This window comes from Perca fluviatilis, chromosome 9 (assembly GCF_010015445.1).
Source record: "Perca fluviatilis chromosome 9, GENO_Pfluv_1.0, whole genome shotgun sequence".
Lineage (NCBI taxonomy): Eukaryota > Metazoa > Chordata > Actinopteri > Perciformes > Percidae > Perca > Perca fluviatilis.
The window spans coordinates 37686020-37826592 of record NC_053120.1 but is presented as its reverse complement, the minus strand read 5'-3'; the positions used below and the strand labels follow the sequence as shown (position 1 = coordinate 37826592).

Genomic DNA, 140573 nt, shown 5'->3' with positions numbered 1-140573 from the left:
GTCCCTTCAGTAACAGTAGTTTTAAATATCTGGTCTCTCGCTCTTCCTTTTTACAGGTCGCCATCAAACAGATCAACCTACAAAAGCAGCCAAAGAAGGAGCTGATCATCAATGAGATTCTAGTGATGAAGGAGTTGAAGAACCCCAATATCGTCAACTTTTTAGACAGGTAACACCGGGAGCACGCCACAGGCGTAACGGTCGCGGATAGCAGCGTGGCGCAGCTATTTCTATTTCGCCGTCCATGTTATCCAATCTGTCCGGCCACACCGGGCACGTAGCGTCCACGTATCCCTGCGCGCTGCAGCGATAGTTTCGGCGTCTCCTCTAATTCTTGCGCGATACGCGAGCGTATGTGTCAAACCAGGCAGGTAACCGCATACAGGAAGACCACAGTACGGCCGGATTCTTTACAAAAATAAAGCACATTTCAAACTAAAACACCTAGGTTCACGGTGATTTCGGCTGTCTTGACTTCTAACAGCGAGACATGCGATCAGGCACACGGAGAGAGAGAGAGAGACTGATGGATGGACAGAGAAAGTGACACACACACACACACACACACACAGATGCACACACTCATCCTGTCTCTTTCTATCGGAGAGAGACAGACAGACAGAGAGAGCCGAGAGGAGAAGGATCGCTTTGTGACCGGCGCGTAGAAATATACGTCTGGTGTGAAAGGCCAGGCGCATTAGGCTCGTATCTAAGCTATGCGACACTTAGGCCTGCGTAATTTTAACAAATCCAAAAAGTTGTCACAATAGCGCGGTTGGACATCAGTGTGTGACGTCCGTGTGTGTTTGTGTGTGCATGTCAGTTTCCTGATGGCCGAGGAGCTGTATGTGGTGATGGAGTACCTGGCTGGCGGCTCACTGACAGATGTGGTAACAGAGACCTGTATGGATGAGGCCCAGATAGCCGCTGTCTGCCGAGAGGTACGCTGCACTCCTTATAACCAGGGCTATATAAAAGAGATCAAATCCAAGTCCCTCTTCATGTAAAAGTTATCGGCCAAACAAAAAACTCAGTTTTCAACAACTTTTCCCTTTCTTCCATACCTGCAGTGTTTACAAGCATTGGAGTTCCTGCATGCGAACCAGGTCATTCACAGAGACATCAAAAGTGACAATGTGTTACTCGGGATGGATGGCTCTGTCAAGCTGAGTAAGTCCTTGTACTGATGTCATCCAGAGCCGCCCGTTAAACTTGGATTTGTATGTTCTTTCACTGTAACTATGCATTTACTCTTCTCCATCTCTTCAACAGCCGATTTTGGCTTCTGTGCTCAGATCACTCCAGAGCAGAGCAAACGCAGCACCATGGTAGGCACGCCTTACTGGATGGCTCCCGAGGTGGTGACCAGAAAGGCCTATGGGCCTAAAGTAGACATTTGGTCACTGGGTATTATGGCCATTGAGATGGTTGAAGGAGAGCCTCCCTACCTGAACGAGAACCCACTACGAGTGAGTGAGAACATTTTGAATCAACTGTCCCTTTTTTGTGTTCATTTCCAACACTTTGATATGAAAGTATCCCAATCGAATCATCTGTACAGTAAGCAACTCTGTTAAAAGATTTAGGTTCTCTTCAAAGGCACAGTGTAATGTACATAATAAGCAATCTTAATTTATATCAAAAACTAGGGTTGCACGATATTGACAAAATGTGATATTGTGTTATCGATTAGGAATATTACGTTATCGATATTCATTTCAATATTTTTAAACATATGTAAAATTACCAAAGTTAACAAATAACAATATAGTGCACAGTGAGACTAATATATGGCTCCGTAGTGCGGCTGGACCACAGGTCGGTCATGAATGAAAAATATCAATCTGTCCGACTTCAAACTGCCTGTACCGCCTTTTATGAAGTTGCGGGATAGCTACCTGTGAGAAATGTATGCGGGATGGGATTTGGTACCGTTGGTCTAGTTCATTCAGAAGCTCCTTGAAGCCTTTTTTTATTCACTGTGTGGATGGGCATCATATCTTTGGCCAAATAATACGTTATAGCGTTGGTGATTTCGGTATTTCTCGTCGAGTTCTTGCCGTACTTTGTGCCACTAGCAAAAACACTCGCTAGCTAGGCTTGTTTGGCTAGCTGGGCTTGTTTGGCTAGCTGGCGTATTAACTGCAACAGGTCTTTTTTTGGGATAGTATCATGCACTCATGATTCATTCCGTTTTGTTGTCTCTATCCATTTCTTCATTTACACTGTCACTCTGTCAAAATATGCACACACGTCACGTGGTACACTCCATAGGGTGACCATATTTTGATTTCCAAAAAAGAGGACACTCGGGCAGGCCTTGAGACAAATCCAGACAGGCTTCTCAGAGGTTAATGAACATGCTTTATTATGCCTCAATGGTGCAAAAATAACTTCTGTAATAAAATAAAATCAGTAACAAAATAATATCTCTCTTTTAAAATAAATAATATGAAATACTGTTCTAAATATGACCTCTTCTGTGTTAGAAAATCCAGCTTCAACAAAATATCTCTTAATAGCTTTTCAATGTAATAAGATAAATAATAAAGACACTGAAACATATGTGCCAGCTTTGCACACGGTGCACTCCGCCTCCCACTTGTCCGGTCCTGACCGGGACGGTACGTGGGACATTTCTTTTGCTGTTCAACTGTGAAGCTCCACTAGCTGCACTAGTCTTGTTTTATGGTTGTGCACAGGCTCCACACAGAGCTTTCGCCGTAGCCTACGTAAGTGGCCTGATGTTTATATTTGTGCGCTGGTGTGTGCGTCAAGCCGGCGTGTGTGTGTGTGTGTGTGTGTGTGGAGTGGGTGATAGAGTGAGGGAGAAGTGAGTAGTGACGGCTAGCGAGTACGACTCTAGAGTCATAGTGAGAGAAACAAAGTGTCTCCCCTGTGTTTTGTGACCACGGTGGGACATCTTTAGCAGGACACGCTTTGGCATTCTGTGTGCAATGCTGCTCCACTGTCTGCTCTGGGCCCTGTGTATGTGAGCCTCGCAGAGCCGCCCACAAGGCAGCCTCTCGGGAATTGCATCACACAACAAAGTACTGTAGTATTGTGTGCAAAGCGCCAGTCAATGTAAGTACACGCGTACTGGTCCCATGAAAAACAGTGAAAACCGGACATTTTCATGAATTTATAAAACCCCCTGCCGGACGCCCCGGACAGTAGGTAAAAAGTGGACATGTCCGGGCAAAAGAGGACGTTTGGTCACCCTACCATAGGGTTTGTCACGTAGTGGACCCGTGCGCTGACGTGCACTAACATGTGCAAGTGGCACGGTAACTGGCCAATGTAACATGGTCATTATAGCGTTTCAAGCGGGCTCTAAATCAAACCCAACTAAGCCACACAGCCAACGGACGGGACGCAGCGCTCCACAAAATATTGCATACTTATAGTGACACTTTCGATATAATATTGCGCAACATAATATCAAGATCAGGATATTAAGTCGATATATCAAAAACTAGGGATGCACCGAAATGAAAATCCTTGGCCAAAACCGAAAAAGAGGAAACCAAGACCGAAAACCGAAACACCGAAAGAAATTATGCCAATTATTAGTATCATTGCATTTATGGCTATGACTGTGTACTAACTTTACTAAAATCAAGGCATTGCAATTGTATTAATTAATATTAAAGTTTAATTAAAAAAATATCTAGCAGAAATATGGCTACAATCTGATAGTCACATACAGTATATAGTAGCCTAAGAACAGAATAGCTTACCTATTATTATTATTATTATTATTATTATTATTATTATTATTATTATTATTATTTGAGGCACTTTCTTGCAGGATTTCACTGAACATATCAGACAACGAGGGTGCATGCCCCTCATCTGGTGCAGAGAGACGAGTCTTTGTTTCTGCGCTCTGATCTCCTGCGCTGGGCGCTGCTCCGTCTCCGTCTCCACGCAGGTTCTCCGCATCCATGGCGGCCTGGATCATTTCTCGTGCGCCCTGCTTTATTTCCGCATCCAAGTAATGGTCTTTATAACGCGGATCAAGTACAGTCGCGATGAAGTGCAGAGGATCCGAATAGATCTCAGTGAAACGTGTGCTGACAGACTCTAAGAGCACTTCTCATTGTTTTCACTCCGTGGTCCGTCTCAACCTCTTTGCTTAGGAGACGCTTTTCAGGTGGAACGGATCGGGTACTGACACACGTGCAGGTCGCGGTTTCTGTTTGTGTCATCGCAACATTTCGGCCGTATTGTTTCGGTGATAAAAAAAAAAATTTCGGTGGCCAAATATTCGGTGCATCCCTATCAAAAACCGTTTAATAATTAGTTACTAAAGGTATAAATGAATTGTTTTTGTCAGACTTTGGCATAGTTGCTGAACAGCTGCAGTCCTTAATCTCTCATGAGTCAACACAAAAGCAGGACAAATGCTCACAAGTGTCATGAGTTTGTCCTGCTCTACACATGCACTAACGGCAGCATTCAAGGAATAAGCCAGGCGTTCAAAGGTTGACTTGTTAGTTGTTAGCAGAAGTTGTCAAGATGCAAACATATCTGTCCAGTTTGTCTGCTACCCCTGTTGAATAGTGTTTTGTATTCTAGTTGTGTACAACAACTATTGAATCAGCTTTATTGGCCAAGTATGCGTACGCATATAAGCAATATAAGTAATATACATTGTTAATCTACAGATCAAATTGACTCTAACTTTAAACAGGGGTACAGCTAGTGCAAGGGTGTGTGGGAGAGCAGAGAGTGTAAATATTTTAATGATATACAGTACATACCAGAAGTGATTTATGTACAGTATATGCATCCACCAAAGCGTTTTTTTCCAAGAGTGCTGTGTATTTACACTGCTACAAATACCAGCAGCGTGACGTGGCGCTGGGCATCTCTTCTGCACTGAGAGCTGAAGGGTTTTTTTTCCGGTCACAGAGAGTTGAAAAAATTTCAACTTTGGGTTAAACGTTGCGCTCGTCACGATCCCTTTTTACTGAGCCATTCAATCCCAGTGGAGGAGGGGGGGACAAATACCTCAAAGACCAACCATCACATCCTACACAAGTGCTGAACAACAACAACAACAACAACAACAACAACAGAGAAATGAATACTGCTAGCCATATAGACCGGCAGGTCCGTCCTCTCATGCTTCAGCGTGCTCTTCATCTAGAGCAAGGGCCAGAGCAAGTACTCTACCTTGTGCTGACATTTTGACTTCTGCAGATCAGCAGAGACTCCTAGCTGTGTGTTTTCAGCTGGGTAAAAAAACCGCTTTGGTGGACACACACCATGTGTTGCACATGATTTATTTCTTGAAACTAGATTTCACAGTTGTTCCTTTTTTCTTTCGTCTCTTACCCTTTTTGCAGGCATTATACTTGATTGCCACAAACGGCACACCCGAGCTTCAGAACCCAGAGAAGCTGTCTCCGGTCTTCAGAGACTTCCTCAACCGTTGCTTGGAAATGGACGTAGAGAAAAGAGGCGGAGGCAAAGAGCTGCTGCAGGTTAAAAACTCTTACTGTTGTGAGATTATGTTCATTGAACTTATCTTGTGTTTTGATTAAACGTGCACTTGATTCAATGGTTGTTCCCTTTTCCCCCTTCCTTCTCTTTTATGATCTTTGCCGTGGCGCGCAGCATCCGTTCCTGAAACTGGCGAAGCCCCTCTCCAGTCTCACACCTCTCATCCTGGCAGCCAAGGAAGCCATGAAGGGCAACCGTTAGCTGATGAAACAAGCTACCCTGCCTTCCCATGCTGTGCACAGATATGTGCCAACCATTTAGATTTCGTGCCAGACAATAGGCTGAGAGTGACTTTCCACTCCTGATGCACCAGCCTTATAAGCCCTGACAAACCTCACTGTGAAGAAGACCAAAAATACAGAGCACAACTCCACCGCTGTCCATATGAACTCTATTCTCATGTCAGAAGACAAGTCATACTAAAGTGCTTAGCTTCAGAGTCGGGTCGTAGTTCTTTTGTACAACAAATCTCCTGGTAATAAGTTAGGGCTAGGCTTGTATTTAACTTGGAATGAAAAAGATGCCTAGTTCTATTTAGTTTTTTTTAATCAACTGCCTTAAAGAAATGCAGATTGTTGCCTAATGTATTGTTGATTGTGTCAATGTTTCTCTTCCCATGATTTTACTACCTTTGTAATTGACCTTTTCAGCATGTCAGTGTCTTAGTGATTTTGATACTTGAATTTCATATGTGTCCCCCTTCTTGTTATGTAGTTGGTCTCATTCAATGAACACTCTTGCTATTTCCACATTGACTCGTGTTTTATGGACATTTTCTCTTACCGGTTTTATAGGAAACATTTCAGTACATTGTTCATTGTGAACACGTGCTGTGATTGTGTCGTTCTACGATCGCCACACCTGACAGACCTACTGTACCAGTCTTCCCCTGTATCACTAGTCTCCTGATACCAGAGGTGCACCTTACAGGCAAATTAAAATGTTAGATTGACAGGGTTTATACTTTCTTCCTTATTGTTATTAAAAAAAAAAATGAGTATTGTATGTTGAACTCTGTCCTTTGTGTTCTTCTGGACTAAACAAATGCGCTTTTTCCATGTGTATATTGTGTAGTTAATGTTTAGTTTGACCATATCCTAGTGGTTAGCTGTCGGAGCCTTGTAAAGACAATTTGTTCTGTTTATTTTTCTTCTTCTGGGCGACTAACAGCCTTGTCTGCGCACTCAAATAAATGCAACTGTTTGTGCTTTTGTGATTTGAGAGTGAAAGTGATTGTTGTGCAGTAATATTATTATTTTTTTATTATTAAACCAGAAGGAAACAAATGAGACTAGACTAATATGTAGTGCAATATAGCATAACAATTCCTATCTATCCTAAATGTTTGAGGTGGAACCAATGTTGGCTTTATGGCTTTAAAACTGCTTAATGGCTTTATGGCTTTAAAACTGAATTATCTACAGGCAGTGCAGATACAAAATGAGGATGTAGGTGGCAGAGCTCGAGGTGTGAAGTAGTATGCCACCAATCGGTGAGTTAATTGTGCGCTTAAAAGGGTTACTTCACTGAGTTTATACAGACGGGAAGAAGTGGTCTATACCAGACTTAGATTAGGTCACACAGGATTGAATGCTACCTTACAAATAATAGGTTCTAGCAATGGCTTATGCATAGAATGTCAAGATAAAGAAGTTGGTAGTAGCGTACGTTTGTGTGTAGATGTATATGATGATAGTAGAATACACTGGCAGGAAATGGAAGGAGAGAATGCAATACGTGATATTCTTAAAGAACAGGGTATGGCAAGGGAAAGACTTGAAGCTTTATTTATTTTTCTTCATAATACTTGTTTAGTAAAAAGAATATAGTTTATTTATTTATTTATTTTATTTATTTTATTTTATTTTATTTTTTTTATTTTGAATTAATTCAAGCCTAGACTCTATGACGTTTCTATGAAGTTCATGGTATACACTCCTGTACAGTTGGTGGCGGTATAATACAAAAGTAGTAATCTGCCAAAAAACTAAAAGAAGAAGAAGAAGAAGTAATTGTGCGCTTTAATTCTGAAGTTTTTGCCCGGAAGTGTAACCGTTTTAGATGCCCGCTGAGGTCAGGCGGCTGTAGCTGTAGCTCAAAAGCCGCTGTAACTAAACTGCTACTGTATTTTTTTTTGTTACCTTTGTGTGTAATGGCACTCCAACTGAAAGACAAAGACGCTTATCAAAGACTGAACTATCTTTACCAGGTAGGAAATAAATAAGGTAAAAGCTATTCGCTGTCATGGTAGCATTCCTTGGCGGTACTGACGTGGCTAACATGCTAGCTACTTTTTGCTAAGCAAAAACATGTAATGATTTCACTCCACCGGTTTTATCTCTTTACAGGCAGCGCATTGTGTTTTATCCCAAAACCCGGAGAATGTGGAGCTGGCTCGTTTCTACTGCTTCACACAGAGGACCATTGCAAGGCGTTTAGTTCTCAGACAGTAAGTTCATTTTCTTTCAATATGGTCTAGCTAGTTGTTTCTTTCGTCTGTTATTGATTTTATTTTGAAGGCCGAATTACAGCAATGCGCTGTCACTTCCGAGTTAACTTTATTTCCGTCCCTTTTGTTTCCCTGTCACACAGACAATTATTTATTTTGTGTCAATCCCACAAACACCGTCCTACTAACTGTTATAACTCACCACTAGAGCAACAAATGTATATTAATCTTAGAAGTATTAGGGGACCACTAAGGTCTATATAAAAGAGACTTCAGATACAGTATTAGGGGACCACTAAGGCCTATATAAAAGAGACTTCAGATACAGTATTAGGGGACCACTAAGGCCTATATAAAAGAGACTTCAGATACAGTATTAGGGGACCACTAAGGTCTATATAAAAGAGACTTCAGATACAGTATTAGGGGACCACTAAGGTCTATATAAAAGAGACTTCAGATACAGTATTAGGGGGACCACTAAGGTCTATATAAAAGAGACTTCAGATACAGTATTAGGGGACCACTAAGGCCTATATAAAAGAGACTTCAGATACAGTATTAGGGGACCACTAAGGTCTATATAAAAGAGACTTCAGATACAGTATTAGGGGACCACTAAGGTCTATATAAAAGCATCCAAGGAGCACCATGTCACGGGACCTTTATAATAAAAATGTACTGAGCCATTTTAAATACGTTTTTGTGACCCATTTTAAAAGATATACATCTTCAGTTGGAACCAATGGGCTTAGGAATGAGCAGCAACAAAAAAAGTATACAATAACACCAGCCTGATACTTTTAGTCTAACCTGTTCATAAATAGGTTTTCAACATCTGTTAATTGTGGATTTTATTGCAGAGACCCATCCGTGAAGAGAACACTATGTAAGAAGTGCTGCTCATTGCTCATCCCTGGTGTAACCGCTTCGACAAGACAACGGAGTAAGTCGCTTCATCATTTACAGCGACAGTCCAGTTCCTGCTGCTACCTGGCATTGCATACTGAATGCATTTAGATTGGTGATGTCCTAAACGGCTCATTTATGCGTTTTTAAATCTCAATTTGTTTGACAAATTTAAAGAAAAATGACACTAACCTATTTGTTAACTTGTGTCATCAGGAAAAAACAGCAGGACCCGCTTCACTGTTGTGCGGTGCCTCAGCTGTGGGCAGTGCAAAACATTTCTGAACGATCCCGATCATTGTTTATGGGTAGACCAGCCCGAGGCTCAGCTGGAGCAACAGAAGCAGCCAGGTGACAGAGCTCAACTCGACGCTGTACGCCAGCCTCGCAGAGGCTGGTTTCCATACGCATACTGTCCTTATCTAAACTATAGTCTGCACTGAAGCATCAAGATTCATACTGCCTGTTTTATTTTTCTAAGATGTTTCCAACTCCCATTGGGCCAATAATGACTTGAAAATGGCAACTGACCATTATTTAATCTTTCTCACCCACAGATCCAGGCCCTTCTATTCAAAAACAGCCAAAGGACACAAAGCCTGACGTGTCTTCTAAACCCAGCGCTGCCCAGAGCACTGCCAGCACGTAGCAGTTCTTTTTCTGACTGTGATATATGAAGGACCGATATAAATTTTTTTTTAATATAGGTGTAACTATGATGTTACATAGATCTCCAATGTTTTAGTATTTTTATTGATTTAGTAACTTTTTGGCCTCTGTGATATAATTTTTAGTATCTTTCTGCAGTGTACACAGTGTGAAAATATTATTTTGTTTTTTAAATGCCACCAACAGATGGCCACCGTGTGGCGTGCTACACATGTAGGATTTAAAGGAACACTGTGGTGAGACTGTTTTTTTTTTTACTTTATTGATGATAATGCTTGTATTAAAAAGACACTGACAAGAATGGAAGAATGAATTGAATAAATGAATTCAACATTATCTTGTATCCTTAATATTTAACATTTTCTGTACAGTAAAAATCTCTTCACTATTAACAATTTGTTGTCCGTTACTTTACTTAACCCTCGTATTGTCCTCCCGCCCACTATGCAAAGTTTTGTTTTCCTCGGTCCAAAATAAAAAACGTTTTCTGCCGCTTTTCCCGACATTTTTGTCACTTTTTTCCATGTTTTTCTTTCTCTTTTTGCCGATGTTTTTGTCACTTCTGCGCTTTTTTTACTTTTTTGTTTTTTTCTGCCCTTTTATGGCGTTTTAGTTTTTTTTCCCCTAAGTTTTTTAAGCTTTTTCCGTCATTTCAATCCATTTGTTTTTCTTCAAATGCTATAAAATTGAATAAAACACCCAAATTCAATGAAAGTAGTGAACTGATCATTTATTTTACTTGTGAGGAGCATCGTATGGAACCATCTAAGTTCTTTCTTTGGACAATTTGGTTGATGGAAACCCAAATTTCTGATATAGAAACTTTTAGAAAATGGGTCAAATTCGACCCGAGGACAACAGGAGGGTTAAAAAAAATAAAGTGTAGTTTCATATTTTCTTTTCTCCTTTGTCCCCCTTTGGCAGTCGAGAACGTGTCTTCTGAGAATAGATTAGGTTCTTGGCAAAGATCCTTGGAATATGGCCCATGTACAAGACAAGGGCCAGAGCCATGCCTAGAAAACAAGACGTTAACTGTAAACAGTGTGTTCACTTTAAAAGAATGAACACATACAGTACATTTCATTGTGATGCAATATACCTGTGAGAGAGCCCAGCCAGTAGACCACTGCGTACTCTGTGATGGTAAATCCAGGACAGTGGAAGGTGAGGCCATATGACAAGGAGGGATTCATGTAGGCTGAGGTGTATCCTCTGGCTGCACAAAAAGAACGGACAAATAAAGTGTATGTTAGTCGATCTGTATTGTGCTGATGCTGTTAAACAGTTGAGCAGGTTTTTTTTTAAAGATTACTTTTGACAGGACAGCTAGGGAAGAGAGAGAGAGGGGAAGATGTGCAGGAAATCATCACAGGTAGGATTCGAACCCTGGACCGCTGCGTCGAGGTATAAACCTCCAACTATATGTGCGCCTGCTCTACCCACTGATCCAACCCAGCCACCTGGTGAGCAGGTATATGGGGGAGGCAGATGCATGACTAATACCAACGTGGAGTCCAAGGAACTCATCATTTAGTGTTGTAGATTACTTCTGGTAGCTTTATCAGGCAATAAAGGTTGCAGGTGATTTAGGCTTCCGTTTAAAGTAACAGGCAAGACATTATGTAGAAGCACAGAAAATGTGATCTCAGATAATAGTTTGTTGCCCTGATTTCCCAGTGGGTTCCCATATTTTTATAATATTTTGTTTTATTAGCAAAAGTTTGATGATAGTGATGATAAAGGAGGGGTTCCCCTTAAACTTACCTGTATAGGACAGGAAAGTGAGGAGGACAGCGATTAGGGGCACTCGGATCAGAGCAGGTCTGCGTCGCAGGTTTAGAAGGACTAGATGAAAGAAGAACGCGCATATGCACTCGGTGAAGAACCCGTGAAGCACAGAGACCAGCAGAGATGTGCTGCACTCTGTAGACATCAGATTTTTGATCATGTGCATGTCTGTCAGCTCCAGACTCCAGTAGTATAAAGCTACAAGAATGGCCAGATGGGCCCCAAGAAACTGGGCTGCGACAGCAAGGAGAGTGGGCAGGGTGGTGGCCTCCAGCTGCAGGAACTTCAGCACAACCAGGGTGGGATTCCCTGACGCATCACCACAGATCACACCGTGGGTCAGCAGCACCACAAACAGTATGGTAAAAGTCACATCAGGACCTAAGCCCCCGGCCCACTCGCCCACATCCATAACGGTCTGCACCTCCAGCCGACATGCCACCAGTGTGAAAGAGGAAGCAAACTCCAAAATGAAGCTAAACCGTGGCCATTTTTTAAGGAGTGTTCGGACCAAGGCTGCAAAAATGACAGCAGCCATGAAGTATCCGAGAGATGCGTTCAGTCCAGACATGGCTCAGATCTGCTGTTTCTTTTCCAAAAGAAATGAATGAGGGTTTGACTCGACCACTCTGCTGTCTGTTTGGCAACGTGGCACATGGCAGAGACACATTTCTTATCAGAGACACGTCATGTTTTTATCCCACAACCACCTGCCAAAATACACATGGGCCTTGACACAAGGTCAGGTCAAGAAGCTGGCCTTCATTCGGTGGTCATGTATAATTAGATCAAAGCTTCGGTTAAATGCTTCCTTCCCCTGTCTACAGGATATAGTGTAAATGTTCTTTTTCTGACGACTAAATGGCGGAAGAGTAATTAATATACAAATGAAAACATGCCCGCACTGGATTCAAAAATGCGCGGGATGTTAGGCTATCTTGTAGGACATCAACTTTTTTACTTAGCCTAGTTGTCCAGTGCACACAAATACAATTAAGCAAGCATGTTTCATCAAAAACAGTGAAAAATTGGTCTAAAGACTGAGGTATTTACAGTAACCATCATATTTTTCATTGTTAGTTTTACTTTAAATCTATCGAGAATAAAATTGAGATACAAATTCTCACCTATAGGCCCATATGCAGCTGGTGGTATGAAAATAGAAAATGAAAAGTCTGACATGATAAATTAAGTTTTTTTTTCTTTCAGAAGAAAAAGGGGTGTAGCTTGGAGGATGAGCAGGGGTTGGGTGGGTAAAAAACAAGGGGGTAAGCGAGCATCCGGAAGGCGTAGCTCCTATGGGGAGATTCATAGGCTAACAAGCCATCAGCTTCCGCTAGCATCCCATTGACTCCCATTCATTTTGGCGTCACTTTGACAGCGAATAACTTTACATCTGAAGCGTTTAAAGACTCTATTTGTCCGTTGTTTATTTCTGAAGAAACGCGACAACGTATAAAAGGCTCCATTACCTTGTACCTCACGTTATGGCTCCGTAGCAGCCGTTTTTGTAAAAATAGGCTAACGATTGTGTCATGACCACGCGATTTTCTGTCGCACAGTAGAGAAATTACTGTATAGTCAGGAGAAGCTGGCAGGCAATCAGGGGGGGGGGGGGACGTGGAGGCATACAGTCAAGGGAGAAGCCCATAGAGAGTCCATGAAAGCATTGGAACAAAATATTTCTTTTAGTTTTGATGGATTGGAAATACTTCGGTATGTGGCAAGTAAATTCATATGAAGTAACATTTATCCACGAACAGATTTCTCTCGGCACAGCTACCAGAAGACTTACAGATTTCAGACAGGTTGCTCACGTCACATCTATGTGATCAAGCTCAGTTTGAGGCTGCGCAGTAACGCTCAGCCATCACCGGGAAAGTGCTTCTAATTGACTTCACTGGTCTCCGTCGAAGTCTATGGCGTCGCTGTGTCCATTTATTCTACTGTCTATGGTATAACAAAAAAAGAGCAGTGGCGTTGAGGTCCTTCTACTTCTTTCAAATAGCTGGAAGAATCTTCTCCAGAGTGATATCGGTTTTGTTTGGCACTCAAGAGCCATACATTTCTCCATCAAGCCATCCCTGTTTTTTTACCGACTCCTCCTGCTTCTCCTTGAGCATCGTCTGTTTGTTGTTTATAGACTCCAGCAGACAGGATTTGTCCTTTCTCAGTTTCAAGGCCCTTGTTAGCCTGAGACAGAGCAGAGACAGTGTCGGTGAAACAGATAGGATGAAGGATAAGAAACAAATAGTTGATCTCGTATACTGGGTTATGTGCCTTTTCATTTGTTTTGGGCCCTTACTTGTAAATCCATGCAGCACAAGGACACAAAATAACACACGTTTCCCATATCGTCACCTTCCTAAAATATGGTAATGTTTTGACAACAATGATTTTTTTTTGCCTAAATCATCTCCTCATGGTGCTGGACGCCTTTGGTAAAATTGCCTACATCCTCAGTTGATCAGGTCATGTGATTCTACACCTTTAGTATAATGGCCTATGTCAAGCGTGTGACTTAGGCCATTCAGTTTTTTGTGTTTTCTGAAAAATCAGAAAAAATTACATAGGCCATTATTTTAGGAAGGTGACGATATTCAAAATGAACTTTCTCAAAAAAAAAGTACTTTCCGGATATGTTATAATATGTTTGCACACAATGTGTTGTAGGTTGAAAGAGCCACATTCAGGGATATGACTTGAAAGGATTATGCATAAGATTGCTCACGTGATCAGATGTTCCCTGAGTCCACAGCGTTGGGTCTATATTCCTGCAGCTCCATCTTATTTTTATATGTATGCAATGTTTTTCTCCTAAAATAAATAGAAAATATATTACAGTATGTATGCTTTCTTTTCAATGTCTAATAGCTTGTTTTTTCTTGACTTTTCATGGAATATTTGTTTCGGTGATAGAACACAACTTCTCGTGGAATCTCCTAATGTGTGTGTCCTGCTGGAACGTTCTTGTACAGCACTGTGGATGCAGAGAGGTGAGCAGCCCCAAAACCTCATCCCAAACCCCAGTCACTCATTGTGAATGTTACTACATAACAGGGGCGATTCTAGGATCAGACCTTTAGGGGGGCTCAGCCCCTAATGAGAATGTGACACGGATACAGTGCCATGCAAAACCACCTCCGATTGGCCAAAACTAAGTTTCTGTTGACCCTAACCTTGACGGGGTTACAGGTGCATAGCATCGGTGACAGCAACACAGGATATTAAACCTGTTTCAAGCCCTTTGAACCTGTAATTGTTTTTCCTCTGTTACTAACAGACAAGTTCACTTGTCCTAACTTGAAGCACTAAGATTGATTTTTTTTTAATTAATTTTTTTTTTTATTTAAATTTTTTTATTATTATGATTTTTAGGGTTGGCTGAGCTCCCCTAAAAAGGGTCCCCCTCACTCTCAGTGCAACACTCACCCCCACCATCAAAGGCTGATGCACCCCTTCCCCACAAGGTGACCACAGACAGTGTGGCTACACTGATTTTAGTCACCAGCCACCAGACACCCCCCACAGATGCACCCCTCCCCTCCTCCCTCCCATCATCACGTCAGACTGTGTCCAAGACTGCTCAGATTCTGTGCTGCTGAACTGGGGGAGCCACTGAAGCACATCTTCAAGCTGAGTCACCGTCTCGGAAGAGTCCCAACACTGTGGAAGGCATCATGTCTCGTCACGTCCCAAAGAAGCCACACCCAAGTGAGCTTAATGACTACAGGCTGGTCGCTCTAACATCACACATGATGAAGACCATAGAGCAACTAGTTCTGTGGATACTCACACCCCAGGTACGTCATGCACTAGACCCGCTACAGTTTGCATACCAGGAGAAGGTGGGCGTGGACGATGCCATCACATCACTACACAGGACGCGTTCTCACCTGGACAAGAGGAAAAGTGCTGTGAGAACCATGTTCTTTGACTTCTCCAGTTCTTTTAACACCATCCAACCCCTCCCTCAGACTAGGAGACAAGCTTTTGCAGATGGGTGTGGACGCTCACCTGGTATCTTGGATTACAGACTACCTGACAGAGCGGCCACAGTTCGTCAGACTGAAGAACTGCCTCTCTGACACTGTGATCAGTAGCACTGGAGCTCCACAGGGAACTGTGCTCTCACCAGTCCTGTTTACCCTGTACACATCTGACACATGACACGTCACAGAGTCATGCCACATGCAGAAGTTTTGGGACGATACTGCAATTGTGGGGTGTATTAGGGATGGGCAGGAGGAGGAGTACAGGGGCCTGGTGGAGGACTTTGTGCTATGGTGCAAACTCAACCACCTACAACTCAACACTTCTAAGACCAAGGAGATGGTGGTGGATTTGCGTAGGTCTAAGCCCGCTCTGCTGCCAGTCTCCATTGAGGGGGTCATGTGGAGATGGTAAACACATACAAGTATCTGGGGATACACCTGGACAATAAACTGGACTGGTCAGCCAACACTGACACACTCTACAAGAAAGGGCAGAGCCGGCTGTACTTCCCGAGGAGGCTGCGGTCCTTTAATGTCTGCAGCAAGCTCCTCTGGATGTGTTACCAGTCTGTTGTTGCCAGCGTCCTCTTCTATGCTGTGGTATGCTGGGGAGGAAGCACTAAGAAGAGGGATGCTGGGCGACTGGACAGGCTGGTAAGGAAAGCTGTCGTAGGCGCTGAACTGGAGTGCATCACTTCAATATCAGATAAAAGGACCGTGAACAAACTGCTCAACATTTTGGACAATGACTGTCGTCCACTCCACAGCACTATAACAATGCCATGCACAACTGACAGACTGAGAAAGTCAGTTGTCCACAGGGCCATACAACTCTACAATGCTTCACTAAAAGGAAGAGGAGAAATAGACTTTTCTGCATAGTCTGTCTGCCTCTCCTCCCTCTCCACCACTTCCACTACCTCCTATAACAACAGTTATGTACACTGGCCCACTGGTTACTGCTTACACTGTTTACTGGCTATATTAGCCCATGTGCACATCCCCTCCCTCCCTCCTTCCCCCAGCCTAGACTGAGGTCTGACTTAATACTTGGAACAGTGGCTGTAACCCTATTACTTCAAACCTCTAATATTGACTGTTGATTTGTGTCTATCCTTTATTCCCATATAGTACCATATTTAGTGCTGTCTTTTAAAAAAAAAAAAACTTTATCCTTGCACTGCTATATAGTTTTTATATTACTATGTCTATATTCCTTGCACTATTGGACTTATTTGCACTACCACCATGACACCCCCTCTCATAGAGCACCTTACCATGCAGACTGAATCACAGGGTCAGTCCCTGCCCTGTCACTTCAAGCCTCTCATGCTTATACATCCCTTATAGCACATTCATGTGGATTTAGTATTTTTTCTTTTATTGTCCATATTATATGTTTTTTGTTATTTGTTATTTTTATCATCCTGCTATGATGTATGTTGTGTGTGATTACTCTATTCTTCTCTGGCTTCTGGTAATATAATGTTCTAGGACATGTTTACTGCGGGATGTCAGTAAATGTAATTAATGTACGTCTAAAGTCTATATATTGTAAAGCTAACTAGCAACCTAAAATATAGCACTAACAGTCTAAAACAGTCCTAACAACTAGCTGTAACTCTTTCTCATTGTAACATGAAGGAATTGTAGCCTACCTCCTAACTTGTGATTGAATTATAAAGATCACCTGTAAGATTAAAATCCAGGAAATGCATTTTGTTGTCAATGCAGTACATAAGGGTAAAAGTAATGGATAAAAGCAGAAAAGATAACTATCGCCATCCAGCTTTACGTTTACAAACCTCCATGTAACAAATAAAGCAATCCGCCGTTGGCATTTTCAGTTCCGTATGAGTGTGCTTTCTCTCTTATAGGCAGACTTTAGCTACCGATAAACCGCACTTTGCCGTTCATTTCAGATTTCAGTGACAGTAAATAACCGAAATAACCCACGCTTTAAATTTCTTTAACGCACGTTCAGATTTGAGGCGGAAGTTGGGAAACGTCGACATCCTCGTGTTTTGTGTGTGTGTGTGCGTGTGTAGCGGTGGGCGAGGGAGCGAGCCAGTGAAGTGATGGCAGGGGAAGAGCAGACTCTCAAAGAGGAATGAGAACTTGTCGGGGATGGCGGACAGACCTCTGACACTGTTTGTGAAGCTGTTTGCCGCTGGATTTTACGGCGTGAGCTCGTTTCTCATCGTCGTGGTGAACAAAAGTGTCCTCACCAACTACAGGTAACGGGTTTGCTAACGCTTATGGCGGCTATAGAGTTAGTTGAGAAGCTACCTTGGTAGCTAACGGTTAACCTAGCAACTGGAAGTTGTGTCGGCTAGATAGCGGTTGAGCCTTTCAGCTAACGGCAACTTTTGGCTAGCGAGGTCGTGTACAGACTGAAATAGGAGAGCTTAATTTACAGTAGCATTTTAGGAAGCTGTATTTTAACCTGACGTTACCACTGGAAACAAAGTAACGTGTTAGGTTAGCTACGACGTACTCAGTTCACTGGTTGTAACGGGGACTCAACTCTGCTGTTTCAGGTTCCCTTCTTCAATATGTGTCGGAATTGGACAAGTAAGTTGAATGCTCCCCCCCCCCCTCTTTGTACAACGCATTTCCAAACCCACATCAGTCCCTGAAAGCAGGCAGAGATAAAGTAATGTTCTATTGAATGTGTGTGTGCAGATGTTGGCCACAGTGGTTGTTCTGTGGGTGGGCAAGGCTGCGAGGGTGATCAGCTTCCCAGACTGTGATGAGAGCATACCTCGCAAGGTGAGACCACCTATCCATCAATACAATCATTATTTAAAGTTTCCACCATGATCGGTACAGGTTTTTTAATTTTTATATTGCCTGGTTTTACAGACGTTTCCTCTACCTCTCCTTTATGTGGGAAATCAAATCACTGGTCTGTTCGGAACCAAAAGGCTAAAGTAAGTCCTCATCTCTAAACTATTTAGGCTGAATGATGGTGAAAGGGAAGTTGATTCAGTGCCATCGTGAGCTCATTGGGCATGGCTGTTGATGTTTGGCCAAGTTAAAGCAATTTCTGTCCTTTTCCGCCAGTCTGCCGATGTTTACTGTCCTCAGGAGGTTCTCCATCTTATTCACAATGCTGGCTGAGGTACTTCTTCTCAAGTAAGATTGCACGTGAAAGATAACCCATTTTTCTCAGTCATTTACGGTTTCCTTTACTCACTGGGACACCAAGCCTTCCTCTTTGTACTGTATCTGAGGCTTTTCTTTTACAGCTCAAAGCAGCCAGATAGAATTTCATTGCTCTACTGTGTTTGACCTTTTGGCAGGAAGAAATTCTCCAGGCCAGTCCAGCTGACAGTATTTACAATGATCCTCGGGGCGTTTATAGCCGCAAGGTAAGTCCTACTACATCCAGGTGTCTCGGCTGTTAACCAAACCAGAATAACCTTCACTACAAAGGGTTGTCCTCTCCTGATATATGTCCTCGCTTTAGTGATATTGACTTCAGGGTCATTAGACATAGTTGTAGAACTGTAGTTAAAGGAGCTCCTCTGAAACAGCATGCCCAAAGCTAAATCATTAGTCACAGAACAGTTATTTACAGCCCGGACACTTTCTTTCGCTTTCTCTCATCTCTGTTGGTAGTTCTGACCTGTCCTTTGACCTGCAAGGCTACGTGTTCATTCTCCTGAACGACGTGCTGACTGCAGCCAACGGAGCCTATGTGAAGCAAAAATTAGATGCAAAGGTATGTGGCAGCGCCATCCGATGAATAGTAACCATTGTTGGGTCGGAGCTGTTTTTGGCATTGAGATGATGTTTGTGAATATAGAGAACCCAAACGGTCCTTCAGCGTCTGGTTTAAAGGTACTCGGTGTACACAAACACCATGGGTTGGGTATTTTCATTCCCCACTAAGTTGATTTGATTATCACTGTTTGTATCTCTATTTGCAAAGAAAGAATCATTTATTACTCCAGTGTATTATACAAGTTGTGCTTTACTATTTATTTTACATGATTTTATTTTGTTTTTTTTGGGAGGGGGGTGGTTTGCATTATTTTTAACAGTCAGAATTACAGTTTAACTTTTGAGTCAAATAAAAAGTATTGTAGCTTGTTTCAGTCGTCTCTAAGGCCTCCTGCACACTGGCTGCGTGGCGTGAGCGTGTCCGCTGCGTGGTGTGTCCGTTTTTATTTCGGCTCCCATGTTAACAGGTTAGAGCGTGCACACTGCCTATGTGACACGCACGTCTCAGGTGCATCTCGAGCCGCGCCGAAAACACGTGCCTGCTAGAAATAGAACCGACACCTATTTTTCACGCGACACGCAAGCATGTTTGAAGCGTTTTCAGGCAAAATAGAATAGGAAAAGATGTTTATAAGTCATTTTGACACAAATACATATTAATCAATGACATTTTGATGTTTGCAAAGATATAGAAAACACCAAGCAACAGAAACGCCACGCTCACGCCACGGAGGCAGTGTGCAGGGGGCCTTATGTCACATGAGCAGACTACTCAGCTCTCGTGTTACAGCAGACTGGGTACAGATTTAGTCTGTGATGTCTGTCTCACCATCTGCTAATATGGCACAAGACAAAGAGTTGTGTGTGTGTGTGTGAGCGATGTTGTGAGGGATTGACGGATGGAGCCACGTGAAGCGGCATCAAACAAGAGGTTCTAGGTAGTGCAGTGGGCTGGCCATGCATGACATGTGTATGCTAGTTAGTGAGGAATGCACTCAAAAGACTTGTGAATAACCCTCTCTGTTCTGGCTCTGCTTATTTTTTCATATTCCTGTTGCTCCCTGCCCATCTGTTTTCTATGCTCTTTCTCACAGGAGCTGGGGAAATATGGATTGTTGTATTATAATGCGTTATTTATGATAATTCCCACACTACTGTTGGCTCATGTGACTGGAGATATGCAGAAGGTAAGTAGTTTGACTCTTTCTTCTCTATAAGCTCTATTTCGAATTATCTTCATTTAAACCCTACAAATATATTCAAGCTTGGCAGATGTCAGTGTTTGATTAGTAGTTAAACCATCAAGTCTTAGAAGTTAGTTTAGTTGGATTTGGCACTGATCAGTTATTGCAAGGTTTAATCCTAAATTGAAGTGAGTGCACATATGTCTAAGCATGGGTGTGTGCCGTAAGTACGGGCTGTCTGTGAGTTGGTCAGTGTTGGCAGAGACCTTCTGGTTTGCCCAGCTGGGGCCCAGCAGCCATGAAGGCACAAAGCTGCTATTATGCACCTAGTAGAGTTATTACAGCAGCGCCTACAGCCTCCTTTGACTGAAAAACCCCCCTAATGACACAGACTACTACCTCTTTTTTTTTTTTTTTAAAGCTATTGGAAACTCTGTGTTGAATATTTAAGTATGTAAGGGTTAGTTGTATGCACTCTCTAAATTGTGATCAACAACTCTGCAGTGCTCCATTAATCAATTAATATTTAAACTCAAGTGATTTGTAATACACAATAGCCTACATATTTAAATGTACTTCTGTTTTTTTTTTTAAAAAGCTGTTATGTACATGTGTAAGTACGTCGTTTCTCATGCTGTGCTTCTCTTGTCAGGCGGTGGAATATGACGGTTGGTCAGACATGTTTTTCCTCGCCCAGTTCATCCTCTCTTGCATCATGGGGTAAGAATACAGGCCAAGGCTTATGTGTGACGTGCATGCGTGCGCAAGGATAGTGTTTTGTGCCAGAATTGAACATCTGGATTATACCAAATATTTGTGGTGTCACCATATTATCAGTGGCTGAAATCTAGATTCTAGGCCATTGCTGAGTGTGTGAAGCTCACAATGGCCCATTTGTCTACCATGTTGCATCAACATTGTGAAACTCTGACTTTGTGCCTGCAAAGTGTTGAGTCATTTGTAATATGATAACGTGGTTCTCTTGCAGGTTTGTTCTGATGTATTCCACTGTGCTTTGTACACAATACAACTCTGCATTAACAACTACGATCGTGGGCTGCATCAAGGTAAACTGCAGATTAGTGGGAAGTAATGGTTAAATGCGCTTAAAAAAAAACTTCATTAATATTTCCTTCATTTTGCAGAATGTCCTGGTGACATACATTGGGATGGTGTTCAGTGGAGACTACATTTTCTCTTGGACTAACTTCATAGGTTTGAATATCAGGTATACATGGTCTGTTTTCTAATTTATGCTGAAATGTCTAGTTGTCTTCATAGATGGATAGATTTTTTTCACCCAGGTTGGCCGGGCAATATGGACAAAAAAAATAATATCTAATAGGTGACCTATGTGAATCGTGTAGATTCGATGAGAAAATGTTGAGGGGGGGGGGTTTAAGTACTCGGGGCTGGTGCCCGATTTCTGCCGTATGACTATTTTAGAAAAATAAATAAATTAAAAAGTCCACATGGGATTTGTTTTGATGCGGTGGATTTAACCAATCATCGAACTTCTACCTTCCTATGAAACAAGTTCTAGCCAATCAGTTGCAAAGTAGGGCGGGTCTTAGCCGAAATGTGAGAGTGCAGTGCCGGTGTGGTCTCCGTGGTAACACGGCTAAAAAGATGGAGGCAAAGTTTATCAAACTTGGAGCATGTAGATACAGGCAGCTTTAGTTGAGAAAGGAGTTTAAATAAAATAAATGGCGCTGGGCATGAATAGAGGACAAGAGCAAAAGGGGGGAGACGGGAAGCTGTTTAGCACTTGGTGCCTCAAACTGAGGGAGCCGGGTGCTTCTGCAGCTCATGTTCAAGGAAGATACTGTACGGCAGCAGCGGTAAGACGGGGCTTGTTAGTCATTAGATGCTAGTCACAAAGCTTTGGGCTGTGCACTCTGTCATACAAGTACGTTACCTTCAACGACGGCTACCGCTACCGTTGCAACTGCGACTGTTCCTTTACTGACCGACCGTGAATACGTGTGTGCACGTTAATAGTGGAACATGATTTGTCATAACGATATCCTTCTCACCTTTTTCACCCCTGACCCATTTTCATGCCTTAGATAGATAGATAGATAGATAGATAGATAGATAGATAGATAGATAGATAGATAGATAGATAGATGTATAACTACACTGCAGACTGGATTCTGTACTCACAGAGTGACAGGTGTGAACGGGTGCAGCGTGGGTTCCATGCACATCTGGTTATCACTGTTACAAACATGCATAAAATGTCTGTCACACTATATCGATAGAAACCGTATTGTCTTATCCTATATCTTAAATATATCAATATACCGCCCAGCCCTACACCCGGGGACATCCAAAGTTGTTTCGGGACCCTAAGTAGAATTTTCCTCCAACACAAACCCTCACCTATCGGGCATTCCAGGACATACATTTTGAATTGTATGGACACAGCAGATTGACTCAGTTACATATAAACATGAGCAAGAACTATAAATACCATTAACTATCAAATTGTGTTGTTTTTAGCCACACTTTCCGTCCATAGAGCCATGCTATATGGATGGAAAGCTTGCTCGGTTCACCACTTTGGTACAGACTCAAATATCTCAACAGCTATTGGATTGATTCCATGAAAAACTGGTTCATTATGCATGTAGCGTGTTCTCATTTCTGGTTTTAAACAACTGAGGAAGGAAGGAAGGGTCCACTAATATTGTGTCAGACTGGTCCTCCCTAAAAGGTGAACTCCTAAATAATTTGTCTCTGTTGAGCAAAGACAAAGGTCAATGCTGACACAGATGTTATTGATACTAATGTGCCAGTTGGCTGCAGGAATTTATATGTGCATGCTAATTCTCGTTTGGAAATCTGATGAACTTTATGACTAATGACGTGCTGCAACATGTTAGATACAAATGACAAGTTTATTTTCCAGTCTCATTTTGCCTGCAGCTGTCGGTGAAAAGTTTTTTGTAGCCTCTCTAACATTAATGCTAAAACCTGATGCTGAAAAGATGTAGGAGTTCTTGTACGGCTGTGAACTGTTTGTATTCTCACACACGGCCACTGTCTGTGTTGTTGCAGTATTGCCGGCAGCCTGGTGTACTCTTACATCACTCTGACAGAGGAGCAGTCCAATAAAGCAAGTGAAAATGCCAAGCTGGACATCAAGGGCAAGGTGGTTGTATAACGGACACACTGGATTATTATATTTTTTATGCTGACGAACTAGAAAACTATTTTTAGTACGACTTTTATTTATGGCGTATTTCAGCAGCAAAGGCGTGGCATGATGGGAATAATGTTGGGGGAAACCTCTTTCTGTGTTTGTGTGGAAATGGAGCCACACCATCACCACGCCTCTCTTGCCGCTGCCATGGTGATGAACACTCCAGAGGGATTATGGGTTGGTTTTTAGATGTTTTCTTTTTAAATATTTGTATTTTGATACTGTACATGTGAGCATTGAGAACAAGGGAACATGGAACCAATATTATTTATATTACAACATTTCCTGACACTTGGACAAACTGAAAGTTAAAAGTTGGGATGACAGTGTTTCCTGAATACAGGAGTGAACTGCTGGAATTATCAGTTACTTAAGCATGGGTGTGTACTGATGAATCTTGGGACTATTAAATATTATATAATTACAATAATTATTTTGAAGGCACAATCCTTACTTAATGGCATTTTCTGTTTTGCTGTTAACGAGGAATGTAACTTTAGATGCCTTCTAAGCACGGTGAGATGCACTGACACTGTCATTATCTGTTGTCTCAGTCTTATTTCTGCGCATACACTTATAAGCTTGTTACAGACGAGCGGCGATGCCAGTCTAGCCTGGGAAAACCCTGACGAACTTCCGGCAAATTTAAGATTTGCTCTGCAAGTCAGTCTGGCCAAAAGCCCATTCAAGCCCATTTCCAATTTTTCACTCACCAATTTCAGGCACCAATCACAACCGTTGAGGCGGGCTTTACACGATGACGATAGCGCAGTGACGGCGAGCAGCTTTTTGTTTACGTTCACCATGACGGCCACCCGTTGATGCCGCTGTCGCTGCTACGTGACCCAGATCGTTGATCTGACTATCCAATTGCGCCCAGAGGCATTTGAGCGGCGTCCGTTGGTGACGCCCCCTTTGGAAATGGGCTGTGAATGAACCTTGCCCAGACCCACTCTCAGTTACAACTGATAAGGGTTGGTGTCAGCCAGGCTAATGCCAGTCGTCTAACCTCATCCTTCAAACAACCCATGTGGATGGGCAGTAGGCTGTCAGTTCCCATCAAGGATTGTGGCTTTAAATAAATGTTGCTTCCTCCTTTTGGGAGATGATTTAAAGATTATGGTTTACATTTTTCTTCCCTCAGTATTTTTCCCTCAGTATTACTTTTGTTTTGTAGTTTGTTGTGGACTCACGAAGGCTGTAACTGTTTCTTGTTTTTTTTTCTTGACAGTGTTAACGCACTTTTAACTGAGGGAGCCCCTGCTAAAGAATTGCCTCACCTCCTGTTACATTATCGATTGAGATTATTCTTCTGAAATGTATGTTTCACTTTTTTTAAGTATTGCAAGTAAAACATGTTTTTCTAAACCTTGATAGTCAGGTACGAGCATTGACCTTTTTTTTTTTTTTACATTTTTATCTACATGATTTTATATTTATTACTTTTTTAGAATAATATTCATTTTGTAGGTGGAGTGGCTTGTGAATTGTTGATGCTGATCTCATCTCAAACACAGTAACCATGGATTTGTAGCTGAAACACAATGATGTATTTTTACATTAAAAAAAAACTGTTGACATGACGTATTCCTTTGGATTTGTTGTCAGGTTACTCTTTTTCTTTTTTTATATCCAACTTTAGTCTCTTATTTTTGTTGTTGTAATTGTTTATTTGTCGACGGTCTAACAGTTTTGTAACTGAGGCTCTGTTTGTATTTCATACCTGCAAACTTGTCGCTTTTCGGCGAAAATCGCCGTTTTGAATGGGAAAATGTCATCGGAGACCGGTGCTAATTAAGCCGGTGCCTTAACGACCGTTATCTACAGGACCGAACAGCAACTCCGATATCGGTGCCTTATTTAGGTGCCACTTAAATGCCTCCGCTTCTTTCTTACCCCTTTTCCACCAACAAGAACCAGGTGCTGGTTCAGAGTTAGAGCTAGTGCCGGTTCGGAGTTGGTTCGACTGACGAGCCTCCAAAGAACCGGTTTGCTTTTCCACAGGCTAAAGAGCTGGCACAGAGCCAGGTTTTACGTCACTGTATACGTCTCATCTTTCCCAGCACCGTTAGCGCGGCGGCGCCAAACACAAACACACCATCAACAATGGCGGACGTTGCTTTGCCATTGATGTTCATGGCTTTGCGGACCTACATCGGCATCCAAACATCCGTCTAACTTTGGAAACTGGCTTCTCGTAGTCGTTGCGTTGATCTCCAATCCATAGCAGACTATTATTACTTCATCAAAAGTAATAAAAAAAGTCATGTTCTTGCTGTCAATATTTAAATGTTCTCCTCTTCGTTGCTGTCAGCTCTCATTTCAGTATGAATGGTGGCTGCCCTCGTCCTCCCTGTTTTACCTCTGGTTCATAATTTCCAGTGCTAAGCTCTGAGCTCACCTGTACTCGCTCCTCTTCTCCTTCATCCTCATCTCAGCATCCTCTCATCCATCCCCATCAGTGTCTAAACTCCATCGGGAGTATCCTACAATACCCACAGCCTCATTTGGTGATACTTTTGAGATCGTCAGAATTCAAGGACATGCAAGAATAAACTACAGTAGAGCAATGGTTCCCCCTTCTGTCATAGGGTGGCACAACATCACATTAGACAGGATTTTATAGCTTTGTGAGTCACTCTGGCTTCCAAGTTGTACACCGGCTCCATTCAGTCTATAATAAAGGTTGTCCAAATGTCCCCCATACTGATCTTACAGATCTGTTTTAAACCCCCTGTGGTTGGGGGCTGTCTCTGTAAAAATGTGTACCTGGAGATTAGATTTTCGCCAACTGCGTTCAGCTTTTCGACACTCTCTTTTTTCTGTTCTCACAACTATAAAATTTCTCCATGGAGATCTTTTCTTACCAGAGACAGCTTTGACCTTAGTGGGAGCAATAACATCAATAACGTTCGTAATTTTACAGTTGAAATTATCTACAAGCTCAGTGACTGAGGCCCCAGTGAGGGTGGGTGTAGAGGAGAAAAGCTGAATGAATGATTCACTGGTGTTTTCAGTGATATACCGTTTTCTGATTAACTTTGTTTGAACACTTTTGGGCACAGAGATAGTGCCGTTAAAGAAAACACAGGAATGATCAGAGAGAGCAACATCAGTCACCACAACCTTGGAAATGTTCAGACCCTTGGAGCTAATCAAGTCCAGAGTGTGCCCCTTATTGTGCGTGGGCTGTGTCACATGCTGAGTCAGTCCATAGCTCTCAAAAACACAACACAGTTCTTTGGTCCCTCGGTCCTGGGGGTTGTCAACATGAATGTTAAAATCACCAGCAATAATTACACGGTCAAAGTTAATACAGATTATAGACAGCAGTTCAGTAAAGTCATCAAAGAAGGATGCACAGTATTTAGGTGGCCTGTAGATATTTAGAAGTAGAGCTTGAGGGGAGGATCTTAGCTGAAGAGCCACATATTCAAAAGAAGCAAAATTTCCGTAAGATAATTGCGTACATTGGAATGAGTCATTAAACAAAATGGCGACTCCACCTCCTTTCTTATTCACTCTATTCTCACTCATAAAACTAAAGTTTGGGGGGGCTGACTCAATGAGAACAGCAGCACTGTTATTATGGTCCAACCAGGTTTCAGTTAAAAACATAAAATCAAGATTGTGCTTGATAATAAAATCATTGATTAAAAATGACTTTCCCACCAATGACCTAACGTTTAGTAGGGCTAGTGTTAGTGCGTTTTAATTTTTTGGGACAGACTGTGGTTGACGAGGAAACAGACTGTGGCTGAACATACTATACTATGACTTTCTAATTACTTTTTTCAACATACTATACTATGATTTTTTTAACAAACTATACTATGACCTTTTTAACAAACTATACTATGACCTTTTTGACATACTACACTATGACTTTTTATGACTTCTTTTGACATACTAGACTGACTTTCTAATTACTTTTTTCAACATACTATACTATGACCTTTTTCAACATACTATACTATGACGTTTTTAACATACTATACTATGATGTTTTTAACATACTATACTGTGACTTTTTTTGACATACTATAATATGACCTTTTTTAACATATTATACTATGACTTTTTATTACTTTTTTCAACAAATTATACGATGACCTTTTTCGACATAATATACTATGACTTTAACATACTATAGTACATACTATAACATATAACAACATACTATAGTATGTTGAAAAAGGTCATAGTATAGTATGTTAAAAAAGTCATAAAAAATCATATAGTATGTCGAAAAAGGTCATAGTATAGTATGTTGAAAAAAGTAATTAGAAAGTCATAGTCTAGTATGTCGAAAGAAGTCATAAAAAGTCATAGTGTATATGTCAAAAAGGTCATAGTATAGTTTGTTGAAAAAAGTCATAAAAAGTCAGTATAGTATGTCGAAAAAGGTCATAGTATAGTATGTTAAAAAAAATCATAGTATAGTATGTTAAAAAAAGTCATAGTATATTATGTCAAAGAAGGTCATAGTATAGTTTGTTGAAAAAAGTAATAAAAAGTCATAGTATAGTCTGTTAAAAAAGGTCATATTATAGTATGTTGAAAAAGTCATAGTATATTTAGTACTCATAAACTCATAAACAGTAAAAGAATGGACACAGTTATGCCATATACAGTACTTCGACGGAGACCAGTGAAGTAATTTTTCCGGTGATGGCTGAGCGTGCTGCGCAGCTTCAAACTGAGCTAGAAGACGTAGATGTGACGTGTAAGTCTTCTAGTAGCTGTGCCAAGACAAATCTCAATCATTCCGAATCTTGCAGAGACGGAGAGCGTAGGTATATGTAAGGAGATAACATGGGCACAGGCTAATTATTGATCACTAAAATTCTAGCTAACATTAAACTTAAACAGCTCATGTAAGTCGAAGCTGCCTGCCAGCTTCTCCTGACTTTACGGTAATTTCTCTACTGTGCGACAGTGGTTATGACACAATCGTTATGACACAATCGTTACCCTATTTTTACAAACACGTCTTCTACGGAGCCATAACGTGAGATACAAGGTAATGGAGCCTTTTATACATTGTCGTGTTTCTTTAGAAATAAACAATGGACAAATAGAGTCTTTAAACTCTTCAGATGTAAAGTTATTCGCTGTCAAAGTGACGCCAAAATGAATGAGAGTCAATGGAATGCTAAGGGAAGGTGATGGCTTGTTAGCCTACAATCTCCCCATAGGAGGTACGCTTTCCGGATGCTCGCTTACCCCCTTGACTTTACTATGACTTTTTTTTAATTTTTTTTACCTTTTTTGGATATACTATACTATGACTTTTTTGGACATGCTATACTATGACTTTTTATTACTTTTTTCGACCTATTATACTATGACTTTTTTATTACTTTTTTGATATACTATACTATGCCTTTTTTGGACATACTATACTATGACCTTTTTCGACTTACTATACTATGACGTTTTTGGACCAATGTCCAAAAACGTCATAGTATAGTTGGTCGGAAAAAGTAATTGTTTAGTATGTCTAAACAAGTCCTAAAAAGCCATAGCATTTTTTTGACATGCTATACTATTTGACTATTTTTGACTTTGTATGTTGAAAATAAATAATAAAAAACTCTTAGTATAGTATGTTGAAAAAAAGTGATAGTATTGAATGTCAGAAAAAGTAATAAAAGAGTAATGGTATTGAAAAAAGTACAGTATGTCTAAAAAAAAATAAAAAGTAATAGTATAGTATGTCTACAAAATCATAGTATAGTATGTCGAAAAAAGTCATAAAAGTTCACCTTTTATGACTTTTTTGACTTTGTATGTCGAAAAAAGTAATATATGTCATAGTATAGTATGTCAAAAAAGTGATATTATAGTAAGTTGAAAAAAGTAATAAAAAGTCAGCGTAGTAAGTCAAAAAAGTCATAGTATAGTATGTCGAAAAAAAACAAAAGAGTCATGGTATTGAAAACAGTATAGTATGTTGAAAATAAGTATAAAAAAGTCATAGTATAGTATGTCAAAATATGTATATTTATAGACTACTCAATGTCATGCATCTAGAGGGTACAATCAGGAAATCAAAGAGTCCATCCTGTAGACAGATGACTGATTATACAGCGGATAAGCTCTCGTATTACTTTTTCCGACATACTATACTATGGCATTTTTCGACATACGACTTTTTTTCATCGGTCTTCAGGCAACTTACATTCAGTATAACAAAAGCCACATTAACAGTTTTTATTATAATTATAACACATTATCACAAACATTAACAAACAGAAACATCCACAAATAATGTAAAGTGGTCTTCTACAATTAAACTGTACAGCTTATTTGTTTATGAACAAAACATTTAAATTATTTGCATTGAAGTTTTTTGTTAATTTAAACTGCCCAAGCTAAAAAGCAACACAATAAAAAAAGAAAAGAAAATGCGTGCAATTTAAAACCAGGTAATAGTGCAATATATTTGCCAGTTATGGGCACACAAGAGTCACCTTTATCAGTTCGGTCTGGACAAAAATAAGAGTAGTTTCAGAATTAGTACTCGGCTGCCTTTGCCCTGATTACGTAACGGTAGTTGATGTTAATGGCATTTTTTACTTTGGTTTAATGGGCATGTATCACAGGCCAACATAAAATAAAGGAACAGGAGAAAGAAGAAACATATTGATAGAAGAGTTTCACCTAAGCAGCTACTTAGGTGAACTAGGACAAGTCAAAAAGGAGAGGTCATCATAGCATGGAGAGGTTTGTTCACCACACCACAGATCCTCTCTGCAGACAAAACAAATGCAAAGATATACATACTATGACTAAAAAAAGAATCAGACACCTGAGAAGAGTACTTCACAGAACACAACTCTAGTGAGAGTACAACTCAAAAATGATTTGGCTTCATTTCCAATCATGGCTGCATACATTTTCCCCACAGCAGTTTGAACACATAATGACTGACACGGAGGTGGTAGAGAACAGAGCAAAGCATGTGAGAAATTCAAATAGTAGATCTGATGTCATTTTCAGTTGAGGCACACTGTAAGGTTACAAAGATGGTCATACTGGTATGCTTAGTGAAAGCCTGACATCCTGCGTGCCAGGCATTCTCCTCCCCTTTAGCCCTATTTTCTATCTACAGTATTTCCATTTTGCAAAAGCACCGTGGCTGCATTTGGGTCTCAGCACCGCCCAACATGATTGTGATTGGTTTAAAGAAATACAAACAATCCAGAGCGTTTTTCCAGCTATACCAGAATGTTAACACGTGCAGCCAGACCATACTCGCGCTGTGGAGATAGGTCTGGCAATGCGTGACTACTTGTGAAGTAACGCAAAAGTTAATACACAGGAACACAAAATTAGTTTAGAAACGTTTTTCCCACTGTGATTTTCTGGGGACTCCGTACTATTGTCGTAATAGACCCACATCACCTCAGCAAGTCTAAACAATACTTTCTACCATACCATCCTTTCTCACAACTAGACCAACCTGCTGTGCAACCAATCTTATAGCATCTACATAATTACAGGGCAATACACTGGAACTGTTTACGAACATTAATTAATCCTAATTCCAATATACCAATAAACAAACCACTGGTGCAAGTGTGGTTTGAAAAGGCTAAAAGCAGAATTGATTCTAGACCATACAGGACAAAAACAGCCAGCAGAGCTAAAGATAGTACAACCTTTCAGTGTACTTAAGTTAACGTAAAGGTGAGCCAGACAAGCCTGTGAAACCACACTGTGAACAAAGTATTTAAACTACACCCAAACAGGAAGAGCAGGGCTGAGCAGCATGGGAGCACATCTTTATGTTTTTCTTTTGCTTACACATAAAAAAGACGCAAAAAATGTGGCTATTTTCTGTCAGAATTTCTCTGGTACTGCAATTATAAAACATCTCTAATGTTGTAATGCTTTTAGGTTCCTGAAAGGTACTAAATTGTAATAGTGAAGGGAAAGTATCAAGGCAGCCACCAAGCCTCAGCCACACTAGGTGAAAGGTGAGGCATTACTCATTGCAGAAATTGATTTGTCTCCCTACAACCTTAAGGAGAGAAATGCAGCTTTAGTGGCCCGGTTTGTTTCAAAAGCAACACAAATCGAGGGCCAAAATCTTAGCATGGCAGTTGTATCCTGTCATTAATCCCCAAAGCACGAGAACAACAAGGCTTACCTGACTTTGTGTCAAATACCTAACACCGCAGAGAGACAAAAAACTATGTATTAAATATAGGACGTACAGGTTTGGTACAAAAATATACATTTAGATTAGTCATTTGGACTGACAATTTTTCAAAGACTTAAGAGTACAGCTGCTATGCGTCAGTTCAAAGTGTGACGAGGTTCTCGGCGATGTAACAGAGGCTGTAGAAGTTGCAGCCTAAGCAGCAGAGGTTACAGAGGGAGGACAGCAGTCTGTACAGCCACAGGCGACCGCTGAGGTGTCTGTATTTGACGTCCGTCTCAGACAGCTTGGCGTAAGCTTCGCGGTTCGACGAAAGGCCGATGTCCTGACCCAATCCGCACGCCTGCTCAATAAGGTGCATGTCCGCCATGATCTCTGATGTCATTTGGCCAAACCACTGAGCGTTGACAGCCGCGACTGTCACCGACACAAAGAAGATGAAGATCTGGTGGGGAAAGCAGAGTCAGAGATTAAAGAAATGTTCTGAAAATTGGTTGTATGCAACGCGATGATGTTGAACACACAACACACCTGAAAGGATTCTCTGTCGTTCAGCTTGTCGCTGGGATGATACACAGCGTAGATAGTGAGGTTGAAGAAGGCACAAGCTGAACCCAAGTGGAGGTAGAATGGGACAAGGCGACTCTGGATAAAACCATAAGTGTGTCTGTTCAGGTGGCTGTCCATTACAAAGCCTGAGCAAAAAAACAGAACAACACATTAGCACCGTAAGGCACCTACTGGCTCTTAATTCATAAAAAATACTCATTCATCATGGGACAGGAGGCTACTTTTACATGGAACCGAAATATCCTGAAAATAACTATTTCTGATGACCTCTACCCTAATTAAGTCAAAGTTAATTCATTTGAATAATCATATTAAGATGTAAGGTATCCCAAATCTAGTATGACTTAATCACACTATGTTTATCAGAATTTCCCCAATAATTTCAGACACATACATCAATCCAAATGCTAGATACATGCTTACTCTGCTCTGTGGTTTTAAGAAGTTAAGACTGTTACAACATTGTGTTTGCCTGGCTATACCACAATAAAAATGTGACAAAAACATAAGGTGTGTGGTTAAATACTGGCAGGAAGCTCAGATGTTGCAATGTACTGGGGATCAAGGGGTCATTTTCCGTTAATAATACAACTATGCTGGATAGCATGTAGAGTAGACCTTGGATTATTGGTGACTGAGCTAAAGGAAAAACAAGTCAGGGTCTGAGAGTAGACATAAAGGCGACCAATAAAAAAACAGGGTTGCAATAATAATAATAATAATAATAAAAAAAAAAAGGTGGTTCACTGAGGTCCTGTTCACACTTGACTTAAGTGGACAGATCTAAATACAGGTGTAAACGCACATTGAAAAGAACACTTCAGTCATCATTGTGTTGTTAATACAGCATGACAACATCCCTCTCCTGTGTGTTTCTAACTTTATTGTGTACTTTTATAGTATGTGTCTGTGTGCATGGTACCAACTTGAAATAAAAGTGACCCAAATCTGCATTCCCCAGTAGGTGGAGAGCAGCAGCAGCTGCAGCAGCTTGACTGTGAACGTGGGCTCATTGTCAGTGGACATGCTTCCTGCTCAGCCTCTTTCTTCTCCAGTCTGGACCCCACTGTAGTCTCCAAAACAGCCCCGTCAGGCAAGACCAGTAATGCTTTCTATCGCTTGTGAGGAGGGTGGGGAGAACTTGATGCTCCACTCGAAAGCCTCTGCAAAACAATACATAATCATAAGCAGTATAATAAAGGATGTGTTAACATGCAACATATAGTAAGAAAACTGGGTAAAAGCTTCCATGGTTTAACCCCAGTCAATGCAGGACAAATTTTTTAGGATTACTGCTATGTAGAGCTGGGCAATATATCGATATTATATCGATATCGTGATATGAGTCTAGATATCGTCTTAGATTTTGGATATCGTAATATCGTGATATTTTCCTGGTTTTAAAGGCTGCATTACAGTAAAGTGATGTCATTTTCTGAACTTACCAGACTGCTGTAACTATTCTATTATTTGCCTTTACCCACGTAGTCATTGTATCCACATTACTGATGATTATTTATCAAAAATCTCATTGTGTAAATATTTTGTGAAAGCACCAATAGTCAACACTACAATATCGTTGCGGTATCGATATCGAGGTATTTGGTCAAACATATTATATCTGATTTTCTCCAGATCGCCCAGCCCTACTGCTATGACGACTGAAACTTAGCGTACTCATCCACACCTTTAGATAAGAACTACACACCTCTTGTTACTGGGACAGCGGCAGCTTATGCAGCTTCCCAAGTAGACAACGCAACCAACAGGGTAACGTTAGTGTTGTATTTCTGTCAATATTGGAAGGAGTCTAGGACAGTTTGTACCCATAGACAGTAAAATTAAGTGTGCACCCTACATTGACATCCTAACTTAAACTTCCGCATTGTTGTCAAGGAAACCAGGTTGCTGTCTTGACCTCAGTGTACCGCAGTGTACAGATATCAAACAGACCAATAGAAAAAATAATATTACTCACTAAACCGGCTAATTCTCAAAGTCTGCAGGCTAAAAACAAACAACAGTGCTGCATGATTTAAGTCCAAACAAGCCCGACAGCAGCTAGTTACATTTTGTGACTGACGAGGCAGCACCAAATCTTCAAAGTCACCTTTGCGAAAACAAACTATTTCGTAAGCTAACGCCAGCTATTAATGTCTGCTAACGTTATATATGTACAAAATACCACCGTGTAGCAGATGATAAAAATAGACTAAGAGCTAGCGTTAGCTTAAGTTAACTGTGGAAGTTAGCTTTACTTAGAAAACTATTGCTGCAGTTCACATTCACAGTCCTTAAAGTCAGCAACCGTCACCTTTCTAATCTTGTAAGTTTTATTGTAAAAACTCTTTTGAGTACAGCCTACCTGTGTTGAACAAGAACTCCAGACAGCTTGTTGCAGAGGTCTTCGGCTCTGGTAGTAAACTTACCTGCTGACAGTGGCTAATAGCTTCGCTGCTAACTCACTTTACAAGTCAGTGCAGAAGAAGGCGGAACTCTAAGAGTCACATCAGTATTTCTATGGTCACAATGTGCTCTGGAAAAATCCCGAACAGTTCTTAACAAACTCCCATTTAAAAGAAGTTGAAGGATACAGAAACAAAACTAATGAAAAGCTCAGCTTTGCACTGTGCTTTTATTCAAATAGTCAAACAAATCTGCTCAGACTGTTGACTACATTTGTGTGACAGCTGTGGATATTATCTGTGAATCCTTATTACTAGTGCAACATGTTATTGGTCCCCCATTAACTAGAATCTAACGTTATATTTAAAAAAGCACAAGAATGATATTTATTCCAGGAAAGACATTTTTATTAATTCATTCAAATCACACGGTCCTGGTGATAAGTGATTTTGATATCAAAATAGGTAGCTTACTTAATATAGTTTGTTTGATTTCTTCATATCACAAAAGTAGCCTATTTATTTTAAAATATGGATAGGACGCTAATCAGGAAGTCATGTTTTCAAAGTCTATGGCACTCGGTAAGGCTGACCTGTTATTAAAAGATGTACAGAGAAATGCAAAGGTTCTGTCATGATAAGGCCGAACATACACATTTAAAAAAAAGAAAAAGAAGGGAAAAATACTTGGTGCAATATGCTCCCAACAAGGACAAGTTACACATAGGGAGTTAAGCAGCATTGAATCAGAACATGCATGTTGAAACAAGCTGTAGGTGTACAGAAAAGGGCAAAATAAAATACATTCATCATACTCAAAAGTATAACAACACTGGTGCTCTTGCCTCACATTGATAGAAGGGCCTCTTAAGACAGTTTAGTTGCCACGAACAAACACCTTAGCCATCAGCTAGTAGTGTGAGCAAAGCTTATTTTCGAATTCTTTAAAGCATCTTTGAATAAAACAGTTTTTGTTTTTGTTGTTTTTGAAACATCCCCAAACCAGAAGCTGCCGGCAAACATGACTTGCAGTCAGAGCCTGAGTGTATCTGTGACTCGGGGCGGAGGTCAGGTACCAGTGATGGGGTTCAGTGTCGGGCAGATTTACAGATTTTGTCGTAAACCTCCGGGAAGGCCTCCTTACAGCCTAGTTTGTCTCTCAGTCTGTGATACAGCTGTCCGTCAAACATCTCCCAAAACTCCTCTCGGTTCATGTACACATCTGCATACAGCATCTGGAACCTGCAGGAGGCAGATGGCACATGTACATATAAATGCAAGACGCAGCGTGAATGTTAATGTCATATTTTCTATGTTCCAGTTATTAATCGTTTCAGCACTAGTCACGGGCGTGACATTATCAATATCATTACAAAGTTTCACCTTAGTTACCAATGCTACATTTCACGTATTATTTGAGACTTACCCATGCACATCTCTAACAAACTTCTCCAGCTGACGCGTTGATGCTTTAGCTTCAAAGTGTTTGACTTTGGGCTCTCCATAAGCCCCAATATCCACATACAACTCCTCCTCTTGACCTTTGGGGTGGACCATCCCTCTGCCTGGCGGCAACAGGAATGGACACAGCCACAGAGGGTAGACCTGGAATGACACAAGACGTGCAGGAGTTCAAACAGGAGTATGTGCTATAAAACAGCAGGCATTTAGAGGCTTCATTCACATCTGAGCCTTACGTCGATGTCCTGGTGGAAGCGCGTGATGGCATCCTGCAGATTCTTCATGGGTACCAGCATGTCCTGGACCACGTGGTGCTGTTCATAAAGCCGTCTGATGGTCTCTCCCTGGGTGAGCTTCAACAGTGAGATCTTCGGAGGAACCATCCATCCAAAAAGCCAACGAAATATTGGGTTGTTGCCGAAAGGAATAATATCCTATAGAAAGGACACAAATATACACAGAGGCGTACACAAACGGGTTAAACGACAATGGCAAAAAGGCTCTGAGATGCATTACGTTCTAACTAGTGCTGAAACAATGAATCACTTAGGGGAACAATTATAATAAGCCATCGTTTAAGTAATTTATTAAGCCAAACATTTGCTGATTTCAGTCTCTCAATGTGAGGATCTGCTGTCTTTTTCCGTTTCTTGGGAGACAGACAACAGAAGTACATACAAGATGTTATGTTGGAAACAACTTTCCATGAAAAAGGACAATAAACAATCCATCTATCTTGTGTTTTTTTTTTTTAAATCATATAATGTTGAATTTCTACATGAGTATATCATTTGCCATAATATCTGTTCCAGCTTAATTAAGATGACACACAGATGTGGCTGGGTTGGATCAGTGGGTAGAGCACGCGCACATATACTGAGAGGTTTATGCCTCGACGCAGACCTGTGATAATTTCTCACCTAAATCTCCTATCAAATAAAGGCGGAAAAGCCCAAAAAATAATCAAAAAAAAAAGAGATGACACACAGATACAATCCACTTGTACTGCTCTTATATTCCAGCAGAGGGCAGCCTTCCAACACTATCTCACATCTCCATGTCCAACACATTAATGATGTCTATCACAAATTGTTGATGTAATCAAAGCGATGGTCAGCTCTCTTTCTGCCTGACTTTCCTTTGCACGGTCTACAAAAACCTTTCAAAAACAGAGAGCACCCAAAAGCCCAGAGCCAGCTCCTGTAGGTATCTGTCAAACCACGACTATGCATAATTTATCAGCCATTTACTGTCTCAGAAAACAAAGGATGCCAAGCCCTTCTCACTAATGGCTAATGGGGTGTGTGTGTGTGTGTGTGTGTGTAAAGGCAGAGAAAAAGCATAAGAGTGTAATAAAGAGAAGTGAGCAAGGATAAGATGATGACAAGCAAATATCTGGCAGATATGTGCAGTACAGTACTTACTAATGCAATCCTAAAGGTCATGGAAACAGCCTCTGTGTGATTTTGTGAGTACCTGAAGCTCCCAGAAGATGCTGCGTGTGTGTCTATGGTAGTACTGTCTTAGAGGGATGTATTCAACTCCTGCGTAGTCGCCCTTCAGGTAGCCCTCCACGTGTTTAAAGAACCATGGTTTAAAGTGCAGGCCGATTCTGTTGACCTGATGTCAGAGAGGAAAAGGGAGGAGGTTAAATGTGATGTAACCTATGAAAACAAGTCGATTACACGCTCCTAAACATTTTACCTTCTCCGGCTCGGCGTGGTCAGTCATTGCTCCCGTCATGATGACGGCGGTGTCCCGACTGTACTGGAGGCCCTCTACAAACGAGTTCCGTTTGTCCTCCGATGCTTCAGTGAACCGTTTACAGATGTTCTCCAGCCCTCTGACCGGCTCATAGTGCAGCTTCACCCAGGGTTTAGCGGGGATTATTTTAATCTCCGCTGCGACCAGGAACCCCAGCGTTCCACAGGACCACGGGACGGCGTGGAACAGGTCTGGGTTCTCCTCCTACGTGACAGACAAATGAATTGTCTATTTGAACAAGAATGAACTATTACAGAGCTGAAGCCTGTACCCTGTTTACTCATTCAGTGACAGTGGTAATAACTGTTAATTTAGTAGTTCTTGGTTTAAAAATAGAAAACAGCTGGATGCACTATTTGCTGTATGTTTACATTGATTTTGGGTATTAGCATTGTAAGTTTGAAAAGGATTGGGTTGAAAAATTAGGAAGGATGGATTTGCAATTTTTCCTTAGTCAAGGGGAGCAAATAAAGCTAATAATAATAACCATGGTGAGGGTCTGTCTTAAACATAAGGTCATATGGTCCAGTCCAGCTACGAGTATGTTCACGTGACAGAGGAAGAGTGCTTATCGAGCCTTCAAGTGGGCTCGTGTTTATGAGAAAAGTCCATATGAACGCCCCCTTTTTGTTGTATTCACAACCTCGTAAGCGGAAATTTTCTGAAAGCTCAGACTTGACGAGTTGTCTAAATGACTTCCCATCTCGTGAATGCAAGTTCACAAGTTAAATTTAAACCATGAGTGGAGTACTTATGAATTTGCCATGGGGGATCACTGGTTAAACATAACACACGGCACACATACTCAATACTCACCTCAGTGCAGCGTACTAAGCTGCCATCAGCTAGAACCAGTTCAAATGCGACACAGATGTGCTGAAACAGCCCGTAAATGTGAGAGGATGACTCAATGCCTGTACCCATCACCAAACCACCTGAGGGAGGAGAGAGAGAGAGAATAAAAGATTTGCTCGGAGTAATTCAATATCCTCACAGGTGAGACCCAACAGCGTGCAAACACACAAGCAGAAAGCAGCGCTTGCCTGCTGGGAGAGAGTAAGTATGTGCCTGCTGGGGCATGAGGATAAATGAATGTACCGTGGCCTGATGAGAAAACATTAGATTGTTGATGCACAGTTTATGGCATCAGGAAATCCATTATGAAACCCGATCCGGGGGTGCTTCCAACACTGCAGCCATTTCCTCCCAGTTTCATATTTCCAGCTACACTATCAATCCTCTAACAGCATTAGAGAAGTCGCTGGTGCTCCTAACAGGATACAGTGATTGATTGAGGAGATGCAGGACCTGCCTCACTGAACAATGAGCTGTGGAAATCATCAGTGCGTCTATTTCTGGAAACCCAAGAGCCACAGACGATGCCACTCTGTGACGATTCCCCAGAAAATAATCCACAGTAATACGAACGACATACCCACAGTGAGGTCATCGAGCTCGGGCAGCACAGGCAGTGTCCAGCCAATAGAGGTGAGGAGAGCAGTCACCTGACCCATGTTGGCCAGCGGTTCTACTCTCACCACCTAAAAAACAAAGATTACACTGAGTAAAGATGCGCCATCAGGCTGACAATACAAAACCCAGCCAGGTACATTTTAATGAGTAACAGTTAAAGTAACATTCATATTCAACAGGTTAAAGGAACACGCCGACTTATTGGGACTTTAGCTTATTCCCCGTATCCCCCAGAGTTAGATAAGTCCATACATACCCTTCTCATCTCCGTGCGTGTCGTAACTCAGTCTGACGCACCCACCGCTAGCCTAGCTTAGCACAGATCCTGGAGGTAACCGGCTCCAACTAGCCTACTGCTCCCAAAATAAGTGACAAAATACCGCTAACATTTTCGTTTTACGATACATGATTGGTATAGTCACAGCGTGGCGTAACACATGAGACACAGCCGTATTCTAACCGTATACATACTGGGAACTATATTCTCAGAAGGCGAAGCACTGCTACTTGGGCGGAGTGATATTACTCCAACTCTGAGAGAACTCCAGGCAACTCTCTGCTCCTTCTCAGGTGCTGCGAGCAAATCACTCCGCCCAAGTAGCAGAAGTAGCAGTGCTTCGCCTTCTGAGAATATAGTTCCCAGTATGTATACGGTTAGAATACGGCTGTGTGTCATGTGACCTTGTTATTCGTACACGCTGTGACTATACAAATCACAACATGTAAATAGGAAAATGTATCCCAGTATGTATATGGGTAGAATTTGTCTCCTTTTGTTGGGAGCAGTAGGCTAGTAGGCTAGGTTACCTCCAGCATCTGCGCTAAGCTAGGCTAGCGGTGGGTGCGTCAAACAGTTAGGACCATATCTCAATGGTTAGGACACGCACGGAGATGACAAGGGTATGTATGGACTTATCTAACTCTGGTGGATATGGTGAATAAGCTAAAGTCCCAATAAGTCGGCGTGTTCCTTTAAATGCTGAGAACTGGGAATACAGCGCCACTGTTTAAAGTCCAATGTGGCCAAAAACAGAGGCAGTCAGATGATCAAATACAGGTTTTAGACAAACCCCCACGTCAGAAAAAGATAGTAAACTGTAAAATTATTAAGCCAATTTTACCTTTAAATAAAGTGCATTAGGGCTGGTTAGGCTTACAATTTAAGCAGTTACTTTAATGAGTACAAAGTAAATGATGACCAAAACTGTAACCAGACAGAGTCTACAGCCATGCGAGTGGCTCCGTGCCATGCTTAGGCCTAGTGCTGCTTTGAGCTAAATGCTAATGTAAGCATGCCAACGTGCTCACAATGACAATGCTAACATGCAGATGTTTGGTAGATATAATATTTACTATGTTCATCATCTTAGTTTAGCGTGTTAGTGAGCCCTAAACACAAAGTGTCTGTTGAATCCTCCTACCTGCCTCTTTGTGTCCACCTCCAGAATGTCCATCATGTTGATCATGATGTTCTTGTGGGTTTTCTTGTATTTCCCCACTCTGAGAGATACGGTGAGCCAGCCGGGCCGACCCGTACACATGTAGGTCTTACTGCCGTCCTTCCTCCACTCACGCACCTGAAATCAGAACACATGACACCGGGAATGGATGATTATCTCTTAAGTGACGAGGAATACACAGCATACCTGACTATTTACCTATTTCACTAATCCACCAATAAGGCTGTCTGCCAAGGCTTTATGTCATAAAAGACTGAGGACATTCTTTGAGGTCAAAGGCCTTGGCAGCTCATTTGAACTCCTCAAAGTATATTTTGTGACCTTTGCAACTCATTCATTCCACTGCGGAGAGCCTTTATGGGTCTTTACTTTATTATTCCGTTAGAGTCCACATGACTGGCAAAAACTCTCACAGGCCTGTGGCTAGTTTGATTTACCTGTACTTTGTGTCAGATTCCTCTCACCTGAGCAAATTATTTTAGGTAATCAAGGTATTAGGCGTCGGTCTGCTCTGACCCCATGGTGCTCTCCCTCTTACATAGTCAGCATCTTCAGCATAGTCAGAGTGTTAACATTTTGCCTACAGTGGCACTTATAAGTTTATGAACCCATGCTAAAGTTGACTAAAATGAGGAATAAAAAAATCCTCTTTTGGAAATTGATCTTAATGCCTTAATAAAAAAAATGAGGAAAATACAACCTTTAAGGACACCAATTTACTTTGTGAATGAATAATGTATGGTAAATAAATGAATGTTCTTCCTTAAAATACGTAATACATAAGTATACACCTATAGTAATTCCATAGAGGCTAGGGCAGATTTTTTTTTTAAAAGGCACAGTTATTTAGTGGATCCAGGATACTATGCATCCTGATAAAGTTCCTTTGGATTAAGAGTTCCTCATCATCACATACCCTTCACCATACCTAGAGATTGGCATGGGGTACTTTCCATAAGATCATCTCTCAGTGCAAATCAAAGCAGCTATTAGGCTAACTGAAATAAAACCATGCCAATATCTAGGTATGGTGAAGGGTATGTGATGATGTGGGGGGGCTATTTTAATTCCAAAGATCAAGGGAACTTTATCAGGATGCATAGTATCCTGGATCCATCAAATAACTGGCCTTTAAAAATAAAAAATCTGCCTGGCTCTATGGGAATTTAACATAGGGGTGTACTGACTTATGCCCCCTGTATTTTAAGGAAGAACATTGATTTATTTACGATACATTATTCATTCACAAAGAAAATTGGTGTCCTTAAAGGTTGGATTTTTCCTCATTTTTTTATTAAGGCATTAAGATCAATTTCCAAAAGATGATATTTATTCCTCTTTAGCATGGGTTCATAAACGTATGAGTGCCACTGTAAATTCACAAATAAATCCTCTCATAAATTGTATCTGTACCACCGCACAGACAGACAAAGTTGTTAAGGACTTGAGAAAATAGAACATGAAATCTTTGGTACTTCAAAATGTTCTTTTTGATAATGTCGAACAGAGATATGCCTTCACATGCTTCCAGTGGAAAAATACTGGCCATTCCTCTACCAGGCAGATAGTGAGAAAACAACACACAACTAACACACGTTTCAGACTTAATTTCCAGAGTAGGAGTGGACATTGTATTATGTCATTTGATTGGTTCAATTAACACATTTTGGACACTGAAACCAATCAGGAAAGTAGTTGCTTGAATTACAGCGACCATTAACTTGCAGGCCCAAAATTCAAGGAAATCAGTGGGCTATTAATCAGCACTATTATTGAAAGATACACATCAAGAATACATTTTAACAGGACTACCATCAGATATTGAAATTATAAGAGCCCTAACGATGATGTAACAGTTGTTTTCTAAGACAGCCATGGCATGACAGCACCTCTCATTTTTTTAAGTAACACTTTTTATTGAGACAGCTATGGGGCTCTACAGAAAATGTATGTTTTGATAATTAAGTGTAAGCCTCTTCTCACAAAATAGCTATAAAGTAGATATAAAATACTTTTTGGAATTTTTGTAATGGATTAACAAGTGATTGATAAGACAGCAATAGAGCAACAAACTTTTACATCACAATGCAGTTGCACTGCACTGCTGTGAGTTTTTCACTACCCATGATTTCTTGCAAAACAAATGTAACATAGGTGACTCCTCACTTTATTCATCAAGTAGGCCTGAGTATCACAGACTTAACTGTACCAATCATACACTTTACACAACTTTCAACTGTCAACACTGGCATAGGGTTTAGATATTACTAAAACTATAGTGTTGGAGGGCTGTACCTTTCTTTTCTTTTTCAAAACCAGCTGTTTACGCATTATTTTATCACACCAAATGAAAATAAACGTCAAACATTTTGCACTGTATGCACGCGCGCGCGCACACACACACACACACACACACACACACACACACACACACACACACACACACACACACACACACACACACACATCCTATAGTGTTATGTTAATGTGTGTTCAGAAGGTCTATGTTAAGACAAAAATCTGGTACTTGTCCTTTTTTGACACACACACACACACACACACACACACACACACACACACACACACACACAAAAAAACACACACACACACACACACACACACACACACACACACACACACACACACACCCACACGGATCCTGTTAATTCTGTTAATGTGTGTTCAGAAGGTCTATGTTAAGACAAAAATCTGGTCCTTGTCCTTTTTTGACACCCACACACACACACACACACACACACACACACACACACACACACACACACACGACGACGATGATGATGATGATGATGATGATGATGATGATGATGATGATGATGATGATGATGATGATGGCTCACCTGTCGCTGGATGTCCCGCACGCGCTGGTCGTGCAGTTTGGGCGCAGAGCACATCTTGAAAATGAGCCATGCCCGCACATAATAATACACATCAAATATAACGGAGAGCGGCAGCAGAAACAAACACACAAAGATCCACCGCTGGTGAACGATCACGTAATCTAGACCTTTGACTTTGATCCACAGCAGGAGCAAAACCACCAAGCCGGCTAAATACAACAGCGAGTCCATCGTTTGTGGACAGTTCCGATCCAAATGGGAACGTTCTCCAAACTAAAGTCGGCTATCTGACACACTCTTTAGTTAAACTATTAAACTGACCGCTGGGAGATACATGTGGGGGGAGAACTCTGCATCGATTATGCCAAACCCAAACCGATCACCCCTTCACTGCGATAGGTGAGTGTTGCTAAGTGGTCGGTCGGCCCCTCCCCTGCTCCACACCGATTGGTTACAATTGCCAACGGGGCGGGACCGAGCACCAACGCTTCACGCTCATTGGTCAAAGAAGTGAATGCGGGCAGTAGCCTTTCTAACCTTTTACCAATCATAAAGCAGAGAGGCTGTCACACCATGCAGCCTGTTCCCATCTGTTACAATGTCCGTATCATCAAAGAACTTCTAATATAGACCGGCTTTGGTATCAGCCATGAGAAGGTCTGACGGGAAGATTAGAAGTTTTAATAGCGACAGATTTTAGTAACACTAAACTCATGCCTATGCCATTCAGTGCATGAATACTGGCAGATATGTAACTGATTTTTCTCATCATTATTCCTCATTCCTATGACCATTTTGAGGATCAAATAAATCAGCTCTATTTTGTGTTTTTGTTGTTATATAATATATTAATAGCAGGGCTGTAGTCAGATTTAAAAAATACTGAGGCCCTAAAAAACGGTTGTTTGGACTTTTTATAATTTATTTTATTTTATTAAGTTGAATGTTCCATTACCTGTCTTTTATTTTATTTGTAGCGATACTAGCAGCATGGCTCTATTGATGGCAATATTTGTCTGTCCATCCCTTTTGTCCATACTGAAATATCCCAACAACTATTGGATGCCATAAATTTGAGGTTCAAACATTCACGTTCCACTCAGGGAGAATTGTAATTACTTTGGTGATCTTCTGACTTTTCAACTATAGCACCATCATCAGGTCAACATTTAGATTTGTCCAATACTATTTTTTATGACCAACTACCTGCCAAACTAATGATTTCTCATCAGCCTCAGCTGTAGACCTAATTTGTGTTTAGTGTCAATTAGCAAATGTTAGCACTTAGCATCAGAGATGCTCACAAGTCTTTGAGCTAGAGTCCAAGTCAATGGCCAATGCTTAGCTTAACATGTTAGCTAACCTATCAGGGTGCGATTTCAGGTGCCTGATAAAATGAGATGTGGTTGAGCCCAAATCTTTCATCTTGATACCACATATTTTGCATTCAGCACTTCTTTTATGTGGGCCTAGGTTATTGAATCTAAAAGAAAAGTAATCTACTTAAAAAATTACACAGTATTTTTTAAATTGTGGAATCAGGAGAAAGTGTACTCTCTCCTCGTTGCTAAAACCAACAAATTCAGAATTAAATACATTTTGAAAACAAGACCTTAGTATCTTCAATGGTAGCTATATAGGTCCTGATTTTCAGCCTTCAAGGCCACCTCACAAATTCAGCAGTGTCTTGCTGGCATGTCTAGATACTAATTATTACTTTTAATAAATTCTTTAGGTCGTTCATCAGCCAATTTGGTCAACAATAGAAACAAATTGTATTAAATAACATCGCAGGGATGCTGTTCCCAGTGATTGTTAAACATCGGGCCTTCTTTATAAATCAGTGAGGCTACAAAAGCATGTCATCTCTTGTATGAGGATGTCAGCCTAAATTCCACACCATTTCATGTCCAATATGTCCATTTATGTTTTGCGAAATTGCTGTCACACACACACACACACACACACACACACACACACACACACACGACAGGGCTAAAGTGGTACCCTTCAGACACATTAGACAGAGGGAGGGTGGGGCGCCAGTAAAGATTTCTTAATGGGCTCTGCTGTCCTCTCGTCCATCTGCCTCGCTGATAAACACAGCTATTCCACTTTAGCCTGATGCGCATCAAAGCCTTCACCGTTTTCTTTTTCTTTATTCTTCAACAAACCATTCTTTTTAACACTTTTCGCCAGGAACTGGAGATCTACAGAGTGAGGACTCATTGGACTTTGTGATCGACCGTGATTTGTTTTTTAAACAGTATGGGAGATGGTAACAAATAAGTAAGATTCAATGAGCTTTTCCTTGTCATAACAGGTTTGGATGTCTGGTCAGTGTCAGAGCGCATGGAGAGTGCACTCTGTGGGACTATTTGTACGTGAGTGACACTATCCAGCCGTCCGCAGCCTTCACAGAAACCTCAGAAACAGTCACGGTCCCGGAGGAGGATGCCTTCCCTGCACCACGGAGCAATCTTTGTCGGAGCCTTCCTCATTGTGACCGGGGGCTCCACAGCCTTCCTGGCCTCTTACCAGAGTCGCCTTCAGGCTTTCTCCCTCTGCTGCGTGGTGCTGGGGGTGGTCATGCTCATCCTGGGGCTGTTCTGGGCTATGAACAGCAAAAGTGCCGCAAGCTACAACCATCGGGAGTTTGACCCAGAGTGTCCACATTATCCATACGACTACCCCAGCTTCAGCAGCCATGCCCTCTTCACACCCCCAGGGAGCCGCTTCCCAGAATCCCAGTCGGTGTTTCTGCCCAGGTGGGTGAAAGAAAAACAGCAGTTTAGATTTTTACTGTTTTGCACAGTTCAATCTAGGCTATTTTTAAGATGGCCAATTTTATCCTAAAGCCAGAAAATAAGACTCCAACTAGGCTATTTATTAAATGTAGCTACATGCATCGTCTGTAGGCTACTGTATAGAAAACCAGTTTCGTTAACCCGAAGAATAGAGCACCCTAAACACTGAGTCCAATTTGCCATGCAACCTATTCTAATACATTCTCCCTGTAGTAGCCATAGATATAAAACTGTTTTATATCTATGGGTGCAGCTCTATGTTTGATGACGTCAGAGGTTCAGTTGTCAGTTTTCAGGGTCCTTCCTGGTTCTCACTTTCAGGGTCCTCTGCTTTTAGGAGATAGAGCTGTTCATAATTGTAGGCTTGCACGCACATCAACTGCACCACTTCAAGAGAAATGCCCACACTTTGATTGTGTTCGGAATCACATACGTGACAAATGTAAATCCACATTCCCTCTTCCACTGAATTTAATATTTTTCTGCCTGTTGAAACGCACAACATACTCAATTTTACGGCAAAGTATGTTGGTATGCGATTTTGAACAAAGCATGTTTCTTATCTGGGACCGTAGCTTCCTAGTGTCTCTGCTGGTTGCTGGTAACTGGTCCCACCCAAGAAAACCCAATAAGGCGATGAATTATCGTTTTTACACTTTTTACATTTTGTGTAAATATAAAACAAACAAGATATAACGTATTTATTGCTGGTGGGTGTATTTTGTTATCTTTGAACAGAGCCAGGCTAGCCGTTTCCCCCAATTTACAGTTTACTTTATGCTAAGCTAACAGGCTGCTCACAGTAGCTTTATATTTACTGTACAAACATGAGAGTGGTAATCGTTTTTTATATTAAAAATGAATAAATGTATCTCCTAAACATCAAACTATTCCTTCAACTTAGTAGGATTCAGGAGCTAGTGCTGTTGTAATCCAAAGACTGAAAACATCTGATTAGCTCCTGCTGTTTGGTTAAAGGTGTGTATATGGCTCACGTTTATGGCTTTAATTCAAAAACTTTTTATTATCCTGCACAACCACGATGTCCATAATACCTCTGTGAAACCCAAATCCTGTATTTGGCAGGCTACACATCTACTGACAGAACATGACTCCATCTGCTATCTAGATCTCTACGACCACTGTATTTCTGTTTCCACGTGATTGTTTTCACGTGACTTCTCACTGCCACCGTTTTCTCGAGTGCAGGACGATGGAACGCCACAGGCATGCTGCTCGCGGTGAAGACTTTGACTACCCTCCCATGGACCCTGGGGGTTTCAGTCCATCGCCTCACCCTCCTACGTGGCAGGATCCCCCGCCTCCCTACGAAGTTGCCATCAAAACCACATGCAGCTCTACACAACTGCGGCGGGCATACTCAGACACACACCTGGCGTCAGAGCCCCTGTTTGGACGCTCAAGAGAGATCAGCTTTGAGGTGTGACGCTGGACAATACGGACACCCAGGGGGCGTAGCACAAAATTCTGGGCCCTGTAGAAAGGCATTCTCTATTGGCCCCTCCCCGCATCCACAGCTATTCATTCTAGCATCTTTTTGGGCCCTCCTCACATGAGGGCCTTGGCTACTCATAGTGCGTTCCATTTAGGCTGCCTCGGAACTTGGAAGTCAGAGCTGTGAATGACGTCACCCCCGAGTTGAATGCGTTCCATTTCCATATTCAGATTTTTCATGGTGCGGTCAGGTTAGCCACTGTTAGTAATACCAGTGGATGACAACGCATTACGCAGTTTTTTTGTGCATACAAATAGCGTAACAACATGTCCACGGTTAGAAGTTTGACAGGACTGTGTGTACGATTGATTTAGTGAGACACAAAAAAAAGACAGAAGTGCTAATGACTGTATGTTACTACAGCTTTCACTTCTGCTGATTTGGGCTAGGGGTACTGCGAGGTTCTCTGAAATCTGAGGTCAGGGGGGCGTGCTTCTGACTTTGACCTCTTAAAATCCGACTTCTGAGTACAAATGGAACGCACTATATGTCCGTCCCCCCCCAATCCAACGCCCCTGCGGACACCCCACCTTTTTGTTCATCAGAAGAAAAGCTAAATAGTCATGAGACTGGGGCTTTTACTCAGACTCTGTTCTGATAGAAACAAACTTGATCAAACACTTGAAGCATGCTTTTTTTCTGATGTTGACCAGTGGGTCGTAGCATGCTTTCCCCAAATTTTCGGAACCTTCTGTAATTACAATGCAGGTGTAAATGCATATCTAAATATATGGTGAAATGGAAGGTAGATCACACCGAATTCAGCCTTAGCAGACCGAAATATAGAAAAATGTCGTGGTCTGACGGGGGTGGGGGTCTGGGGAGTTACATAACTGGACTATAAACTAAACTACTTTTTTTTGGCAAGTGACTTCCAGCCTTTAAGCTAAGCTAACACAGACCAGACACATCAGGCACAGGTCACCTTTATTTACACCAAAGAAGACTCATTTAAACAAATAATGTTCACTGACTCAGGGCTGCAGGTGTTATACACAAAACAACCAATTTATGTTGGATCAGCCGTGTGAACGTAAAAAAAAACAAATACAATGGATAATGCCTATGTTGGTGTTGGTGGGTCTAACCCAAAAAAATAAAATGAACATCTTTGAAGAAATATTTTCTAGAAAGTATATTTCTTCTAGCTTATGCTATGGTGACACAATCGCTTCCATATGGTGAAAACTACAGGCCTGGTCTCAAATTATCTTTATTATTAACTGTATTTAATTGGAATTAAATACAGAAAAACTGATAATGCTAATAAATTCTTATTTTCTAGGTTATAACCTTAGTAATGGCAGACGTTTACCTGGAGCAGGTTAGTTAATACGGGCATTAGTTGCTATGGTAACAGAAGCACACAGGGAATCCAGGATCTCGTTTCAATTTAGCTCACCAAATTTGGATAGTCCTCCTTTGTGGGATACGCCTAGTGGCTGCAGAGGACAGTTTTCTTTCTGTTTCCTCATCTATCAAACAACGCAGTGATCCTTTGTTCTCTGGAAATATCGGAAACGTCATCCTGAACAAATGTTTTTTTTCCCATCAGGATTACACGCTTCACACACAGGATGAATATGATGATAATTTACTTTAGGAAACTAGCGCCCAGGCCCATAGATGTTTGTTTTTTTGTTTGTGTGCCACATATGTACTAGTGGCTTGTTGAAAGCAGGGAACTATGACTCATCTGACCATATGAGTTATTCCACCACCACTCACTAGACCACTGCAGCACACTGGCAACACGGCCTGAGCTTTAAGTAACCATAGAATCCCTCCATTTTTATGGATCAGATGAGTGTTTTTGCAACAAACACATTTTTAAAACGTTTTCCTTTCCTTCAAGACAGTGGTGTAGTCTAATGTATTGTAGTGGGTGTAGTGTACTGTATATATATATTGGCCAGAATCTGCCTTTGGGGGAGGGGGGGCCATATCATAGTGGGGGGGTCTGGGTGTCTCCCCCCAGGGAAGTTTTGAGCATCAACGACTTCATTTCCTGTATTCGGATACACTTTTATGCACCAATTTACGGTGGAAATCCCTTTATTTAGCCTATATGAAGAAGGAAAACACAGATGACAATTCAAAATATATCAAAACTATAATGGAAAGTATATTGTTGCGTGTCATTGGGGCATTTTTAAGTTGGTATATGGAAATCCTGGAGCTTTCTTAGTGGGTATACTGCGTATACCTGCGTATCACGTAGACTACACCACTGCTTCGAGACGTCCATACATTTAAATGGAATGTGCAAATCAACTTGCAGATATCTTAAACTTGTTTGGGGGAAGGTAATTAGGCCTAATCACAATAAAAGCATTCGTTTTAAAATGTTGGCATGAGAAAATTGTGAAAATGTGTACGTCAAACATGGAAATTGTGAAAAAAAAATGCTGTTTGACAAAACTCGTGCATATTGGAGAACTCCCACCAGGACATGATTGAACCAATACGGGAGACCTTTTAACCCAGTTCAGACCATAGGCTGTACAGTATATAAAGATTCAAGGTTCAAACTCACAATATAATGTAAACCGCTCTGACAAAACATGCACCAAATGAATGTATATCTTTGTTAATCACAAATAATTTAAGAAATAAAAGTGATGTGACAATCAACATGATGGTTTGCCTACTTATGCACAGCTGTAGTATCTGCGGGTGGTTTGTCATGCCATAATGAAATGAATAGAATGTTACTAATAAAAATGCACAAAATTCCAATTATGTATCATGATGTAAATGATGCAAAAACACAAGAAGGTTCCTTTCATTTCTTTTGATGTACATTTTGATGTACATTTATTAACTGTTTTGTTAAAGTTACAAAAATATGAAGTTTGTCATAAAGGAATACAATGATAGACAGCATGTGTTAAATGTCAGCCCTCGCACGACTAGAGTGAATTATACGTGCGGAGAAGCAGTCCCACACACAATGCTGCAACAGGAGAACCACCATGTTGTTCAGGACTGTTTCTTACCTCTGAATAGACATGCTTCTATGAGGAAAAAAAGGGAAAATCTGTTTTTTTAAATGTTTTTAATGTGCGTGTATTCAACTTTGTTTAATAAATTAGTGATTAAGGACACAATATCAGACTCACTAACCAGCCATGGTAAATGACCCCGGTCTGTGTTTTTTTAGCTGTCTTCTAATACTCACTTGCAATAATGGACATAGGGGGCACCTGGGTAGCTCACATGGTCGAGCGCACACCCACATATAGAGGTCCACTCCTTGATGCAGTGGCCGCAGGTTCGACTCCGCCCAGCGGCCCTTTGCTGCATGTCATTCCCCTTTTATCTTCCCTTTCATGTCTTCAGCTTTCCTATGAAAATAAAGGCCTAAAATGCCCTAAAAAATAATCAATAATGGACACAAGTACATCTCATGGTGTAAAGAGGCGAAAGGAACAGGATCAGTGGATGAGGTCTGTATTCACTCTGATAGTGAGGACACTGAGTGAGAATGGATCCCACAATCAGGTTTGAAACCATGCACACATTCTTGGTCCTTGCGAGGGGGCGGCTTCTGAGGCTCCAGCCCCAAATATTTTAGGGTTATAAAATAACTTCAACTTTGAGTCATTTCCCCTCTGTCTCTCTGACTGAATCAGCAAATCAATGGAGTAAAAGTTTGGTTACTGGGGAAATCGGCATTCATTCTGTGAACTAGGTTTCAAGTTAGTAATGCTGTTTATGCCAAATATCCTACCCTACCTACATTGTGTAATTTAAAAATAGTAACATCAGCCAATTTTGCCTCTTTTTAGGTGGCAGAAGTAAAAATGAGTCTTCCTCAACATTTGTTGTGTTCTGGTTTCAGAACGATGAAGACAGTTAGATATAAAAACAGGATGTCGGCTTTACAGGATGATTCTTTTCCTTGGCAACTGCCATGTTTTCCCAAATGATGTACAGATTTTTAGGCAATCTATTATCAAATGGCTTAAAGAGTAGTGCATATAGCTTTTGGAAATGGAGCAGGCCTCGTGGCCCCCCTAGCCCCGAATGTTTACAATTTCTGGCTCCGCCCTGGTCCTGACATTTCATTAGGGATGATCCATATTTGCTATGATCATAGGCGTAATATGGGAGGGGGGTACAACCCTCCCAATAATCAAAAATGGCTGGGGTAATGAGGTCAAAGAGTCTCAATTAGGGCTGGGCAATATATCGATATCGTGATATGAGACTAGATATCGTCTTAGATTTTGGATATCATAATGTCGTGATATGACATAAGTGTTGTCTTTTCCTGGTTTTAAAGGCTGCATTACAGTAAAGTGATGTACTTTTCTGAACTTACCAGACTGTTCTAGCTGTTCTAATATTTGCCTTTTCCCTACTTAGACATTAAGTATGTCCACATTACTGATGATTATTTATCAATGATGTCGGGTGATGACTCAGAAATGATGTAGGGAGACCTCAGAGATGACGACCAGTCCGAAGAGTACAAATCAAGTGTAGCTTTATTGTGAAGATATTTTGTTAAAGCACCAATTGTCAAACCTAGAATATCGCCGCAATATCGATATCGAGGTATTTGGTCAAGAATATCGTGATATCTGATTTTCTCCCTATCGCCCAGCCCTAGTTTCAATGCTGTGGCAAGCAAATATTTGTTAGGTTTAGGTTTGCATAATTCCTAAACAAACATCCCGAAAGTTACACACTTGGCTATGATAATAGAATTTGTTTTGCAAAAGTGTAGGGTGGAATATGAAGGAACATGAGTGAATAACATACATATAGATATACGTATATATAGGCCTATTGTTTTTTTTTTATGGAAAGGCAGAGATCTACACAGAACGAGAAACTCAGGACAGAGGTTCATAAAATATGTTTGAAAAAATACAGTTATTAAATGAAGAAACAAGGATCCTCATAAGTGAAAAAAAATTGAAGGGCACCTGGGGGCTTCAGGCAATGAGATGAAACGCAGATGAAATGCACATTTCCAATATTTGGAGCATCTACCCGGGGAGTCGGACTGGGGGGAAAAAGGGAACCGAGTACCCAGGGCCCTCATGTGAGGAGGGCCCAAAAAGATGCTATAGCTGTGGATGTGGGGAGGGGCCCCATAGAAAATGCCTTTCTACAGGGCCCAGAACTTTGTGCCACGCCCCTGGCATCTACTATGATGTAGGCCTGTGAAGATCCCCCTGCTCCACCCCCAGCAGAGCTCCACATCAGCTTAAAGACAAACATAGTTTACCGGTTCATATATAAGTGGGACTATAATTCTCTCCTGTGGAAACAGCTTTGGTCAAACAGAGGCAAGGTGACAGTGTTCAGACGTGCGACCGCCCTGCCCTCCATTCCCCGTCACTGGAAACCCTTCCTCATAAAAAAAGACACACACACACTTCCTCACACACTGCACGGCTCTTCTGCTGCTGCTGCCAGATGAAAACCAAACAGTGCCCAGCCCACTTGCGACATCAACTACTCTCCTACAGATTTTCTGGACCGTAATCACTCCAAACCCGGATATGCTTCTTCTGCGGGGAGAAAAAGCAACTTAAGCGTCCGAGTAGCATGAGAGAGGCGCGGCGGCCGAGGCGCAGGATATACGGATCGAGGCGGGGGAGCTGGTTCTGCTTTTTGTTTTTCAGGACGACATACGGGCATCATGAGCGGAATGAAAGTTGATGAAGACGAGGGAACAGTTGGTGAAGCTTTCAGTCGCCGCATCTGCTGAGCAGCTCCTCGCAGGTAGGGAGAGGGTCGATGTTTAACGCACAGACGCACTCGCGCGCGCAGGGATGATCGATTTACGTGTTGCATATATTATTCCCCCCTGGTGTCCGTTTCCTTTTGCTTCTGCTCGCGCGCGCGCGCGCGCACACACACACACACACACACACACACACACACACACACACACACACACACACACACACACTCTGATCCCTCTCCTGACACACACACACACACACACACATACACACTCTGATCCCTCTCCTGTCACACACACACACACACACACACACACACACACACACACACACACACACACACACACACACACACACACACACACACACACACACACAAACTCTGATTCCTCTCCTGTCACACACACACACACACTCTGATTCCTCTCCTGTCACACACACACACACACGCGCGCGCACACACACACACACACACACACACTCACACACACACACACTCTGATCCCTCTCCTGTCACACACACACACACACACACACACACACACACACACACACACACACACACACACACACACACACACACACACTCCCTCTCCTGTCACACACACACACACACACTCTCTGATCCCTCTCCTGTCACACAGACACACAGACACACACACACACACACACACACACACACACACACACACACACACACACACACACACTCTGATCCATCTCCTCTCCTGTAGACTGGCTGCTGCTGAAGTGGAGGTGCAGCTGCTCCGGAGATGCCGCACCCCCAGGGCATACTGCTCTGTCTGGGCATGCTGCTGATGACTGCTGGGGGGGTCATTGCCCTGTGCGTGGACGTGTCCCCCCACCACTCTGCCGCACTATTTGTCGGACTGTTCCTGGGCCTGGGGGGCGTGGCCATGATGGTCAGTGGACTCTGCATGGCAATGAAGAATGTCCAGGTGGCAGTGCCCGGACACCACCTCCTGCACCCCCGCACAGGCACGCGCTTCAGCCCACAGCAGGCCCTGGCTATACAAAGGTACACATGCACAGAGGAACAAGCAAAACGCCTGTGTAAGACAATTGAGGCTAATGGGAATGTCACTATATAGTCTGGCAGGTATTGGGTCATAAACTAAAGTGCTGGACAAAGTGAAATTGATGGATTAAGAGATCACCAAAGATAGGCCCATTACATCATAAGGGGGGTTGAATTGGTAATCCGTCAAATAGTTGACGATATATTGAAGATATTTGATTTAAAACCACAAAGGTCAACCTCATGGTGGCGCTAAAAGTAAAGTCAGGGTTTCACCAAAGTAAGTAGGAATTATCATGTGGGAACTATGAATGTGTGTACCAAATGTAATGGCAATCCATCCAATAGTTATTTCTGCTTGGTCCAAAGGGGTGGTCCCACGGACCGACCGCCTGATATTGCCATGCCGCTGGCATGCCTAAAACGGTTGGAAACCCCTGGCTGACACAGGGGACGATGAGCGTAGAAAACCCCCATATTTTTATAGATAAACAAACCTTTCTGTCTTAAACAATGGAAGCAAAGAACATTCCAGGCTTCCCTTGTGGTATTCAAGATAAATTAACACACATGCAGACAAATACCAGAACACACCATCTAGGGAGCTGAGCTGACAAATGGTCTTGTTGTTGAACAGATCTCTTGAACACACCACCACGTACTAGTTATAGTGCAGTTTGGCAAAGAGCAGCGAATCGCATTAGGAACTTGAAAACAGACCTGTGACACTGAGAAGCGGAAAGCAACACATTTCCTGATTATGGACTGATTATAAAAGTAGGTCATGATAAAAACAGCAGACACACATGCACATGGCTGACAATAGCCTGCGGAATTAAACAAGATATGTTCTGCTCATTGTCCAGCACAGAGCAAGAGAGACGCCAGGAGCACCATCTGTCACAAAGGCTTTTTCTACCTCTAGACACTGACAAAACTCAGACTCAGTATTTCTAAACCTGAACTATCTCATAAATGTGAGATGCAGACTGTGTGCAGTTAAATGTTTCTCATTAGAGAGTGATAAAATCATCACAGGGGGAATAGTATGCAAACAACAGAGTGCATTTTCTGAAGGAAATGTGTTTTGAATGCCGGGTTCTGAAATGTATTAGTGGAAAAGCTTTGAGTTAAAGGGATACGCCACTGTTTGTTGAAATAGGGCTTAGCACGGTCTCCATTTTTTTGTGCATGCATCGTTTTAGTCCGATGCAACACCGGCAGCGCTGCCGCTAGTTAGCTTAGCGTAGTGAATGGAATCCTATGTTGCCGGTTAGCATGTTGTGAGCCAACAAAAGACAAAAAAAACAACCTAATTACTTGCACTGAGACAAAAAATGCGTTGGCCCACCTATCTACAGCCAGGGTAGACCGTGATAAGCCCTATTTCAACAAACAGTGGCGTATTCCTTTAAGAAATAGCTGAAGGAGAATGAACTGTAGGACGAGTAAGGGTGCATTCACACCAAAACAGGCGTTGTGGCGATTAGCACAGGGTTGTGTGGCGGTGTGGGAGTGTCACTTAAGTTGCCCATTTGTGTCTCCATTGTGTTCCCCACTCCCTTGTGTTTTATCTGACCGGTAGGATCGGTAGGTTACGTGATGGCGTTTTTGCAGCAATGCCCGATTTGGTGTGAATGCAGCCTAAGGGTGTTGTAATAATGGAAGGATGAAAGGAGGATAAAAATCTGAAAGGAGTTGAAGTGTAAGCACTAAAAAAAAAAAGAGTTTAGTACTCTTCTCATTGCCTTTCTTATTGTGTCTCTCTCTCTCACTCTCTCTTCAGGAGGTTGGACCGAATTCGTCGAGAGATGTCAGAGGACTCTGTCACCAGGGTGCCAGAGCCTGAACCCTCCCTCCCATCAACCCCTCCGCCCTGGACTATGGAGCCGCCTCCATCCTACGACACAGTGATGAAGAGCCAGGAGCACAGCAGGCCGGACATCTATGCTTTGTGTTAGTGCCTTTTATCTTCGGGTTTTCAGCGGGAACTTTGAATGAGCGGTGTTATGAGGTGCTGCGGATGAACTTGCTGCAAGGGGGCCTCTTCTGCGCCTTGAGACAGCCACCCTGAACCCAAACACAAGTCAAGAAGCAGGACGAGACTGCAGCTGGTTAAAGGCTTAATATTTGTACAGACTGAGCCCCAGTGTCACCTCTGTGTTGCGACTGATTGGGAAAGGAATGGGAAATGATCATTCGAACTGCTCTGCTCTCTAAACGAAGGGCCTTTCTTGAAACCAGAATTATGTGAGTTAAAGGGATACTTCACCGATTTAGCATTCAGCTTTGTATCAGTAGAAACCCGGTAGTATTTCTGAATGGCCGTGCTTCCCTCCCTCATGTCCCCCTAACACGACAGATCTCTGCATTGGGGGTCTGGAAAAAATCTTCCGATGACGTAAAATGACGATTTTTGCGTCATTGGAAGATTTTTTGGCCAGAGGCAAAGGACTACAGCCAATAGTAGGATCTACTTCCGTATGTTTTAAACCCGCCCACAGGGGGTTGGACTGCCGAGTCTGGCCGAGGTATTCCGAATGAAAGACATTTTTTTTTAGCAGCAAACATTTACAACAATTATGTGCATTCAAAGTACCACACGTGTGTATCACCGGGATACATCGGTACAGATTGGAGAATATGCAGGAAACGTTATTACAGACGGAATACTCGGCACACTCTGAGCTTCGCCTGCACGGAGACCAGCGGTGTCGCTCGCTGCCGCTAGCCGGCTAGGGGACATCCTCATCGGCTAGGTGGGCTGTATTAACACGGACTGGTGCAGAAATGAAATCCAACTAGCTACTGCTAACTGCTGGTGGAGCTTGTGACTGTAATGCCGACCATTCGACATTCCACGCTAATTCACGGCTGTGTTTATACTCTGTGTTTAGCTACACCAATGCTAGTATGCGTTAGCTGAACTTTACGGATCCTGCTTGCAAGTGTCCTCTCATTAGACAACAAATTGGACTACATCAAACTTCAACGAAACTCCTAACGCTGTGTTTTTGTTGTTGTGGAAACATGCCTGAATAGTGTACTGGACTTACCAGCTACCAGGCCTGCTAGCCCTCCGAACTAGAGATGCTCTGTCGCCAGGTAAAAGAGGTGGGCTGTGTTAACACCGAGTGGTGCAGAAATGTGGTGATTTGTATCCATTTAACTGCTAACTGCTGGTGGAGTTTGTGACTGTTAAATGCCGACCATTCTACATTGCACGCTAATTCACGGCTGTGTTATTCTCGGTGTTTACAGCCCACCAAGCGCTAATGCTAGTATGTGTTAGCTGAACTTCACAGAGCATATAATGCGTGTGCACTAAATGTAGCTTGTTTCGTATGTCGTTTTTATATAATGACGTTTTTATATATTTTAAACGTGTAACACCACTTCAGTCACGGTGAAACGTTGTTTCGTGTATATGGTTGAAATGACAATAAAACACGCTTGAGTTGAGTTGAATGCCTGTCAAGCGGTAGGCGTGGCTTGGGAGTGGACTCATAAAGCAGCGAAGCAGGTGCATTCTGGGATTTGGTGTCTTTCATCCATATAAGCCAAAAACACATTTTCTGGCTTTTCTCGGCCTAGAAGGCACCAATTTCAATTTTCTTTTCACATTTCAAGATATATTCAGCTTTCCAGCGGTGAAATATTCCTTTAAGGGTTTCACGTCAACAATTAGGATATTTTATTGGCCTGCTTGAATTGTATGTGACCTACTACTGTGTCTGCACAGCACTCTTCTTCAAACACGATAAGAACTTTTCTCACAGCTCCTCTTTGTATCTGCACTCTCCTGTCATAACTTTGCTCAAGGATCATTGACAGCTTATTACAATGCAAAGTGCCTTAACCAGTGACATCAGAATGTCAACAGTTCAGTTTTGTATCCTCTGTTTCCAGAATGTCCAGTATTATTTCTATGTTGTGATGTTACTATAAACTTGCGTTAATGAACAGCTACTGGGGGTGGGAGGCGCACTTACAAATAATGGATTTTTTTAAAGAGGGAAAACCACTGACAGAAAAGAGGAATGACAACTTATTTAAAATCATATCCAAAACCAAGCAAACATATATCACTCAGCTTAATAGTGTTCAAAAGCTCAGTTGCCAGCCACTTGAGGCAAGGTGACCTATCAGGTACACACACACACACACACACACACACACACACACACACACACACACACACACACACACACACACACACACACACACACACACACACACACACACACACACACACACACACACACACACACACACACACACACACACACACACACACACACACACACACACACACACACACCTGCAATTGTATACCTGACCAGGCTGTCTGCAGGCTGTAATAACCAGCAGAGTGGAACCCTAACCTAGCTTTCTCCACCCTCACCTTCAAGCTCGGACACAGAACAAGACCAAACCCTCTCACACTTTAGGACTTTACTTCGCTTGAGTTTCAAGTTTACACAAATAAGAGCTCCATTAGCCAGCAGTGGTTGTAGCGATGGTTGAGGGGAAACCATATCGATACGGGCTGATAGCGGCGGGGCTGTGTGTGTCGGCAGTAGGCCTCTTCATCATGACTCAGGAGCAACCGCACATCTATGTTGCAATGTGCACTCTGGGCATCGCCATGGTGTGTATCGGGACAGTATGGAGCCTCTGCCAGTGCTATCCCAAGGTAGATAGTTTTTTTTGGGGGGGAAAAACACGGGAAATAACTTGTGATTGCTGTCACTTCGAAATCGATTTGGTAATGGAGAGTGTCTGTTTGTTAGGTCATTTTGGCTGATGAGATTCAGGAGAAATGTCTTCAGGATGTGGTGTGTACTGCAGCTGGAGCCAGGTACTGTCTCTCTCACACACACACACACACACACACACACACACACACACACACACACACACACACACACACACACACACACACATGCACACTGTCCTAATAGTGTTCATTCAGGCCTTAATGATTGTCTGTGGTTGGTCTGTGTATCAGGATGCTAAGTGACCATCATCTAGTGGGCGAACATGGCGACACCAGCAGTGTAATGTGTCTGCGGGGGGGAAAGATCTGCACTAATCTATAGATACTAATGTTATTATCTTAATTGGAAAATGAATGGTGATGTAATGGAGTAGCTATGGCAGCAGAGGAGGGAATGACAGAAGAGTGGCCAGGACAGGCAATGTGCAATAGAGGAAAAAGGAGACATGGTGGCTTGAAGGTTGTGACTAAAAAGGGAAGATTAGTTGAAAACATATGAGTAATACTCCCCCCCCTCCCCTCCAGTAATGTTCCTCAGCTGCCAAATAAGGACATGCATGCTCAGCAAAACCTTCCCTTAGATATTCTTTTTTTTAAGTAAGAAAATGAGGACAAAACACTAGAACCAGACTTCTATTTCTGTCTCTCCTGCTCCTCCCCCCCTTTTGATTTAATTGTAGGCTTGCTGAGGCTCTGCCAGGTTTCTGTGGCCAAAAGTCAAGTAGCAGCAGACTTCTTCCCGAAGCCCTAAAGAGCCATAGCTGCCCTGCATTGCACCTGGTCTGAGGGAGGGACTCCTCAAAAAACCCTCCAGCACACTGCACTCAGGACAGTGAAGAGATCCTCTGGTGCATTTGTATGACCTTTAACGGTTGAATACAGTTTGTGCATTTGGTTTTTTTGTGTGTTTTTACAGCTAATAAAAGTTACTGGTTATGTATCAACTGTATAACTTGATGTCAGTGTGAAGTTATTAAAGTTGAATATGTATTGCATGTGTATTCCAGAAGGTGGCACTATTTACCATATCACAGAGAGAGACGCTGTGTGTTTAGTACACTTGGGGGACAGTGAGTGACACTGCATTGACCTACATTGATTCCATGAAGACTCAATTTTTGTCCCAATAAAGTAATTAAATTGGTGTCTCTTAAAATTGTTGGGGGTCTTGCAAGAGACAGTGGTCAAAATCAGTGCAACAGAAATCCTAACTTTTAATCTCTAGTATGAAGCACGGGTCCCAAAATGCTGAATCCTACAATTCCTGTAATGCAACTCGATGATGTCTTCCATTACGCCCTCACACATTTTTCATGAAAACTTTTTATTGTGATAATATGCCGTTGTTGTGTTTATTAGCTTCTTTTCAACGTTTGTCTCTCCAGTTGGAGCTACATAACTGGAATTCACTGGATGCACCATATTAACTTCATTCTCCTACAGTGAAACTGTTGCAGTCAGAACTTCTGCGTCCTGCCGCTGCTGGAATGCCAGATGTGCGCCGTAGTGTTCACATATTTGGAGTCAAAGTTCAATTAAGTTAAACTTTTGCTGCAGAAAATCATAGTGTGTGCCACTACGGCTAACCCAGCTGCTCTCTCCATTGGAAATAATGTCCTTGCCCTATGCAGTATCAAATGTGCACTTTTGGTGTGAGAGACATGTTAGCCCAATCCATGATAACTCTGATGACATCATCAGGGTTATTTTCTCAGTCAAAGCCCCTAAAGAGCTACAAGACATTCTGGAACTGGTTAGATAGGCTGAGTAGTAAGCTACTGCATATGGATAATAGTTTGAAGTGAGACACAGAGAGATACAAAGAGAATGTTTTATTGAGATTTAGGAGTTTTGGCATCTTAGCACAAAGTTTAAACAGATGTGCATTGCAAAGGCATAGGCTACATTAAAAATAATAATAATAATAATAATAATAATAATAATAATAATAATAATAATAATAATAATAATAATAAATGAGAGATTGAGCTCACCATGGTTAGCCTCTAGGCACACAATCACGCAAAAAGCAGTTCATAAACAAGTACTTGCACTTGCATGCATAACTCACATAGTTCATATTATTACAGTGTGGTTCAGGGGGTGTATGAAACATGACTCCTCCACAGTAAGAGGTGTTTTTAACGGAGGACAATCATTCGATACAAAAGCGGTGGCGTGAGCCCCGGAGACGTCAGCAGTCCCCGCCTTAAATTATAAGAATCAATTGTTCGAATTTTTTTTTTCTTCTATTTTTTTTTTTCCACCAAATCAGAATAGATGGTTGGAGGTGTTATCTGACTGCGAGGACGCGCGGCTGTCGGATGCACTAAAAACATCTGGAGAACTCAGACTGGAATCATAACTCTCATTAGTGGATTTGTGTAATTTAATAGTCATCCTGATAATTTGACTGGAAACAATCCGAGCGGTTTTGAAGAGATGCATCTCACCTCAGCTTGGGTTGGCTGGGCGCTGTGCTGCTTGTGGGCATCTACCACGAGCGCGCAGGACTACCCCGAGGACGACGAGATGATCCTGGATCTGATCCGCGAGGACGGGACTCAACCTGAAACCGGAGCCGAACCCGCTGCTGAGTTCCTTAAGTGCAACAAGGTAATAATCAGTGTCAGGGGCATTGAAGCGCGTCTTCTCCACACTGCCAACAGCACACAGCCTGTGAGGTTACCTGACAAGTTTGAAGCCCTTATCTCATTATTATGCGGAGATATATTTTATTTTATGATATAGGCTATTATATGTATTTATCTCGATGCTTTTCAGCCTTTTAAGGTATTGGGTCAAATAATCCACGAGGCAATATTTGCTGATTGGTTGACCCAGCTAAAGCGAAGAAAATAAATGTGATTTACAATCTATATCAAAGTATTGAGTGACATAAAAAAAAAAAAAAATGCCTCGTTTCTCCTGTACGTGCATTGGAACAGAGCACCTGTCCTCTTATGTTCCCTGCGCTGTGCTCCAGGCAGCGTGGCGCATACCCGGTCAGTACCTGGTCGTGCTGCGTCAGGGGACGCACGACTCTCACGTGCAAAGGACCATCAGGAGACTGAGAGCCAAAGCAGCCAGGAGAGGTTACCTGTTGGAGATCCTGCAGACATACTCTGGAGCTATGCACGGCTTCCTGGTCAAGATGAGCAGTGACGTCCTTCACCTGGTAACAGCCAACTAACAAACTAACATGGTGTTGGTGAATAAAAGCAGTGGTGTAGTCTAATGCATTGTAGTGGGTATACTGGACTGTGTATATGGCCAGAATCTGCCTTTTCGGGAGGGGAGGGGGTCCTGGGAGTCCTCCCCCAGGGAAGTTTTGAGCATCAACGACTTAATTTCCTCTATTCGGATACACTTATATGCACCAATTTATGGTGGAAATACCTTTATTTAGCCTATGTGAAGAAAGTAAAACACAGGTGACAATTCAAAATATATCAAAACTAATGGAAAGTATGTTGTTGCGTGTCATTGGGCATTTTTAAGTGGGTATATGGAAATCCTGGAGCTTTCTTAGTGGGTATACTGCATATGACTACACCACTGAATAAGAGTGTGGTTTCAACTTCTTGTAGGTGACCAATGTGAGGAAAACAGAACAAGTCTATTAACTTATATTAACATTAATGTATTTATTTGTCTCTTTCTAAAATACACACTAAATATTTGGAAGTTGTGGCCGGGTTGGGTCAGTGGGTAGAGCAGGCGTACATATACTGAGATGTTTATGCCTCGATGCAGAGGTCCAGGGTTCGAATCCGACCTGTGACAATTTCCTGCATGTTTCCCCCCTTTTCTCACCTACGCTGTCCTGTCAAAAATTAAAGGCAGAAAAGCCCAAAAAATAATCTTAAAAATAAATAAATAAAAGTATTTGGAAGTTGTATTGTTGTACCTCTTTGAATCACAGTGGATGTAATGAGGCTTATTTGACATTAATCAACAACAATGTCAATGCGAATCAAACATACACTAAATTGAGTATAAATAGAAATGTAAAAAATTGCATTACTTATGCTGTTATTATATTATATCATATTCTATTTAAATACATGGCAAGTAAAACAGGAAACACAGAAAGTACCATTTTTTTTAAATCAAAATTTTAAAAGATCAATTATGAGGATCTATGAGGCAGTTGATGATTTCTTAAGTTTGCGTCATTCAACTGTTGGACATTTTTGGACAACCTGAAAGACGTCAGTAGGACCAAGCTTTATCAGAACATACAGTTGCATGTTGTAGTTGATGTAATCTGGATAACAGTAGATGTCTATATTATGTCCGCGGGTTATATGCCTCAAGGGTAGCATGTAGATGAAGAATAATAGGGCACCCAGGATAGACCCTGGGAGGACCCCTCAAAAAATAGGGTCACGAGAGGAAGAGGCATCTTCAACCACAAAAGAGAAGAACCTGCTGGACAAAATCAAGCCAATTTGAGTCACATCACTGATGCCAATCCAGCTTTTCACATCGTTGATTAATACATCATGGTCCACAGTCAGTATAAGGAATATGACAAGTTTAAAAAAATGTTCATCACACCATAGAACCTTACTCCACTTTGATCCCTGTCCTAGTTACATCCATTGTGATTGAAATCAAAAAAATACAAACATAAAAAAGTTCGAGTAGTGGATGGGCAGCTTCAATCCTCATCAACTTCCTGTGCAGACTTTTACTTTTTGCTTTAGAACTAAGAGGGTAAGAGAGCATCCGGAAAGCGTACCTGCTATGGGGAGATTCTGAGGCTAACAAGCCATCACCTTCCGCTAGCATTCCATTGACTCCCATTCATTTTGGCGTCACTTTGACCGCAAATAACTTTACATCTGAAGCGTTTAAAGACTCTATTTGTCCATTGTTTATTTCTAAAGGAACGCAACAATGTATAAAAGGCTCCATTACCTTGTATCTCATGTTATGGCCCCATAGCAGCCGTTTTTGTAAAAATAGGCTAACGATTGTGTCATGACCACGCGACTTTCTGTCGCACAGTAGAGAAATTACTGTATAGTCAAGAGAAGCTCGCAGGCAATCGGGGGGGACGTGGAGGCATACAGTCGAGGGAGAAGCCCATAGAGAGTCCATGAAAGCATCGGAACAAAATATTTCAGCAACGTTTTGCTCCTGCTCCTACGCTAATGGACAGCTCCTACTCACGCTCTCCGTCTCTGTAAGATTGGGAATGATTCAGATTTCTCTTGGCACAGCTACCAGAAGACTTACAACTTTCACACAGCTTGCTCACGTCACATCTACGTCGTCAAGCTCAGTTTGAGGCTGCGCAGCAGTCAGCCGTCACCGGAAAAGTGCTTCTAATTGACTTCACTGGTCTCCGTCGAAGTCTATGGTGTTGCTGTGTCCATTTCTTTTACTATCTATGGTTAGAACCACAACTGAAATTTGATCATGTACCTGCCAGGCGGTGAAGCTCCCTCAGGTCCACTACATAGAGGAGGACTCGTCCGTCTTTGCTCAGAGTGCCCCCTGGAACCTCCAAAGGTTACTGCAGCCTCATGGTGGGACCTCTGAAAACGGAACATACAGGCCACCCAGTGAGTCAGCCACTGTGTCCGTCTTTTACACACAAACGCACACCTGAAGTAATCACAGCTCAAATCCACACACCTTCTGTCTTCTGCAGACGATGGAGGGATGGCGGAGGTGTATCTGATGGATGGCAGTGTTCAGAGTTCTCACAGAGAGGTTGAAGGACGAGTGCTCATCACAGACTTCAACAACGTCCCTGAGGAGGATGGAGTCAGAGTTCACAGACAGGTTAGACACACCAAAGAAATACTTGCATTAGGTGTCATTGCAGCTTAATAAAAAAAGCTTTCAGGTTCACTTGTATGTCCAACCCTCTCACCTACAGGCCAGTCAGTGTGACAGTCATGGCACACACATGGCGGGGGTTGTGAGTGGGTCGGATTCTGGTGTTGCTCGAGGCGCCGCTGTAAACTTGGTCCGTGTGCTCAACTGTCAGGGGAAAGGGACCGTGTCAGGAGCTCTGGCGGGTAGGACTCTCACTGATCTGTTGTACTATGGAGATTATGTATTATCATGACCAATGCCACCCAACATTGTCCACTGCAGTAGTGGACCGTCTGAGGGGCAGGGGCGGAAAAATTCAAAAGGACACCAGCTGCATGTGGCGCGCAGAAAGTTTTCTAGCATGTAGGACAGTTTATACGGCCCGGCATCATGTTTTCTCCACTAACCCTAGAGCTGCGTTTCTTAATCTCAATAATGTACCCTCTTTGAAATATATTTTTTAGCCAAGTACCAGGACAAAACATTTTTGGTAGAAAAAAACCCTATAAAAGAGGTACGTTACACAGTGTTGCACCATTTGTGTCTGATTTACTAAACAAACAACTTGTAACTGAAAAAACTAAAAGAATCAATCACCAAAGTCATCCATTATTGTAGTATAATTATTTTAGGAATTATGTTTGTGGACATATTGGTATCTCATTCTCACCCATATCAGCACATCTTGGCCTATTCAAAAGTAATGAAACATTCATAGCTCATGAACCCGCAGTCTCACTTAATTACACGGCCGAGACAGAGGGACCGATTTACAGGAAAGAAAGTGCATAGATAAGATGAATGCATTTGCGTCTCTTTACCAAGTTTCTCATTATGGTGCCATTGTTATGCTATGAAAGAAAGAAAAATAATATTCTAGCACTCCTGGCTAAGGAAATCAGTCATTTGTAGGAAATGAGGCTAGTCATAATCATGGTCTAAAAGCTGAATCTACTGATATAATCTGTCCTCATTTGGCTACACAGGCACATAGACATAATTTATTTTCTTCCACAGTTTCTCTTGAATTCTGTCTGTCTGATGATCGCCAGATAAGTTCTACCGGCAACATAGTGACATTTCTTATCAGGAAACTGTGATTCGCAGAATTATATCAGGAGAGGAAAGGTTGTGGGGGATAGACAGCCTACGGAACAGCAAAGAGCCCCCTACAGGCTTAATTCAAAACATTTTACACGATTATAATATTTTTGTTCCGGTGTCCCATTTTTGTGTTTTGCTTTTTTTCCCCATGCTGGGTTTATGCTTAGATTTCCTCCCACAGTCTGAAGACATGCAGGTCCAATAAGGTGGAATCTCTGAACTGCCTGGATGTTGCGAGTGTGAAATGGTTTGTCGATGTGGTGGTCCTGTGATGGACAAGCAACCTGCCCAAGGTGCCTTGTTTTTTCTACAGATGGCAATGTCGGTCTGTCTGTTGGACGCTCGGTCCACTGCTTCGGTACAGACTGAGATAACGATCATATGGATTGCCTTGAATTATTTTTTTATTACAGACATGTATGCTCCCCAGAGGATGAATCCTATTGATTTTGGTAATCATCTGACTTCTGGTTTATGAGCAAATACTTGAAAACTAATAACATCCCCATCAGCCTGTACTTTGTGTACTCTGTGCTAATTAGCAAATGTTAGCGAGCTAACACGCTAAACTAGGATGGTGAACATAGTAAACATTATACTTGCTTAACATCAGCATGATACCATTGTCATTGTGAGCATATTAGCATTTAGCTCAAATCATGGCTGTGCATAAGTACAGCCTCACCGAGCTGTTAACATGGCTGTAGACTGCAGGTATGGCAAGTTCAGAGAACTTAAAATACTTTTCAACAATAAACAGTATGGCTCTATATAAAGATAATTCAATATAACCTATCCTTCTAAGTTGATTTATTTTTGTTTAAAACCACAACTAAAAATCACAGATATATGGTTTTCTTTTTTCATTTTAGTTTGTTCCACAGAAATATACAAACCTTAACTGTTCCTGTGACTGAAAATCAAGTAACCAGTGGTGAATCTCACTACTTAAGTACAAATAACCAGAGACATATAAAGTACCTGATTTTAAATGTACTTTAAGTATTAAAAGTAAAAGTACTTGCATGCATAACGATTTATTCTATTAATGTCTATCTATCTATATCTATATCTATATATGAAAAATAAACAAAAAACTAAACTCTGGTCTGTCCTCCATGTAATGAACCACCCTCTCTTTACGGAGTCGCTTTTCGAGATGAACATTCAGGAAATGACAACCAGGCTGTAAACCATCCGTAAAGCCTCCGAGCAGCTGAGCTCTCATCTCCGCCCGTAAGCAGCAGCAGTCAGGGCGCCGCCAGCGGGGTTCGGCAGCTCCACGACCCCGCGGAGAGCTACGGGGATCAGGAAGACGTTTTTGGCAGGGGGTAAAACTGATCAGAAAATTTAACAAAAATGTAACGGAACGTTGTAGAAATGTAGCGGAGTAGAAAGTATAGATAATTGCTGCAAAATGTAACAAAGTAAAAGTCCAAAGTATGCACTATTGATTCTACTTAAGTAAAGTACAGATACGTGAAAAATGTACCTAAGTACAGTAGTGAAGTATTTGTACCTCGTTACATTCCACCACTGGTTATGACTGATTTTCTTTTTTATTTACCTATACAATAATATCTCACATACCCCCTGCAGTAATCTAAGGTACTCCTTGGGGTATGTGTACCTCCATTTGAGAAACACTGCTGCAGTAGTTGCCCCCCTGGCCCATTCTTCTGGTTAAGCCCAGCAGCATCATTTTTTTTAAAGCCTGCCAGATCACTCTAAACCCATTCACAGTAGTCATTATGCACGAAAAGCAGGTGTGGAAATGGAGCTGCTGTTGCACACAATTTGCAAAGGACAAAGGAAAAGCCACTACTTCTGCTGCAGAGAGGGTTTACGTTTGTGTATTATCTTTTCTGAACATCCCTCTCCTGCCCTGCCCAGGTATGGAGTATATCCGAGCAACTTTACTTGTCCGTCCAGTGGATGCTGTGGTTGTTTTGCTGCCTTTCATTGGTGGTTTCAGCCGTTCGCTAAACGCAGCCTGTCGGGACTTGGTGGCGAACGGAGCTGTTGTCATCGCTGCTGCGGGGAACTACAGAGACGACGCCTGTCTCTACTCACCTGCTTCAGAGCCTGAGGTTACATAACACCTTATCTAAAGAGCCTGATGGATGCATTCACAAACAACCCTTACCTCAACTTCTTATGTGTGTGTGTGTGTGTGTGCAGGTCATCACCGTAGGGGCAGTTAACTCAGCGGACCAGCTCATGTCACAGGGAGCGGGTGGCACCAACTTTGGCCGCTGCGTTGATCTGTTTGCACCCGGCGATGACATTGTTAGTGCCAGTAGTGACTGCAGCACCTGTTTCACCTCCCGGAGTGGAACCTCCCAGGCTGCTGCGCACGCTGCTGGTATGCGCACACACCTAAAATGAAGACGAAACACGAGCTAAACTAAAAAATAAAAGCAATCTGTGTGTAGATGCAGCGCAAGTGCTTCATACTTTGGTTTGTGCGTGTGTAGGTGTAGCAGCAGTGATCCTGTCGTCCAATCAGAACCTGTCACCGGTGCGGGTCCTGCACGTGCTGCTGCATTATTCCATCAGCAACACAATCGACTTACTCTCTCTGTCTGACACACATCGTTTCAGTACTCCAAACCTGGTAGCAGCCATGCCTCCTGCCAACAGCACAAGTTAGTGACGCACAAGACTAGATTTTACTCACTCACTCACTCACTCACACACTCACACACACACACACACACACACACACACACACACACACACAGACAGTGCGTTTCACTATCTTTGTGTGGACCCGAACCCTAACCCTAACCCCTAACCCTAACCCATGCATTCCCTAGCCCCTTACCCTAACCTTAACCATCACAACTAAATGCCTAACCTTAACCCTTACCCTCACCCTAACCATAACCTAATTCTATCCCTAATCCTACAACCAAATCTTAACCCTCAAACAGCCCTTTAAAGTTGTTGGGTCCAGCATTTTGGCCCCACAAAGCTGTCCGGACCCCACAAGTATAGTGTATTCCCGGTTTTGGACCCCACAAATGTAGTTAAACGAGAACACACACACGCACGCATCACACACACACACACACACACACACACACACACACACACACACACACACACACACACACACACACACACACACACACACACACACACACACACACACACACACACACACGTAGTTCACACTGTGTGCCTATTTGGGTGTGCAGATGGCGAGCTTCTGTGTCGGTCAGTGTGGTCAGAGAGGTCAGGGGTCACGAGTACTGCCAAGGCTATGAGTCGCTGTCGCCTGGGGGAGGAGATGATGAGCTGCAGCAGCTACACTCCTGACGGTGTTCACGCGGGAGAAACCATCACTGTGAGTTTAAACCGCCCTCTCATCATCACCAAAAAATAACTTCAATCTAAGGGCCTACTGTTTAAAAACCCTTCCCTCTGTTTCCAGGTGAACAGCGGGCAGGTGGAGTGCGTTGCCTACAACGCTCGGTGGGGTAAAGGTGTGTATGCCGTGGCGCGTTGCTGTGCGTATGGGGGTCTGCAGTGCCAGGTCCATGCTAGTCCTGAGCCCGGGCGAGATGCTGAGTGTGTGAGCCCGCAGCACCACCTGACCGGTAAGTCCACAGCTACAATCTGCTGTTCTGATGTGTGGAGTTGAAAGCATTATTTTGTTAAATGAGAAGATCAATACCGCTTTGATGCCTGTCCATTACATTTGAAGTTAAAGCCAGCAGATGGTTAGGGACTGTGAGAAAATTATTGACGTGGGGAGAGCAGGCAGAAGTTTATGTTAGACTTTTCTTTTTTTTTTTTTTAAAGCAAGACCCTCCCTGGGGTAATACATTTTTTAACTCAAGTCTGATCTGTAGCTTAAAAATTTGAATAAAACAATATTTTCTTTTCTGTTTTAGGAGTGGAATGAGCTATTCTGGATCCTGAATATGATGGAATAAAAACACATCTGGGGCATCAAAAAAGACCAGACTACCCTCTTTTCTGACCCTAGCTCCCCCACTAATCATTTCCAAACAGTCCCTTAGCTTAACATAACAACCGGAAACAAACAAAACTGTGTCATTATCACACTCCAGTGAATTCATTAATTGGTGATGCTGGTGCCTTTGGAGAGAGACAGCCTAGCGGTTTACCCCCGTTTCCAGTCTTTATGCTAAGCTAACTGTCTCCTGTCTCCAGCTACATATTTAATGGAGAAATATAAAAGTGGTAACAATCTTCGGGTACACTTTACTTGAAGGTATCTACATAAGAGTGACATGACACTGTCATGAACGTGTCATAAACATTATAAACAAGTCATGAAAGTTTATGACGTAACGTCATTACGTGTCATTCGGTTTTTGTCATGACAAGTTAGGGTTAGAGTTAGGGTTAGGGTTCATGTGTCATGACAGTGTCATGTGTTCATGACAGTGTCATGTCACTCTTATGTAGGTACCTTCAAGTAAAGTGTTACCCAATCTTCTCATCTAATTCTTAGCAAGAAAGCGACTAAACTTTTTTTTTTTTTTTTTTTAAACATTGACCTATTCTTTTAAAAGAGAAATCTGCTGACCTTGTAAGTCAGATGCTGTACTGTATATGAAGTATGCTTTCAACCGAGTACAAGCTCTTGATGTGGCTGCATTTAGAATACCTTGGTCAATTATGCCAGTTACCATGGCAATCACCCTGAAAGGAAAATGTACTCCCCGCCAACATAAATACCAGCTAGGTGGGCAGTATAAAACACAGGGTTATCAAATGTCATAACATTTGATTGGTTTCTTAGTTGACATTCGTTGCCTTAGAGATGAATCCTGTGTGGTGAATGTGTCTGTTTTTGGTCTGAGAATCACTGATGGACAAACAAGGTTTTGGCTGTCTGAGCTCATTTAAAGGTGCTCTAAGCGATGTTGGGTTGACGTTCGAAGTATTGTCAAACAAAACGGAGGCTAGCTTGCCCCTCCCTCCTCCTCATCCCGTCCCCTCCCCCCTTTCGCGCACGTTTGTGTAGCCTGGGCTGTCTACAGAGACCACATTTTTTTTTACAGTGTGTTCAGGCGACAGGCAGCTCGCGGATAGTGAGGAGATGTTTGCTGTATGTGACAAAAAAAAATGTTGTAGCTAGGGCTGCTCGATTATGGAAAAAAATATAATCACGATTATTGCGTTCAATATTTAAATCACGATAATTTAAAGGTCCAATGTGTGGGAATTTCTCCCATCTAGCTTTGAGATCATATATCGCAATCAACTCTCTCGCACCACGCAATTCATAGTACGTATTACAGCTACGGTAGCCTTCACGCTTCAAAAAGCCGGTCCCTTGCTCTTTTCAATATCCTTTTTCTTTTTCTGGACGAAGAAGAAGAAGACTCCTGTTCCTGAAATTTGGATGTTTCCTTCTTCAAACTTGCCGGGGCCGGGAAGCTACGATACCCATTAGCAGCGTTATCATGTGACGGCGAAAACGCTAAAGGCAGAGCAGTATGTCCTGTATGTCCCTTACCGGCTAACGTATTTCAAGATGGCGCATGAGTATGGAGCGTCTAACCCAGGTCATGCGAATGCAAATGTAAAATGTCAAGCCAAAAGGAATACTTGGAATTGATGGTGGAGGTAAATATTCATGAAAAAGGACAAGTTTGTGAACGGGCAACACAGATTTTACTAAACACGTTACACACTGGACCTTTAACATGATTACTCGTTGATTTCTGGAAAGATGTTGCAATTATTGAACTTAAAAAACAGTGGAAAAGGTTTAATAAATCAACAGTAAAAAAACAACTGTATAATTTGCCTTAATACTTTTCCTAATTTAAACTTTATTTTTTTCACTCAGAACACAAGAGAAAATAAGATTTTACTTGCAAACCGTAACGAGCTAAATAATTGTTTTTCTCGATTATTCCGTTTTTGTGATCAGTGGGAGCCGAAATCATAATAACGATTACATTTTGATTAATTGCATAGCCCTAGTTATAGCCTAAAAAAACGTGTGACATCGCTTAGAGCACCTTTAAGCATGTGGCTTGTGTCTCTCTAGGCTGTACGTCTCGGTCCGCTGCTGAGATCTCGTCTGGCTCGCGCCCCCATCACGGGCATCGGAAGCGCTGTGTTGTAAAAGACGGGGGGGTGTCATCTCATGCCGTGTGCTGCCACGCTCCATCTCTGGAGTGCCACCTGTTGGAAAACACATCAGCTGATAAAGATCAGGTAAACATTTTCAACAGATAGAAACATCTTCGATGATCACATCCTAAACTTTTCCCCCTCAGGCCTTTTACCTGTGTTGCTGCTTGTTGTGTTGCAGCTCCAGGTGTCCTGTCCCTCTGGCTGGACTCTGACAGACTGTAGCGCCATCTCTCAGGGCTCTGTCATCTCGTGGTCAGTCGCTAAGGGCAACAGTTGCCACGTCCGCAGTGCCACGGGAGCCGATGGGGCAGCCGGAATCGCTGTCTGCTGTCGCGTCCGACCACCACCGGACCAGCCCGCTACGACTCAGTGATCGGGTCTCACACAACTTTGATGTCCAACACCTTAAAAACAGCTTTGATTTTTTTTTCTCTAATGCAGATGTCTCTAATGTTGTCATCTTTGTCAGTAATCAGTGACTGTATGCACTTCTGTAATGCCGTTTGTGTGTTTCAGTTTTAGGATTAGGTCAAAATATGATCCAGCACACATTTGTATTAATTTCTCAGACTTATGTTGCCTTATCTAGTAGGCTTCTGTCTTGTTAGCTATTTTAAAACCATATAGTTTGTAAAATGTAACCAAATATTTTTTTACCTTTCAAAAAACAATTATGATAAATAGAGCCTTAACGTACATCATTTTTGTGTTTAAAAAAAAAGGAGAACGAGGCCCATTTTGTTTTTTGAGACTTCAGGCAGTCCCGTGGAATGGGTAAATGACTTAATGAAGTAAATAAACAGTTCCTAACCAAAGGGTATCCAAATAATCAGCCTTTTTGACAGCAGACGTTGACATCTTGAGGATTTTCATTTAGATAAATGTCTGTTAAGTCACTATCTATCGACGAATGAGGTAATCCAATGGCGACCGATCCTATGGCCCGCTGATGAAAGTTGCATTTGCATTATTACAAACTGGGCGTCCGTGGCGACATTCCCGGGAAAAATCACAAGCGGCGCACAGTGACATGTTTTCCATCCCTTAGTAGTAGCTGGTCCAGCAGAGAGGCTAAGCGGGGCTAATGCAACAGACTCGCCCTTTTACTCACTTGTGTGTCACTACCCGATCTGTACTGGAAACCCAATTTGATCAGGTCCTATCCCAAGCAATGGGCTATGCTGACCCTAGTCTATATCGACGACGTTTCATTTACGGTATTGTTCCGGTGCTGCCAGAAGTTCCGCCTGATGTCCGTTACCTTCCTCTTTCTTTGTGTTAGCCTTCTAACCTCCGGTGGATTTGTGAGGACTCTGGTTAACTGCTTCTCAGATCTCTGCAGGGTAAATCCAGACAGCTAGCTAGACTATCTGTCCAATCTGAGTTTTCTGTTGCACGACTAAAACTACTTTTGAACGTACACACGTTCCACCAAAACAAGTTCCTTCCCGAGGCTATTTTGCAGAGGCACCGGGGCTCCGTCCAGAGCTTAGCGCCGCCCAAGAGGATTGAAATGCCAATAAACGTTTTTCTCCCATCCCGGAATGCTGTGTGGACTAGCCAGATCCTCCTCTGCAGCACTGTGGAGGAAGGTCTGGCAATGTGAGACTATCCTGACCCTCACCATTCAAAGTCAAAGCTTAACCTCAACCATCTTTGCACTTGTAGAAAAAAAATCGGGTTCCGGATCGGGCAGTGACACGGTGTACCGCTTTTTCCGGTCCTGTTTCCAACTGACGGTGCCACTGTTTGGATTTTTGGAACTGGGAAAACGGAGATCTTCAAGATTGTAACATTAACAACGGCTCCGTTACATTCAAGAATCCCACTAAGCCATGATGGCGAGCCAATACTGTATGTACAATACCAGGACCCTGAAACTGAAGCAACTAAATGGAATTCAGTCATAATTAATTTTATTATTTACATGTAATTTTCCTATTATCATGTCAGAATTTGTGTAAAAGGTAGTCGACACACAGGACAGTTAGCGGTTCAGTCAAATCACATCTTAAACACCCATCAGACCCCACACACGTTTTTGGGAGTGTGGCAGAGGAGAGGATTTCAGGTCTGACTGAGGTGAAGAACCAGGCAGCAGCACTGCTGGGATAATCAGCCTGATCTTCTTCTTCTGTTCACTTTGTTTTTGCATTTAGTCTGGAACAGTGGCTGACACAAAACAGGTTAAATAGCTGACTTTATGACACTTTATGCTTGAATAAAAACACATCTGTCTGTCCTGAGCATTCAACTGCATTTATGTGACAGTAAATTAAATTAAAAAAATGGAGTGAAAAACAGAATGCCATTTAAACCAAAGACACTCACAGGACTTTAATCCTTATTGATGTTACTGATTCAAACAGATAGCCTTCAGTCTGGAGAGCACCACACTGCCAGCTGCGGTGCATTGATGAGTGGACTGAAGTTTGATTGGCACAGGAAATCCGATACCATTACTGCTAAATTGATACAACTCTAAATGGCAGTTGTTTTATCAGTGAATGGATTATTATTCTCAGCAGGGATCATAAGCCAATTAAAATGAGGCTGGGGTTATAAGTGAATTAATAAGTGGAGCTCACCTGATTACCCATTCTCAGTCATTTGGACTTATCATAGTAGGAAAAGCACAGGTGTTACTAATAGAATTACAGGGATAATTAGGATTTTCTGAAGTGGGGTTGTATGAGGTACTTATCCAGTCAGTGTATTACCTCCAATAGATGGCGCTTGGCCCGCCCCCAGTTTGGAGAAGCCAGGGAGGAGGACCGGCAAGGAAAGCCACGCAATGTACTGCCGTGGATGGGACCAAGCAGCTAAACACACTGAAACACAAACTTAAATATATGTATTATCCACCGAAAACCACAAATCAATATAATTTTAAGTGTACATTATATTCAGAATATTTGCCTTGCTGTTAAACTGCCCTGTTTAGGTTCACGCGGGGTGAACTGAACCAGTTATCTATGCTCTCCTCAAAGTCATTTTACCTTGCAGAACAGGGGAGAGGCTTGTCTATCGCTGCCTCGGTCGGTTAGTTTGGTAACACTTTACTTGAAGGTATCGACATAATTGTGACATGACACTGTCATGAATGTGTCATAAAGAAGTCAAAAGTTTAGGACTTCGGTCATTAATTAAATCGTTTTTTGTCACGACAAGTTGACATTACATTTGTTTGGGATGTCTTAGTAATGACAACTTGACATTAACCAGGATGACATTACCACAGGATGTCTTTGTCATGACAACTTGACATTAAATTTCTTTGGAGTGTCCTTATTAAGACAACTTGACAGTAAACAGGATGACATTATATCAAATTGTCATTACAAAGACATCCCAAACTAATTTTATGTCAACTTGTCATGACAAAGACAACTTCTGGTAATGTCACTTTGATTAATGTCAAGCTGTCATAATCAAGACAACCCAAACTATGTCCACTTGTCATGACGAAAACCAAAAGACACTTAATGACAGAAGTCATAAACGTTTATGACTTGTTTATAATGTTTATGACACGTTCATGACAGGGTCATGTCATAGTTATAATACATTTTATTTAAAAGGCGCCTTTCACTGCACTCAAGGACACCGTACAGGGATACATTTACATTTAAAAGCAGCAAAAAATAAAAATAAAACTACAATAGAACAGTGTTATATCACGATTATGTCGACCGCCATCTACTGTTGGTAATACACTGATGGATACGTTACGGATAAGTACCTCATATAACCCCACTTTAAAAAAAAAAATCTGAACTATCCCTTTAATAACGACGGCTCTCTCCTAATCCATTGTCCCAGTGAGAGTATGACAGTGAGCCAGCATCTAAAAGACCAGGACCCCAAAACGGAATCAACTAAATGGAATTAATTCTTTATTATTCAGCATTCATTTGATTATTTACACCTACGCTTTTCCTACTGCGACTTGTCAAAATGGCTTCAATTAAAAAAAAAAAAAAGGCATATTCATTGTCTGCAGGATCAGATCAGATGAGTTAAGAAGAAATCCTGCATGAATCAACATATAAAAAGAAAATCTCAATGAAGATGCACCAACATTTTGTAAGGTGACAATGTGCAAACATAGATAAAAAGTTTACAAAAGGTTGTGCATTCCAGTTTATTTTATATCAAATTTCCTTTTAATCAAACTCTGATGTACAAATTAAAACGGAGTTTTAACATGCATTACAAAATCTTGCGATGGCAGAAGTGAATTTTCAAAATTGAATGACAGTAAAAACCCGTACAGATGCCAATCCCTACCCACGCACTTACCCATCCCTCCCTGCATCCCAGGATTAAAACAAAATAATTTTTTTATGGCGATATAGCAGTGGGGGCAAACCTACGATAGGAGAGACTCTTGGCTGAGTGCGACTCATGTTGCCATGGCCATGTATCACTTGGCACAGACTGCATGCAGCTCCATCAGAACCAGCCACAGAGAGGGACCTATGTTTGTGACCGTGAGCGCCAATGAAATTAATTACACAGCAAACAACACGGGGCTGTTTTTTTTACCCCCCCCTCTGTCACACAGAAAAGACTAACTTGACCACCACTTACTGCCACACATGCAAACGTGCCGGAGAGCACGACGTGACATTCACATCTAGTGAGATAGAGAGGGACATGGGCTGGGTGGGGTGGGGTGGGGAGAGGGGTCGGAAGGGCCCTTCTCAGGCTTTGAGGATGCAGAGGAGCCTCAGTGGATTGATCGCGTGACGACTCCCAACAGAAAACTATTTTTGCATGATTGCTTGATAGGGTTTTCACACTGTAAACATTGACCTGTTAAAGCTGAGAGCTAATCTGCTAAGCTAGTTTAGGCTCATGTCTTCAGAACATTGCGTGAAAAGTGTGGCTTCCTTAAAACTATTTAGCATAACTCAGTATCTACAAATTGGCTCTGCTTGAGCGCAGAGTGAAAAGAAGCAGCATTTTAACCATCACCCAAAAACCCTGTCCTGTCACCTACAGTAAAACCCTGTTTTATTAGGGTAAAACGTACACCCCACCCCCTCCCCCAAACACACACACAGAATCAACAACCAACAGTTACATTCCTACAATCCTTTGTCACAACACACAGAGGAAAATGCCCCTGTAATTATTGTGGGTCTAGTGGGGATGAAGAAGCTGTAGTTGCACTCCTACAGCGAAAAACTTATTTGACCACAGGAGACACTGGTTCGGTGTCACGGTCAGGACAGGCGGAGCGGACGTTAACCTACGCGAGACGTGGCGTCGCGGTATCGGAGGCGGGCCGGGGGAGAGATCGGGAGGTTAAGGCACTTCAAGTCTCCCGATGATTGGGGGGTGGGGACGATGGAAACACGGGCGCTGTTCTTGTGTGAAAGCGGAGCTACATTTGGGTTCAGCTCCTCTGTGTGTGTTTCCAAAGGTACACAAAAGCGAAAAGGCAAAGCAAAAAGAAAACTCCATTGAAAGAAAAAAATAAAATAAAATCAAACCTGATAAAGCAGAGGTAACAGTGAGGCGAGGAGGACCTGTTCTTTGCGTTTGTGAGCGAAGTGAATGAGTGACACACGCTTGCATGGTTTTCACAAGTTCTAGTATCTGTGTTATTTGTGTGTGTGTGTGTGTGCATGTGTGTGTGTATGTAACCTTGGCACCTAAAAATAAAACATGCTCCTGAGCTCCCCCCCTCAGTCGGCACTGATGGCCCACCACGATTGATCTGTGCACTTCCAGATCGGCTTGACTTGCATAAGGCTTGAGTCCCTAAACATCCTCTCCAATATTCAATTCATCCAGAGTCAAAGCAAAGTGGCAACGGAAATAAAACACAGCGATGAAAAGAATAAAAATCCAGCACATGCGGCTGCCTGACGGCAAGAAGACTAGAGTAGAGGGAGAGTGCTGGCCACGGCGCTGCCTGTTTCAGAGTTGCCGAGGGTCGGGACTTGTCCCGTTTATGGGACAGGGCCCGCCCTGTGCCGCGTCCCCATGGCTACACTGTGGTCACCAGGGTGAAGGGTCAAGTCACAGGCAGAGTGGCTTGCAATAAGGGCTTCCATGTGTCTGCATATGTGGCACTGAAAATAGAAGTTGTTAAAAGCAAAAGAAGGAGAGGTCACGGTCGCGAGGAGGCTCTAGAGGAACTGACCAGTGCTGCTGTACGTCACAATAGACTGGGCTGGACTATAAAGTGCATACTTAACCCCACCCCTCCCAAGTGCTCGTGTGTGGGGGTGTTCCTGTACAAGTGCACACGAGTCTGTAAATTCCTCTAGAGCAGCTAACGTGACCTCTCGCATTTTGCAAGGCTGTGGAGCACAGGAGACTTTAAAATATTATCTTACACTGGAAAGTACATCTATGGAACACATCTTTACAATATGAATATGTCTTATGTAGATACATTGGCAAATATGAGCAGAAAATTGTTAAAACACAACCCAAACCCATCCTCCACCTTGCTGTCATTCTGAGTGAATGAATGAATAAAAGGATAAACTGAAGTCATCCGTGACTGAGGAAGGTTGTTCTACTTCCCAACGTAATCAACTCTGCTGCCCTTAATGATAATGCATCTCCATCATCGCCTCGGCTGCTTTGAAAGGAAGTAATTTATGATTTAGTCATAGCTCCTCCGTTGCCGTAGCGACCAAGAGAACACGTTTTCCGATTGGCTTGTTGTGGAGTCCTAAATGTCCTCACCAATCAGAGGCAAAGTGCAGCCCTTTCAATTGGCTGCCCGGAGCTGTGCGGCCTCTCCTTCGGAGGGATCCTGCTGGTTGGAGGGGCTAGGGGTCTACATCTTCCAGATCGCTCTTCGAGTCCCCGAGCATCATGGGAGACTCCGACCCCTGGGAGAGAGACAAATAATAAGAATTATTATTATTATGAACATGAGAACTAAGGAATGTGGTGTTGTTGGGAGGAAAAGGAACACATATATCTCTGTGCTAAGCAGTGACAGTGGGATTACGACTTCTATTATCTGGAGTATTCGTGCCTGTGCCAGAACAAGTCTGACAGTCTTGTGTTGTGTGGGCCTCCTGTCAGGCACAGCAGGAGTCAAGAGAAGAATGGAGCAGTTTTCAAATCCACCGCTAATAACAACCGTGGGAGGTAACAAACGGCCTTTTCAGCTTTTGACAGAAGCTGGCGAGATGTTCCATTTTCTGTTCCATTCTTCTCTTTTTGGCTGCGTGAACCGAGCAGGAGCCGCTGCAACGCGATGAGTCATGTAAGAAGCCCGCTGTGCTGAGGGCTACCTGTCGGAGGCTGCGGTCGGCGTTTTCATTTGCTGGGCTGCCATCAGAGCCGTTGCTGCTGCCAGACTGCTCCTTCTCGTTTAACAGCGCTGTGGCGTAGGCCAAGGTATCCTGCAGAGTTTGATACGCACACAGTGAAACAGTGAGCCAGGTCCAGAGCAGAAGAGAACATCAAGTACAAGTGACAGCGTGTGTGTTTGTGTAGTGGTGGTGGAGAAACCAGAGGGGGGGTCAGAGGGTGTGTGTGTGTGTGTGTGTGTGTGTGTGTGTGTGTGTGTGTGTGCGCGCACCTGCGCAGAGATAGTACGCTGGAAGGTTTTGTTGGTGGATGTCTCATTGGAGACGTTGCTCTGTGGAGTCCAGTAATGTTCAGTCATCTGAGGGCAGAGAAAACATGATGCAAAAACAATGAGCATACAGTACCAGACTTATCTCACGAAGTGGCGTATGTTCGACACGCCAATTCATATGCCATTTTTGGCGTGTTATCAAGACGCATACTCGCTTTTTTGTGTGTTCATCAATGCCGTTTGGCCTCCATTGACTTACATTACCTTGCGATTGCGTGTGACTTTCACCCAGGAGAGCGTTTCCTTCGTGTCCTGCGTGTCACGTTTCCTAAACTCAACAGTCGCTTTCTTCTTTTCCTAAACCCAACCCGGCGCTCAAAATGCATACAGATAACACGCCACTTGGCTTAAGAAAGTTGGCGTGTATGAGCATACAGGTTAATTAAAACTTATCTAATCACAGTGTATGAAATGCATTTCTCTGGGGTGTCCTGGTGGCAATCAGGGGTAGTTATACCCCAGAGGGCACCTGTGACTACGACTGCATGATATCTAGTTAGCAGGTGAGCAGAGAAGTTGAAACAGTCACGTATAAACGGTTAACATAGTAAGCTAAAAGTCATGTGTAAATAGTTATGTCAGATATAAAGGGTTGGAATTAAGGAACCACTGGTGTACATGTTTAAGGCCCTTTGTTGCATGTCATCTCCGATCTCTCTTGTTCTCCCCTCGTTTCCTGTCAAAAAATGCCTAAAAATACAACAAAAAAAACACTAAACATAGTTCTCTGATTAATGTGGTGACACAGCAATTCAGAAGCTTGCCTTTTTTTGCAGCCACTGTACAGCCCAGCTCCAGTGACCAGACAAGTCCTTGAAGTAATCCTTGGCAGGAGCACACCTGGTGGGACAGATAAAAGGAAGGCTCAGAATTATGTCGCCCGGTTAATTTAAAAAAATAAATCATGAAAGTATCCCTCACAATAAAGCATATCTAAGACAAGTACTACTACTGGACAACTCTTAACTTTTGACCCTTAGATGAACTCACTTCTGGGCTAATGTGACCAGGAACTTCACACACTGGTAGCAGCGTCTGCTGTCCACGTTGTTGCTCTGGTGCATCAAAGCTGAGAAGAAACTCAGTTAGGTTTTTATACATTCAATAAATCCATTCAATACACACACAAAAACTGATGATGTTGCCATGTGGCATGGCAGTTTACCAACAATCTTGATAAGAAAAATATTACTATATTGTAGATAACTGTCCAAGACGGTTTTGCTCTGTGGTTTCAGTCCACAAAACAATAACAAAAGTACAAAGACATACCTAAAAGGCCTTTCTCTGACTCAAAGGCATACTTGAGTCTCTGGGTTTGCAGAGGTTCTTCCATTACCTGATGTAAAAGATGTAACTGATGTTAGCAAAGCTGGTCGCAATAGCAATTCAATTCTCTTACAAAGTGATGGATCAAAAGGTGAAGGGCCACAGAGTTAACGGATGACTGTCACTCACTAGAAGCTCCTGCAGCATCTGAAAAATGTTCTTCAGTTCATGAGGGGGAGCAGTCTCCAGCTGTGTCTGTGAGACACAAAGTATTCAGAAGACTTTAAAACAAAGAATACTCATCATAGACATTGACTACATGAATAAATGTCTGTCAGCTCTGACTACGTATCTCTCAGGTTTTTTCTGAAGCTTCTTTTTTCTTTTACCTTGAGCAACTGCAGCACGCCCAGAGAGAAGGGCTCGTTACAGTAGGCGGTGTAGGTCACCATCTCTATCAGGAGGGACAGGGGACCGGACAACTCGCGCATGGCAAACATCACCTGTAAATGTCCACCATTAAAAACATCCGTCAAAGAGCCTTTTCCACATTTATTATGCAGTTTAGGCCATGACCCCGTATGGATTGTGCGATTCTTTTACTTCCCTGTATGAATCGAAGACAGGCAAAAACACAATCAAGTCGGAAAAAGGTTTAAGACTCTGAGTTGCCGGTGTGTACGTTACCTCTTGAAGGTAAGGCTGTCCCTCTGGAGTGAAGAGCGAGGCCAGGATGTCTGCGTGGAGGGCGAGGAGCTTAGTGGAGGCCGGGACGCAACTCACGCGCAGTTTAAACCCTCCTGGAGCTACGCGGGTGAGAAATCAGAGGATCAGACGGAGAGATGGATTGTACAAAAACATCAAGCCTCCAAGATTTGGTTTGAGTGTCTCACCCTGTGTCCGCTGGGCGTTGAGGTCAGAGTGTAGCGTCATGAGGGCCAGAGTGTTGTGGAGGTGAAGGAACTCCCGAGCCTGCGCTGGACTCCACCGGCGGTTCTGTGGAGACACAAGGAGAGAAAAACAATTGGAATACACTGCACTCAGTACAGTTGTGGATCATAAATGCTATTTAATTTCCATTCTTGCATCTTAAATCAACATGTTGCTACTTCTAAATGCACACCATATTTAACATTGCTCAAAATAATTAATTAAACAATTCAATTTTTGTTTCTACACTTTACACATTTAGTGGACGCTTTTTTCCTTAGTGACGTACAATACGTGCAAAGGGAGAAGAAAAAGAAAAAGAAAATACTGAGCGGAAAAGTGCAGGGGTGAAAGTGAAAGTAATGTGTCTTGGATCAAAAAGTACTACTACACTCTGTATATCGCGTAGTTCTACTGCACCTGGTTGTTTTGCCTATTGGGTCCCAACAGGAAGATGAGCATCCGGCGATAAGCTGAGTGTTTCAACAACAGCTGACAAGGACCGCATCCCTGAGAGAGAGAGAGAACAGAAAGACAAAACCCATTGTCATTTAACTTAACGTTGTACTTTGAACATTAAAAGTTCGCAGAAACGGCTGAATCTACTCATTTGTTGATGGTTTATTACCCTCTGAGCGAAGTTACTGAAGAGGCCGAAGTACTGCGCGCAGTTTTTCACGTTCTCCGGAACATCTTTGTCCAATAAGGAAAGCATAGTGTCGGTCAGGTTGTCCAGTCCCGGGTCTCCAAAGTGAAGCGCGCTCTCCAGAGTCTTTTCAAGGATGGATGCGACCACCACCCTCACCTCCCTTACACTGCACTCTAACAGACAAACCCTGAGGAGGAGATACAATGATCATCAATATCAGTGTTGTAAATGATGGGCACAATCAAAGGAATAAAAACATGTGACAATGATGTATAAACATCCGTTTGAGAGAGAATAAGGCTGACAAACAGGACACACAGCTGAGTGGGACTCTGTATCTCCTCTCTGTGGGAATGGCCATATGGTATGTAAAGGAGGCCGGGGTGTACTGTTCACCAAACGTCTGATGTGCGATAACCAATCATGTTTGACAGCCATATCATAAACACAGAGTAGTGTAAAGGCCCTGACACACCAACCCGACGGCTGACCGTCGGCAGAAAAGCCAGTCGGACTGATTATTCGGCTCCCGTCGGTCCAAAAAGTTCCTCGGAACACACCGAAGCGACGCTGACTTGAGCCTACGTTCTGCGCGTCCGCGAGAGGTAATACGTCTCCATAACAGCAGGCGGCGCTAATCTGTATTGTCGCCCAAAAAACCGAAATGAAATGACGAACGCGTCGCGTGGGTCTGGCTGCTCCCGAATTTCAAAGCCGACCATAATAAGCCGGCGGCTCGTTCGGAATACGATCTCGTATTTTATGAAGATAGTTCACCGAAACGTGTTTCTGAAAACATTTTAAGTGAGAAATAGGCCGTGCAGTTGCTGAATTGTCTTCATTTCAGATCGACAAAGGTCAGATTTGTCAGCTTTTGAGAGCCGTTTGTCATGCTCATCCCGCTTGTAATTTCCGGTAAGGGTTTTAACATAAGTGCACTGATTCGCTAGTCAAGGGCTAGCTCTCCATCAATCAGATTGGTCATTGAGTCCGACTGCCCACTGGCTGATTCAACAAGTTAAACCGGCCCAAATTATCTCTGATATTTTTATTGAAGTTCAATCACAAACTCAGAAATGCTCATACAATGCATATTTTCCTTTTTTTTTTTCAAAGTGTCAAAGCACAAACCCCCCCCTCCCCTCCCACTAGCCACATACGACACCTCCCAAATTAAAGCCGACGGCTCCTCCGACTGACGATGGCACGGAACACACCAAACAGACTCAGGTCACCGACCTCGCCAGACTGTCTTAAGACAACATCTTTTTCCAAAACACACACTCTCACTCTCACTCTCACTCTCACTCTCTGAAAACTATCCTGACTCTTAATGTTTATTAAGCTAACAGTGACCTGCTTTCTCAGCCAGTCAGCATCCAGTCAGTGAGCAACACGCACACAGGTGTTTTCCAATACCCCCGCTGTCAGAGCAGATGCAATTAAAGCTTGTTCAAGGGCACTCCTGAGGCTCAGATGTGGTGTGTGTCTGTGTGTGTGTGATTACAACATAGTATAGAGATCTAAGGGACAGTTATATATAAAGTATGTAGGGATGTGTAGAGAGTGAGATAGAGAGAGACAGTGAAGCTTTAGAGGCTGCAGCAGCATTACCAGGGTAGAATAATGTGACCGAGGTCAGAGAGTTCAACGGGCATTGATTAGAATAAGGGAGCAACGCTGTGAGCTGCTCCGTCTGTAGCATCGCATATCACTAGGACAGCTACAAAACTGCTGCAGTAGTTAAACCCAGGCCAAGGCCCTGCAATAAATCAATAAAAACAACCCTACAAAACATACAGTATATATAAGCTAGTATCGTTTTTATCGTGGTTGCGATATCAACTGGCGCAATACGCACATCGCGAAAGGCTGCAACATATCGCAAAAGAGATTTTTTGTGTTAGTTGAAACAAAATCACAGTAGAAAACTGCACTTTAAGAAGCAAGTCATTCTTTTTTTTAATTTTCAATTCAATGTTCAAATTGTTCAATTAATGAATGTTGGAAATGATTTCCTTTCATTTGTTTTAAATTCAACAAGCAATTTGTTGTATTTTAGCAGAATAGTAAAAGCAGCAGAAATGCAGAACTGAGTACACTTCAATACAGGGGCGATTCTAGGATCAGCGTTATCTGTGACATAGATACAGTGCCTTGCAAAAGTGTTATAACAGAGGATAAATGCAAACTATTGAACATATGAAAAAAACTACGAAAGTCCCTTTATGGACTACCGGACTCAAATGAAATGATAATGAGGTGTAAACAATAAATAAATAAAAAATAAAAATGTCCTTGACTGGGTGACAGGTGCATAGCATTGGCGACAGAGACACAGGATATTAAACCTGTTTATTTGAACCTGTAATTGTTCCCAAACTCTCACTTGAAGCACTAAAATTAGATTTTTTTTAATTATTAATATAATTTTTAAGGGGGCTGAGATTGAGCCCCCCTAAAAAGGGTCTAAAAAATGGGTCGCCATTGCTTCAAAATGTGTCATTTTGGCTGCAGAGCTCAAATACAGTCACTTATACACATCTATACATGTCTGACAAATGTTCGTGAGGCTTAAGATTTTTGGAGACCTTTTTATGTACCCTTTTCACTAAAAACTGGCAACCAAACAAATACAATGAAAGTTATGTTAATCTGTTGTAATTAGCTTAAGTAATTACAAATGTAGGCATTTTTAAAAGTAATTTCTTTCTGTAATTTTGCACGACAAAATTGTCTATTCTACAAACGAGGGCTGGGCGATATGGCCTAAAAATAAAATCCTCGATTAAAAAAAAAAAAAATCTGATTTAAGATTTAAATACATTTTTTTCTCCCTCTACTTAAAATCAATCTGCAGATGACAAAGAAATTGTTCAAAACAAGTTTTATTTTGTTTTGACTCATACACGCACACACACACACACACACACACACACACACACACACACACACACATGGGGCATGTATACCATTATGTTTATTCATGCCAATTTTGTGGAAATATAAATTGGTTTGAGTGTTTTCCCTACCAGTTTTGTTTTTGTTTTTTTGGGGGGGAGGGGGGACTATATATTCAACAACAACAAAACAGATGCGTGAGATAAAGCTGTTTTCACACATAGGCCTACAAGTAATTCACTTCTCGTTCCTCGCTAAAAGTTCAAATCATTTTAACGTTATTGCGCAATATTGCCCCTATTTTCACCTGTTGCTGAGTAACGTACGTTAACATCCCATGGTCTCTTGAATGTAGCATACCTGTAGCAAGCTCCTTCGTAGCGACAAAACAAACGCGTCGGCCGGCTCCGTGCAAGGGGGCGTTGATTGCTAGCTGTTTAAGCCGCTACAGACCTCCGTCACAGCTCGGTCGTATCAGCGGCGTTTAGTAGATGTGTTGAGCCGCAACAGAGTTCCTCAACACCGCCTCTGGTGCCCCGCATGGTGCTCCTTCAGGTCAGCTGTAGCTGGTTGTTCAGTTATCCCAGAATAGGTGACTGTCAGCCGGGGACAGTGCACCGCGAGCTGCCGGTCATTTCGGCGGAGATTACGGAAGTAAGTAATGAAACGACTGGTTAAGAAAATAATTAATGTTAGTCCCTGTCGCTGCCATGTTGTTTGTGTCTCACAACAGATGATTTTATTCCTTTCTTGGGAACAAACTTCCCACTCTCACCGGTAGCCATGTTGTCACTTGCTGTTGCTGTTTCGTGTGTGCTATGATGTTGTGGTTGTCGCTTGCCATACTGCTATGTGAAACTAACGCTACGGAAGCTCCGGGGAGCCAAAAATGCGCCATTACACAAAAACTCGATTTACTTTATTTATCGCCCGCAACAAAAAATTCAAATTAATTCATTTAATCGATTTTTCGCCCAGGCCTACTACAAACCCTTTTCTTGTGATGACACAGTATGCATCACATATGTAAACATAAATGTATTGCACATATGACAACATAACCAGCAAGCACTGACCTGGTGATCTCTCGTCCCTCTGGTCCAACCAGGTACTGCACCATCCACTGGCACGCTTCGCTGCTCTTAGACAGCAACACGTCCACTGTCGCCATCCACTCCTCGGTGTCCACCCTGCAGGAGATACAGATGTAATACACGCACTACATTTCTGCTTATAAGTGATGTTTACTATTGACAGGTGTAGGACTGGGTACTGAATTCAAAACTTTTTAGGCACCGACCGAAATGCCTCTAAAGTACAGATTATCGAAAAATGCCTCATCAGTCGACAGCCAATTTCAATACCTAAGGAGTAAATCTCATCAGCGTCAGTGAGCCAATAAGGATGCAGCATGAGCATCCTGAGGAAGGCTCAAGCCAACATGCGTGGATATATTTTTTATGTCTTGCCCTACTTATAAAAAGGCCTTTTATCACTTTTTGTAACCAACCTTGAGTGCCTGGGCTTGATTTTTTATGACGTTTTTGGTCATAATTCTTCTGCCTTTTTGTGAAAAGCATGCAGCATGCCTCTACCATGATCTAATGCTGCTGCTGATTGGCTGTCTAACGTTACACGTCGTAGAGTCACGCAGGAAAAACTCTACATCATGCACAGAGACGGGCTCACGTAGTAAGAGCTGAAAAATGACTACAAAGATTTGTGCTGTATAGGCCTGTCACGATAACAAATTTTGCTGGACGATAAATTGTCCCAGAAATTATTGCGATAAACGATAATATTGTCATCGAGAGACCATTTGCATCTAATATAATGATAATGGCATAATAATACAGGTACACCTTTTCAAAGATCAATACACTTTTATTTCTAAATAATATTTAACACAGGAACTGGAAGACATTTTAAATATCCAGAACATGTCTTTGATCTCCTTTAGTATGTCGTCTTTCACGCTGATGTACAGTTGTTGTGGAACAGGTGCAACTCTGACATACTTTCCACACTCCGTGTCCGCGGACAGTTGTAGGCTTGTACCGTTAATGTTCTGTGCATTGTCGGAAACATGCAGCCACTTTCCTGAAACCGCTTGCGAGACTGACCAGCGGCGTGTATGTCCGAGCCCGTCTCCACAGTCTCCACCTGCAGGTTGTCAGCTGTGTGGTTTGGATTGAAAGGGAGAAACGAGACGCCAAATAACACGGTGGATATCGCTCATATAGGCCTACTTTCTTTTGACGGCGCCTTAACTGCAAAGTGCTGCGGGAAACCCTGCTCCAACTCTCAACTAGCGTTTGTCTGTCTCTGTCTCTCTGTCCGCAGTCCCGCCCCCACAAAGACCATGCGACTGACAAGAGGGTTCACTCCTCGTTACGCTAAGGAACCGAGAGTGGTCCTCCAGTCTCTTTGGTAGAGAGAGACGAGGAAAACAAACAAGCATGCAAATGGAAATTATCGCGGCCGGAAAAATTATCGAGCTCATTTTTTTTTATCGTGCGATAACTCGATTTATTGACTATCGCGACAGGCCTAGTGCTGTAATGTGTAATGTTATTTATTTTTGTTTTATAAAATTGGTATCGAAAAAAGTATTGTTTAAGAACCGGTATTGAAGTCACGGTATTGGTATCGACATTTTTCAAACGATACCCAGCCCTAGACAAGTGTGGATGTGTGGGTGCGTGTGTATACATACCGGAGTTTCTTTTTGGTGTGCAGGTAGGTGTGAAAGAGGAAGTGAACAGCCAGCTGAAGACTCTCTTTGGCCATCGGCTGGTAGTCTGGATGCTTTAGCTTTGTCTGTAACACACACAAACACTAACATGAAAACCACTGACTGCTGGCGGCTTCACGTTTCCACCATGAACAATTGTGTAGTTTAGTGATATTGCTGTAGTAAATGGTGTATTCAATTTCCCTGGTAGTCCTACTGTGGTGCTTTCATTACATGTCACCACACTCAATGTTTTGAAAAATTACGATTCCAGTGGAATACGATGTACGAATACGATCACTGGTTCCAAATTTAACACGCGCAAGTTTTGGTTTCCGTAGCGGCCGCCGTACTTCCAGGCGCTTGTTGTGTTGCAGCCATGGAGCACAGTAAGCGGCGCTTACTAAAGTGTGGCTTTATTTTACATTGAAAAAAACCGGTCTGTGAAATAAGCCTCTGACATGTTTCAACTCCACCCCTTTAAAGAATCGAGAACCGATAAGAACCAGAATCGAAAGGAATAATCGGAATTGGAATAAGAATTGTTAAAATCAAAACGACGCCCAACCCTAGTGAGAGGTGGATTAAGAAAACATTTATATAGCGTTTATGTTGGGGAAAAAAAGAACCTAAGAAACATTACATACATGCTCAAAGAGAAACAAACTAACTAAATACAACAAACTAAATACAAGAGGACAAAATAGTTCTTTTGAGTATGAACAATGTAAACAGCAGCTCTACTTTGTAACAATCATGTAACTATCAGAAAACCAAACAAACAGTAGAAGCACATACTGCATTGACGGAAGCCAGGGAGAGGGTGAAGTTGAAGTAGTCGCTGTTGTAGACGTCTCTGTTCCTCATGAACTTGAGATTCTCATCCCTCACCATCTGCACAAACACAAATGGAGAGAGGTCAGATGAACCGGGACGGTCCAGCTGATGACTTACAGAACAAATGTTAGGTTGGTGTAGAGATCTCTTGGTCTCTACGGCCTCCATGGTACTCTTCGATGCCGCTTTACCTGATAGATGCTGGCTGGCATCTTCTCTACAAACAGGCCCTTCTTCTCTCCCTTGCGGACCAGGCGGGTGAGGAGGGTGAGGCGGTCGTTGTTGGCCCTGGGGGGGCGAGGAGAGGACTGAGGCGAAACATCAGGAGAGGACGGGGCAGACCTAGAAAAATAAGTTTTCTGGTGATGTTCCTAAATGCTGGTTGTGACAGTGTTAATGTATAAATAAATAATTGATTTCCTGCAGACATAAATTACATCTAAATGTTTCATAAAATGTTCTGACTTCTGTCCGTATGTATTCTGCTCCGTTCTAAAAAACAACATCAGACAGGAGCTGTCAATTGCAGATAGATGCCTTACAGTGCTTTTATTCTGCTGACTGCTGAGGGAAATTGGCTGATACATTATAAATGACGCAAAGGGAATGTTTATGAGGCGAGTATAGTATATGGTGAGGATCACTCACAGTGTAAGGTCCTCAGCCTCCTGCCGCATGATGCTGACTCTACTTTTTTTGGGCAGGACGGGCGAGTTCTGGTCACTGATCTTCTGATAGAACAACATGTAGGCGTTCCAGTACCTCCTCCGCACATCAGGGTATGGGTTGGCTGCACACACATACACACAAATTAAGGTTACCAAGGTGCCGCATGCAGTAGTTGAGTTTCACAAGTCCCTCTTCATTCAAACATGTGTTTTGCTTATTTGTTGGATGTTTGGCTGATGGAGGAATGTTTCTCTGTGCTCTCCTTTAATAGGAGTTTACCACGTGTACAGTACATACAAGAGAAATGTGTGACATCACAACTCATTTAAAAGCCGTTCATGGTCTAGTAATACAAATTAGTACACAAACAGAATATGGAAAGGAAGGAAGCGTTGAATCCCACTTGGTTTCTTGGCAAGACCCGCCCTGCGTAGCAGCCCCTATTGGTTGATGTTAGGCATTAACTTGACTAGTTAAAATAGCCCATTGATCAGGGGATAGGACCTGAACAAATCGACTTCCGGTACCTCGCCGGAGGATGAACGGCTGGCCAATCCTAGCGCTTAAAGTTGCAGTAGTTAAGCCTTATAAAACTAACTTTCTGTCAAATTTGCTGAAACTGACCCTTTGTTCCAGTAGAACTACATGAAGCAGGTTATTAAAAAAAAAAAAAAAAAAAAGCCCGGATCAGGGACGGGGACGAGGGGGGCTAACTGCGTATCAATCACTGCTCATGCACACGCATTCATTCTCCCTTGTGGGGGGAGGGGCTCAAGAGACAGTTTTGGGCTTTAGCAGAAAGGGGGGAGGGACTAAGAAGTTGTTGATGTTAAATTTTTTTGGCTAAGTCCTGGATCTTCACAGTCCTACCTACAGCACCTTTAAATGCTTCTTGGCAAGAAACCTACCAAGTGGGATTCATAATAACGCGGAAAGATACATACACATACACTGACAATGGACAGTGAAATATATCTTGTGTCTTTCAGAAAAATATTTGAATATTCATGAATGTTTCAGACGTCATTTTTATATAGGTTAAAAAAAATAAATAAAAAAAACACTAAACCCATTAAATGGGATCTTTAGGTTTAGTGATTTAATGCACTTTGTTACATAAATGTCAGAGTTTATGCATTACTTACATTGGTCGTAAACTTTGGGACGGTACTCTCCCCCAAAGCATTCATACTCCAAAGTTTCGTCGTTCATATCAAACTCCTCCACCACGTTGTCGTTGAACTTGTACCAACGTCCACGAGCGCTACCACTTTAAAGAAGGACAAATAAAGATGGAGGGAGGGTGGGGGCAAGGAAAGTGGCAGATTAGATTATGATTCATCACAATCTGCTAAATCAGAACTGGAAACTCGCACGCTTGAATGAATAATAAATCAACAATACCAAAAACAAATAGGCATGCATAATAAAACATGCAGCCAATGTTCTGACTCTGTTTGCAGACTGGGCAGAAACAAGGTAGTTTCTCCCAACAGATTTAGCCATTTCTGCTTTACTAAATGGTTTACAGTGAAGCATGGCAGGGCTATGTGTGCATACCACACTGGACTGTAGCATATAGCACACCTGGTCGACATACTGCAGTACAGGTTTGCCACCAGGACGCGGTGTCCACTTGCACGCAAACCAGCCTGTCTGACACACACAGATCTCTTACTGACATAAATGATAACAGACTTTGAAGCGGCTCCAGAATGTGTCTTAAAGTCTGGAAAGTGATCTACGTCCTGAAAACAAACTTTCTCGGTCGCAGTCTTAAGAGTGGATTGGAACAAACAAGTAAGCTAGAGAGAGAGAGAAGGGTGCCAAATATTAGCTCCTGTGGTCTCTTTATGTTCCACTTCTCCAGTGAGCAATCTTGCCTTACAGAGCCAGACATCTGGAGATGCTTACAAACTAAACCAAGACAGCCCACACAAAGTCTGATGCTGCATTCATGCGCCTCAAGGAGGTCCTCTAAAATCTGCTTAGAAAACTAAAACCAAAACCAAACAGCTTAATGTGCTCCCTTAATCACTGGTTATGTGATTCTTATGTAAAGTAGAACAGGAGCTGGAAAATACCATCAGAAAACTTTGCAGCACATAACTCTGACCAGCAAATGAAAAAAGAAATGTGTTCGATTTTCAGAAAATATTGGCCCCTTTTTTTAAATGAGGGAGAGGTGGAGGATCTTCGGCACTACAGTGTCTCTTACCGTCTATCTTTAATGAAAGAGTAATAGTGGCCAGCGTGTGCCTGACCACTGTGGACAACAACTCCCACGAGCTCATAGTTCTCCGAAATCGTGACTTTCTTCCTGGGCGATCCTCCCGAGGTCCCGTCGCCCCGCCCCTCGCTGCCCTCTCCGCTGCAGTCTTGACGAGCCATCCCAGAGACAGTGTAGGGCTCCATGTTCAACACCCAGGGGAACTGTGCACCAACAAGACAGAATTCACATTAATCATATTCAAATTTCCTGGGATTATGAAAATCAGAAAAGTGTATTTTAGTGACTAGAGATTTGGGATTAGAAATACTTGGTACCCTAATCTGTTCATCATATTTGATGGAGCGCCCGCTTTCCCAGTCAAAGCCGAAGCGCATGAGGTGAATACAGAGAACGCTGGGCAGGGATTTGATACAGGTTCTCTTCACGGTGGTTCTCTGCGCAGAAGAACACATGTACACATTGACACATCAGTACACATGGTAGCAGTGTAGTAGAACAAAAGCACGCAGAGAACAATACACACCTTCTCCTTGCATTTCTCACAGTAGTAGGCGTTGCTGCCCTCTAGCACCTCTCCTCTGACAAACTGGTCCAAAGAGATCTCTAAGCTTTGACAGGATGTCACTCCAAGGTTCAAAGCCATGAATGTTTCTTCACGCTCGTACCTGTATAGTAAGAAGGTCAAAGGTCAAACATCACCTTTGATGTGTGTCTCAGAATGAAACAGAAGTTTGAGAAAGAAAAAACATTCTCGCTCACCGGTGAGGACAGTCTTTACAAATCTTCTGGTCGGAGAAGATTCCCTGAAATGTGTTTTTGAAGATCTGCTCTCGACCCATTTTCTGGTGGAAAGGAGTCTCATCATTAATAATGTCATCATAACCAATTAGGTATTATAAGTACTTAGCTAGTGCGTTTCAAAAAATAAAAAATATAATAAAAAGGTCTGGAGTGCGGAAGTGTTACCTTGAGATGTTCGTCTAGCTGATCCACCAGGCTGGTGAAGAACTCATAAGCATCCTGCTGTTCTCTTACATACAACTCCTTGTTCCACATCTTGAAGATCTGCAAAAGACAATAAAGTAAATCTAATCGTTTAGAGAGAGAAATATATGAAAGAGTGATCGTTACAGCTGTCAATGTGTGTAGACTAGGGCTGTTGGAATGAATTTTTCGAATAGTAAAAAAATCAATACTAATCGAATGCGGTAATTACTATTCATTTGTGATTTTTTAAATGAGTATGTTGGCTACCGTTAGCTAATCTCTCTCTCGCCTTTCCTATCCGCATGTGAAAACGAAATGCTTTTGTCATGTACCGTCTGATTAACACTAAGTTAGCAGGAGTGAGAAACACAAGGCATTGTGAGGTCTTAAAGGTGCACTATGAGTTCCTGCATGGCGTCACTTCTGTTGACGTTCCAAGTAAATACCAAACAAAACAGAGCAAGCTCGCCCCTCCCCCCATGTTTCTGTAACTGTCATGACTAACCCCCACCCCCTCCCCCAACCATCTTGTCGGTGATTGGTTGGAATGTGGTTTGTTGTATTTTGGTGCACAGCCTGTGCCTGTGTTTGTTTAACGTTTACGACCCGAGTACCGTTAGTACAGGGGGAGTGACAGGCTGCTGCTGGAAAATAGAAGAAGGACGGGAAATAGTTTTTACATGACTTTAAAGTTGCCATCCACCGAGCCAAAATGTTTCGGTTAGCATCATTTAGCTCCTGCTGTGCTTTCTAACATGATGTCATTGTACTAACTGAGCACCGTTAGCCTTTACAACAGAGCTGCTTCACTACACTTGTTAGATCATGTTTCATTACAGAGTTCTGTGTTGATTTGTGTTTGTCGCTGTGTGCTCGTGGTGGGAAATGATTGTAAACAAAGCGGCGTGCAAGAAATGCACTGTGCCATGATGCCAAGTCCCCTTCAAGGCCAGGCTAATGTTGGAGGTCCCTCTAGTGGACAGAACGTGTAACAACAACCACATGCTTATTGTGGCATTGACAATGAATAAGCCTGAGTAGTGTAGTACATATTAATAACAGGCTGCATTTGAGCATTAAATCGCATTAAATAGTATATAAAATATAAAAAAAAAATATTATAGAGGAAGATTGACAGCTCTAGTGTAGACATCATAATGTGCAGCACAACATACGGAATCATCGACAGTCTGCTCAGTTTTCTCAAAAAGACACTTACTTGTAGCTTGATACAAATGATGGACATTGTTTTTTTTTGGGTCACCATGTAATTAAATTAAATTCTTACTTTGCATCCTAATAACAATGGCCACACTAGGAAGGTGAAAGGTCAAGCGCATTACAATCAGAGCACACTGAACTGTCAGTTACCTTCCAGAAGTTCTCAGGTATGTAGTACTGCAGTTTGCTCTCCATCAGGTGGCCAAACAAAGACTGCACCTGGTAGAAGACGCTCTCTTCTGGCTGATCGGTGTCGTCCTCGATGGACAGGAAAGCCTTTAAACCAAACACACGTGGATTCACTGTGGGGAACTCAGTCTGGACTCAAAGAGCAAATGCCCTCTGGTGAGTACAGAAGGTAAACAGCACATTAGAACACAAGGTCTACCTCTGGCAGGCCGGGCTGCATGTAGAGCTGCTGAAACACAGCATTCATGTAACATGTGGCTCCACCGTTCTTCAACCCAACAAAACCTGAGACTGACCGGCTCTCGACAGGGGGTAGGTACTGAGAGAAACACACAGAGAGTTAGATTCACAGCTAAACTCTATTCCAACCATGTGTACCAACAAATATTATATCAATTGGTGCCTTACATCAAACTCCTTGCAGAGCGAAGGATCAGACTGGTGATGCATGGACATCAGCTCTTTGGTGATCAGTCGGAGGTTGGAGAGAGAGCTGTCTGTGAGCATCACCAGAACCTCATAGGCTGCCAGCCTGCTGCTGGCTGTGCTGCACCTGACCACACACAAATGCACACACACACACAAAAGATTAACATAGCGGTTCACAGGAGAATAACTAAATGTAACTGATGGATAGGATTAAACTAAATGTAACTGATGGATAGGATTAAACGTGCCGTACTTTGGGTGGAAGTCGTGGCTGGGGGCCGGCGAGGGTGTGGGGTTTGAACTGTTGATGATGATGCGAGAGGCGCGAAACAGGAAGTCATCCAATAACTGCTGGATCAGAGATGGCCCTGAACAAAAGAGTTACACATCCTCCCATTACATATTAGTGTTCTCAACTTCATTCACTTCCAAAACATGTTCGGTGGGTGCAGATATGCACATCCTTGCGTGTGCTTACCGAGATGCTCCTTCTCGTTACCACAGAGGGAGAGCAAGGTCTTGATGAGTCGGAGGTGTCCTGCCAGGAGGATGTTGTCCGCCTCGCTGGTCTCCATCTCAGAGCTCCAACTAGGCTCAAAGTTGTCAAGCCAAGAGATCTCGTCCTCCAGCATAGTGGCTGCACTCACTTTTAACACCTCCATCTCGGACGCTGGAGAAGGCAGAGAGAGAGAGAATACAAGGCACAGAGATTTTTATGACACACCGGTCTTTACTGGCTGAAACAGGAGGCTATAACCTTCTTACATCTGGGACAATACTTCATATATAGGTGTTGATAAAAGTGACTGTAAGGGGATATGATTTACTTGTTAGGTCATCCAAAAGCTGACATCTTAGGTCAAAGTACTCTGTGCATTGAGACAGCAACCTAAGAAGAAAAGCCACACATTAACACAAGACCTCTGCAGATTTCAGGGATGCATATCCTGTGTGTTTCTTGCTTAAGTACCTCTGGTTGACCCCTCTCATGATAGACGTAGGACTCCATAATGGCAGCTGAGCAGCGAGAATGACTGAGATGAGGAACAAGTTGGGTTTCTGGACTTCGGCAAAGGCTGAAGTGTCAGACTGGCTCAGAGTGTAGAGCTGATCGCAAGCTACACGGCGGATCTGATATAGGAAGGGACAGGGACTACAAGTGTAAACACACACTGCAATGTTGAGGATTACATTCATTCTCTGCAGTCTATTGAACAAAAGAAAGGGTGTCGTTTACCTCTCCGCTGGGAGATCCCAGCAGCACGTCAATGATGAAATCACTGACGGAGGGAAGGTTGTAAAAAGAACCTGGAGAGAGAAACCGACCACAGGATTTAGTGTCATTGTAGAAGGCTAAATGAAATGTACATGCTGCAGCATCATTCCGCTGCATAGAGGACTAATGGCAATGTGTGTATGTGTGCTTGTTGTGTGTTTTACTCCTGCAGGAGTCTTACTTAGCTGCTGACAGCGTAACTGCAGACAGGTGACCAACAGTGACAGAGCCTCGCGGGCGATGATGGTATCTTTAGTAGAGACACACTGCTGCCTCACACATATCCCTGCGTGCAATGCTGTTGGCGTGGTCTCCCCCTCGCTGCTGGAGCTGCAGTTACTTCCTGTGAACAAAACAAACGCAAGACATTTGTTTAACTTTCATTTTTGTGGCTTTTGTTTGTAGCACTGGAAATGCTTTGACCGTGAGCTGTTGGCAAGAAAACGCAAATCAGGAATTAAGTTGTGCGGGATAGTTACCACACCTACTGACGGTAAACATCTAGTTGACACTGTACTTTTCTGAACTTACCAGACTGGTCTAGCTGTTCTATTATTTCCCTTCACCCACTTTATATCCACATTATGGATAATAATTTATCTAAAATCTTATTGCGAAAATATTTTGTTGAAGCACCAACTGTCAACCCTACAATATCTTCGCAATATCGACATCAAAGTAGTCACCAGCACTATGTCTGAGCACCTTGTGGAGAATGAGAAGAGACCTAAAATAACACTGAAAGTGTGTTTTTGTGTCACCTGTACTGCTAACTCTGGTGCGGACTCCCTGTGGCAGAAGGGAGCTGTGGGTCTCTCTGATTGGCTGTGGGCTGCCAACCAGATCCAATCGGCCGGCTGCAGCTGCCCAGGTCAGACGCATGAAACAGGCCACGGTGGAAGTAAAGTCACCCACTTCCATGGTCTAGAAAACAGACAGAGCAAACATTGTACTTGGAAAAAAATCCTACACTTAAAAGATTAATCCGGGTGCTGAATTAACTGTGGGGTTGTTACGGAAACAAGCGTGTTACCTGAATAGCTACGCGAGCAGCCGGTATGATCTCCTCGACTCTTATGGAGGAGCGCTCAGAGAGAGACATCTGTCTGTAGGAGGACTTCTCTGGAGTTCCACAAAGAGACAGCTGACGCCCCGCCCGTCCGGCGTTTCGAAAAGGACGAGATGACAGCGCCTCGCCATCCCTGATGACATCATCATCCAGCGCTGCAGGCATGCTCTGGCCAACCAGAAGAAACCTGCAAACACAAACAATTGAGTATGAAGTCTAACTTGGGCCCCGAATATCCATCTGTGTATGTGTGTGTGTGTGTGTGGCCATTTTGCACCTGGCCAACTGAAGACAGATAGAGTAGACTCCTTGTCTCGTCTCATAGTCCACCTCTGAGGGGATGGAATCTCTTTGCATAACATTCACCACCAGACTGCAGAGGAAACACAGTGAAATACTACGGTCAGACCTAAAAATAAAAATTTTGATATAAGCTTACACTAAAAAGCCTCTTTGTGCTGGTATCATGTAATGCAGCTTGACAAATCTGCTGACGTGCGCCACAGTGAAACAAAGCAAACACCAGACAGTGAGGGAACTTTTCTCCAACAGGTCTGTTACCTGAGGCCTCCTGCTTTGAGGAAGTTCTCACAGAAAGACTTGCTGCTGGTTTTGGCCATCTCATCATCCGACGTTGGCATGAGCTTTGAACTCAACACCTGACGCAGAGAGAGAAGAGGGAGGAAAACAAATGTCAAAGTAATTGAGTTGAAAGCCTTTATTGTCATTGTACTTTACATTACAGCGAAATTAGGAGCGCTACTCCACTGGGTGCATACAATAAATACAATAAATAATCCTTACAGGACATATAAAAACAGAATGAAAACAGTAGAGCAATGATCAGATAAGTGCAAGTATCGAAGTTAACAGTGAGTGACTGGGTTTGTCTAATTACATTTGTTTAGGGAAACTATTGCATTTGGGAAGAACCTATTTTTAAATCTGGTGGTGCTGCATTGTATAGACCTATAACGCCTACCAGAGGGTAACAATTGAAACAGGTGGGGGCCAAGATGAGTATTGTCCTTGATGATGTTCTTGGCTCTTGAGACCGTGCGGCTGAGTGCAATATCTGACAGGGAGGGGGCGACCAATGATTTTTTTCTGTAATCTTGATAATTCTCTGCAGAGCCTTTTTGTCTGCAGTGGAACACGCTGCAAACCACACAGAGATGCAGTATGAAAGGATGCTCTCAAAGGGGGATCTGTAAAAGGACACCAGCAGCTTCACATACGTGTCATTTTTCCTGAGTATCCTCAGGAAGTGAAGGCGCTGCTGTGTTTTTTTTACCACTGTTGTGGTGTTAGTTGACCATGAGAAACAGTCCATGATATGGATGCCCAGGAATTTGAATGAATGAACTCTCTCAACACGCTCACCATTTATGAAGAGAGGTTGTGGGTGTGTGTTATATTTTCTATCTAAGTGTATTATGAGTTCTTTTGTTTTTGTGGTGTTTAGGATGAGGTTATTGGCAGAGCACCACTCAGACAGATTCTGCACTTCATGTCTGTAGGCAGACTCGCCCCCGCCCATTATAAGTCCTACCACAGTAGCGTCATCTGCAAACTTTACGATAGAGTTGGTGGGAAATGTTGGTAAACAGTCAAATGTGCATAGTAGTTAAGCCAACTAATTTAACTTTTCGGTTTGAGAAGAGCGGTTATATACTGGAAAATGATGTGCTACGTTTAACAGTGTGTATTTTCACGTGTGCGCGTACCTCCAGGTTGTACAGCACTCTGAAGGTGGACATGCCCGGGGCCGAGGATCTGAAGAGGGCCTCCAAGATGGATGCAGCACTGGGCTGGTGCTGCTGCTTGGAGGCCATAGATGGGGAACGAGAGCCTGTACCCTGAAACAGCGTCTTCTATAGAAAAGAGACAGGAAGGAATATGTAAACCAGAGAGCTAGGGCAAGATGTATATGGATGTATTACAACACAGGTACTTCAAATGAGAATAGAAAGGTAGAGAACTGAGAGCGTCAACGTTCAGCCAAGGTAGTTACCATATGACCAGAACGCATCTGATGTACCTGGTGGCTCCAGACACTGGATTCTTTGGGAACAAAGTTGTCTAGAGCATCCTGCACTTCTGGATCTGTTGGTATCAGCAGCAGCAGCTTCCTCACACGAAGAGTGATCCTAGAGATTATAATATACTGACTAAATACACAGTCCCGTCTTGTTGGCAACAAGGTCTGTGTAACTTTACTATCTTACCTGGTTTCATCTAAATTAGCCAGCTGGTAAAGCATCTCAAACACATTACACACCAAAGCCATCACCACGCCGGGCAGGGACTTCTCCTGGAGACAGAAAGACATGGGCACAGTGTGTCAGAACCAATGTAAGCCCGAGTGTGTCCACAGCTTCGTTATGTCTCAGCTGGTACCTGCTCCAAGGCGTAGGCGGAGTTGAAGACGGCGGAGCTGGAGCTGCTCGAGGCGGAGGCCGAGGACTCGGAGCTGCCAGAGGGAGTGCCAGTGCCTGAGCTCTTCACAGTCAGGCTCTGCTCATCGCTGAAGCTGAGCTGGGACAGCAGCTTCTGGTCCCGATTCATGGTCAACTAACACATGGTGGAGGAACAGTGGAGGGTAGGAGTGAGAGAAAAACAGGGACTAAGGTTGTTCAAGCCTGTGTTTGCTCTGCCACACAATAGATGCAGCGGACCAACAAGAATTTACTGTGCATTGATTTGTAGCTTGTAATGTTATAATGTACTGGCTTTAGTGAAAACACATGACTGGAAGAGGAGTGAAATAATTTGATGAGGGAATGACAGGCACAATTGGATTTTTAAAACAAAGGGGGTGGGGGTGTGGGGGGGGTCCCTGTCACTTACCACGCTGTCATTGGCAAAGATCTGGACATTATCCACCGGACAGCTCAAGTGCTCAGCTATCTTCCACCGGATACTTCCTATTGTCTCATTACTGTGGGTCTGCAGGACACACAAACACACAGAGAAGGGTTATTTCCTCTGTAGATGTAACCCCACACCACAAAATGGTATATTACAGGGCATTAAGAAAAGTCTTACAATACCTCTAAGCTGAAAGTGTCTTTGGTTGACTCATAAGTGATGTGAAGAGTGACAGGGTGTCCGTTGAACGAGGCCCCATGAGGTAGAATAGTGCGAGGAACTGAGTACATATCCTACACACGCACACACACACACCAAGAGGCTTACAAACACAAATATTATCGATCCTCCTTGAAAGGATCCACATGTATTGTCAAAATGATAACGGTCTTAAAAGGGATGGTTCGGATTTACAGTAGATGGCGGTCGGTACACCCCCAGTTTGGACAAGCAGGCCCTTGGTGTTTTAAAGGATTAACTCTGATTCACCAAAGTCACAAAAAGGGTCCTATCTTGCACCCGGCGCAGCGCAGCGCAAAGCACGACGCAAGTGTCTTTGCTAGTTTAAGATCAACGCAGTTGTCAGTTTCCCGTCCAGCGCCCATGTCGTTTAAATAGCAAATGCACCTGCGGCCATTTTTGCGGCCATCTTTGCGGCCATGGTCTTACAGGGAGGTGTGTTCTGGTGAATTCTTGGCGTATTGCTATCTTGAGGCAGCGGGAAGTGATCGCGCCATTGACCAACAAAAACCAGGTCTCAAGTCAATAGCGCAGCACTTCATGGTTATTTTAACAGTGAATTAGTAAAATGCGCCTAGGCTCGTGCATAGCGTGTGCACACTATGCTTGTCACACACACATGCAGAGGATTAGAAATAAAAATAATACGGTGCAAATCCGCCATCATAATAGCAATGCGCTAAGGTCCAAACGCACCTGGCTTTTAAAGGGAATGGGAGATGACATTCTGATTGGTTTATTGCATGTTACGCCCAAAACACACCTTCAATCCTTTTGAACCATGCGCTCGGGGCACGGACGCTTTTTTCCACTGTCAAGCTAGCAAAAGTGGATTTGGACACGCCCTAAACGCACCTACGCCGTGTGCTTAGATTGTTACAATAGGGCCCAATAACTCCAACCAACAGATGGAGGCAGCGGGACATCAGCTTCACTCGGTACCCCTTCCCGCTTCTACAAACTGGGGCATGCTGGCCGCCATTTACTATTGGTAATACACAGATTATGGATAAGTACCTCATACAACCCCCACTTCAAAAGATCCAAACTATCCCTTCCAAGTGAAGAAGACAGGACCTACCTCTATAGTGATGACGTAGCGTTCAGCCAGTAGCAGCAGTCTTTCAATTATCACCAGCTTCGTGGATCTACAGATGAACACACACAGAAGAGTTTCAACAGAATGAAAAAAAAAAAAATACATGTTTAACTTGTCAAGTGTAAATTTACTCTCTATGCTGTCTAGGAACACTCCTAAACAAATGTGTTTTAAATAGGTTTAGTAACTATGTTCTTACCCAAACCCCCCTCTGTACCTGGATGGTGATTGTACAGATGTGGCCACAGTCGGCATGGCAGTTGCCGTCAGCATCTTAGTTGCCCTGGTAACAGCATGAGTCAAAGTAGGCCCACCCAGGGCCGAGCTGGCTGCCTGAGAAAAAGAGAAACCGATATGAGCTTTCGGGTGTTGCTTTCTGTGAAATGGCACAATCACTCCTAACATTAAAATATTCCTCTCCTTACCTCCAGTCGCTTGTAACAATCAGCTATGAACTTCTTGTGCAAAGACACGGAGTCCTGTAAGAAAGTAAAAGTTAATATTATATGTGGTCTCAAGCTTCATAAAAAAAGGAAAGAACACACTAAGGCACTCAAATTGGTTTACTTCTAACTTTAACAAAATACTCCAATGAATCACTTAATTCAAAATGATGGCCTGAAACAAGATGGCAGTGAGCCACAGGAGAGTGTGCGCAGACACGTATACTGACCTTCTTCATTTTGGGATTGAGGTTGGTGTAGCTATACGTGATAATGAGCTGGATCGCTTCATTGGCTATCTCTTCATCAGGGGTTTCCATGGCGATGCGCCAAATAAAATCCATCCCTGCCAGGTCAAGGCGCTCCACACACTGAGATCAGACCATATGATAAATGAAATATTTATTCAAGATATGTTTCACTCTATAAATATGTGTATTTCAGATCTCACGGACAACAATAGCTGTGCAGATCTTTGGTAAAAAAAATAAAAAAAAGAATAAAAAAAAAGAGAAACTTGTGAGTAAGGACTGACCAGTTGAGTGCCCTGGCGTTTGAGGCGATGGTCACACAGATTGACGTTCTCAAAGAAGGTCTTAAATAGATTGAAACCTGGGAGACACGTAGAACACGTTACCTGCTGTATCACATAGGTATTCATTACCTAATCCTGAATCCTAGGATTCTGTCGGTAGTGCATGTCCTTGCAGAGTTTCTCACCATTCATAGTGATCTCGTAGGGCTCCAGTTTTAGGATCTTCTCCTTGAAGAGCTGCTGCTGAACGTCACTCTCCAGGTCATGTTGTCCTTTGGTGAACCACTCAAAACACATCTGCACACATGGAAACACAACATGTTTAGGGTTCATTGAACTGAATCTTGGATAGAGGACTTGTGTTTTCTGCCTATTTTCCTTTGGTTTACAAGAAGCAGCTGTTGCAGACGCTACCATTGGTCAGTTAAAATGGAAACATGTAAACTGAACTATGCAAAGACCAGATTCCATACTGGGACAGAGGAAGGTTGCTTAGTGTGAGTGCAACAAATTAAATCAGTCAGATCAACAAAATTACACACAGACCAGACATCTGATCTGTACACCGCTGTGGACCGCTCCATCTTATGTGTGGCTTAAGTGCTTTGCTTGAAAGATTTCTGAACGAAATGTACAGCGAACAAAACAGCAGATAAAGTAACAAATCAAGGAACAGCATGGAGTAACATAAGGATGAGATTGGCAAAAAAAGAGAAATTGTTAAAACGCACTATTTTCTTGCTTTTCTTTGTGTTTTTATTATCAGTTGAGTTTTTTTTAAATAAGAAACTCTCACTTACTCACTGCTTTATTAATTTAATGCCAAATTCACAAAAAAAGACACTATCAAAGTTAAAGCTACAATGTGTAAGAATTTCTCCCATCTAGCGGTGAAATTATATATGACAACCGAGTGAATATTACTTTCTAACCCTTCCTCCTACGGTGGCCAAACCCGAAATCAGCTCTTAGTATCTCCATTGTTTACATGCAGCTGTTCTAGCCACTCCAGTATTAACTTTGGTCTTGTTGCTTTGCCTGTCGCGTTGTCGTTTTAATTCTCTTTTCACTTCCATTGAGTGTAAAAGGGTGAAAGGCTGAGGTATGTCCCGCTTTGGCTAATGCATTTTAAAGCTACATTGTGTAAGAATTACTCCCATCTAGCGTTGAGATCATTTATCGCAATCAACTCTCTCTCGCCACGCAGTATTGCAGCTATGGTAGCCTTCACACTTCAAAAAGTGAAGGTGTACAAAAGGCCGTCTATCAGCCGTCATTGTTGGAGTTCATGCGTTCTCTTAATACATCCATGAGTTCATGTTGGAGAGTGGCGCGGACACCACGAGCGGGCACTAGCGGGCACTAGCGGGCACGCGCGCCACCAGACGGAAAGGAGAGAGAAAGAAAAGGAGACTGCAGCGGTCCGGAGGATAATTAACTAGTTGGGATTTGGTGTGTGCCTCCAAAGCAGCTCCAATGTTTACTCTTTTTCCAGTCTCTTGCTCTTTTCAATATCCGTTGGATAAAAACAAATGGACCAAGGACAAAGCTTTTGCATAACAGTTTTCATAACAGTTTTCATACCTCACGGTCAAGTTCACAGACATCTGCGCCCGACACCAGGCACTCCCAGAGCTCCTTGGCCCTGTTCCAGACCAGGTAGAGGCTGGCCTCCTGGAGGAAGAAGGCCAGGAAGCGCAGGTGGCTGTCCAGATACTAAACATAGATTCAGCGAGACGCATGTCACCTTCACCCTCAAACACACACTGTCAACATACTGTGCTACTCAAGTTGGATAACTACCTGTGTAAACCTGCCAGCTCAGATAAAATGATGCCTCAAATTACATTACTGTCAAAATAATGATTCATCAATCAATGATTTGTATGAGCTGCAATATACAGTGCTCAGCATAAGTCAATACACCCATGCTAAAGTTGACTAAAAAGAGGAATAAAGTGTCCGGGTTGGCTCAGTGGGTAGAGCAGGCGCACATATACTGAGAGGTTCATGCCTCGACGCAGAGGTCCAGGGTTCGAGACCGACCTGTGATGATTTCCTGCATGGCTTCCCCCTCTCTCTCCCCTTTCTCACCTAGCTGTCCTAGCGATTAAAAAGGTGGAAAAGCCCAAAAAAATAATCTTAAAAAAAAAGAAAAAAGAGGAATAAAAGAAAATCATCTTTTGGAAATTGATCTTAATGCCTTAATTAAAAAACAAAAGAGGAAAAATCCAACCTTTAAGGACACCAATTTTCTTTGTGAATGAATAATGTATGTAAAAATGCTCTTCCTTAAAATATAGTATACACACCCCTATGTTAAATTCCCATAGAGGCAGGCAGATTTTTATTTTTAAAGGCCAGTTATTTCATGGATCCAGGATACTATGCATCCTGATAAAGTTCCCTTGGCCTTTGGAATTAAAATAGCCCCCCCACATCATCACATACCCTTCACCATACCTAGAGATTGGCATGGTTTTATTTCAGTTAACCTACAGTAATAGCTGGTTTGATTTGCATTGAGAGATGATCTTATGGAAAGTACCCCATGCCAATCTGTAGGTATGGTGAAGGGTATGTGATGATGTGGGGGCCTTATTCCAAAGGCCAAGGGAACTTTATCAGGATGCATAGTATCCTGGATCCATGATAATAACTGGCCTTTAAAAATAAAAAAACCGCCCGCCCTCGGAATTTAACAAGGGTGGCTATACTATATTTTAAGCAAGAGCATTTTTACATACATTATTCATTCACAAAGAAAATTGGTGTCCTTAAAGGTTGGATTTTTCCTCTTTTGTTTTTTAATTAAGGCATTAAGATCAATTTCCAAAAGATGATTTTTTTATTCCTCTTTTTAGTCAACTTTAGCATGGGTGTATTCACTTATGCTGAGCATAGAAATTCCATAGAAAAGATGATCAATTAAAAGACACAGGAAATCAAATTAAAAACAAAATAAATATGGTCCTGACTCCTGAAATTTAATTTAAGTAAGAAAAAAGCTTGTGAGAGAAAATCGGACTAACCTCCTGGTAGGTGTACCGTCCATCCACCAGAGTTGAGCCTGAGAGGCCGTTGTTTCCTGCAGCGGTCACGGCCAGTCGATGGCAGCACACAAGGGATCCGGTGATCAGTTTGACAATCTCAAAGTTCTTCTTCAAGTCCTGGATGATGCTCTGTGGGGAGGCAGGGACGGGTTAGGGCTGCGCAAATAATCAAATTACGAATCGCGATTACGATTTTGGCTCACAAACACAATCGAGAATAAACATTATTTTGCACGTTAAATTTTGCAAGTAAACTCTTATTTTGTCTTGTGTTCTCAATGAGAAAAAAAAGTTCAAATGGGAACAGTAAGGGGTTTTCACTGTTGATTTGTTTAACAGTATTTTCAAGTTCAATAAATACAACATCTTTCCTAAAGTCAACGAGTAATCATGTTAAATAATCGTGATTTCAATATTGACCAAAATAATCGTGATTATAATTTTTTCCATAACTGAACAGCCCTACTTTGCACCGTACACTGTACAATCGTTTGGATGATGAGTTGGTTTGCTTGCGTGAGTGTTCATGTTACCTTGTCTTGTTTCTGATAGGTCTGCTTGATGAAAGAACGGGTGATCTCGTGCAGCTGACGGAGAGCAGGAACCACCCAGACTGCCTGAGGACTGCTCTGCTGAGAAGCCTACACACAGACACACACAATAATGATATCCACTAAAGCAGAATGAGCACACAAACGTGCTAATCAGATTTTGCCATTCGATTTCTTTGTCATCACAGACCCACTGTTTTTGGAGGTGTGTAAACATGAGAAAGAAAACCAAAGCCAGGGATGTAAAAGACTTTGACGGTTAAAATATGCTCACGTTGAAATTGGTTCTCTTACAAATGCTTTTCAAGTCCAAATCAAATATCAAACATGTACTTCTTTTATATATCCGAGGCTTAGATTCCTCTTTGCATGAGTCAATGTGCGAGCTCTTCCACCAAAGCTGACCATTCATCCAGAAGCTAAATCACTCACTTAAAGCAGCCAGGCTCCCACCCAGGACAAGATCAACACCACTGTGGAATCATTAGTCAGTGCCAAAGCCCTCTTAGTGAGGCAAGCAGAAGAAGATTAACACACCTGGTTAAACTCCCTCACGTTACAATCAAGTGTGAGGTTATCAACCTGTGACCAATGAAACCCCTCTCCACGATTGGTTGGCAGGCGTGAAGCAGTGAGATTGGATACAGATTGGTCAGTGGAATTATGTGGGCTTCTTTTCTTACTTTGGCCAAAGAGTTAGCTTTCTTCTTGCCCCAAGTGCCAGTAAGAAAAGAGCTTTGAGTGTCGCTGCCTTTACAGTCCTCCTGAGTGTGAGTCTAGAAACATACATTTCATTTGAGGGGCAGCTTGAATCTCCACAATTAATGCATATTTGGTAACACTTTACTTGGGTCATGAACGTGTCATCAACTTCATAAACAAGTCATAAACGTTTATGACTTCTGTCATTAAGTGTCATTCGGTTTTTGTCATGACAAGTTGACACTGTTTGGGTTGTCTTGATTATGACAACTTGACATTAATCAAAGGGACATTACCAGAAGTTGTCTTGGCCATGACAAGTTGACATTCAATTTGTTTGGGATGTCTTTGTAATGACAACTTGACATTAACCAGGATGACATTACCAGAGGATGTCTTTGTCATGACAACTTGACATCATGTCATCCTGTTTAATGTCAAGTTGTCTTAATAAGGACACTCCAAAGAAATTTAATGTCAACTTGTCATGACAAAGACATCCCAAACAAATTTAATGTCAACTTGTCATGACCAAGACAACTTCTGGTAATGTCACTTTGATTAATGTCAACTTGTCATAATCAAGACAACCCAAACAATGTCAACTTGACATGACAAAAACCGAATGACACTTAATGACAGAAGTCATAAACGTTTATGACTGGTTTATAATGTTTATGACACGTTCATGACAGTGTCATGTCACGATTATGTCCATACCTTCAAGTAAAGTGTTACCGCATATTTTTTACTGGCCCTCGTTTTCCCATATGTAAATATTAAATACACATTAATTCCTTTTGTTTACTTCTACTCTTAATCATTTCAGTTTCCATAAATAAATCAAGACTATTTGGTAACACTTTACGTCAAACATTACGATTTAATTAACATTAAATAAATGGTTTATAGCACACTATAATGTAGTTGTAATCAGATATAAGGATATTTTAAGTGTTTATGTACCTCAGTCAGGGAGGTTATATGTTGTCTGTTGGTTTATTTGTTTGTTTGTCAGCAGGAAAAGAAAAAAAAGGACTACTGGCCCAATTTTCATGAAACGTGGTGGAAGCGTGCAGCATGGGCCAAGGAAGGACGTATTCTATTTTGGAGCAGATCTGAATCACGGGGCTACACAAATTATTATGATTTATTTTTTAAAGATTATTTTTTGGGCATTTTGGGCCTTTATTTCTGACAGGACAGCTTAGACTTGAAAGTGGAGAGAGTGAGGGGGAATTACATGCAGCAAAGGGCCGCAGGTAGGAGTTGAACCCGTGGCTGCTGCGTCGAGGAGTAAGCCTCTATATAGGAGCGTGCGCTCTACCAGGTGAGCTACCCAGGCCCGACACAAATTATTTTTTACTTTTGGTAACATTGCACTTATGTAGTGTAAAATAATTTGTAATTTGTAGCCGACTGGGAAAATTCACACTACTACTGTGTTTTACTATTTTGTCATTTATCAACTGTTCATACACCAGCCTCCAATCACAGATACATTATTAAACACTTAGGTATATCTACTTACAACTACATTAACGTGTGTTATACAGCATGTTGTTGACTATTTAAAAATAACTTTAATCAATAAAATTGGAAGGTTAACCTTTAAAGAACTTAGTTTAACACTGAGTTTAACAATGATAGGTGTGGTTTTCTTGAATCTGTCAAATGATTTGACAAATCCTTGACAATTCCGACGGAATTATGGAAAATTAGTTGGTTAGCATCTTCATAAATAAGCTCAATTATGGAGGCAGAGCTCTGGAACAGAAAGATGGCCAAAGGAGAGAGTAAAAAGGGAGAGGTTGGGTGACATTGGCCTCTGTCACAGTGTTCCTGGTATAGTCAGAGGAACTAAATCAAACAAGAGAAGAAATGAATGTGTAATTATCTCTCTATACCAGAAACACTTGTGGAGTGTTTCTGGTTATATATATATATATATATCTCAAATAATTAAGTCATGATAGACCCTTGTTTGACAAGCGAGCCAGAGAGTGATGTTGAGTTGCATTTTAGAGCTGAACAAGGAACAGTGTTGTCTTATCATATGCAAATACAAAATAAACAACAACAAAAAACTCTTAGAGCTGATCCTGGAATGATCTTGTAAAACACTGAATTGAAATAAACACTCTCCCCCACATCTACACAGACAATACTACACATGTGTAGCATGCGTGTCTCACCTTCTTAATGTCCTCAATACATTTAATGATGTAACTGCGTTTCACAGTCTCCTTGACAGCGTACGCGTCGCTCAGAATCCCCAGATGCTCCTCCAACGCCTGCTGAACTAGACTGGTAGGCAGGGTGGGGAGGTGAGCCAGCTCCCACAGCACCTCCAGCACCTGAACACACCACACACAAAACACAAGATGCTTCAGACTGCACTTTAATAATGAAGCTGAGCATACTCTAGTTTTCCACATATGTTTTTCCATTTACTCCTCAATTTGTACACTTAGATGCACACTAATATTCCATATTCCACCATTATTACGAATATGACAATATTCCGAATTTGATACAGGTCATGTATAGGGCTGGGTGCCAATTTCGATACCTCAGTTTCGATGCCGGTTCCTAACGATACTTTTTTCGATACCATATGTTTTAAAATCCATTTCAACATCAACAAAAATACATTAAACACAAAGCTTTTATTTTCCACTTTAATTGTGAATCAAAACAGTTATCACAATTAAAAAATTCTGGTAAAACTGCTCACTCAGAGTAACATTATTGAAAGTGCCTTGCTTTGCAAGCTCAGCCTGTCAGTCAGTCATCAGGGCAGAGAAACCACCGTTGTGCCTGCTTGTCTAAGAGGAAGTGTAACGTCAACAGCACCGCGACTGCTTTCACCTCGCCATTAATATCACATCGCAGCAAACGCTGTCTGCGTGAAGTTTTGAAAAACTGTAACCACACTTGAAACCAACCGTGACTCTCTGTGACTTCAACAAAACTGCAGACAGTTTACTCCGTCCGCACCTCTCCGTGTGTGTGTGTGTGTGTGTGTGTGTCGGTCGGAGCTCTGCTCTGTGTCAATATGCAAGAAGAGAACAAAACCGATTAAATCATTTTTCGATACTCATAGGATTGGAGTATTGTATAGTTTTTTTCGGTGCCATAAAAGTATCGAATTTTGGTACCCAGCCCTAGTCATGTAAACAGCATATTCCATTTGGATATTCCCGAATAAGGCCTTTTTCCGAATATAGCATTTTTCTATTAAGACGTGGGATATGCCGATATCATTCAGGTTTTGGAGGCATTTTTGGACATGTATACAGGGCATTCAAAATATGCGTCTCAATCTGGGTTTTTAACCGCAGTTTACAGCCTCTTGCTGGTTTACGGCTTACGGTCAGGGGAGAAACACAGCTACACTTTTTAAACATTATGAAAGACTTGGATATCAACAGGTTTTCGGATATGCCCAAACGTCGCCGTGGCAACCTTTTCAAGACGGTGGTTGAAGGACTGAAAGAGTGACGCTGTGTTCGCAACGTTGAACAAAAAAAAACTATTTTGCACGGCTGCATGTAAACTGAAATATTAAGAGGTATATTCACATTCATTAGCCATGTAAACAGCTCAGTCGGTACATTGTCTTTATCGGAATAAGGGCAAAAAAACGGAATATTATGTGCATGTAAACAAAGTCAACGTCCTGAGCCTTGACAGGATATCAGATATACCAACGTACCTTTCCTGTTGTAGTTTCAGAGCGAGCCTCTCTGCCGATCCTCCCGATCAGACTGAGCAGTTTCTGCCTCACGCGGTCACTCTCAACCTCCCAGCTCTAAACAACATGCAAACTGTATTATTAACACTAGAAACAGACTTAAAAACCACTTTTCATTGAGTCAATTTACTCCCAAAAGTCATAGAGACAGCACTGACCTTCTGTATGAGGACGAAGAGGTGGGTTAGTTGATCAAAGCTGAACTTCACAGCAGCAGCAGCGATGATTGTATGAATGTTTTCTATCACAGTTGATGACTGGCCCGCCTGAAGTGGCCACACAAGAATCAATAGGTCCATCAAAAGCAGGGACATTTGTCTTTTTCAACATTTGTCACAAATATGTAGTGATGCACCGAAATGAAAATTCTTGGCCGAAACCGAAAACCGAAAAAAGAGGAAACCAAGACCGAAAACCGAAACCGAAAGAAATTAAGCCAATTATTAGTACCATTGCATTTATGGCTATGACTGTGTACTAACTTTACTAAAATCAAGGCATTGCAATTGTATAAATTAATATTAAAGTTTAATTAAAAAAATATCTAGCAGAAATATGGCTACAATCTGATAGTCACATACAGTATACAGTAGCCTAAGAACAGAATAGCTTACCTATTGTTATTATTATTGTTATTATTATTATTATTATTATTATTATTATTATTATTAATTGAGGCACTTTCTTGCGGGATTTCACTGAACATATCAGACAACGAGGGTGCATGCCCCTCATCTGGTGCAGCGAGACAAGTCTTTTTTTCTGCGCTCTGATCTCCTGCGCTGGGCGCTGCTCCGTCTCCGTCTCCACGCAGGTTCTCCGCATCCATCGCGGCCTGGATCATTTCTCGTGCGCTCTGCTTTATTTCCGCATCCAAGTAATGGTCTTTATAACGCGGATCAAGTACAGTCGCGATGAAGTGCAGAGGATCCGAACAGATCTCAGTGAAACGTGTGCTGACAGACTCTAAGAGAGTACTTCTCATTGTTTTCAGTCCGTGGTCCGTCTCAACCTCTTTGCTTAGGAGACGCTTTGCAGGTGGAACGGATCGGATACTGACACACGTGCAGGTCGCGTTTTCTGTTTGCGTCATCACAACATTTTCGGCCGTATTGTTTCGGTGATAAAAGTATTTTGGCCGAAAACCAAAAATGCCCTTTTGGGCCATTTTCGGCCGAAAATTTTCGGTGGCCGAATATTCGGTGCATCCCTACAAATATGTGCTTACACATACGGTATCAGCAATGCTTCCGTGTACATAAAGTATGTATGTATGTATTAGGGCTTTGACTTTTGCCCAAAAATCATATTCGAAGTTCGTTTTTATATTAATATTAATATTCGAATATATTCGAATATTTATTAATAATATTTTTACCATTAAATGCCTTCAGTCTAAAAAAAAAAAATTAAGTCAGACCCTGGATTAAACACAAACAGTGTGCTTTCGACAGGAAGTTCGGAGCTTTCACCATAGCCTACGTAAGTGGTCTGATGTTTATACTCGTGTGCTGGTGTGTGCGTCGAGCCAGTGTGTGTGGGCGGTGTTGGCAACTTGGCGACTTTTTTTCACAAAAGCGACTAGCGACAAATCTGGCGACTTTCTGTATAAAAGACAGCGACTTTCTGTAAAATAAAAAAGAGTCGCCAGTATTGTCCAGCGAGCACACCATGTATTTCTCTCCTGTAGCCGCCGAAACAGTCCCCTCTCTCTTCTGTTGTGTGACTGAGGAGCAGCCCCCCCCCCCCTCTGTGCTCTCTCCTCATGTGCAGCAGCACTGAGCAGGCAGGTAGAAAGGGAGAAGGGACAGGGTGCGGCGCCGGTGTAGGTAGGAGAGACAACGAACCGCGACGGGAGAAAGACGCTGAGCTGGCGCCTGGCCCTGGGCCAGCCTGCCTTCTTTGAGAATTCGGGGAATGCACCGCTACCGAACACGCGCCGAGAGGCGTGCGTCGCCGGCGGCGTGTAGTTACATTTTGAAATGCGTGAAAAAGCCTCGGAATCTGAACTGAAAACAACGTTTACAAGCAAACTCATTTACAAAAAATAATGCCCATAACAGGTTTGAATATTAAGGGCTGGCTAATATTCGTTCGAATATCATTATTTTTTTAAATATTCGAATTATATTCGAATAACGAAGTTCGGAGTCAAAGCCCTAGTATGTATGTATGTATGTATGTATGTATGTATGTATGTATGTATGTAACAGTTTAGTTTAGCAAACAGAAAAAACTTCAACATGCTTAAAGTGCTCATATTATGCTCATTTTCAGGTTCAAAATTGTATTTAGAGGTTATATTAGAATATGTTTACATGGTTTAATTTTCAAAAAACACCATATTTTTGTTGTACTGCACATTGCTGCAGCTCCTCTTTTCACCCTGTGTGTTGAGCTCTCTGTTTTAGCTACAGAGTGAAGCATCACACTTCTGTTCCATCTTTGTTGGGAGTCGCACATGCGCAGTAGCTAGATAAGGACTACTAGCCAGTCAGAAGCAGAGTATGAGGGCGTGCCACTCTAGCAGCTAGGCGAGCGTTTTAACGTGCGTTACAAAGTGACACACTAGTAAAGGCTGGACTACAATAGAGCTGTTTGGAGCAGTTTGTGAACAGTGTTTTCTGTTGGAGATGGAAATTCCCTTTGGGGGGGACTTTGGGCTTTTTCACTTTGTATACCGATTACATGTACAAAAAAAGATATATAACACAATAAAGGAAAGGGAAAAAGCCAAAAAGCATAATATGAGCATGTTAATGAAAATCTGATAAATAACACAGACATGACTGCGCGATTACTCTTGTGATGTGTACACTGGTGCTGACCTGTATTTTCCAGATCTTGGAGAGTTCGTCCAGCGACAGTTTACTCCCCAGCAACTCAATGATTCCCTTAATCCTCTCACAATACTGAGCCTGGTCAATGTTACCTGGGAGATTTAAAAAAAAATATTGAATGACCACTTTGAGGATTTCTGTATTGTTTGTAAGTGGTTACATAGTTAATAGTTTGTTTAAGTGTGACACATTAAATTTTAGTCAGTGGCACAGGACGTGATTGATTTTCTTACCCTCCAGTGCTATTGATAGGACTGAGTTCTCTACCAGCCAGTCCAAAAGTTTATCTGTGTCAATGGCATTTTTCACCGTCTTCGACACTGTACTCTCCTCTATCAACTTTGTCACCTGATCAACAGAAACAAGATACACAACAACAGTGTGAGATGAGATCAAAAACGAATTGCAACACCCACAAATGTTGTCTAATTTAGGCCCAAGAGTTCAGAGCCTATAAGAGCTGACCTCTTTGAGGGAGTTCATCTTGGTAGAGAAGTGGGGGGTTTTGAGCATGCGCAGCAGTGTGTCCAGCCGCAGGTCATCCACCACAGTGACCAGCTCCCTCTGGAACCTCATACACAGCAGCTTGATGGCCGACAGCAGGTCTGGGATGCTCACCAGACGCTACGGTTAACAGACAAATGAGGAAAAAACTGAGTCATAACATCTTGGTTAAGTCACAATCACCAATAGGCCTGCGATATTTTTCTCTCCCTGCGATATATATTGTGATATGAAAAAAAGACACATTTTTACAAGATGACAAAAATAGCCCTATTTAGAAATACTAAAATCATTCTCAACTACTGGGGTGATTTTGTAGGGGAGTGCATCTACATAGAAAATAAAAATGAAAAAGGAAAATTTCTTATGTGAACCATATATCTTTGTTGAACTTTAATGCTTTACAAAAACTAAAGCAAGGAAGCACTGTGACTACTCTTCTGAAGTGATTTTGGAGAGGGAAATCAGGAAGAAATACACAATGACACAATTGTATTCATATAATACTATCAATCAAGGCTAAAGTCAATGACATTCATAATGCGTGCATGTTGCTTCCTCTAAATTTCAGGTTGTGGTTGACTAGCAGGGCCTGCTTTGGTTGTTAGATAAGCTGATCAACACTGATTGTGATTGGTGGTTTGCTGTGCATGTCACACACTTGCAAGAAACTGTGTATCCAAGAACACTTCAATCAGTGTAAAGGACGTTATATCAGACACAGACTGCTGTTGTAGATTAGTTTTACATTTCCAGCGTCGCGGCTCCGAACCGTAACGTTAGTTGGGACAGACGCCTTGTTTAAGCTAACTATATTAGCTTTAAGCCGGCTGGTAGCAGCTTTATGCAGTGAAAAATGGCCGGGAGATGTCGCGATTATGTTGCATTAATCAGGTGATTTAGGTCGTCTTTGCAGCGAACATAAAACAAACTACTGTAGCTTCACTACCCATGGAAAAGTATGTGCATCACGGTCAGTGGCAGCTGCCGCTTACCGTACTTTTCTACACACGGAGAGCCTCACTTCCCATAACAAACCCCGTCGGACTAACGTTACATCACATCACAACCTGTCTTAAAGGGGAAGGGTCGCCGGTAACAATCACGTCAAAGGAGAACGGTGAAAGTTTTCTATCAAGCAGCAAAAAAGTTTTAGCGTCAACATCGCAACGTCCTGCGATGTGACTATCGTGCATGCGTGCATCGTGATGTAGACGATGAAACAAAATATTGTGCAGCCCTAACCACCAAGTTCATAAAGACACAGTAAATCGTGTGCTACTAATCCTGTGCAGAGTAAATTGTTCAATTATCTCTTGTTATACTGTATACCACACATTGGGGCTACTATCCCCCGTCCATCATGTAAAACTGCATGAACCATAAGTTTATAGGTCCTAGTTTCTAGAGGAGCGATATATCGTAAGAGATGGTAAACTTTGTTTACATGTGTGTGAGTGTGGTTGTGCTCCAATTTGTGCACTTCTCCCGCTTTCTACAGATCATCTGTGCAATAGAGGACGGATACCCGACCCAAACCCGACGGGCCGGGCCCGGACAGATATTTAGATATGATGTTCGGGTCGGGCTCGGTCACATCGGCACATAAGGCATTGAACATTTTAAATTTGAAAAATCGTATTATGTAGGTAGCCAACGGGTCAGTTTCACTTGATGCAAAGGTTAGTTTTTGTGATTAATTTTAATATATATATATATATATATATATATATATATATGATTGGACCTCTTGTACGCGCGCCTGTGTTAACGTGCGCTTGTTGCCCCGTGTGCGCTGATGCGCTCATCTGTTGCCATTTCCAAATGCCTTCCTACAGTTGCTTAATAAAAGCGGGCTTTCCACACAAACAAACGTACATGTGTCATTAGTATGAGAACAAAAATTTGATTTTGACTGTGTCGGACGTGGGCCGGGCTCGGACAGAAAAATGCGGCCCGATCCGCACTCTACTGTGCAAGTGCCCAGACCAAACATCAGGAGTCACTATTGCAGCAACAATGACCCGATCCCTCACCGCAGGGTTCAAAATGTACTTTTTTGTCCACTAGTCAAATGGCTAATGAATGTTGAAATTTTACCAGCCACTCAATAGATTACCTTGGTTTGTTTGGCTGGTGAGTGAAGCAAATCTACCAGCCACTTGCATATTTTACTAGCATTTGGCTATTAGATGGTGTTAATTTTGAACCCTGCCTCACCGGCTTCCTTATCCAAAAAGGTACACACAAGCCGAACGTACCACACCCGGGAACCGAACAATCGTCAAGTGTTTGTGTCCCTGTGCCTTTAAATGACAAGAGGGTGACAAATATAAAAACACAAATGGCTAAACGCTACCTTGTCTTTGAGGTCCTTTTCCTCCAGGTTCTGCACATATGTGATCATCTTGTGGATGACTGGATCAAGCATGGGCTAGGAAAAAAACAATATGAAACGTTGTTGGCCACTGCAGCAGCAAAACAGTAAGAGGATACAACGAATAAAAATCGAATAAAAATCGGAATGGTGGACAAGGGTCATATTAACAAACAACTAATAGCACGGGAACAAGGTTAGAAAGAAAAACTAACAAGATGGGAATCACAATATAAGGAGAAATAGATAGAACGTAGGTACACACAGTAGCAGCAGTTGAACTAATTGGGAAAAAAGGATACAAATAACCAGATGAGGGTCAGTAAACATCCATCAGGTGTGTTTCTGTACATGTGTGCAGATGAGACGGCTCACCTGGACGAGGCTGGAGTTTAGGTATTCCGCACCAACTCCAAGAGGCTGGACCAGAGCTGACACACACTGTGTCGGCAGAGGGAAAGAGACAGAATAACTCAGACTTATTAATACCATCTGAGTGTGACTATATAACTATGATAAGAATTGTTCTTTCCATCTCTGTTTTTGTAGGAGCGTCAACAATAAATCGGCCTTACATAGTTGCGAGAGCGGGATGTATCCATGGGGGTCACTTTTGATGGCTTATCGAAAAAGACTTGCACAACAACAGCAATCTACGATTCCTACGATTAAGTGTTCAGGCCAGAGTTCACATTGTGTTTCAACTGCTACTGGGTTTTCACTGGTGCCGTGTGATGGTAAACAGATGTGTGGATGAGTTTCCAGCTGTTGTTTGTCATTCAGTGCTAAATCACAGGAGCTTAATGAATGGTTCCCGTGTTCCTGTCTTTGTCTCTTTTCTGGCTTTCTTCCATCTGTGCTTCTGGGCTCTCTCAGAGCAGCTCCCATCTCCCCCACCTCCCTCCTCTATTCACTCAGTGAATTCTCCCTTGACTTCCTGCTCAAAGCAGACAAATGAATGACTCAGCCCTGGGAGTCAGTAGAGGACCGCTCCTCTCCTTTCACTTTCATAGTCTCTCTCCCCCCTGTGCTTGGAGTAGGTTAGGTATCTGACATAGAGCCAGACAGATATATCGGCGGCCGATAATAGGCATTTTCCAAACTATCGGTATCGGCATTTATATTGGCCGATAAATGATTCAAAACATAAAATAAAAACGGACGAAACACCTTTCAACCATGTTCTGAGTGTTGGCATTTCAGATTTTGTCCACCAGAGGGCGCTCTACACTGTCCCTGTTGGCAGCAGTCTTATTTATTTTTTTGTTATTGTGTTTTTGTTCAAAGGACTTTAGGTTTCATATGTTAAGTTTGTATTTTTATACATTTTATTTTTCAGAACTTTAATATGTTTTGATGTTCCTCTGTTCTGTTGTGACAATAAAACAAAAACAACATTTTAGCGAGGACTCAAATAACTACAAATAACTAATGTTCTGTTTTGTTACACATTTCTGGATAAAAAAATAAAATAAATGATATAGATATATAGATATATATATCTATATATATATATATATATATATATATATATATATATATATATATATATATATATATATATATCTATCTATCTATCTATCTATCTATCTATACAGTGCCTTGCGAAGTATTTGGCCCCCTTGAACGTTTCAACTTTTGCCACATTTCAGGCCTCAAACATAAAGATATAAAACTGTAATTTTTTGTGAAGAATCAACAACAAGTGGGTCCCAATTATGAAGTGGAACGAAATTCATTGGCTATTTCAAACTTTTTATAACAAATAAAAACTGAAAAAGTGGGCGGCAAAATTATTCAGCCCCTTTACTTTCAGTGCAGCAAACTCTCTCCAGAAGTTCAGTGAGGATCTCTGAATGATCCAATGTTGACCTAAATGACTAATGATGATAAATAGAATCCAGCTGTGTGTAATCAAGTCTCCGTATAAATGCACCTGCTCTGTGATAGTCTCAGAGGTCCGTGTAAAGCGCGAGAGCATCATGAAGAACAAGGACCACACCAGGCAGGTCCGAGATACTGTTGTGGAGAAGTTTAAAGCCGGATTTGGATACAAAAGATTTCCCAAGCTTTAAACATCCCAAGGAGCACTGTGCAAGCGATAATATTGAAATGGAAGGAGTATCAGACCACTCCAAATCTACGAAGACCCGGCCGTCCCTCTAAACTTTCAGCTCATACAATGAGAAGACTGATCAGAGATGCAGCCAAGAGGCCCATGATCACTCTGGATGAACTGCAGAGATCTACAGCTGAGGTGGGAGACTCTGTCCATAGGACAACAATCAGTCGTATACTGCACAAATCTGGCCTTTATGGAAGAGTGGCAAGAAGAAAGCCATTTCTTAAAGATATCCATAAAAAGTGTCGTTTAAAGTTTGCCAAAAGCCACCTGGGAGACACACCAAACATGTGGAAGAAGGTGCTGTGGTCAGATGAAACCAAAATCGAACTTTTGGCAACAATGCAAAACGTTATGTTTGGCGTAAAAAGCAACACAGCTCATCACCCTGAACACACCATCCCCACTGTCAAACATGGTGGTGGCAGCATCATGGTTTGGGCCTGCTTTTCTTTAGCAGGGACAGGGAAGATGGTTAAAATTGATGGGAAGATGGATGGAGCCAAATACAGGACCATTCTGGAAGAAAACCTGATGGAGTCTGCAAAAGACCTGAGACTGGGACGGAGATTTGTCTTCCAACAAGACAATGATCCAAAACATAAAGCAAAATCTACAATGGAATGGTTCACAAATAAACATATCCAGGTGTTAGAATGGCCAAGTCAAAGTCCAGACCTGAATCCAATCGAGAATCTGTGGAAAGAACTGAAAACTGCTGTTCAAACGCTCTCCATCCAACCTCACTGAGCTCGAGCTGTTTTGCAAGGAGGAATGGGCAAAAATGTCAGTCTCTCGATGTGCAAAACTGATAGAGACATACCCCGCCGACTTACAGCTGTAACGGAGCAAAAGGTGGCGCTACAAAGTATTAACTTAAGGGGGCTGAATAATTTTGCCGCACCAATATTTCAGTTTTTATTTGTTTAAAAGGTTTGAAATATCCAATAAATTTCGTTCCACTTCATGATTGTGTCCCACTTGTTGTTGATTCTTCACAAAAAATTACAGTTTTATATCTTTATGTTTGAGGCCTGAAATGTGGCAAAAGGTCGAAAAGTTCAAGGGGCCGAATACTCGCAAGGCACTGTATATATATATATCTCTATCTATCTATCTATCTATCTATCTATCTATCTATCTATCTATCTATCTATATATATATATATATATATATATATATATATATCGGCTGATATATCGGATTAATTAATATTTGTATCGATATCGGCCTTAAAAATCCTTTATCGGTCGGGCTCTAATCTGACAGCGCTACTGAGCTTCCACTGCCACTGAAGCGTGGTCTGGACCCAGTCTCTTCTTTATTAATATGCTAATGGTTAGAGGGAGTGGTTGGTTGTGTGGTTGTGTGTGTGTGTGTGTGTGTGTGTGTGTGTGTTTGTGTGCACTGAATCAATGGCAATGCACTGCAGTGGTTCCGGCCAGGTTCCCAGAAGGAAGCATCAGTACAAGGATGCCTCAGAACACACAACACAACCGAGCATTTCAACCATCACACAGCGGGAGGATGAGAGAGTGTGTTTGTAGTGAATAATAGCGAGAAGGGGAAAGAGAGAGACATTCAGTACCCTGCAGCTGAGACCAGTGGGGGGAAACATGGTGACCTTTCGCCTGCATAGGTGGCCTCAAAGTCTGTCTACAGTGCATCTCTCCATCCATCACCAGGGTAGGAACTATCTCATTACTCTTTAGATACGTCCATTTGTAAGGATGGCAAAAAAAAAAAAGATTAAAGTAAGGACGGTTACTCTTACAGCAATCTCGATTTCATCTGCGTTGAGCTTAGTCTGGATGGCAGTGAATCCTCCCAACTCTCCAAACTTGACGCCGAAAAAGAGGAGGAAAGGAGACATGTGAGGCAAAACTGATACTATGAATTATTATACTCAATGTATAGTGAGACAATATCTGGGTGACTGCTCATTACTCACTCGATTCACCAAATCAACCAGCCAACCATGAGGCTCCTGAAAGAGAAAATTATGTTTTTAGTGGATTTATTCTGTGATGACACTGCAAATCTCACACACACACACACACACACACACACACACACACACACACACACACACACACACACACACACACACACACACACACACACACACACACACAACACACACACACACACACACACACACACACACACACACACACACACACACACACAAAATTTGGATGAGCTAATGCACACATACTGAAAGGAAAACACAAGCACGTACGCAAGCGCACACATTTTCTGACAGCTGTTGCGTGTCAGTCACACATGTTTTGCTGAGCCCCAGTGGCTTAGTTACACAGGGCGGCTGCATGGCAGCTCTGCCACCACGGGTGTGTGAACGGGTGAAGGAATGAGAGGCAAACTGTAAAGCGATTTGCATGGTAAGGTAGAAAGGCGCTATATTAAAAGGGGATCCATTTACAACACTGGAGAAGGGGAACTCGTCTGTCTGCCCCCTTAACACGACTATGAGCAGTAAACAAAGGCTAATAAGGAAGTTTGTATATTAACGCTAGCACAGCTTTACATACTTGCAAGGGCATCTGGATACATTGACACACATAATCCAATAAGACATAAGAGTACAGGAAGAGTCCAGACACACTTACTTTCTGATAGGTGTTGCTAGGAGAGACCGCAAACATGTTGGCCTCTTCTCCGAAAACCTCAGCCCAGTTCCTCTGACAGGCCTTCATCCGGTTCTTAAAATGGTACTCGTTATCAGGGTTGAAGGCCTGGACACAACAACAAAGATACAGTACATAAATACATATTCTTTTAATATTTTTTTTCACATGCCTGATTTCCAAGGGACAGCCAAAATAGGACTTCTAAAAAAAAAAAAAATAAATAAAAAAAAAAAAAATCATAATTACAATTGTTTTGGTAAATATTGAAATCACAATTATTTAACACAGAAAAGAAGGAAAGCTGTTTAAACTAATGAATTTAAAAAGCAGTGATAAAGTTAAACAAATCAATAGAGAAAACAAATACTTTTCTTGTTTGAACTTTTTTTTTCATATTCAGAACACGCAAAACGCAATGTGCAAAATAATTGTTTTTCTCAATTGCATTGTTTTTGTGATCGTTAGGAGCCCAAATTGCAATTGTGATAAATATGCTAAATATAAAATAAGCATTTCTTGTTAAAAGTGGGCCAATACCTTTGACAAATTGACAGATGGGCATTGAATCTTCACACTACAGGCCACAGTTGCAGATTCAATTTTAAACATAAGTTCACTAAAACATCAGTATTGGTAATTTGCTGATTCAGAGCATGAGGAGTATTGAAGAGCTTTATTGTCACCGATCATAATGTAATGTCAGATAGTACCAATGAACTAAGAATCTACATTTAAAACAAATGACTTAATTCATCATTTGCCACAAAATATCAATTGCTTTAAATTAAAATATTTTAGTTATTTAAAATAATAATAAAGGTTGGTATTAAAAGACTTATTAGTAAATAGAGAGAGACACAGAGGGCCCTATTTTAACGATTAAGCGCACGGCGTAAAGCGCCTGGCGCAGGTGTTTAGGGCGTGTCCAAATCCACTTTTGCTAGTTTGACGGCGGAAAAAAGGGTCCGTGTGCCGGGCGCATGGTTCAAAAGGGTTGTACTTAGTGTCTTCATTAATTCAGAGGTGTTTCTTGGGCGTAACATGCAATCAACCAATCAGAGATCATCTCCCATTCCCTTTAAAAGCCAGGCCCGTTTGGACCTCGGCTCATTGCTATTATGATGGCGGATTTGCACCTTAATATTTTTATTTATAATCTTTTGCATGTTTGTGTGCTGCTGCGCTTCCCTGTGTGTGTGTGTAACAAGCATAGTGTGCGCACTGTGCACGAGCCTAGGAGCATTTTACTAATGCGCTGTTAAAATAACAATGAAATGCTGCATTATTGACTTTAGACCAGGTTTTTGTTGGTCAATGGTGCGATCACTTCCCGCTGCCTCAAGATAGCAATACGCCCAGAATGCATCTGAACACACCTCCCTGTAAGACCAGCACGCCCGTGGGCGCATAGATGGGTGCAGGTGCATTTGCTATTTAAACAACACGGGCGTTGGACGGAAAATTGACAACTGCGTCGGTCTTAAACTAGTAAAGACACTTGCGTCGGGCTTTGCACTGCGCCGCGCCGGGTGCAAGATAGGACCCAGAGAGTGGGAGAGAACACACCATAGTCAGGACTCCCATCAGGTTTACAGGTACGGGGTCCTGCTTCACCCTCTCTGCTACCAGCTCCACCAGCAACATGAGCATGTTGTAGATTCCCTCGTGAATCTCGGTGCCCCATTTGTGTACGGCACTGCTGGTCAGCAACTGGTGATGGCGAACGAGACAGACATAAAAGGAGAAAAAGTCAGGAAAATGTATGTATGTAAATGAATCAAGTATTACACAATCACATGGATCTCTGGTCTCTCACCTTTTTAAAGGCCTCCGGCATGCACCGATCTATGAACCGCTTGCAGTTCTCATCAGCGTCAGCAAGACCTGACAGAGAGGGGAGATGTTGGATTCACACATTTATCTCACATCCATACATGGGGAGAAAATAACGTACCTGTGACGAAGGAGATACAGATTGAGCCACGTAACACAAGTGTCCAAAATAACATGAAAAACTAAACATACCGCCCACACAATAACGCAGACGGAGAGCATTTTGCTTAATGCATGCAGACCTTTAAGAACAATTTTCATCCCACACAATTGTGGTCTTACCGTGCCGGGCGAGGCAGGTGGACGCGATGAGACACTTGCCCAGGGACTCCTCTCTCTTGTAAGGTATGGACCAGTGGTCGGTAAAGACTCGACTCTCCAGCTCGTACAGATTGGTGGTGGGGAACTCCATGCTGCCCCCGGAGCAGTTCCCGTTCTCATCATTGCTCCGCTGCAAACACACATGCATGACATAATTAGGACCTAGCGCAATGGCTGACTTTATTATCACACAGCTAGTCCCTGCGTCGGCCCTTGTTCTAGGACACTGCAGCTGTCCTCTGCATGAGGTTAATCTAAACGGCCTCTGGCAGTGATAAAAGTCAGACAGGATGATGCTGGATTCTTCTCCTCCCTCTGGGAGAAGGGAAGAGCGATAGCAGTCGTTTGGAAAGTGTGCCCTCTCCCCAAAAAAAATGTGCCTTCCGTCTCTGCATCTTTTTTTCCTACCAAGTCTATTTCCTACCAAGAAGTGTTAAAAAAACAAATCCAGACAGGTGCTCGTTTGCGATAAACTCAAAAGGGTTGCGATGTGTAAGAAAGGGTGTGAGTGCACCCTGCCACATGACATGACACAGTCTTGTTAGCAGTACCCACAATGACATATCGTCCGCGGTCATACCTGAACAGGTTGTGAAAGGCAAGTTAAAATTCAACTCCCTCAAAGTCACCTCTCATACCTTCTGCATGGATGGTTCAAAATGCTGAGTTCAGGCTCAGCCTACTGTTGCTACGAAAAAACGAAATGGCCAGTAGCAGTGAAGTCTACGAGTCCATGTGGTGAAGGCAGACAAAGGACTATTGAATTATTTACATCATAAAGTTGTTTACATATTCATGAAGTCATCTGACTATTCATAATAAATTGCGGAACTCCCTCCTCTGAAAGAGTGCTGCTCAGTGGAACATTTCAGAACACATGTGCAACACTAATGCGCGTCACATTTGAAATCATCACCATAATTTATGTTGGCACTGTAATTGTGTGAAGCATTTAAGTATAGTATCTATGGAGGCCTGACCTGCTGTCTTGTATCATAATCTAAAACTATGAATGAGCCCTGGGATTCAGCTCTCACTACATTATGAATGACCAAAACGGTTCCAACTCATTTGTTAATTTTGCCTGTGGGCACCGTGCAGTACAAATATTAATACGGCAAAGTATAGCTAGGTCAAGTCTGGCCATTTTGAATACATTGCCACATGTTAGCATACATAATAGTCAATGTGTTCAGTATAAAGTGATGGACTGGACATAAAGAAGTAGGGAGTACAGGAGAAAGGGAAGGGGAGGAGAAAGCAACAGAGAAGCATCATATTTCATCCCTTCCCTTTCTAGGATGATTAGAAATGACAGATAGATGGACGAGAGGAAGGAAAGCGAGCGAGAGACTAACCCAACACCGGTCTTAGAAAACACTAGGTTCAAAGAGTAACGATTTTATTACTGGCAGAGTTTTTCCAAATCAAGACCCACTCATAATTTCACTCGAGTATAAAAACTGGTGCCTTTGATTTAAATAAGAATGACAGCATAGAGAAAGAAGAAACTTACTGTGTTCGTATACAATATACAGAACCTCTCACAAATAATCATCACACAGGACAGGAGAACAAATGTGCATACATACATACAAAACCTAAAGCTCTTAGGGGAAAGGTTCAGGTCGATGAGGTAACTTGGCGCCACTCTGTTACTATGCACCCTGTAACCCTCCTGGGAGCCCCTGCAAAAACTGCAATGTGTGTTGTGTTTGTTAGAGACTGCAGGGCTATATTTAGGAGCATAACACCGGGCCAAAGACCTATGACATGCTTCTTAAGCAGGTCCGGCTCTAGACTTTTGGGGGCCCTAAGCAGGATTTGGTTTGGGTTTGGTTTTCAAATATAAAATACTATTTATTATTATCATCATCATCTTGTGGGACATTCAAGCGCTCTTGGGTGCCTTCTGGTAGCCACAAGGCCCTAAACAGCCGCTTAGTTTGCTTTTGCATTGGGCTGGCTCTGCTTGTAAGCACAAATACAGCAAACAGAGGAAGCAAAGTAAGGAAATAATGCACTTTCATCCTTGTAGCTTATTCCATATACTGCATGTTTCTGAACTTATGACATGGGAGAGTGACACTTGTTAATTTCTCCATCTCACAAAAAAACTAATTCTGTAATGTTTCAATAATATACATGTGTTTGTACACATGGCTTTGTAGCCATTACAATAAAACATGAATCATTCATTAGACAAGCTGGTTAAGATGGAAGGAATTAAGTTCAAATTAAGACTTCTTACCTATGACATACATGTGGACATACAGGTAAAAATAATTTTGGCAGCCCTTAGGGAGATGTAATGAACTGAGAGAGTGAGTCACTTTGGGATGAGTTAGTTTGTAACATCATTATTGGCAATTTGGCATATTTAAATATTAATAGGCATATTATCTACAGTACCCTGCAAGTGTGTGCTATGTTCTGCATACTGTGAATGCCAACTGTTGTTTATACTACACTTACTATAACAGCCTGCATCAAAGTGTGACAGCAGTGGGAGAGAGGTGAAAGAAAAACCAGGCATTATTGGGGCCAGAATCGTTTATTTGTACCTATTCTGCTTACCCATAATCACAGCAACTTAAACAGCCATCAATTGGATACAACAAGTGTTTGTAAAGTCGGAATCAATAATCTTACAGTTCAAATGATTTGTGGCTTTTTAAAAGGAAGTGTTGATCTCTTTTGACAGCCCCTGCAGGGTTTCAGGAGATCTACTGTAAAAGATCTACAGGCTTGAGGTCTAGTTGCCAAAGGCAAACATCCATGAGTTGCTCAAGGTGCCAGTCAAAGCAATCCTGACATGTCTTGTGTAGACAGGTATTTATGAGTAGTCAATGCAGTTTGCTGTTACAACATCACATAAACACAGCAAACTAGGACGAAATTAAACGACCTGTAGGTAAATCACTGACAACTGTTAAAGAACCAGTGACTGGCCTTAAAGCATCAAATGCAACGGTCCTCACACAGACTCTTTACAAGTAACTATCTCTCAGTGACACAATAAATTGACATTTTGACAGCAGAATGTGGACAGAAGAATGATCAAAATGGCCACGAATGCCAAAGACGTTGCGAAACCGCTATTAAGTGCGGTTCGAGTGGACTGCACAGTTGACGCTGTCAGCCAACCTGAAAGCTAACGCTGGCTAACCTTTGCAAAGCAGATATAAAGCAGACTGAAATGATCCAACAACTGTCCCCAATCTAACTGATAGGGTTGATTACCCACTACTGCTGCTAATGCTAGTGGAAATATGTGATTGCAACTCTCCAGAGGGATGCCTCTGTGCTGCTAACATTACACCTAGTCCAGTTACTGGCGCGTTCAACTCTCAACCAACGTTAGCTAGCCGGCTACTAGCTAGCTTGGTTAGCTTGTAAGTTTGGAATAGAGAATTATGTTACGTTCATCATTTAAGTAGCTAACTAGCTTGATTTAAGCACACAATTCTCCAGTCACTATGAGCCAGTGACATGTCCTGTCCCGTAGCACTGGAGAGTAATGCACCCCCTGCTCTGACAGCTCACGTTGGGCTAGGTGCACATAGCATTGAAGCCGCTAAGTTTAGCTAGTTAAATGGGCGAGCCCACTGTTTCCCACTAAGTTGCAATTAGCCATGTTCTCCTGACTCGTTCTTTTAATTAATGCTTGGTATAACGCTAGTTTATCTTACCTCGCTATCCACTACATCGTGGTATGCGGGCGGGGGATCAAAACCTCCCGTCCCAGTCCTCCCGCTGTTTTCCCCGTCTCCAGTCGAGCCCACGCCGGGGGCAGGCCCACTCTCCATCGGCTCATATCCATAGCCGAGTCCGGGGCTTTCGTTTGTCAGGAGCGCCACTGCCTCGTTGATATCATTCTTTGCCAGCCGAAGCGCTTTCCGTATCACGTCGGGGTCTGGGAAACCCATGCATAGGAGCGTCGTTATGTGCTGCTCCTCTTCGGTCTCCATTTTTGGGATGTCTCTGTCTCTCAGACTAATAGTAACGGGGTGTTCGGCACAGCCCTGTAGCTGTGCACGCCGCCATGTTTACAGTCCACTGCTGCTAGCCTGTCACGATCTGGCTTCCCCCACAACAGCGCCGACACAGGTGTTATGCCGAGTTCTGCCAGCCAAGAACTGCATGCTTCTCGCGGGAGCGCGCACAGCAAAAACTTTGTAATGATTTATAAGATGAAATACTGTTTGTTTTACTGTCGGGGGTATCAGTGAACTATGAGAGCCTATTTTCGCCAGGAAAAAAAAAGAATTAAAAGTTTTGCCTAATAAAAAATGAAAAATATAGAGATCCTATCAGACTGTGAGAGGACTTACTACTACTATCATACCATCTCAATTTATGAATACATTTTTTTTTTTATAATTTCTAAACTTTTCATCAGTTTTTTCCCTGTAAGAAATTGGCTTCTGTAATAACAATAAACCTTATAAAATGCATCCGAAAAAATGCATCTCCTGTTATTTCAGCGAAGTTATTAAATCTGTTCACACTGTCAAGTAAAAGTTGCCCAAAATGTATGCTGGTAAAACCATTTGTGTCCGTCCAAAGAGAAACGTAAGAGATTAATGTGTGAAATATTGCAATGAAATTGGTTATGGTATCTAATTTAGAATTACACTTTACAAACAAAAACAATTCACTTTTGGTTAATTAAATTGTAAAAAGTTAATATAGCTATTATTATATATGCTTTACTTATTGTTATTGGGGAACAAAACGTATGCTTTAGCATGGGAAGAAGGGCGACCTCTTAAAGCTATAAAATAGTTTTGTGCCTGTTTTTAAAATGGTGATAGAATACTAGGTTTCATTACATTTTTAGGTGGCACACTCATTTTCTCACCTTTAAATTGCAGAGAGAACTGTCCTCAAATTAAAGCAATCACAAAATGGAAACAGTAAATGTTAAAGCAGAAAGCATAATGGAATAATTAAATAATAAGTTAATTTTAAAATTGGAGTAGCAAATTCACTCACAAATTCAGTAATCTTTGTATTTATTTGTTTTGAATTACGACATTAATTGTAAAAGTCTATAATTATTCCAGTGACACACTGCAGCCTCCATACCACATACTTACTTGCTTAGTTACTTACTTACAGATGACCCTTTTCTTTGGACAAGTGTACTTTTTCTTGCTTTCTTGTTTTTACAAGAATATATATTTATTTATGTATATAAATACTAATTTAAAGGCGCCAGTTTGGTTATACCAGTAACTTTGTTACCAGTAAAATATGTAAAAAATAAAAATAAAATAAAAATTAGGCCTAGTATTAACATTACTGACTGTAATTTACCACGGATGCCTCACATTCCAACCTCAAGCAACATCAGGGCGTGGCAATGCGCGCGAGTAATGGGCAATGGTAATGGGTAGGGGATGCCGGTGGCGGCAGACGGACGTCACGTGAACACTGAGCTCAATTGCCATCATGTGACAAGGGAAAGTCAAAACAGGAACAAAATGGCTGCAACGGGCGACGACGCCGCAGCCATGGACAGCATCTCCAGGGCACCAGCGGCTCATTTAGCGGCTCTGAACGCGGCTGCGAGCTCCAGCAGTCGCACAGTAGGCCCGGAGAATGTGGCGGAAAGCCCGGTGGTTGTTCCCAAAAAGCCCAGTACAAACAGTGAGTGGTGTTTACCTGCAGCTTCCTTAGCTTGCCAAAGCTAACGAAGCACAGAATAAAAGTGTGGGTTACATTGTATACATTAGTGTAAATGTTCTTGCTTTCGTATTTTTACTTATATTTGGCTTATTGGTTTTCCATTGTGGAAATTGGAATTGTTATATATATATATATATATATATATATATAGATATAGAGAGAGAGAGATATAGTATTGAAATGCTGTGTTCTGTGTATTTATTCTGCTCCCCATGCTTGTGTTCAGGTGATGGTGGTGTGGAGACGGCAGAGGAGGCTTTGGAGCCTGCAGAGCCCGATATCAATGAGCTGTGCACTGATATGTTTGAAAAGATGGCCATCTTCCTGCAGGGAGAACTAACTGGTCCGTTAACACATTCCACACTTCTTCAGTTTCCCTTCTTTCCTCTACATGCACAAAAACTACATGCAGATGCACTCCTTTCATTTCTCACTACCTCTCTAGCCCTCTTGTTTCCTTCTTTCTCGTACATATTCTCCCTGTGTCCTTATCTGTTCAGGAACTTGTGAGGATTACCGTCTGTTGGAGAACATGAACAAGCTTACCAGTCTGAAGTACATGGAAATGAAGGACATCAGCATCAACATCAGCCGTAACCTGCAGGACCTCAACAACAAATGTAAATTGAGATTCATCATTTGCTCAAAAACTAAGAAAAATTGTCATTATATTCTTGTGTATTTCTAGTTAAAATATGTATGTATGTATGTATGTGTGTGTGTGTGTCTAATACTACAGCATGACAATCTGGTTGGTATGTATGTTTGCTTTAGATGCTAGCTTACAGCCCTACTTGGACCAGATAAATCAGATTGAGGAGCAAGTGTCTTCACTTGAACAAGCTGCTTACAAACTGGACGCATACTCCAAGAAACTGGGTAAGACTTTAATGAAGGGAAGTGTGCATGTATAAAATGTTCAGTCCAAGAATATATTGAGTGAGACTGATTCTATTCAAATGAATTAAAATTCATCACTACATTTTATAATTTAATACCTGCAATTTTAGTAATAGTCTCGCATTGCCAGACCTTCCTTCACAGCACTGCAGAGGAGGGTCTGGCTAGTCCACACAGCATTCAGGGATGGGAGAAAAACGTGCTCTGGTTTATTGGCATTTCTTTAAACCAATCACAATTGTCCTGGGCGGCGCTAAAAGCCGAACGGAGCAGCGGTGCCGCTGCAAAAAAGTAGCCTTGGGAAGGAACTTGTTTTGGTGGAACATATCTAACGTTCAAAAGTAGTTTTAGTCGTTTAACAGAAAATTCAGATTGGACAAATAGTCTTGCTAGCTGTCTGGATTTACCCTGCAGAGATCTGCGGAGCAGTTAAAGGAACATGCCGACTTATTGGGACTTTAGCTCATTCACCGTATCCCCCAGAGTTAGATAAGTCCATACATACCCTTCTCATATCTGTGCGTGTTGTAACTCTGACGGCCCCAGCGCTAGCCTAGCTTAGCACAGATCCTGCAGGTAACCAGTTCCAACTAGCCTACTGCTCCCAATAAGTGACAAAATAACACCAACATGTTCCTGTTTGAATATTGTGATTTGTATAGTCACAGCGTGTACAAATAACAAGGTCACTATGCTTTTACTATCTAGTAATTGTTGACTGTATTACTCCAACTCTGAGCAAACTCTCTGCTCCTCACCACAGGGCTTCAGGTGCTGCGAGCAAATCACTCCGCCAAAGTAGCAGTGATTCGCCTTCTGAGAATATAGTTCCCAGTATGTATACGGTTAGAATATGGCTGTGTCTCATGTGACCTTGTTATTTGTACACGCTGTGACTATACAAATCATAACATGTAAATAGGAAAATGTTGGTGTTATTTTTTCACTTATTGGGAGCAGTAGGCTGCAGGCTAGATGGAGCCGGTTACCTCCAGGATCTGTGCTAAGCTAGGCTAGCGCTGGGGGCGTCAGACAGAGAGTGAAAAGAGTGATCCGGTGGAATTTCCGGCGGCAGCGGAGCAATCCCGGACAATATGCCTACTTTACTTTACTATGTTTGGTTAAAGGTCCCATGACATGGTGCTCTTTGGATGCTTTTATATAGACCTTAGTGGTCCCCTAATACTGTATCTGAAGTCTCTTTTATATAGACCTTAGTGGTCCCCTAATACTGTATCTGAAGTCTCTTTCCCGAAATTCAGCTTTGGTGCAGAACTACAGCCACTAGAGCCAGTCCTACAATGAGCTTTCCCTAGGATGTGCCATTTCTGTGTCTGAAGCTATTGATGAGGAGAGTGGGAGTGGCAAGGTGGAGGGTGGGGGTGTGGCCTTGACCAACTGCCACTTTTCTCGTTTGAAAGCCATGATGTCTCTCTCTCTCTCATGGGTTGGCCAAATTCTCTGGGTGGGCAAAGCAGAGAAAGGGGAGGTAACCTCGCTCGTTATGACCTCATAACAAGCAGATTCCAAAACTGCTCATCTGAGCTTTCATTTTCTCAAAGGCAGAGCAGGATACCCAGGGCTCGGTTTACACCTATCACCATTTCTAGCCACTGGGGGACCATAGACAGGCTGGGGGAACTCATATTAATGTTAAAAAACCTCAAAGTGAAATTTCCATGCCATGGGACCTTTTTAATGTTTTGTCTTTTTTTTCTTTTTCTTTTTTGTCAATGAGAGCAACTCCCCACATGACAATGGGAACATAATGGACCTTTTTCACAGCAGAAATTTTGACTTGTCATAGTAGGAAAAGCACAGCTGAAATGTATAACCTTAACGATGGCTCAATTCCATCAAGTGTCCCAGTAAGCTAGTTCAGTGAGTCAGCATGCACAATACCAGGGCCTCTCCTAAGACCCTGTTTACACGTACATGGTTATTTTTACAAACAGACATTTCCCTTCGTTTGTACCCTTCGTTTACACGCAAACGGAGAATTCGCCTCTATAACTGAGTCTTTCTAAAAACTCCGGCCAGAGTGGAGATTTTTGAAATCTTCGTTTGCACGTTTACATGTAAACTGAGACAAACTGAGGTTTAGGCAGCCGAGAGAGAGAAAAAGAGGAAGTGATTCGTTGCTGTTGTTGCCATTTTCGGGATTCTGATTGGCTAACGTGGGCTTGAGCTTCTCGTTACACCGCCACCTACAGGTTTGGCGTGCTCTTGACTGCATTGACGGCATATATACATGGGTACATGTAAACAAACACTTTTCTGAAAACTGACAGCTGTGCATAATGTTATTTTTGAAGACTGCGGTTGAAATGTCCGTTTATAAAAATAGCCGGCCACGTGTAAACGTAGCAAAAGTGGAATGTGGCCATCATTAATGATTTTGAACACTCCTGTGCTTTTCCTACTATGACATGTCAACATGTCTGCCATGAAAAAGGTCTATAGCCTCTCTCTATTTGCTGTCTATTTTGTCTGTTATGTGTAGCACAGACCAATAATAGTACAGCTCTCGGCTCAAATTGCAAAGAATTATGAAGTTCACCAGCAGGTGGCGCTGTGACACCACAGACAATTCCTTACCTACAAATTTTGACATTACAGCTTACAAAGACAGCCAAATATCACCAGAGCTTGTTGCACTTGGACTTGAACAGTCATTAGCTAAAGAGTGATCACCTTCTTGTCTTTTCTTATCTTTACAGAGGCCAGATTCAAAAAACTTGAGAAACGATGAGGGTGGGAGAAAAAAAGAGACTCAAAAATGATGGTGCCTTCTCACCTTCTGTAACCCTGCGTCACCGCCTTCTCTCCCTGCTAGTGGAGCCGAGAGCTGCGGGGAGGATGTGAACTAAGACTGAAACAACAAACAGTCCGAGCCACTTTGACCCATAGAAAGGACCCGGGAGGAAGCAGCTGAAGGCACAAGAATTAGTACTGCAGTGCTTGGCTTAGATTTAACTCCAGTATTCCTGATTTTGGCAGCAATTGTGCAGCCAAGATGAACGAGCGTGTGTGTACCCACATTCTTTTGCAGATACACTTTATGTTGAAAAATATCAGCCTAAATTACTATCCCATCTTGATTGAGTGGTGGAATCAGAATATACAAATTTACTACTAGACACAAAGAAACATAACAGATTGGTATTGAGACTTGTGACTGGATATAACAATACTTTTGTCATATGTAGATATTCACATAATGAAGCATGCTCATATATGTGTTTTTAATCCAGCCAGTTCCAGCCTTCTTAGTCTGAGCATTTCAGGCACCCAACCTCTTGACGGATACGATTCCGACTTAGTAGCCTGCCATGTACATTGGGATTCTTTTGTTTTTACACATTTAGTTTTCTGGGCAGTGTAAATGGTAGAACAAACTGGTTAACTTGTATGGAGTGTGCTATAAAAAAATGGTTACGGTGTAGAGAGCAGCTGGTAATCACACACTCTGTAGAGCAAGTTAAAAGTTTGCAGTGTAAAATGAAAAATTTGATATGGGTGAATTATATTGTGTAATGAAAGATATTTGATATGGGTGAATTATTGTATTATGTCTATGTGGAAATGTTTCCACTAAAAACTGGAGTTTCTAAAACAAATAAACCATGATGTGCATATTATTGAATGGCTGTTTCATTAAAACTAACCTTCTACTGACAGCAGATGGCAGACCTGCACCATGATTGGGACTTGCATTAATGCAATGTATCAAATATTGTGAAACTCTGGAAAACCGATCCACCGCTGAACGGAGATTTGACTTACAGCATTTTCAGAAAAAGGGAAGACTCTGGAAAGTAGGGCTGAACCATTTTTTGAAAATAATCTAATTGCGATTTCTTTTTCCCAAATATTGCAATTGCAATTTAATATGCAATTAATTTTTAAGCTTTTTGTCTTCTGTATTATTCAACAAAAACAATAAATCATTGTATAGTATGAACAACACACAATTAGATAGATTAAACAAACTGTTCTTTCCTGGAGGCCAGGCCTGGATGTGATGATGAAATTAGGTGATGCATGAATTTATATGAATGACATCTTTTATTTAACTATTTCAATCACAGTAGCATATTGAGCACTGACCAAGCCTGGTGTAAACATGCATATGAAAGTCAGAAACAAATCACACAAACTAAAGTGCAGATTGCAGAAATATAAACCACATTTACCACACTTAGCAGCCTTTGCGATTAGGAAATCGTGTTTTAACATATAGCAATATTATTGCTAGGGATGTCCCGATCAGGTTTTTTTGCCCTCGAGTCCGAGTCATTTGATTTTACTCGATTTTACCGATACCGAGTACCGATCCGATACTTCTATAAAAAGAATAAAGAAGAGCGAAAAAAACATCTTTTTTATTTAATTCACCTCCAGACCGCAGACATACTCGCGCTTTCCGCTTCAAGCTGCTTCCGTGTTCTACTTTGCCGGCATTTAACCAATAGCGTCTCTGCAACAAAGCGATGTCATGCCGCACGCGTTGCTGTTTCTGTGTGGAGTCAAAAGGGTCTAACTCTGTGCCACCGCATAACTATAGATGTGTTCAAAAATAATGAGAATATATATACATATATATCCAATCCAAGTCGATTCTGAAACCACGTGATTGGGCCCGATTTCCGATCACGTGATCAGATCTGGACATCCCTAATTATTGCAAATGCAATTAATCGTTCAGCCCTACTGGAAAGAGTTGGACCAAAGGAGGAAAACAGATAACATACTTTATAGTTGACAATTCAAAAAAATGGTTGACTAAAGATGTATGTGTGTGATGCCCTCTGCCTCCTTTGTTTCCTCCTTTATATTAGCTGTCCCAGAGCAGAACCCAGAGCTCTTTTTGCCATGGGCAACAGATTATCTAAACTGACAGGACCTCCCTCTTGAGTGTGTGGGTTTGTGTGTGTCGGGTCATGCACATGTATGCATGTGTGTATATGTTTGTGCAAGACCTAATCTAAAACAGGTCTCTGTCATTAGTCCAGTTGAGGCCCCGGTACAGAGGGAGCTCATTATTCATACTGTAACATTATTTACTGTTGCACTGTGATCCTTCCATCTCTACCTTTCTCTGCCTTTTTCCAGAGCCCTGGGGCATACATTTAGCTCTCCTCCCAAAGGCTCTCAAATCAGCTCTATTAAATGATTTTGGGGTAGTTTTCTGAAAGCTAAATGTGAGTGCCAGGAGGCATTCAAGCATAGAAGAGAAGGTAACATAGTAATCATAGGTAAAACGTTTTTTATGATAAGTGTGGGGAGTACCACAAAACTAGACCATACTGTAGCAATATAGTTTGGGTGTGGAAACATACCATATTCTGCACAAAATGTGAATGTGTGGTTTTCAGACCAGGTGGATGCAAAGTAAGGTGACCAGATTTCTGAGACAAAATCCGGGGACATTTTCAGCTCCGAAGTGTAAATATCTCCAAAACCGGTAATGTTTTTATCTTTGTAAACTTAAAACGGGGACACTGCCTCAGGGACCACTACACCTAGGGCTGCACACATAGGCATGCTCCCCTGTTTTAACGTTTAAATGCATCAATCTGGTGCACTTTGAAAATAAATTCAGACAACCGCGGGAGGGGGTTCTATGTGGAGTATTTTTGGAGACATGCCTCTTTGTAATTATGACATATTCATTTTATTTTTTTTATGGCAAAAAATATTCCCCAAAATTTTTAAAGTAAGTGCTGTAGTACAACTAACAGGAGAGAAGTTATAATTGAGGTAAGTTTGGAGACACTACCTTATTTAATCATTAAATTAATAAATCTTTTTGTTGTAGCCTATCTCTTTTCGGTGTTGCAGTTTGTAGACGGTCCCTAAGCACTCGTCTCACTGCCGTCTCACCGCCAGCTGCTCGTAGAGACCAAAGTCATTTCTCCAGGTTGGAGGAGGGCTCGTTTTGATGAAAATGAGTTTGTAGCTCGTTGTTTACCTTACTACGGTAGGAAAGATGCATCGTTTGTGATTTAATAACATTTCGCTAGAGTAATTAATCCCGGAAGTTCGAATCTGTGAATATCTTTCTAACTTTACCAAAGTTGAGCTCTGAGCAGCATTTGCTCTGGCTGTCTTGAGCCTGCGCGTGTAGGGTGTGCGACTATACGTTTGGTCAATGTCCATTCCAATTTCGGGTCTGTCAGTCACAGTGAAAACCGGGGACATTTCTGGGGACAGGTCACCCAAACCGGGGACGTCTTGTCACCCTAAAGTACAGATTTAAGGTCAGGCCTATACTCTAGGTAGAACTCAACTAATTATCGAATTGTTAAGAAGACATTATTAGCATTATCAGGATGTCATCCCATTTTTAACATCCCACTATCTAGAAATCCTATTTTCTAAAGAAAGTGCTGTTATTCTAGGGTGTTGCCTATACAGAAAAGGAAGCAATGAAACAATAGGAATACGGGTCAAAAATGACGTAGCCAGTGTTCCTTTATCTTATATCCCATATTTTTCCAGTGGAGACCTAATAAGTAAAGTGTTCCCACGTGCCACTGTGTATGCGTGTGGAGACTCAACGCAGAAGCATCGTCTAACAGCCACACACGTTGAGAACAAGTGAGCAGATGTGTAATTATTTCATGGTATTGATAACGGAAAATGTGTTCCACTGGCTGGGATTATCTTGTGTGTGTGTGTGTGTGTGTGTGTGTGTGTGTGTGTGTGTGTGTGTGTGTGTCTGTGTGTATTGTATCAATGCAGTTTGTCTAGTTTCATGCAGTAAGAGCACTTCAACACTTAAGTAGAAGTACTAAAGAATTCAACATTTTTTGTACTTAAGTACTGCAAATAGTTTATTTTAAAATCTACTACTCAAGTACTGAAAGTAAAAGTAAAAGTATTTTGTTTAGTTATTAAAGAAAGCAGTCAAAAGTTTGAATATCATATTGTTTATATTATTTCAAATGTTTAGCCAAGGCTGTAGCCAAAGGAATTAACAAATATTAAATATACTATATTAAAAATAACAAATATAAACAAATACTGAAATAAAATCAATTATCACACTGTGCAAGTCAAATGAACATCCTCTCCAGCACAGTAACGATTAAAGCCCCAAAAAACGTATCACACACTAGCTAGTAACATGTGTGATGTAGCTACAGGAAAGTTAGCAAGCTAGCAAAATCCAGATAAACTAGATCAGCTTCACATCACAGGGTCAAACATCCAGATAAACTAGATCAGCTTCACATCACAGGGTCAAACATCCAGATAAACTAGATCAGCTTCACATCACAGGGTCAAACATCCAGATAAACTAGATCAGCTTCACATCACAGGGTCAAACATCCAGATAAACTAGATCAGCTTCACATCACAGGGTCAAACATCTAGATAAACTAGATCAGCTTCACATCACAGGGTCAAACATCCAGATAAACTACATCAGCTTCACATCACAGGGTCAAACATCTAGATAAACTAGATCAGCTTCACATCACAGGGTCAAACGTCTAGATAAACTACATCAGCTTCACATCACAGGGTCAAACATCTAGATAAACTAGCAGCTTTGAATCACAGGGTCAAAGGGTTAACATTCAGGACTCACTGCAGACTGAAACAACTCAGGACTAGCTTAATCTGCTGCAACAATAACTAAATAGAAAGAGTACAAACTTACATCGTCTCTGACTTCTGAACAGGCGACCGCCGTAATGAAAAGAAACACAACGCGATCTTGGGGATTTCTTATTATTTCTAATTAGCGTACGTAACTAACGTACACACACTGTAACCTCCACAGTCTCCGTAGCGTGAGGAATTCACAACAGTAACGAGTAACGATGCAGCACATAAAAAATCTATCGGAGTAAAAGTATTTCATTCATCGAAAATATGTACTCAAGTAAAAGTGGAAGTAGGAGAAAAAAATAATACTCAGTAGTAGAGTACAGATACAGCCTTTTAGTACTTAAGTACAGTAGTGAAGTAGTTCTACTTTGTTACTATACAGCTCTGCTTAGTAATGAATGGAACCTGGTGATGCGTACAGCCGGACGCCACAATCTTCTGAACATTCATACTAAGAACTCCAGAGAGAGTTGTGTGGAGCTGAGAGTCTTAATTAGCTTTGTGGCAACTCATTTGGCAGTGGCTTGAATGTAACGGACGTTCATTAATATCAAAAAGTCACGCACTAAAGATTTTAGTAAGCATTAAAGATTTTAGTAAGCATTAAAGAAATAGTTTGACTTTTTGGGAAATACACTTATTTGTTTTATTGTCGAGAGTTTGAGGAGACTTTTGACACCACTCATATCTCGCCGTGCAATGAGACTACTAGCTTGCATCTGCCATCCTCAGTCATGTAACATGATTATGTTTGACCCTATATAAGTTCAGAATGAGAATTTTTCAGCTGCACTCAGTGACCAACAAGCCATTTTTTTAGGAGATTCCATAATAACAAGAAAACATATGATTTCCTTCTGTTCCTCAGAAAAGACATCTCTCTTCTTACTCCCTTTTTTATATTCCTGATCCCTATCCACTATGTAAATGCTGATTCCCAGGGTTGAAATACACCACAAACAGCAGGGGACTTTGTGCAGACAATGGCTCTCCTGTAAATATGTTCTAAAAATGATCCTGCAAACCTCATCCGCTTTCCAGCATCTACTAATGTAACTGTACACATACAGAGAGAAGAGACTGAGACAATGCATACATATATCTTAACACATGTCACATACAATGCCAGGTTATATATCAGTTACATAGGAATAATTCTGATTGAATTACATATACTGTGGCTTCAATTATATATATATATATATATAAATAATTAATTTAAAATACAGATTACGCAAAATGGACCAAATAGGCCTAATTCAACAAAGAAATGATTCCAATTCAGATCTTTTGAAATGATACAGCCTCAATTTGATTTGGTCTGACAGACCTCAGGAGACTCCCAGAAATGTGACTGAGAAAGCATCAAACACATGTCTGCCATCAGCTTCAGCAAAGGAGTTGTTTTCTCCATAAGTCTAAAGTGGAGACTGGGCCAGTTAACAATAACAGGGCAGCATGCCACACCGCAGTGTTGTGTAAGCAAGCACAAAGTTTGGGAAAATTTCTGTGTTCGTGAATGAGAGTGGACAAGGACACTCAAAAAGTCATTTTTTAAACCACATTTGTTCTGTGTTTTTTCGGCCTTGCTCACAGTTTGCATTTCACTTAATTGGGCAACGTCAACAAATCTAGTATTATTGTGAAATCTCTCTTTATCGTTGTTGTCTTTCACTCTCTTTCACACACTCAGACAGACCGTGATGGGATAAACAGCCCCCCATAATTGCAAATTTTAATACCCTCCTATGTCCCTGTAAAGCAGTGACACTATAAAGACAGCCAAATGGCCTGAGATAAATGGCAAAGAGCTTCATGTTTACATCCATTTCAAAGCAGCCAATAGCTCTGGGAGGTATTTCAGTGCAAATAAAAGCCACATGTGAGATCTGAGGGACTGAGTCAAACTTCAAATACCTTCTACGAGAAGGGCATGAAAAGCCACATGAGGTCAACGTTTGGCACCACAATCATTCACTTCACTCTGCTGCTCACACCTTCATCATACACTGTGCAAGAGGATGCAAGAACACGTCCGCGCACAACCCACATGTCACATCTGACCTCTTTGAAACTCAAGCCCAAAAGCCAGCGTCTGGCAGGTATGTAGTCTTTGGAACACTTTGACCAACACAAGATGAACGCAATCCATTTTGATTATACCAAAAATGTCCACGCCGTCACTCCATTATTACAAATCTAAAATGAGACCAGATGGGATCGCGGCACAAAACAATATAGGTGCAGCGCTATTTTGGATGTGAGACAGAGCCCAGCTGTTTCTCAGCAGGTATGGAGAGTCCTGGTATCAGACTCTTCTGCCTCCGGCTTCAGATCAAGCTCTGCTCCTGGGGTTGGAAAGTGAACCGAGGATCCTTTCTCCGCAGGAGGTTGTACCCAGCAACACCTGAGAACTGTCCTCTGTAATCCTTGTTAAAATGGGATATTAGTTTAGTCCTGCTGTGTCTCCCTGTGCGCTGCTGTTCCCATTTTGACTTTCTGTGAGGAGTCTTGCTTTCATGTGCAGCGTGTCCACCACCAGGTCACCAAGTGGACTCAGCATCTCTTAGACACACATTCACAATGGGCCTCATTCACCAATATCTTCCTAAGTTTTCTCTTAAATATGTTCTTAAGAAAGTCCCTAAGAAAAGTCTACGTCGGATTCGTGACGTGTTCTTAAACAACAAAATTGTTCGCACCTGTGTTCTTAGGATTGATGAATCCCATCTTCGTAATTGAAAGCGCGTGCCAGTTGTTCCTAATTAGCATAGGAAAACGCCCCGCAAATTCCCATATAAGGACATGACACTTCCTGTGCACCTCCTGGGAAGCGGGAGACTGCGTTCAAGAGATGGTCGTCGGAGTCGCAGATGACTTGTACATTGCAGTGGTGGAGGAAGTACTGAATCTCAGTACTTAAG

General features: G+C 42.1%; 12 protein-coding genes and 1 long non-coding RNA gene across 17 annotated transcripts in view; 8 read left to right on the top strand and 5 right to left on the bottom strand.

Annotated features, from left to right (window-relative positions):
* Positions 1–6727, top strand: part of pak2b (p21 protein (Cdc42/Rac)-activated kinase 2b) — a 12978-nt gene extending 6251 nt beyond the window's left edge. Inside the window, exons 10-15 of the mRNA XM_039810289.1 lie at positions 57–169; positions 824–941; positions 1071–1170; positions 1273–1469; positions 5355–5492; positions 5626–6727. Of these exons, the coding sequence (XP_039666223.1) occupies positions 57–169; positions 824–941; positions 1071–1170; positions 1273–1469; positions 5355–5492; positions 5626–5712 (753 nt within the window). The 3' untranslated portion in view covers positions 5713–6727. The remainder of the gene's footprint in view (positions 1–56; positions 170–823; positions 942–1070; positions 1171–1272; positions 1470–5354; positions 5493–5625) is intronic.
* An 823-nt stretch (positions 6728–7550) lies between these two features.
* Positions 7551–10034, top strand: rpp21 (ribonuclease P 21 subunit). Its single transcript, XM_039810288.1, has 5 exons — positions 7551–7720; positions 7860–7960; positions 8824–8906; positions 9086–9220; positions 9427–10034. The coding sequence occupies exons 1-5, from the start codon at positions 7664–7666 to the stop codon at positions 9516–9518; spliced, it is 468 nt and encodes a 155-aa protein (XP_039666222.1). The 5' UTR covers positions 7551–7663; the 3' UTR covers positions 9519–10034.
* Positions 10035–10247: 213 nt separating this feature from the next.
* On the bottom strand, positions 10248–11976 carry aqp12 (aquaporin 12). The gene is made up of 3 exons (XM_039810286.1): positions 11303–11976; positions 10638–10754; positions 10248–10551 (listed from the first exon to the last, which is right to left on the bottom strand). Exons 1-3 carry the CDS (start codon positions 11895–11897, stop codon positions 10427–10429), a joined length of 837 nt encoding a protein of 278 aa, XP_039666220.1. The 5' UTR covers positions 11898–11976; the 3' UTR covers positions 10248–10426.
* Positions 11977–13182: 1206 nt separating this feature from the next.
* Positions 13183–17325, bottom strand: LOC120565000. Its single transcript, XR_005640175.1, has 3 exons — positions 17127–17325; positions 14058–14143; positions 13183–13519 (listed from the first exon to the last, which is right to left on the bottom strand). It is a non-coding gene; the product is annotated as an uncharacterized LOC120565000 (long non-coding RNA).
* A 4-nt stretch (positions 17326–17329) lies between these two features.
* Positions 17330–23872, top strand: slc35d1a (solute carrier family 35 member D1a). Its single transcript, XM_039810285.1, has 12 exons — positions 17330–17558; positions 17862–17895; positions 18007–18093; positions 18187–18254; positions 18388–18459; positions 18627–18695; positions 18946–19048; positions 20145–20237; positions 20887–20954; positions 21223–21301; positions 21380–21462; positions 23298–23872. Exons 1-12 carry the CDS (start codon positions 17449–17451, stop codon positions 23401–23403), a joined length of 972 nt encoding a protein of 323 aa, XP_039666219.1. The 5' UTR covers positions 17330–17448; the 3' UTR covers positions 23404–23872.
* Positions 23873–29643: 5771 nt separating this feature from the next.
* Positions 29644–33312, bottom strand: si:ch211-121a2.4 (transmembrane protein 205). The gene is made up of 3 exons (XM_039810284.1): positions 33109–33312; positions 32144–32307; positions 29644–32057 (listed from the first exon to the last, which is right to left on the bottom strand). Exons 1-3 carry the CDS (start codon positions 33206–33208, stop codon positions 31755–31757), a joined length of 567 nt encoding a protein of 188 aa, XP_039666218.1. The 5' UTR covers positions 33209–33312; the 3' UTR covers positions 29644–31754.
* A 1656-nt stretch (positions 33313–34968) lies between these two features.
* Positions 34969–44009, bottom strand: dhcr24 (24-dehydrocholesterol reductase). Its single transcript, XM_039810283.1, has 9 exons — positions 43604–44009; positions 40707–40862; positions 39248–39353; positions 38629–38747; positions 37753–38016; positions 37525–37668; positions 36285–36482; positions 36014–36192; positions 34969–35829 (listed from the first exon to the last, which is right to left on the bottom strand). The coding sequence occupies exons 1-9, from the start codon at positions 43832–43834 to the stop codon at positions 35676–35678; spliced, it is 1551 nt and encodes a 516-aa protein (XP_039666217.1). The 5' UTR covers positions 43835–44009; the 3' UTR covers positions 34969–35675.
* Positions 44010–45691: 1682 nt separating this feature from the next.
* Positions 45692–47953, top strand: si:dkeyp-51f12.2 (uncharacterized protein LOC100151460 homolog). Its single transcript, XM_039811882.1, has 2 exons — positions 45692–46371; positions 47620–47953. The coding sequence occupies exons 1-2, from the start codon at positions 46058–46060 to the stop codon at positions 47855–47857; spliced, it is 552 nt and encodes a 183-aa protein (XP_039667816.1). The 5' UTR covers positions 45692–46057; the 3' UTR covers positions 47858–47953.
* A 5308-nt stretch (positions 47954–53261) lies between these two features.
* si:dkeyp-51f12.3 (uncharacterized protein LOC107988041 homolog) lies at positions 53262–57162 on the top strand. Its single transcript, XM_039810347.1, has 3 exons — positions 53262–53668; positions 54366–54670; positions 56457–57162. The coding sequence occupies exons 2-3, from the start codon at positions 54405–54407 to the stop codon at positions 56629–56631; spliced, it is 441 nt and encodes a 146-aa protein (XP_039666281.1). The 5' UTR covers positions 53262–53668; positions 54366–54404; the 3' UTR covers positions 56632–57162.
* Positions 57163–58926: 1764 nt separating this feature from the next.
* Positions 58927–60402, top strand: bsnd (barttin CLCNK type accessory subunit beta). The gene is made up of 3 exons (XM_039810294.1): positions 58927–59366; positions 59464–59531; positions 60131–60402. The coding sequence occupies exons 1-3, from the start codon at positions 59190–59192 to the stop codon at positions 60234–60236; spliced, it is 351 nt and encodes a 116-aa protein (XP_039666228.1). The 5' UTR covers positions 58927–59189; the 3' UTR covers positions 60237–60402.
* Positions 60403–61654: 1252 nt separating this feature from the next.
* pcsk9 (proprotein convertase subtilisin/kexin type 9) lies at positions 61655–73333 on the top strand. The gene is made up of 12 exons (XM_039810170.1): positions 61655–62066; positions 62437–62628; positions 64894–65026; positions 65116–65249; positions 65347–65488; positions 68283–68479; positions 68571–68754; positions 68867–69037; positions 69593–69741; positions 69829–69994; positions 72430–72599; positions 72697–73333. Exons 1-12 carry the CDS (start codon positions 61893–61895, stop codon positions 72889–72891), a joined length of 2007 nt encoding a protein of 668 aa, XP_039666104.1. The 5' UTR covers positions 61655–61892; the 3' UTR covers positions 72892–73333.
* A 3064-nt stretch (positions 73334–76397) lies between these two features.
* usp24 (ubiquitin specific peptidase 24) lies at positions 76398–127539 on the bottom strand. Of its 5 annotated transcripts, none has more exons than XM_039810889.1 (67): positions 127125–127539; positions 123394–123562; positions 123095–123162; positions 122845–122988; positions 121258–121383; positions 120579–120614; positions 120402–120467; positions 116880–116945; positions 116487–116561; positions 114089–114247; positions 113857–113971; positions 113612–113715; positions 110942–111049; positions 110745–110840; positions 109222–109383; positions 107008–107100; positions 106307–106414; positions 105753–105902; positions 104305–104436; positions 102906–103017; positions 102721–102797; positions 102416–102556; positions 102168–102221; positions 101942–102075; positions 101725–101791; positions 100586–100696; positions 100383–100481; positions 99933–100106; positions 99761–99846; positions 99547–99682; positions 99260–99406; positions 98094–98191; positions 97810–97905; positions 97497–97719; positions 97225–97387; positions 96645–96806; positions 96425–96495; positions 96158–96318; positions 96015–96076; positions 95666–95857; positions 95441–95555; positions 95167–95311; positions 94958–95077; positions 94720–94845; positions 93328–93426; positions 93121–93203; positions 92885–93026; positions 92676–92795; positions 92347–92561; positions 91274–91398; positions 90108–90249; positions 89651–89801; positions 89421–89516; positions 88605–88708; positions 86965–87078; positions 82967–83174; positions 82759–82848; positions 82302–82404; positions 82096–82214; positions 81798–81911; positions 81598–81663; positions 81412–81478; positions 81130–81208; positions 80904–80979; positions 80080–80166; positions 79790–79900; positions 76398–79378 (listed from the first exon to the last, which is right to left on the bottom strand). In XM_039810889.1, the coding sequence occupies exons 1-67, from the start codon at positions 127401–127403 to the stop codon at positions 79316–79318; spliced, it is 7902 nt and encodes a 2633-aa protein (XP_039666823.1). In that variant the 5' UTR covers positions 127404–127539; the 3' UTR covers positions 76398–79315. The 5 variants fall into 5 exon arrangements, with proteins under 5 accessions (XP_039666823.1, XP_039666826.1, XP_039666824.1 ...); XM_039810892.1 differs by having other exon boundaries at positions 99574–99682; XM_039810890.1 differs by having other exon boundaries at positions 101960–102075.
* Positions 127540–128888: 1349 nt separating this feature from the next.
* Positions 128889–133667, top strand: bloc1s2 (biogenesis of lysosomal organelles complex-1, subunit 2). The gene is made up of 5 exons (XM_039812448.1): positions 128889–129087; positions 129353–129469; positions 129627–129746; positions 129901–130005; positions 132747–133667. The coding sequence occupies exons 1-5, from the start codon at positions 128922–128924 to the stop codon at positions 132776–132778; spliced, it is 540 nt and encodes a 179-aa protein (XP_039668382.1). The 5' UTR covers positions 128889–128921; the 3' UTR covers positions 132779–133667.
* Positions 133668–140573: the final 6906 nt, after the last annotated feature.

Excerpts from the sequence above, each read along its gene's own strand:
- rpp21 (XM_039810288.1), top strand. The coding sequence starts at position 7,664 with ATGGCACTCCAACTGAAAGACAAAGACGCTTATCAAAGACTGAACTAT. Across the intron at positions 8,907-9,085 it reads CGCTTCGACAAGACAACGGA|GAAAAAACAGCAGGACCCGC; the intron begins GTAAGTCGCTTC and ends TTGTGTCATCAG. Across the intron at positions 9,221-9,426 it reads GGAGCAACAGAAGCAGCCAG|ATCCAGGCCCTTCTATTCAA; the intron begins GTGACAGAGCTC and ends TCTCACCCACAG.
- aqp12 (XM_039810286.1), bottom strand. The coding sequence starts at position 11,897 with ATGTCTGGACTGAACGCATCTCTCGGATACTTCATGGCTGCTGTCATT. Across the intron at positions 10,755-11,302 it reads CACTTTCCTGTCCTATACAG|CCAGAGGATACACCTCAGCC; the intron begins GTAAGTTTAAGG and ends CTTTTTGTGCAG. Across the intron at positions 10,552-10,637 it reads CTGGCTGGGCTCTCTCACAG|GCATGGCTCTGGCCCTTGTC; the intron begins GTATATTGCATC and ends CTTGTTTTCTAG.
- slc35d1a (XM_039810285.1), top strand. The coding sequence starts at position 17,449 with ATGGCGGACAGACCTCTGACACTGTTTGTGAAGCTGTTTGCCGCTGGA. Across the intron at positions 17,559-17,861 it reads AGTGTCCTCACCAACTACAG|GTTCCCTTCTTCAATATGTG; the intron begins GTAACGGGTTTG and ends CTGCTGTTTCAG. Across the intron at positions 18,460-18,626 it reads GCTGAGGTACTTCTTCTCAA|GAAGAAATTCTCCAGGCCAG; the intron begins GTAAGATTGCAC and ends ACCTTTTGGCAG.
- si:ch211-121a2.4 (XM_039810284.1), bottom strand. The coding sequence starts at position 33,208 with ATGTCCACTGACAATGAGCCCACGTTCACAGTCAAGCTGCTGCAGCTG. Across the intron at positions 32,308-33,108 it reads TTGGGTCACTTTTATTTCAA|GCTTTGTAATGGACAGCCAC; the intron begins GTTGGTACCATG and ends TTTTTTGCTCAG. Across the intron at positions 32,058-32,143 it reads ACGACAGAGAATCCTTTCAG|ATCTTCATCTTCTTTGTGTC; the intron begins GTGTGTTGTGTG and ends TTTCCCCACCAG.
- dhcr24 (XM_039810283.1), bottom strand. The coding sequence starts at position 43,834 with ATGGACTCGCTGTTGTATTTAGCCGGCTTGGTGGTTTTGCTCCTGCTG. Across the intron at positions 40,863-43,603 it reads TGCGGGACATCCAGCGACAG|GTGCGTGAGTGGAGGAAGGA; the intron begins GTGAGCCATCAT and ends TTCTGATTTCAG. Across the intron at positions 36,193-36,284 it reads GCTTCCACCAGGACATCGAC|GTCTACCCTCTGTGGCTGTG; the intron begins GTAAGGCTCAGA and ends GTGTCATTCCAG.
- si:dkeyp-51f12.2 (XM_039811882.1), top strand. The coding sequence starts at position 46,058 with ATGCCTTCCCTGCACCACGGAGCAATCTTTGTCGGAGCCTTCCTCATT. Across the intron at positions 46,372-47,619 it reads CAGTCGGTGTTTCTGCCCAG|GACGATGGAACGCCACAGGC; the intron begins GTGGGTGAAAGA and ends TCTCGAGTGCAG.
- si:dkeyp-51f12.3 (XM_039810347.1), top strand. The coding sequence starts at position 54,405 with ATGCCGCACCCCCAGGGCATACTGCTCTGTCTGGGCATGCTGCTGATG. Across the intron at positions 54,671-56,456 it reads CAGGCCCTGGCTATACAAAG|GAGGTTGGACCGAATTCGTC; the intron begins GTACACATGCAC and ends CTCTCTCTTCAG.
- bsnd (XM_039810294.1), top strand. The coding sequence starts at position 59,190 with ATGGTTGAGGGGAAACCATATCGATACGGGCTGATAGCGGCGGGGCTG. Across the intron at positions 59,367-59,463 it reads TCTGCCAGTGCTATCCCAAG|GTCATTTTGGCTGATGAGAT; the intron begins GTAGATAGTTTT and ends TCTGTTTGTTAG. Across the intron at positions 59,532-60,130 it reads TGTACTGCAGCTGGAGCCAG|GCTTGCTGAGGCTCTGCCAG; the intron begins GTACTGTCTCTC and ends ATTTAATTGTAG.
- pcsk9 (XM_039810170.1), top strand. The coding sequence starts at position 61,893 with ATGCATCTCACCTCAGCTTGGGTTGGCTGGGCGCTGTGCTGCTTGTGG. Across the intron at positions 65,250-65,346 it reads GAGTCAGAGTTCACAGACAG|GCCAGTCAGTGTGACAGTCA; the intron begins GTTAGACACACC and ends TCTCACCTACAG. Across the intron at positions 69,038-69,592 it reads GCCTCCTGCCAACAGCACAA|ATGGCGAGCTTCTGTGTCGG; the intron begins GTTAGTGACGCA and ends TTGGGTGTGCAG.
- usp24 (XM_039810889.1), bottom strand. The coding sequence starts at position 127,403 with ATGGAGACCGAAGAGGAGCAGCACATAACGACGCTCCTATGCATGGGT. Across the intron at positions 120,615-121,257 it reads CTAGCAACACCTATCAGAAA|GAGCCTCATGGTTGGCTGGT; the intron begins GTAAGTGTGTCT and ends TTTCTCTTTCAG. Across the intron at positions 106,415-107,007 it reads AAGCTAACTCTTTGGCCAAA|GCTTCTCAGCAGAGCAGTCC; the intron begins GTAAGAAAAGAA and ends GTCTGTGTGTAG.
- bloc1s2 (XM_039812448.1), top strand. The coding sequence starts at position 128,922 with ATGGCTGCAACGGGCGACGACGCCGCAGCCATGGACAGCATCTCCAGG. Across the intron at positions 129,088-129,352 it reads CAAAAAGCCCAGTACAAACA|GTGATGGTGGTGTGGAGACG; the intron begins GTGAGTGGTGTT and ends GCTTGTGTTCAG. Across the intron at positions 129,470-129,626 it reads CCTGCAGGGAGAACTAACTG|GAACTTGTGAGGATTACCGT; the intron begins GTCCGTTAACAC and ends TTATCTGTTCAG.